This window comes from Chiloscyllium punctatum, chromosome 5, assembly GCF_047496795.1.
Source record: "Chiloscyllium punctatum isolate Juve2018m chromosome 5, sChiPun1.3, whole genome shotgun sequence".
Classification (NCBI taxonomy): domain Eukaryota; kingdom Metazoa; phylum Chordata; class Chondrichthyes; order Orectolobiformes; family Hemiscylliidae; genus Chiloscyllium; species Chiloscyllium punctatum.
In genome coordinates this window covers 75,336,891-75,481,069 of record NC_092743.1, presented here as the reverse complement: position 1 = coordinate 75,481,069, position 144,179 = coordinate 75,336,891, and positions in this window count along the sequence as shown.

Sequence of the window (144,179 nt, the reverse complement as noted above, 5' to 3'; positions counted from 1 at the left end):
ATGAATGAATACAGTTTGTTTGTTTGAATGAATGAATTCAGCTTGAGACATGAAATGAATGAGAGAAGCTCTACTGCACGTGCCGTTTTTTTAAATTCAATCAATGTGTAACGTTTGTTTCATTGAATGAATGAATACAGTTTGTTTGTTTGAATGAATAAATTCAGCTTGAGACATGAAATGAATGAGAGAAGCTCTACTGCACGTGCCGTTTTTTTAAATTGAATCAATGTGTAACGTTTGTTTCATTGAATGAATGAATACAGTTTGTTTGGTTGAATTAATGTATTAAACGTGCGACAATAAATGAATGACAGGAGGTCTACTGCACGTGCAGTTTGTTTCATTGATTCAATGTGTAACGTTTGTGTCTTTGAACGAATGAATACTATTTGCTTGGTTGAATGAATGTATTAAGCTTGAGACATGGAATGTAAGAGTGAAGCTCTTCTCACTGAATTGACACATGCAGCTTGTTTCATTGGATTAATGAATAACGTTTGGTTCATTGAATGAACGTTTGAATTTAGAATAAACGAACGAAATAAATACATTTCCTTTCTTTCAATGAATTAGTAAAGGTTGAGATATTGAATGAATGAGAAACTCTCTTCTAATTGAAATAATTCGTGCAGATTGTTTAATTGAATCAATGTATAACATTTGTTTCATTGAATGAATGAATACAGTTTGTTTGCATGAATCTATGTATTAAACTTGAGACATTAACTAAATGAGAGAAGCTCGACTTCACGTGCAGTTTTTTTAGTTGAATCAATGCGTAACGTTTGTTCCATTGAATGAATGAATACTGTTTGTTTGGTTGAATGAATGTATTAAACTTGAGAAATGAAATGATAGAAAGAAGCTGTACTGCACGTGCAGTTTTTTTTAATTGAATCAATGTGTAACGTTTGTTTCATTGAATGAATGAATACAGATCGTTTGGTTGAATGTATGCATTAAACCTGAGACATTAAATGAATGACAGATGCTCTTGTGCACGTGCAGTTTGTAATATTGAATCAATGTGTAACGTTTGTTTCATTGAATGAATGAATACTGTTTGTTTGGTTGAATGTATGTATTAAACTTGAGACATTAAATGAATGACAGATGCTCTTCTGCACGTGCAGTTTGTTAAATTGAATCAATGTGTAACGTTTGTTTCATTGAATGAATGAATACCGTTTGTTCGGTTGAATGTATGTATTAAGCTTGAGATATTAAATGAATTACAGGTGCTCTACTGCACGTGCAGTTTGTTTAATTGAATCAATGTGTAACGTTTGGTTCATTGAATGAATGTTTGAATTTAGAAGAAACGAACACATGAATACATTTCCTTTCCTTCAATGAATTAGTAAAGGTGGAGATATTGAATCAATGAGAAACTCTCTTCCCATTGAATTAATTCGTGCAGTTTGTTTAATTGAATCAATGTATAACATTTGTTTCATTGAATGAATGAATACAGTTTGTTTGGTTGAATGAATGAATTAAGCTTGAGACATTGAAAGAATGAGAGACGCTCTAATCATGAAATCATCGCGTGCAGTTTGTTTCATTGAATCAATGAAGAACGTTTGGTTGATTGAGTGAACGTTTGAATTCGGAATAAACGAACTGAATGAAAGAGTGAAGCTCTGCTCATTGAATTAACACAAGCAGCTTGTTTCATTGGATGAACGTTTGAATTTAGAATAAACGAATGAATGAATACATTTCCTTTCTTTCAACGAATTAGTAAAGGTTGAGATATTGAATGAATGAGAAACTCTCTTCTAATTGAATTAATTCGTGCAGATTGTTTAATTGAATCAATGTATAACATTTGTTTCATTGAATGAATGAATACAGTTTGCTGGTTGAATGTATGTATTAAACTTGAGAAATTAACTGAATGAGAGAAGCTCCACTGCACGTGCAGTTTGTTTAATTGAATCAATGTGTAACGTTTGTTTCATTGAATGAATGAATACTGATTGTTTGGTTGAATAAATGGATTAAGCTTGAGACATGGAATGAAAGATTGAAGCTCTGCTCACAGAATTAACACAAGCAGCTTGTTTCATTTGATGAACGCTTGAATTTAGAATAAACGAACGCAGGAATACATTTCCTTTGTTTCAATGAATTAGTCAAGGTTGAGATATGGAATGAATGAGAAACTCTATCTAATTGAATTAATTTGTGCAGTTTGTTGAATTGAATCAATGTGTAACGTTTGTTTCTTTGAATGAATACAGTTTGTTTGGTTGAATGTATGTATTTAACCTGAGACATTGACTGAATGAGAGAAGCTCTACTGCGCGTGCGGTTTGTTGAATGGAATCAATGTATAACGTTTGTTTCTTTGAATGAATACTGTTTGTTTGGTTGAATGACTGTATGAAGCTTGGAACATTAAATGAATGACAGAAGCTCTTCTGCACGTGCAGCTTGTTTATTTGAATCAATGTGTACCGTTTGGATCATTGAATGAATAAATGCAGTTTGTTTGGTGGAGTGAATGTATAAACTTTGAGACATCAAATGATAGACAGAAGTTCGACTGCACGTGCAGTTTGTTTAATTGAATCAATGTGTAACGTTTGTTTCATTTAATGAATGAATGCAGTTTGTTTGGTTGAATGAATGTATTAAGTTTGAGACAAAGAATAAAAGAGTGAAGCTCTGCTCACTGAATTAACACAAGCAGCTTGTTTCATTGGATTAATGAATGACGTTTGGTTCATTGAGTGAACTTTTGAATCTAGAATAGACGAATGGAATGAAAGAGTGAAGCTTTACTCATTGAATTAACACGAGCAGATCGTTTCATTGGATGAACGTTTGAATTTAGAATAAACGAACGAATGAATACCTTTCCTTTCTTTAAATGAATTAGTAAAGTTTGATATATTGAATGAATGAGAAACTCTCTTCTAATTGAATTATTTCGTGCAGATTGTTTAATTGTTTCATTGAATGAATGAATACAGTTTGTTTGAATGAATGAATTCAGCTTGAGACATGAAATGAATGAGAGAAGCTCTACTGCACGTGCCGTTTTTTTAAATTGAATCAATGTGTAACGTTTGTTTCATTGAATGAATGAATACAGTTTGTTTGTTTGAATGAATGAATTCAGCTTGAGACATGAAATGAATGAGAGAAGCTCTACTGCACGTTCCGTTTTTTTAAATTGAATCAATGTGTAACGTTTGTTTCATTGAATGAATGAATACAGTTTGTTTGGTTGAATTAATGTATTAAACGTGCGACAATAAATAAATGACAGGAGGTCTACTGCACGTGCAGTTTGTTTCATTGATTCAATGTGTAACGTTTGTGTCTTTGAACGAATGAATACTATTTGCTTGGTTGAATAAATGTATTAAGCTTGAGACATGAAATGTAAGAGTGAAGCTCTTCTCACTGAATTAACACATGCAGCTTGTTTCATTGGATTAATGAATAACGTTTGGTTCATTGAATGAACGTTTGAATTTAGAATAAACGAACGAAATAAATACATTTCCTTTCTTTCAATGAATTAGTAAAGGTTGAGATATTGAATGAATGAGAAACTCTCTTCTAATTGAAATAATTCGTGCAGATTGTTTAATTGAATCAATGTATAACATTTGTTTCATTGAATGAATGAATACTGTTTGTTTGCATGAATCTATGTATTAAACTTGAGACATTAACTAAATGAGAGAAGCTCGACTTCACGTGCAGTTTTTTTAGTTGAATCAATGCGTAACGTTTGTTCCATTGAATGAATGAATACTGTTTGTTTGGTTGAATGAATGTATTAAACTTGAGAAATGAAATGATAGAAAGAAGCTGTACTGCACGTGCAGTTTTTTTTAATTGAATCAATGTGTAACGTTTGTTTCATTGAATGAATGAATACAGATCGTTTGGTTGAATGTATGCATTAAACCTGAGACATTAAATGAATGACAGATGCTCTTGTGCACGTGCAGTTTGTAATATTGAATCAATGTGTAACGTTTGTTTCATTGAATGAATGATTACGGTTTGTTTGGTTGAATGAATGTATTAAGCTTGAGACATTGAAAGAATGAGAGAAGCTCTAATCATGGAATCATCTCGTGCAGATTGTTTCATTGAATCAAGGAAGAACGTTTGAATGAAGGATTGACGTTTCTTTCAACGACTGGACGAACACAGTTTGTTTCTTTCAATGAACCAGTTAAGCTTGAGACATTGAATGAATGAGGGAAGCTCAACTCATTGAATCAAGGAATAACGTATGTTTCACTGAATGAAGGAATACTGTTTGTTTGGTTGAATGTATGTATTAAACTTGAGAAATGAAATGATAGAAAGAAGCTGTACTGCACGTGCAGTTTTTTAAAATAGAATCAATGTGTAACGTTTGTTTGACTGAATGAAGGAATACTGTTTGTTTGGTTGAATGAGTGTATTAAGCTCGAGACATGGAATGAAAGAGTGAAGCTCTGCTCATTGAATTAACACTAGCAGCTTGTTTCATTGGATCAATGAATAACGTTTGGTTCATTGAACGAACGTTTGAATTTAGAAAAAATAAACGAAACGAATAGGTTTCCTTTCTTTCAATACATTAGTAAAGGTTGAGATATTGAATGAATGAGAAACTCTCTTCTAGTTGAATTAATTCGTTCAGTTTGTTTAATGAATGAATGAATGATAGATGCTCTACTGCACGTGCAGTTTGTTTAATTGAATCAATGTGTAACGTTTGTTTCATTGAATGAATGAATACAGATCGTTTGGTTGAATGTATGCATTAAACCCGAGACATTAAATGAATGACAGATGCTCTTGTGCACGTGCAGTTTGTAATATTGAATCAATGTGTAACGTTTGTTTCATTGAATGAATGAATACTGTTTGTTTGGTTGAATGTATGTATTAAACTTGAGACATTAAATGAATGACAGATGCTCTTCTGCACGTGCAGTTTGTTTAATTGAATCAATGTGTAACGTTTGTTTCATTGAATGAATGAATACCGTTTGTTCGGTTGAATATATGTATTAAGCTTGAGATATTAAATGAATTACAGGTGCTCTACTGCACGTGCAGTTTGTTTAATTGAATCAATGTGTAACGTTTGGTGCATTGAATGAATGTTTGAATTTAGAAGAAACGAACACATGAATACATTTCCTTTCCTTCAATGAATTAGTAAAGGTGGAGATATTGAATCAATGAGAAACTCTCTTCCCATTGAATTAATTCGTGCAGTTTGTTTAATTGAATCAATGTATAACATTTGTTTCATTGAATGAATGAATACAGTTTGCTGGTTGAATGTATGTATTAAACTTGAGAAATTAACTGAATGAGAGAAGCTCCACTGCACGTGCAGTTTGTTTAATTGAATCAATGTGTAACGTTTGTTTCATTGAATGAATGAATACTGATTGTTTGGTTGAATAAATGGATTAAGCTTGAGACATGGAATGAAAGATTGAAGCTCTGCTCACTGAATTAACACAAGCAGCTTCTTTCATTTGATGAACGTTTGAATTTAGAATAAACGAACGCAGGAATACATTTCCTTTCTTTCAATGAATTAGTCAAGGTTGAGATATTGAATGAATGAGAAACTCTATCTAATTGAATTAATTTGTGCAGTTTGTTGAATTGAATCAATGTGTAACGTTTGTTTCTTTGAATGAATACAGTTTGTTTGGTTGAATGTATGTATTTAACCTGAGACATTGACTGAATGAGAGAAGCTCTACTGCGCGTGCGGTTTGTTGAATGGAATCAATGTATAACGTTTGTTTCTTTGAATGAATACTGTTTGTTTGGTTGAATGACTGTATGAAGCTTGGAACATTAAATGAATGACAGAAGCTCTTCTGCACGTGCAGCTTGTTTATTTGAATCAATGTGTACCGTTTGGATCATTGAATGAATAAATGCAGTTTGTTTGGTGGAGTGAATGTATAAACTTTGAGACATCAAATGATAGACAGAAGTTCGACTGCACGTGCAGTTTGTTTAATTGAATCAATGTGTAACGTTTGTTTCATTTAATGAATGAATGCAGTTTGTTTGGTTGAATGAATGTATTAAGTTTGAGACAAAGAATAAAAGAGTGAAGCTCTGCTCACTGAATTAACACAAGCAGCTTGTTTCATTGGATTAATGAATGACGTTTGGTTCATTGAGTGAACTTTTGAATCTAGAATAGACGAATGGAATGAAAGAGTGAAGCTTTACTCATTGAATTAACACGAGCAGATCGTTTCATTGGATGAACGTTTGAATTTAGAATAAACGAACGAATGAATACCTTTCCTTTCTTTAAATGAATTAGTAAAGTTTGATATATTGAATGAATGAGAAACTCTCTTCTAATTGAATTATTTCGTGCAGATTGTTTAATTGTTTCATTGAATGAATGAATACAGTTTGTTTGAATGAATGAATTCAGCTTGAGACATGAAATGAATGAGAGAAGCTCTACTGCACGTGCCGTTTTTTTAAATTGAATCAATGTGTAACGTTTGTTTCATTGAATGAATGAATACAGTTTGTTTGTTTGAATGAATGAATTCAGCTTGAGACATGAAATGAATGAGAGAAGCTCTACTGCACGTTCCGTTTTTTTAAATTGAATCAATGTGTAACGTTTGTTTCATTGAATGAATGAATACAGTTTGTTTGGTTGAATTAATGTATTAAACGTGCGACAATAAATGAATGACAGGAGGTCTACTGCACGTGCAGTTTGTTTCATTGATTCAATGTGTAACGTTTGTGTCTTTGAACGAATGAATACTATTTGCTTGGTTGAATAAATGTATTAAGCTTGAGACATGAAATGTAAGAGTGAAGCTCTTCTCACTGAATTAACACATGCAGCTTGTTTCATTGGATTAATGAATAACGTTTGGTTCATTGAATGAACGTTTGAATTTAGAATAAACGAACGAAATAAATACATTTCCTTTCTTTCAATGAATTAGTAAAGGTTGAGATATTGAATGAATGAGAAACTCTCTTCTAATTGAAATAATTCGTGCAGATTGTTTAATTGAATCAATGTATAACATTTGTTTCATTGAATGAATGAATACTGTTTGTTTGCATGAATCTATGTATTAAACTTGAGACATTAACTAAATGAGAGAAGCTCGACTTCACGTGCAGTTTTTTTAGTTGAATCAATGCGTAACGTTTGTTCCATTGAATGAATGAATACTGTTTGTTTGGTTGAATGAATGTATTAAACTTGAGAAATGAAATGATAGAAAGAAGCTGTACTGCACGTGCAGTTTTTTTAAATTGAATCAATGTGTAACGTTTGTTTCATTGAATGAATGAATACAGATCGTTTGGTTGAATGTATGCATTAAACCTGAGACATTAAATGAATGACAGATGCTCTTGTGCACGTGCAGTTTGTAATATTGAATCAATGTGTAACGTTTGTTTCATTGAATGAATGATTACGGTTTGTTTGGTTGAATGAATGTATTAAGCTTGAGACATTGAAAGAATGAGAGAAGCTCTAATCATGGAATCATCTCGTGCAGATTGTTTCATTGAATCAAGGAAGAACGTTTGAATGAAGGATTGACGTTTCTTTCAACGACTGGACGAACACAGTTTGTTTCTTTCAATGAACCAGTTAAGCTTGAGACATTGAATGAATGAGGGAAGCTCAACTCATTGAATCAAGGAATAACGTATGTTTCACTGAATGAAGGAATACTGTTTGTTTGGTTGAATGTATGTATTAAACTTGAGAAATGAAATGATAGAAAGAAGCTGTACTGCACGTGCAGTTTTTTAAAATAGAATCAATGTGTAACGTTTGTTTGACTGAATGAAGGAATACTGTTTGTTTGGTTGAATGAGTGTATTAAGCTCGAGACATGGAATGAAAGAGTGAAGCTCTGCTCATTGAATTAACACTAGCAGCTTGTTTCATTGGATCAATGAATAACGTTTGGTTCATTGAACGAACGTTTGAATTTAGAAAAAATAAACGAAACGAATAGGTTTCCTTTCTTTCAATACATTAGTAAAGGTTGAGATATTGAATGAATGAGAAACTCTCTTCTAGTTGAATTAATTCGTTCAGTTTGTTTAATGAATGAATGAATGATAGATGCTCTACTGCACGTGCAGTTTGTTTAATTGAATCAATGTGTAACGTTTGTTTCATTGAATGAATGAATACAGATCGTTTGGTTGAATGTATGCATTAAACCTGAGACATTAAATGAATGACAGATGCTCTTGTGCACGTGCAGTTTGTAATATTGAATCAATGTGTAACGTTTGTTTCATTGAATGAATGAATACTGTTTGTTTGGTTGAATGTATGTATTAAACTTGAGACATTAAATGAATGACAGATGCTCTTCTGCACGTGCAGTTTGTTTAATTGAATCAATGTGTCACGTTTGTTTCATTGAATGAATGAATACCGTTTGTTCGGTTGAATATATGTATTAAGCTTGAGATATTAAATGAATTACAGGTGCTCTACTGCACGTGCAGTTTGTTTAATTGAATCAATGTGTAACGTTTGGTGCATTGAATGAATGTTTGAATTTAGAAGAAACGAACACATGAATACATTTCCTTTCCTTCAATGAATTAGTAAAGGTGGAGATATTGAATCAATGAGAAACTCTCTTCCCATTGAATTAATTCGTGCAGTTTGTTTAATTGAATCAATGTATAACATTTGTTTCATTGAATGAATGAATACAGTTTGTTTGGTTGAATGAATGAATTAAGCTTGAGACATTGAAAGAATGAGAGACGCTCTAATCATGAAATCATCGCGTGCAGTTTGTTTCATTGAATCAATGAAGAACGTTTGGTTGATTGAGTGAACGTTTGAATTCGGAATAAACGAACGGAATGAAAGAGTGAAGCTCTGCTCATTGAATTAACACAAGCAGCTTGTTTCATTGGATGAACGTTTGAATTTAGAATAAACGAATGAATGAATACATTTCCTTTCTTTCAATGAATTAGTAAAGGTTGAGATATTGAATGAATGAGAAACTCTCTTCTAATTGAATTAATTCGTGCAGATTGTTTAATTGAATCAATGTATAACATTTGTTTCATTGAATGAATGAATACAGTTTGCTGTTTGAATGTATGTATTAAACTTGAGAAAATAACTGAATGAGAGAAGCTCCACTGCACGTGCAGTTTGTTTAATTGAATCAATGTGTAACGTTTGTTTCATTGAATGAATGAATACTGATTGTTTGGTTGAATAAATGGATTAAGCTTGAGACATGGAATGAAAGATTGAAGCTCTGCTCACTGAATTAACACAAGCAGCTTCTTTCATTTGATGAACGTTTGAATTTAGAATAAACGAACGCAGGAATACATTTCCTTTGTTTCAATGAATTAGTCAAGGTTGAGATATTGAATGAATTAGAAACTCTATCTAATTGAATTAATTTGTGCAGTTTGTTGAATTGAATCAATGTGTAACGTTTGTTTCTTTGAATGAATACAGTTTGTTTGGTTGAATGTATGTATTTAACCTGAGACATTGACTGAATGAGAGAAGCTCTACTGCGCGTGCGGTTTGTTGAATTGAATCAATGTATAACGTTTGTTTCTTTGAATGAATACTGTTTGTTTGGTTGAATGACTGTATGAAGCTTGGAACATTAAATGAATGACAGATGCTCTTCTGCACGTGCAGCTTGTTTATTTGAATCAATGTGTACCGTTTGGATCATTGAATGAATAAATGCAGTTTGTTTGGTGGAGTGAATGTATAAACTTTGAGACATCAAATGATAGACAGAAGTTCGACTGCACGTGCAGTTTGTTTAATTGAATCAATGTGTAACGTTTGTTTCATTTAATGAATGAATACAGTTTGTTTGGTTGAATGAATGTATTAAGTTTGAGACAAAGAATAAAAGAGTGAAGCTCTGCTCACTGAATTAACACAAGCAGCTTGTTTCATTGGATTAATGAATGACGTTTGGTTCATTGAGTGAACTTTTGAATCTAGAATAGACGAATGGAATGAAAGAGTGAAGCTTTACTCATTGAATTAACACGAGCAGATCGTTTCATTGGATGAACGTTTGAATTTAGAATAAACGAACGAATGAATACTTTTCCTTTCTTTAAATGAATTAGTAAAGTTTGAGATATTGAATGAATGAGAAACTCTCTTCTAATTGAATTATTTCGTGCAGATTGTTTAATTGTTTCATTGAATGAATGAATACAGTTTGTTTGTTTGAATGAATGAATTCAGCTTGAGACATGAAATGAATGAGAGAAGCTCTCCTGCACGTGCCGTTTTTTTAAATTGAATCAATGTGTAACGTTTGTTTCATTGAATGAATGAATACAGTTTGGTTGAATTAATGTATTAAACGTGCGACAATAAATGAATGACAGGAGGTCTACTGCACGTGCAGTTTGTTTCATTGATTCAATGTGTAACGTTTGTGTCTTTGAACGAATGAATACTATTTACTTGGTTGAATGAATGTATTAAGCTTGAGACATGGAATGTAAGAGTGAAGCTCTTCTCACTGAATTAACACATGCAGCTTGTTTCATTGGATTAATGAATAACGTTTGGTTCATTGAATGAACGTTTGAATTTAGAATAAACGAACGAAATAAATACATTTCCTTTCTTTCAATGAATTAGTAAAGGTTGAGATATTGAATGAATGAGAAACTCTCTTCTAATTGAAATAATTCGTGCAGATTGTTTAATTGAATCAATGTATAACATTTGTTTCATTGAATGAATGAATACAGTTTGTTTGCATGAATCTATGTATTAAACTTGAGACATTAACTAAATGAGAGAAGCTCGACTTCACGTGCAGTTTTTTTAGTTGAATCAATGCGTAACGTTTGTTCCACTGAATGAATGAATACTGTTTGTTTGGTTGAATGAATGTATTAAACTTGAGAAATGAAATGATAGAAAGAAGCTGTACTGCACGTGCAGTTTTTTTTAATTGAATAAATGTGTAACGTTTGTTTCATTGAATGAATGATTACGGTTTGTTTGGTTGAATGAATGTATTAAGCTTGAGACATTGAAAGAATGAGAGAAGCTCTAATCATGGAATCATCTCGTGCAGATTGTTTCATTGAATCAAGGAAGAACGTTTGAATGAAGGATTGACGTTTCTTTCAACGACTGGACGAACACAGTTTGTTTCTTTCAATGAACCAGTTAAGCTTGAGACATTGAATGAATGAGAGAAGCTCAACTCATTGAATCAAGGAATAACGTATGTTTCACTGAATGAAGGAATACTGTTTGTTTGGTTGAATGTATGTATTAAACTTGAGAAATGAAATGATAGAAAGAAGCTGTACTGCACGTGCAGTTTTTTTGAATACAATCAATGTGTAACGTTTGTTTGACTGAATGAAGGAATACTGTTTGTTTGGTTGAATGAGTGTATTAAGCTCGAGACATGGAATGAAAGAGTGAAGCTCTGCTCATTGAATTAACACTAGCAGCTTGTTTCATTGGATCAATGAATAACGTTTGGTTCATTGAACGAACGTTTAAATTTAGAAAAAATAAACGAAACGAATAGGTTTCCTTTCTTTCAATACATTAGTAAAGGTTGAGATATTGAATGAATGAGAAACTCTCTTCTAGTTGAATTAATTCGTTCAGTTTGTTTAATGAATGAATGAATGATAGATGCTCTACTGCACGTGCAGTTTGTTTAATTGAATCAATGTGTAACGTTTGTTTCATTGAATGAATGAATACAGATCGTTTGGTTGAATGTATGCATTAAACCTGAGACATTAAATGAATGACAGATGCTCTTGTGCACGTGCAGTTTGTAATATTGAATCAATGTGTAACGTTTGTTTCATTGAATGAATGAATACTGTTTGTTTGGTTGAATGTATGTATTAAACTTGAGACATTAAATGAATGACAGATGCTCTTCTGCACGTGCAGTTTGTTTAATTGAATCAATGTGTAACGTTTGTTTCATTGAATGAACGAATACCGTTTGTTCGGTTGAATGTATGTATTAAGCTTGAGATATTAAATGAATTACAGGTGCTCTACTGCACGTGCAGTTTGTTTAATTGAATCAATGTGTAACGTTTGTTTCATTGAATGAATGAATACAGATCGTTTGGTTGAATGTATGCATTAAACCTGAGACATTAAATGAATGACAGATGCTCTTGTGCACGTGCAGTTTGTAATATTGAATCAATGTGTAACGTTTGTTTCATTGAATGAATGAATACTGTTTGTTTGGTTGAATGTATGTATTAAACTTGAGACATTAAATGAATGACAGATGCTCTTCTGCACGTGCAGTTTGTTTAATTGAATCAATGTGTAACGTTTGTTTCTTTGAATGAATACAGTTTGTTTGGTTGAATGTATGTATTTAACCTGAGACATTGACTGAATGAGAGAAGCTCTACTGCGCGTGCGGTTTGTTGAATTGAATCAATGTATAACGTTTGTTTCTTTGAATGAATACTGTTTGTTTGGTTGAATGACTGTATGAAGCTTGGAACATTATATGAATGACAGATGCTCTTCTGCACGTGCAGCTTGTTTATTTGAATCAATGTGTACCGTTTGGATCATTGAATGAATAAATGCAGTTTGTTTGGTGGAGTGATTGTATAAACTTTGAGACATCAAATGATAGACAGAAGTTCGACTGCACGTGCAGTTTGTTTAATTGAATCAATGTGTAACGTTTGTTTCATTTAATGAATGAATACAGTTTGTTTGGTTGAATGAATGTATTAAGTTTGAGACAAAGAATAAAAGAGTGAAGCTCTGCTCACTGAATTAACACAAGCAGCTTGTTTCATTGGATTAATGAATGACGTTTGGTTCATTGAGTGAACTTTTGAATCTAGAATAGACGAATGGAATGAAAGAGTGAAGCTTTACTCATTGAATTAACACGAGTAGATCGTTTCATTGGATGAACGTTTGAATTTAGAATAAACGAACGAATGAATACTTTTCCTTTCTTTAAATGAATTAGTAAAGTTTGAGATATTGAATGAATGAGAAACTCTCTTCTAATTGAATTATTTCGTGCAGATTGTTTAATTGTTTCATTGAATGAATGAATACAGTTTGTTTGTTTGAATGAATGAATTCAGCTTGAGACATGAAATGAATGAGAGAAGCTCTACTGCACGTGCCGTTTTTTTAAATTCAATCAATGTGTAACGTTTGTTTCATTGAATGAATGAATACAGTTTGTTTGTTTGAATGAATAAATTCAGCTTGAGACATGAAATGAATGAGAGAAGCTCTACTGCACGTGCCGTTTTTTTAAATTGAATCAATGTGTAACGTTTGTTTCATTGAATGAATGAATACAGTTTGTTTGGTTGAATTAATGTATTAAACGTGCGACAATAAATGAATGACAGGAGGTCTACTGCACGTGCAGTTTGTTTCATTGATTCAATGTGTAACGTTTGTGTCTTTGAACGAATGAATACTATTTGCTTGGTTGAATGAATGTATTAAGCTTGAGACATGGAATGTAAGAGTGAAGCTCTTCTCACTGAATTAACACATGCAGCTTGTTTCATTGGATTAATGAATAACGTTTGGTTCATTGAATGAACGTTTGAATTTAGAATAAACGAACGAAATAAATACATTTCCTTTCTTTCAATGAATTAGTAAAGGTTGAGATATTGAATGAATGAGAAACTCTCTTCTAATTGAAATAATTCGTGCAGATTGTTTAATTGAATCAATGTATAACATTTGTTTCATTGAATGAATGAATACAGTTTGTTTGCATGAATCTATGTATTAAACTTGAGACATTAACTAAATGAGAGAAGCTCGACTTCACGTGCAGTTTTTTTAGTTGAATCAATGCGTAACGTTTGTTCCATTGAATGAATGAATACTGTTTGTTTGGTTGAATGAATGTATTAAACTTGAGAAATGAAATGATAGAAAGAAGCTGTACTGCACGTGCAGTTTTTTTAAATTGAATCAATGTGTAACGTTTGTTTCATTGAATGAATGAATACAGATCGTTTGGTTGAATGTATGCATTAAACCTGAGACATTAAATGAATGACAGATGCTCTTGTGCACGTGCAGTTTGTAATATTGAATCAATGTGTAACGTTTGTTTCATTGAATGAATGAATACTGTTTGTTTGGTTGAATGTATGTATTAAACTTGAGACATTAAATGAATGACAGATGCTCTTCTGCACGTGCAGTTTGTTAAATTGAATCAATGTGTAACGTTTGTTTCATTGAATGAATGAATACCGTTTGTTCGGTTGAATGTATGTATTAAGCTTGAGATATTAAATGAATTACAGGTGCTCTACTGCACGTGCAGTTTGTTTAATTGAATCAATGTGTAACGTTTGGTTCTTTGAATGAATGTTTGAATTTAGAAGAAACGAACACATGAATACATTTCCTTTCCTTCAATGAATTAGTAAAGGTGGAGATATTGAATCAATGAGAAACTCTCTTCCCATTGAATTAATTCGTGCAGTTTGTTTAATTGAATCAATGTATAACATTTGTTTCATTGAATGAATGAATACAGTTTGTTTGGTTGAATGAATGAATTAAGCTTGAGACATTGAAAGAATGAGAGACGCTCTAATCATGAAATCATCGCGTGCAGTTTGTTTCATTGAATCAATGAAGAACGTTTGGTTGATTGAGTGAACGTTTGAATTCGGAATAAACGAACGGAATGAAAGAGTGAAGCTCTGCTCATTGAATTAACACAAGCAGCTTGTTTCATTGGATGAACGTTTGAATTTAGAATAAACGAATGAATGAATACATTTCCTTTCTTTCAACGAATTAGTAAAGGTTGAGATATTGAATGAATGAGAAACTCTCTTCTAATTGAATTAATTCGTGCAGATTGTTTAATTGAATCAATGTATAACATTTGTTTCATTGAATGAATGAATACAGTTTGCTGGTTGAATGTATGTATTAAACTTGAGAAATTAACTGAATGAGAGAAGCTCCACTGCACGTGCAGTTTGTTTAATTGAATCAATGTGTAACGTTTGTTTCATTGAATGAATGAATACTGATTGTTTGGTTGAATAAATGGATTAAGCTTGAGACATGGAATGAAAGATTGAAGCTCTGCTCACTGAATTAACACAAGCAGCTTCTTTCATTTGATGAACGTTTGAATTTAGAATAAACGAACGCAGGAATACATTTCCTTTGTTTCAATGAATTAGTCAAGGTTGAGATATTGAATGAATGAGAAACTCTATCTAATTGAATTAATTTGTGCAGTTTGTTGAATTGAATCAATGTGTAACGTTTGTTTCTTTGAATGAATACAGTTTGTTTGGTTGAATGTATGTATTTAACCTGAGACATTGACTGAATGAGAGAAGCTCTACTGCGCGTGCGGTTTGTTGAATTGAATCAATGTATAACGTTTGTTTCTTTGAATGAATACTGTTTGTTTGGTTGAATGACTGTATGAAGCTTGGAACATTAAATGAATGACAGATGCTCTTCTGCACGTGCAGCTTGTTTATTTGAATCAATGTGTACCGTTTGGATCATTGAATGAATAAATGCAGTTTGTTTGGTGGAGTGAATGTATAAACTTTGAGACATCAAATGATAGACAGAAGTTCGACTGCACGTGCAGTTTGTTTAATTGAATCAATGTGTAACGTTTGTTTCATTTAATGAATGAATACAGTTTGTTTGGTTGAATGAATGTATTAAGTTTGAGACAAAGAATAAAAGAGTGAAGCTCTGCTCACTGAATTAACACAAGCAGCTTGTTTCATTGGATAAATGAATGACGTTTGGTTCATTGAGTGAACTTTTGAATCTAGAATAGAAGAATGGAATGAAAGAGTGAAGCTTTACTCATTGAATTAACACGAGCAGATCGTTTCATTGGATGAACGTTTGAATTTAGAATAAACGAACGAATGAATACTTTTCCTTTCTTTAAATGAATTAGTAAAGTTTGAGATATTGAATGAATGAGAAACTCTCTTCTAATTGAATTATTTCGTGCAGATTGTTAAATTGTTTCATTGAATGAATGAATACAGTTTGTTTGTTTGAATGAATGAATTCAGCTTGAGACATGAAATGAATGAGAGAAGCTCTCCTGCACGTGCCGTTTTTTTAAATTGAATCAATGTGTAACGTTTGTTTCATTGAATGAATGAATACAGTTTGGTTGAATTAATGTATTAAACGTGCGACAATAAATGAATGACAGGAGGTCTACTGCACGTGCAGTTTGTTTCATTGATTCAATGTGTAACGTTTGTGTCTTTGAACGAATGAATACTATTTACTTGGTTGAATGAATGTATTAAGCTTGAGACATGGAATGTAAGAGTGAAGCTCTTCTCACTGAATTGACACATGCAGCTTGTTTCATTGGATTAATGAATAACGTTTGGTTCATTGAATGAACGTTTGAATTTAGAATAAACGAACGAAATAAATACATTTCCTTTCTTTCAATGAATTAGTAAAGGTTGAGATATTGAATGAATGAGAAACTCTCTTCTAATTGAAATAATTCGTGCAGATTGTTTAATTGAATCAATGTATAACATTTGTTTCATTGAATGAATGAATACAGTTTGTTTGCATGAATCTATGTATTAAACTTGAGACATTAACTAAATGAGAGAAGCTCGACTTCACGTGCAGTTTTTTTAGTTGAATCAATGCGTAACGTTTGTTCCACTGAATGAATGAATACTGTTTGTTTGGTTGAATGAATGTATTAAACTTGAGAAATGAAATGATAGAAAGAAGCTGTACTGCACGTGCAGTTTTTTTTAATTGAATAAATGTGTAACGTTTGTTTCATTGAATGAATGATTACGGTTTGTTTGGTTGAATGAATGTATTAAGCTTGAGACATTGAAAGAATGAGAGAAGCTCTAATCATGGAATCATCTCGTGCAGATTGTTTCATTGAATCAAGGAAGAACGTTTGAATGAAGGATTGACGTTTCTTTCAACGACTGGACGAACACAGTTTGTTTCTTTCAATGAACCAGTTAAGCTTGAGACATTGAATGAATGAGAGAAGCTCAACTCATTGAATCAAGGAATAACGTATGTTTCACTGAATGAAGGAATACTGTTTGTTTGGTTGAATGTATGTATTAAACTTGAGAAATGAAACGATAGAAAGAAGCTGTACTGCACGTGCAGTTTTTTTGAATACAATCAATGTGTAACGTTTGTTTGACTGAATGAAGGAATACTGTTTGTTTGGTTGAATGAGTGTATTAAGCTCGAGACATGGAATGAAAGAGTGAAGCTCTGCTCATTGAATTAACACTAGCAGCTTGTTTCATTGGATCAATGAATAACGTTTGGTTCATTGAACGAACGTTTAAATTTAGAAAAAATAAACGAAACGAATAGGTTTCCTTTCTTTCAATACATTAGTAAAGGTTGAGATATTGAATGAATGAGAAACTCTCTTCTAGTTGAATTAATTCGTTCAGTTTGTTTAATGAATGAATGAATGATAGATGCTCTACTGCACGTGCAGTTTGTTTAATTGAATCAATGTGTAACGTTTGTTTCATTGAATGAATGAATACAGATCGTTTGGTTGAATGTATGCATTAAACCTGAGACATTAAATGAATGACAGATGCTCTTGTGCACGTGCAGTTTGTAATATTGAATCAATGTGTAACGTTTGTTTCATTGAATGAATGAATACTGTTTGTTTGGTTGAATGTATGTATTAAACTTGAGACATTAAATGAATGACAGATGCTCTTCTGCACGTGCAGTTTGTTTAATTGAATCAATGTGTAACGTTTGTTTCATTGAATGAACGAATACCGTTTGTTCGGTTGAATGTATGTATTAAGCTTGAGATATTAAATGAATTACAGGTGCTCTACTGCACGTGCAGTTTGTTTAATTGAATCAATGTGTAACGTTTGTTTCATTGAATGAATGAATACAGATCGTTTGGTTGAATGTATGCATTAAACCTGAGACATTAAATGAATGACAGATGCTCTTGTGCACGTGCAGTTTGTAATATTGAATCAATGTGTAACGTTTGTTTCATTGAATGAATGAATACTGTTTGTTTGGTTGAATGTATGTATTAAACTTGAGACATTAAATGAATGACAGATGCTCTTCTGCACGTGCAGTTTGTTTAATTGAATCAATGTGTAACGTTTGTTTCTTTGAATGAATACAGTTTGTTTGGTTGAATGTATGTATTTAACCTGAGACATTGACTGAATGAGAGAAGCTCTACTGCGCGTGGGGTTTGTTGAATTGAATCAATGTATAACGTTTGTTTCTTTGAATGAATACTGTTTGTTTGGTTGAATGACTGTATGAAGCTTGGAACATTAAATGAATGACAGATGCTCTTCTGCACGTGCAGCTTGTTTATTTGAATCAATGTGTACCGTTTGGATCATTGAATGAATGAATACTGTTTGTTTGGTTGAATGTATGTATTAAACTTGAGACATTAAATGAATGACAGATGCTCTTCTGCACGTGCAGTTTGTTTAATTGAATCAATGTGTAACGTTTGTTTCTTTGAATGAATACAGTTTGTTTGGTTGAATGTATGTATTTAACCTGAGACATTGACTGAATGAGAGAAGCTCTACTGCGCGTGCGGTTTGTTGAATTGAATCAATGTATAACGTTTGTTTCTTTGAATGAATACTGTTTGTTTGGTTGAATGACTGTATGAAGCTTGGAACATTATATGAATGACAGATGCTCTTCTGCACGTGCAGCTTGTTTATTTGAATCAATGTGTACCGTTTGGATCATTGAATGAATAAATGCAGTTTGTTTGGTGGAGTGATTGTATAAACTTTGAGACATCAAATGATAGACAGAAGTTCGACTGCACGTGCAGTTTGTTTAATTGAATCAATGTGTAACGTTTGTTTCATTTAATGAATGAATACAGTTTGTTTGGTTGAATGAATGTATTAAGTTTGAGACAAAGAATAAAAGAGTGAAGCTCTGCTCACTGAATTAACACAAGCAGCTTGTTTCATTGGATTAATGAATGACGTTTGGTTCATTGAGTGAACTTTTGAATCTAGAATAGACGAATGGAATGAAAGAGTGAAGCTTTACTCATTGAATTAACACGAGTAGATCGTTTCATTGGATGAACGTTTGAATTTAGAATAAACGAACGAATGAATACTTTTCCTTTCTTTAAATGAATTAGTAAAGTTTGAGATATTGAATGAATGAGAAACTCTCTTCTAATTGAATTATTTCGTGCAGATTGTTTAATTGTTTCATTGAATGAATGAATACAGTTTGTTTGTTTGAATGAATGAATTCAGCTTGAGACATGAAATGAATGAGAGAAGCTCTACTGCACGTGCCGTTTTTTTAAATTCAATCAATGTGTAACGTTTGTTTCATTGAATGAATGAATACAGTTTGTTTGTTTGAATGAATAAATTCAGCTTGAGACATGAAATGAATGAGAGAAGCTCTACTGCACGTGCCGTTTTTTTAAATTGAATCAATGTGTAACGTTTGTTTCATTGAATGAATGAATACAGTTTGTTTGGTTGAATTAATGTATTAAACGTGCGACAATAAATGAATGACAGGAGGTCTACTGCACGTGCAGTTTGTTTCATTGATTCAATGTGTAACGTTTGTGTCTTTGAACGAATGAATACTATTTGCTTGGTTGAATGAATGTATTAAGCTTGAGACATGGAATGTAAGAGTGAAGCTCTTCTCACTGAATTGACACATGCAGCTTGTTTCATTGGATTAATGAATAACGTTTGGTTCATTGAATGAACGTTTGAATTTAGAATAAACGAACGAAATAAATACATTTCCTTTCTTTCAATGAATTAGTAAAGGTTGAGATATTGAATGAATGAGAAACTCTCTTCTAATTGAAATAATTCGTGCAGATTGTTTAATTGAATCAATGTATAACATTTGTTTCATTGAATGAATGAATACAGTTTGTTTGCATGAATCTATGTATTAAACTTGAGACATTAACTAAATGAGAGAAGCTCGACTTCACGTGCAGTTTTTTTAGTTGAATCAATGCGTAACGTTTGTTCCATTGAATGAATGAATACTGTTTGTTTGGTTGAATGAATGTATTAAACTTGAGAAATGAAATGATAGAAAGAAGCTGTACTGCACGTGCAGTTTTTTTTAATTGAATCAATGTGTAACGTTTGTTTCATTGAATGAATGAATACAGATCGTTTGGTTGAATGTATGTATTAAACTTGAGACATTAAATGAATGACAGATGCTCTTCTGCACGTGCAGTTTGTTAAATTGAATCAATGCGTAACGTTTGTTCCATTGAATGAATGAATACTGTTTGTTTGGTTGAATGAATGTATTAAACTTGAGAAATGAAATGATAGAAAGAAGCTGTACTGCACGTGCAGTTTTTTTAAATTGAATCAATGTGTAACGTTTGTTTCATTGAATGAATGAATACAGATCGTTTGGTTGAATGTATGCATTAAACCTGAGACATTAAATGAATGACAGATGCTCTTGTGCACGTGCAGTTTGTAATATTGAATCAATGTGTAACGTTTGTTTCATTGAATGAATGAATACCGTTTGTTCGGTTGAATGTATGTATTAAGCTTGAGATATTAAATGAATTACAGGTGCTCTACTGCACGTGCAGTTTGTTTAATTGAATCAATGTGTAACGTTTGGTTCATTGAATGAATGTTTGAATTTAGAAGAAACGAACACATGAATACATTTCCTTTCCTTCAATGAATTAGTAAAGGTGGAGATATTGAATCAATGAGAAACTCTCTTCCCATTGAATTAATTCGTGCAGTTTGTTTAATTGAATCAATGTATAACATTTGTTTCATTGAATGAATGAATACAGTTTGTTTGGTTGAATGAATGAATTAAGCTTGAGACATTGAAAGAATGAGAGACGCTCTAATCATGAAATCATCGCGTGCAGTTTGTTTCATTGAATCAATGAAGAACGTTTGGTTGATTGAGTGAACGTTTGAATTCGGAATAAACGAACTGAATGAAAGAGTGAAGCTCTGCTCATTGAATTAACACAAGCAGCTTGTTTCATTGGATGAACGTTTGAATTTAGAATAAACGAATGAATGAATACATTTCCTTTCTTTCAACGAATTAGTAAAGGTTGAGATATTGAATGAATGAGAAACTCTCTTCTAATTGAATTAATTCGTGCAGATTGTTTAATTGAATCAATGTATAACATTTGTTTCATTGAATGAATGAATACAGTTTGCTGGTTGAATGTATGTATTAAACTTGAGAAATTAACTGAATGAGAGAAGCTCCACTGCACGTGCAGTTTGTTTAATTGAATCAATGTGTAACGTTTGTTTCATTGAATGAATGAATACTGATTGATAGGTTGAATAAATGGATTAAGCTTGAGACATGGAATGAAAGATTGAAGCTCTGCTCACAGAATTAACACAAGCAGCTTGTTTCATTTGATGAACGCTTGAATTTAGAATAAACGAACGCAGGAATACATTTCCTTTGTTTCAATGAATTAGTCAAGGTTGAGATATGGAATGAATGAGAAACTCTATCTAATTGAATTAATTTGTGCAGTTTGTTGAATTGAATCAATGTGTAACGTTTGTTTCTTTGAATGAATACAGTTTGTTTGGTTGAATGTATGTATTTAACCTGAGACATTGACTGAATGAGAGAAGCTCTACTGCGCGTGCGGTTTGTTGAATGGAATCAATGTATAACGTTTGTTTCTTTGAATGAATACTGTTTGTTTGGTTGAATGACTGTATGAAGCTTGGAACATTAAATGAATGACAGAAGCTCTTCTGCACGTGCAGCTTGTTTATTTGAATCAATGTGTACCGTTTGGATCATTGAATGAATAAATGCAGTTTGTTTGGTGGAGTGAATGTATAAACTTTGAGACATCAAATGATAGACAGAAGTTCGACTGCACGTGCAGTTTGTTTAATTGAATCAATGTGTAACGTTTGTTTCATTTAATGAATGAATGCAGTTTGTTTGGTTGAATGAATGTATTAAGTTTGAGACAAAGAATAAAAGAGTGAAGCTCTGCTCACTGAATTAACACAAGCAGCTTGTTTCATTGGATTAATGAATGACGTTTGGTTCATTGAGTGAACTTTTGAATCTAGAATAGACGAATGGAATGAAAGAGTGAAGCTTTACTCATTGAATTAACACGAGCAGATCGTTTCATTGGATGAACGTTTGAATTTAGAATAAACGAACGAATGAATACCTTTCCTTTCTTTAAATGAATTAGTAAAGTTTGATATATTGAATGAATGAGAAACTCTCTTCTAATTGAATTATTTCGTGCAGATTGTTTAATTGTTTCATTGAATGAATGAATACAGTTTGTTTGAATGAATGAATTCAGCTTGAGACATGAAATGAATGAGAGAAGCTCTACTGCACGTGCCGTTTTTTTAAATTGAATCAATGTGTAACGTTTGTTTCATTGAATGAATGAATACAGTTTGTTTGTTTGAATGAATGAATTCAGCTTGAGACATGAAATGAATGAGAGAAGCTCTACTGCACGTGCCGTTTTTTTAAATTGAATCAATGTGTAACGTTTGTTTCATTGAATGAATGAATACAGTTTGTTTGGTTGAATTAATGTATTAAACGTGCGACAATAAATGAATGACAGGAGGTCTACTGCACGTGCAGTTTGTTTCATTGATTCAATGTGTAACGTTTGTGTCTTTGAACGAATGAATAGTATTTGCTTGGTTGAATAAATGTATTAAGCTTGAGACATGAAATGTAAGAGTGAAGCTCTTCTCACTGAATTAACACATGCAGCTTGTTTCATTGGATTAATGAATAACGTTTGGTTCATTGAATGAACGTTTGAATTTAGAATAAACGAACGAAATAAATACATTTCCTTTCTTTCAATGAATTAGTAAAGGTTGAGATATTGAATGAATGAGAAACTCTCTTCTAATTGAAATAATTCGTGCAGATTGTTTAATTGAATCAATGTATAACATTTGTTTCATTGAATGAATGAATACTGTTTGTTTGCATGAATCTATGTATTAAACTTGAGACATTAACTAAATGAGAGAAGCTCGACTTCACGTGCAGTTTTTTTAGTTGAATCAATGCGTAACGTTTGTTCCATTGAATGAATGAATACTGTTTGTTTGGTTGAATGAATGTATTAAACTTGAGAAATGAAATGATAGAAAGAAGCTGTACTGCACGTGCAGTTTTTTTTAATTGAATCAATGTGTAACGTTTGTTTCATTGAATGAATGAATACAGATCGTTTGGTTGAATGTATGCATTAAACCTGAGACATTAAATGAATGACAGATGCTCTTGTGCACGTGCAGTTTGTAATATTGAATCAATGTGTAACGTTTGTTTCATTGAATGAATGATTACGGTTTGTTTGGTTGAATGAATGTATTAAGCTTGAGACATTGAAAGAATGAGAGAAGCTCTAATCATGGAATCATCTCGTGCAGATTGTTTCATTGAATCAAGGAAGAACGTTTGAATGAAGGATTGACGTTTCTTTCAACGACTGGACGAACACAGTTTGTTTCTTTCAATGAACCAGTTAAGCTTGAGACATTGAATGAATGAGGGAAGCTCAACTCATTGAATCAAGGAATAACGTATGTTTCACTGAATGAAGGAATACTGTTTGTTTGGTTGAATGTATGTATTAAACTTGAGAAATGAAATGATAGAAAGAAGCTGTACTGCACGTGCAGTTTTTTTGAATAGAATCAATGTGTAACGTTTGTTTGACTGAATGAAGGAATACTGTTTGTTTGGTTGAATGAATGTATTAAGTTTGAGACAAAGAATAAAAGAGTGAAGCTCTGCTCACTGAATTAACACAAGCAGCTTGTTTCATTGGATTAATGAATGACGTTTGGTTCATTGAGTGAACTTTTGAATCTAGAATAGACGAATGGAATGAAAGAGTGAAGCTTTACTCATTGAATTAACACGAGCAGATCGTTTCATTGGATGAACGTTTGAATTTAGAATAAACGAACGAATGAATACCTTTCCTTTCTTTAAATGAATTAGTAAAGTTTGATATATTGAATGAATGAGAAACTCTCTTCTAATTGAATTATTTCGTGCAGATTGTTTAATTGTTTCATTGAATGAATGAATACAGTTTGTTTGAATGAATGAATTCAGCTTGAGACATGAAATGAATGAGAGAAGCTCTACTGCACGTGCCGTTTTTTTAAATTGAATCAATGTGTAACGTTTGTTTCATTGAATGAATGAATACAGTTTGTTTGTTTGAATGAATGAATTCAGCTTGAGACATGAAATGAATGAGAGAAGCTCTACTGCACGTGCCGTTTTTTTAAATTGAATCAATGTGTAACGTTTGTTTCATTGAATGAATGAATACAGTTTGTTTGGTTGAATTAATGTATTAAACGTGCGACAATAAATGAATGACAGGAGGTCTACTGCACGTGCAGTTTGTTTCATTGATTCAATGTGTAACGTTTGTGTCTTTGAACGAATGAATAGTATTTGCTTGGTTGAATAAATGTATTAAGCTTGAGACATGAAATGTAAGAGTGAAGCTCTTCTCACTGAATTAACACATGCAGCTTGTTTCATTGGATTAATGAATAACGTTTGGTTCATTGAATGAACGTTTGAATTTAGAATAAACGAACGAAATAAATACATTTCCTTTCTTTCAATGAATTAGTAAAGGTTGAGATATTGAATGAATGAGAAACTCTCTTCTAATTGAAATAATTCGTGCAGATTGTTTAATTGAATCAATGTATAACATTTGTTTCATTGAATGAATGAATACTGTTTGTTTGCATGAATCTATGTATTAAACTTGAGACATTAACTAAATGAGAGAAGCTCGACTTCACGTGCAGTTTTTTTAGTTGAATCAATGCGTAACGTTTGTTCCATTGAATGAATGAATACTGTTTGTTTGGTTGAATGAATGTATTAAACTTGAGAAATGAAATGATAGAAAGAAGCTGTACTGCACGTGCAGTTTTTTTTAATTGAATCAATGTGTAACGTTTGTTTCATTGAATGAATGAATACAGATCGTTTGGTTGAATGTATGCATTAAACCTGAGACATTAAATGAATGACAGATGCTCTTGTGCACGTGCAGTTTGTAATATTGAATCAATGTGTAACGTTTGTTTCATTGAATGAATGATTACGGTTTGTTTGGTTGAATGAATGTATTAAGCTTGAGACATTGAAAGAATGAGAGAAGCTCTAATCATGGAATCATCTCGTGCAGATTGTTTCATTGAATCAAGGAAGAACGTTTGAATGAAGGATTGACGTTTCTTTCAACGACTGGACGAACACAGTTTGTTTCTTTCAATGAACCAGTTAAGCTTGAGACATTGAATGAATGAGGGAAGCTCAACTCATTGAATCAAGGAATAACGTATGTTTCACTGAATGAAGGAATACTGTTTGTTTGGTTGAATGTATGTATTAAACTTGAGAAATGAAATGATAGAAAGAAGCTGTACTGCACGTGCAGTTTTTTTGAATAGAATCAATGTGTAACGTTTGTTTGACTGAATGAAGGAATACTGTTTGTTTGGTTGAATGAGTGTATTAAGCTCGAGACATGGAATGAAAGAGTGAAGCTCTGCTCATTGAATTAACACTAGCAGCTTGTTTCATTGGATCAATGAATAACGTTTGGTTCATTGAACGAACGTTTAAATTTAGAAAAAATAAACGAAACGAATAGGTTTCCTTTCTTTCAATACATTAGTAAAGGTTGAGATATTGAATGAATGAGAAACTCTCTTCTAGTTGAATTAATTCGTTCAGCTGTTTAATGAATGAATGAATGATAGATGCTCTACTGCACGTGCAGTTTGTTTAATTGAATCAATGTGTAACGTTTGTTTCATTGAATGAATGAATACAGATCGTTTGGTTGAATGTATGCATTAAACCTGAGACATTAAATGAATGACAGATGCTCTTGTGCACGTGCAGTTTGTAATATTGAATCAATGTGTAACGTTTGTTTCATTGAATGAATGAATACTGTTTGTTTGGTTGAATGTATGTATTAAACTTGAGACATTAAATGAATGACAGATGCTCTTCTGCACGTGCAGTTTGTTTAATTGAATCAATGTGTAACGTTTGTTTCATTGAATGAACGAATACCGTTTGTTCGGTTGAATGTATGTATTAAGCTTGAGATATTAAATGAATTACAGGTGCTCTACTGCACGTGCAGTTTGTTTAATTGAATCAATGTGTAACGTTTGGTTCATTGAATGAATGTTTGAATTTAGAAGAAACGAACACATGAATACATTTCCTTTCCTTCAATGAATTAGTCAAGGTTGAGATATTGAATGAATGAGAAACTCTATCTAATTGAATTAATTTGTGCAGTTTGTTGAATTGAATCAATGTGTAACGTTTGTTTCTTTGAATGAATACAGTTTGTTTGGTTGAATGTATGTATTTAACCTGAGACATTGACTGAATGAGAGAAGCTCTACTGCGCGTGCGGTTTGTTGAATTGAATCAATGTATAACGTTTGTTTCTTTGAATGAATACTGTTTGTTTGGTTGAATGACTGTATGAAGCTTGGAACATTAAATGAATGACAGATGCTCTTCTGCACGTGCAGCTTGTTTATTTGAATCAATGTGTACCGTTTGGATCATTGAATGAATAAATGCAGTTTGTTTGGTGGAGTGATTGTATAAACTTTGAGACATCAAATGATAGACAGAAGTTCGACTGCACGTGCAGTTTGTTTAATTGAATCAATGTGTAACGTTTGTTTCATTTAATGAATGAATACAGTTTGTTTGGTTGAATTAAGTTTGAGACAAACAATAAAAGAGTGAAGCTCTGCTCACTGAATTAACACAAGCAGCTTGTTTCATTGGATTAATGAATGACGTTTGGTTCATTGAGTGAACTTTTGAATCTAGAATAGACGAATGGAATGAAAGAGTGAAGCTTTACTCATTGAATTAACACGAGCAGATCGTTTCATTGGATGAACGTTTGAATTTAGAATAAACGAACGAATGAATACTTTTCCTTTCTTTAAATGAATTAGTAAAGTTTGAGATATTGAATGAATGAGAAACTCTCTTCTAATTGAATTATTTCGTGCAGATTGTTTAATTGTTTGATTGAATGAATGAATACAGTTTGTTTGTTTGAATGAATGAATTCAGCTTGAGACATGAAATGAATGAGAGAAGCTCTACTGCACGTGCCGTTTTTTTAAATTGAATCAATGTGTAACGTTTGTTTCTTTGAATGAATACAGTTTGTTTGGTTGAATGTATGTATTTAACCTGAGACATTGACTGAATGAGAGAAGCTCTACTGCGCGTGCGGTTTGTTGAATGGAATCAATGTATAACGTTTGTTTCTTTGAATGAATACTGTTTGTTTGGTTGAATGACTGTATGAAGCTTGGAACATTAAATGAATGACAGAAGCTCTTCTGCACGTGCAGCTTGTTTATTTGAATCAATGTGTACCGTTTGGATCATTGAATGAATAAATGCAGTTTGTTTGGTGGAGTGAATGTATAAACTTTGAGACATCAAATGATAGACAGAAGTTCGACTGCACGTGCAGTTTGTTTAATTGAATCAATGTGTAACGTTTGTTTCATTTAATGAATGAATGCAGTTTGTTTGGTTGAATGAATGTATTAAGTTTGAGACAAAGAATAAAAGAGTGAAGCTCTGCTCACTGAATTAACACAAGCAGCTTGTTTCATTGGATTAATGAATGACGTTTGGTTCATTGAGTGAACTTTTGAATCTAGAATAGACGAATGGAATGAAAGAGTGAAGCTTTACTCATTGAATTAACACGAGCAGATCGTTTCATTGGATGAACGTTTGAATTTAGAATAAACGAACGAATGAATACCTTTCCTTTCTTTAAATGAATTAGTAAAGTTTGATATATTGAATGAATGAGAAACTCTCTTCTAATTGAATTATTTCGTGCAGATTGTTTAATTGTTTCATTGAATGAATGAATACAGTTTGTTTGAATGAATGAATTCAGCTTGAGACATGAAATGAATGAGAGAAGCTCTACTGCACGTGCCGTTTTTTTAAATTGAATCAATGTGTAACGTTTGTTTCATTGAATGAATGAATACAGTTTGTTTGTTTGAATGAATGAATTCAGCTTGAGACATGAAATGAATGAGAGAAGCTCTACTGCACGTGCCGTTTTTTTAAATTGAATCAATGTGTAACGTTTGTTTCATTGAATGAATGAATACAGTTTGTTTGGTTGAATTAATGTATTAAACGTGCGACAATAAATGAATGACAGGAGGTCTACTGCACGTGCAGTTTGTTTCATTGATTCAATGTGTAACGTTTGTGTCTTTGAACGAATGAATAGTATTTGCTTGGTTGAATAAATGTATTAAGCTTGAGACATGAAATGTAAGAGTGAAGCTCTTCTCACTGAATTAACACATGCAGCTTGTTTCATTGGATTAATGAATAACGTTTGGTTCATTGAATGAACGTTTGAATTTAGAATAAACGAACGAAATAAATACATTTCCTTTCTTTCAATGAATTAGTAAAGGTTGAGATATTGAATGAATGAGAAACTCTCTTCTAATTGAAATAATTCGTGCAGATTGTTTAATTGAATCAATGTATAACATTTGTTTCATTGAATGAATGAATACTGTTTGTTTGCATGAATCTATGTATTAAACTTGAGACATTAACTAAATGAGAGAAGCTCGACTTCACGTGCAGTTTTTTTAGTTGAATCAATGCGTAACGTTTGTTCCATTGAATGAATGAATACTGTTTGTTTGGTTGAATGAATGTATTAAACTTGAGAAAGGAAATGATAGAAAGAAGCTGTACTGCACGTGCAGTTTTTTTTAATTGAATCAATGTGTAACGTTTGTTTCATTGAATGAATGCATACAGATCGTTTGGTTGAATGTATGCATTAAACCTGAGACATTAAATGAATGACAGATGCTCTTGTGCACGTGCAGTTTGTAATATTGAATCAATGTGTAACGTTTGTTTCATTGAATGAATGATTACGGTTTGTTTGGTTGAATGAATGTATTAAGCTTGAGACATTGAAAGAATGAGAGAAGCTCTAATCATGGAATCATCTCGTGCAGATTGTTTCATTGAATCAAGGAAGAACGTTTGAATGAAGGATTGACGTTTCTTTCAACGACTGGACGAACACAGTTTGTTTCTTTCAATGAACCAGTTAAGCTTGAGACATTGAATGAATGAGGGAAGCTCAACTCATTGAATCAAGGAATAACGTATGTTTCACTGAATGAAGGAATACTGTTTGTTTGGTTGAATGTATGTATTAAACTTGAGAAATGAAATGATAGAAAGAAGCTGTACTGCACGTGCAGTTTTTTTGAATAGAATCAATGTGTAACGTTTGTTTGACTGAATGAAGGAATACTGTTTGTTTGGTTGAATGAGTGTATTAAGCTCGAGACATGGAATGAAAGAGTGAAGCTCTGCTCATTGAATTAACACTAGCAGCTTGTTTCATTGGATCAATGAATAACGTTTGGTTCATTGAACGAACGTTTAAATTTAGAAAAAATAAACGAAACGAATAGGTTTCCTTTCTTTCAATACATTAGTAAAGGTTGAGATATTGAATGAATGAGAAACTCTCTTCTAGTTGAATTAATTCGTTCAGCTGTTTAATGAATGAATGAATGATAGATGCTCTACTGCACGTGCAGTTTGTTTAATTGAATCAATGTGTAACGTTTGTTTCATTGAATGAATGAATACAGATCGTTTGGTTGAATGTATGCATTAAACCTGAGACATTAAATGAATGACAGATGCTCTTGTGCACGTGCAGTTTGTAATATTGAATCAATGTGTAACGTTTGTTTCATTGAATGAATGAATACTGTTTGTTTGGTTGAATGTATGTATTAAACTTGAGACATTAAATGAATGACAGATGCTCTTCTGCACGTGCAGTTTGTTTAATTGAATCAATGTGTAACGTTTGTTTCATTTAATGAATGAATACAGTTTGTTTGGTTGAATGAATGTATTAAGTTTGAGACAAAGAATAAAAGAGTGAAGCTCTGCTCACTGAATTAACACAAGCAGCTTGTTTCATTGGATTAATGAATGACGTTTGGTTCATTGAGTGAACTTTTGAATCTAGAATAGACGAATGGAATGAAAGAGTGAAGCTTTACTCATTGAATTAACACGAGTAGATCGTTTCATTGGATGAACGTTTGAATTTAGAATAAACGAACGAATGAATACTTTTCCTTTCTTTAAATGAATTAGTAAAGTTTGAGATATTGAATGAATGAGAAACTCTCTTCTAATTGAATTAATTCGTGCAGATTGTTTAATTGTTTCATTGAATGAATGAATACAGTTTGTTTGTTTGAATGAATGAATTCAGCTTGAGACATGAAATGAATGAGAGAAGCTCTACTGCACGTGCCGTTTTTTTAAATTCAATCAATGTGTAACGTTTGTTTCATTGAATGAATGAATACAGTTTGTTTGTTTGAATGAATAAATTCAGCTTGAGACATGAAATGAATGAGAGAAGCTCTACTGCACGTGCCGTTTTTTTAAATTGAATCAATGTGTAACGTTTGTTTCATTGAATGAATGAATACAGTTTGTTTGGTTGAATTAATGTATTAAACGTGCGACAATAAATGAATGACAGGAGGTCTACTGCACGTGCAGTTTGTTTCATTGATTCAATGTGTAACGTTTGTGTCTTTGAACGAATGAATACTATTTGCTTGGTTGAATGAATGTATTAAGCTTGAGACATGGAATGTAAGAGTGAAGCTCTTCTCACTGAATTAACACATGCAGCTTGTTTCATTGGATTAATGAATAACGTTTGGTTCATTGAATGAACGTTTGAATTTAGAATAAACGAACGAAATAAATACATTTCCTTTCTTTCAATGAATTAGTAAAGGTTGAGATATTGAATGAATGAGAAACTCTCTTCTAATTGAAATAATTCGTGCAGATTGTTTAATTGAATCAATGTATAACATTTGTTTCATTGAATGAATGAATACAGTTTGTTTGCATGAATCTATGTATTAAACTTGAGACATTAACTAAATGAGAGAAGCTCGACTTCACGTGCAGTTTTTTTAGTTGAATCAATGCGTAACGTTTGTTCCATTGAATGAATGAATACTGTTTGTTTGGTTGAATGAATGTATTAAACTTGAGAAATGAAATGATAGAAAGAAGCTGTACTGCACGTGCAGTTTTTTTAAATTGAATCAATGTGTAACGTTTGTTTCATTGAATGAATGAATACAGATCGTTTGGTTGAATGTATGCATTAAACCTGAGACATTAAATGAATGACAGATGCTCTTGTGCACGTGCAGTTTGTAATATTGAATCAATGTGTAACGTTTGTTTCATTGAATGAATGAATACTGTTTGTTTGGTTGAATGTATGTATTAAACTTGAGACATTAAATGAATGACAGATGCTCTTCTGCACGTGCAGTTTGTTAAATTGAATCAATGTGTAACGTTTGTTTCATTGAATGAATGAATACCGTTTGTTCGGTTGAATGTATGTATTAAGCTTGAGATATTAAATGAATTACAGGTGCTCTACTGCACGTGCAGTTTGTTTAATTGAATCAATGTGTAACGTTTGGTTCATTGAATGAATGTTTGAATTTAGAAGAAACGAACACATGAATACATTTCCTTTCCTTCAATGAATTAGTAAAGGTGGAGATATTGAATCAATGAGAAACTCTCTTCCCATTGAATTAATTCGTGCAGTTTGTTTAATTGAATCAATGTATAACATTTGTTTCATTGAATGAATGAATACAGTTTGTTTGGTTGAATGAATGAATTAAGCTTGAGACATTGAAAGAATGAGAGACGCTCTAATCATGAAATCATCGCGTGCAGTTTGTTTCATTGAATCAATGAAGAACGTTTGGTTGATTGAGTGAACGTTTGAATTCGGAATAAACGAACTGAATGAAAGAGTGAAGCTCTGCTCATTGAATTAACACAAGCAGCTTGTTTCATTGGATGAACGTTTGAATTTAGAATAAACGAATGAATGAATACATTTCCTTTCTTTCAACGAATTAGTAAAGGTTGAGATATTGAATGAATGAGAAACTCTCTTCTAATTGAATTAATTCGTGCAGATTGTTTAATTGAATCAATGTATAACATTTGTTTCATTGAATGAATGAATACAGTTTGCTGGTTGAATGTATGTATTAAACTTGAGAAATTAACTGAATGAGAGAAGCTCCACTGCACGTGCAGTTTGTTTAATTGAATCAATGTGTAACGTTTGTTTCATTGAATGAATGAATACTGATTGTTTGGTTGAATAAATGGATTAAGCTTGAGACATGGAATGAAAGATTGAAGCTCTGCTCACTGAATTAACACAAGCAGCTTCTTTCATTTGATGAACGTTTGAATTTAGAATAAACGAACGCAGGAATACATTTCCTTTGTTTCAATGAATTAGTCAAGGTTGAGATATTGAATGAATGAGAAACTCTATCTAATTGAATTAATTTGTGCAGTTTGTTGAATTGAATCAATGTGTAACGTTTGTTTCTTTGAATGAATACAGTTTGTTTGGTTGAATGTATGTATTTAACCTGAGACATTGACTGAATGAGAGAAGCTCTACTGCGCGTGCGGTTTGTTGAATTGAATCAATGTATAACGTTTGTTTCTTTGAATGAATACTGTTTGTTTGGTTGAATGACTGTATGAAGCTTGGAACATTAAATGAATGACAGATGCTCTTCTGCACGTGCAGCTTGTTTATTTGAATCAATGTGTACCGTTTGGATCATTGAATGAATAAATGCAGTTTGTTTGGTGGAGTGAATGTATAAACTTTGAGACATCAAATGATAGACAGAAGTTCGACTGCACGTGCAGTTTGTTTAATTGAATCAATGTGTAACGTTTGTTTCATTTAATGAATGAATACAGTTTGTTTGGTTGAATGAATGTATTAAGTTTGAGACAAAGAATAAAAGAGTGAAGCTCTGCTCACTGAATTAACACAAGCAGCTTGTTTCATTGGATTAATGAATGACGTTTGGTTCATTGAGTGAACTTTTGAATCTAGAATAGAAGAATGGAATGAAAGAGTGAAGCTTTACTCATTGAATTAACACGAGCAGATCGTTTCATTGGATGAACGTTTGAATTTAGAATAAACGAACGAATGAATACTTTTCCTTTCTTTAAATGAATTAGTAAAGTTTGAGATATTGAATGAATGAGAAACTCTCTTCTAATTGAATTATTTCGTGCAGATTGTTAAATTGTTTCATTGAATGAATGAATACAGTTTGTTTGTTTGAATGAATGAATTCAGCTTGAGACATGAAATGAATGAGAGAAGCTCTCCTGCACGTGCCGTTTTTTTAAATTGAATCAATGTGTAACGTTTGTTTCATTGAATGAATGAATACAGTTTGGTTGAATTAATGTATTAAACGTGCGACAATAAATGAATGACAGGAGGTCTACTGCACGTGCAGTTTGTTTCATTGATTCAATGTGTAACGTTTGTGTCTTTGAACGAATGAATACTATTTACTTGGTTGAATGAATGTATTAAGCTTGAGACATGGAATGTAAGAGTGAAGCTCTTCTCACTGAATTGACACATGCAGCTTGTTTCATTGGATTAATGAATAACGTTTGGTTCATTGAATGAACGTTTGAATTTAGAATAAACGAACGAAATAAATACATTTCCTTTCTTTCAATGAATTAGTAAAGGTTGAGATATTGAATGAATGAGAAACTCTCTTCTAATTGAAATAATTCGTGCAGATTGTTTAATTGAATCAATGTATAACATTTGTTTCATTGAATGAATGAATACAGTTTGTTTGCATGAATCTATGTATTAAACTTGAGACATTAACTAAATGAGAGAAGCTCGACTTCACGTGCAGTTTTTTTAGTTGAATCAATGCGTAACGTTTGTTCCACTGAATGAATGAATACTGTTTGTTTGGTTGAATGAATGTATTAAACTTGAGAAATGAAATGATAGAAAGAAGCTGTACTGCACGTGCAGTTTTTTTTAATTGAATAAATGTGTAACGTTTGTTTCATTGAATGAATGATTACGGTTTGTTTGGTTGAATGAATGTATTAAGCTTGAGACATTGAAAGAATGAGAGAAGCTCTAATCATGGAATCATCTCGTGCAGATTGTTTCATTGAATCAAGGAAGAACGTTTGAATGAAGGATTGACGTTTCTTTCAACGACTGGACGAACACAGTTTGTTTCTTTCAATGAACCAGTTAAGCTTGAGACATTGAATGAATGAGAGAAGCTCAACTCATTGAATCAAGGAATAACGTATGTTTCACTGAATGAAGGAATACTGTTTGTTTGGTTGAATGTATGTATTAAACTTGAGAAATGAAACGATAGAAAGAAGCTGTACTGCACGTGCAGTTTTTTTGAATACAATCAATGTGTAACGTTTGTTTGACTGAATGAAGGAATACTGTTTGTTTGGTTGAATGAGTGTATTAAGCTCGAGACATGGAATGAAAGAGTGAAGCTCTGCTCATTGAATTAACACTAGCAGCTTGTTTCATTGGATCAATGAATAACGTTTGGTTCATTGAACGAACGTTTAAATTTAGAAAAAATAAACGAAACGAATAGGTTTCCTTTCTTTCAATACATTAGTAAAGGTTGAGATATTGAATGAATGAGAAACTCTCTTCTAGTTGAATTAATTCGTTCAGTTTGTTTAATGAATGAATGAATGATAGATGCTCTACTGCACGTGCAGTTTGTTTAATTGAATCAATGTGTAACGTTTGTTTCATTGAATGAATGAATACAGATCGTTTGGTTGAATGTATGCATTAAACCTGAGACATTAAATGAATGACAGATGCTCTTGTGCACGTGCAGTTTGTAATATTGAATCAATGTGTAACGTTTGTTTCATTGAATGAATGAATACTGTTTGTTTGGTTGAATGTATGTATTAAACTTGAGACATTAAATGAATGACAGATGCTCTTCTGCACGTGCAGTTTGTTTAATTGAATCAATGTGTAACGTTTGTTTCATTGAATGAACGAATACCGTTTGTTCGGTTGAATGTATGTATTAAGCTTGAGATATTAAATGAATTACAGGTGCTCTACTGCACGTGCAGTTTGTTTAATTGAATCAATGTGTAACGTTTGTTTCATTGAATGAATGAATACAGATCGTTTGGTTGAATGTATGCATTAAACCTGAGACATTAAATGAATGACAGATGCTCTTGTGCACGTGCAGTTTGTAATATTGAATCAATGTGTAACGTTTGTTTCATTGAATGAATGAATACTGTTTGTTTGGTTGAATGTATGTATTAAACTTGAGACATTAAATGAATGACAGATGCTCTTCTGCACGTGCAGTTTGTTTAATTGAATCAATGTGTAACGTTTGTTTCTTTGAATGAATACAGTTTGTTTGGTTGAATGTATGTATTTAACCTGAGACATTGACTGAATGAGAGAAGCTCTACTGCGCGTGGGGTTTGTTGAATTGAATCAATGTATAACGTTTGTTTCTTTGAATGAATACTGTTTGTTTGGTTGAATGACTGTATGAAGCTTGGAACATTAAATGAATGACAGATGCTCTTCTGCACGTGCAGCTTGTTTATTTGAATCAATGTGTACCGTTTGGATCATTGAATGAATAAATGCAGTTTGTTTGGTGGAGTGATTGTATAAACTTTGAGACATCAAATGATAGACAGAAGTTCGACTGCACGTGCAGTTTGTTTAATTGAATCAATGTGTAACGTTTGTTTCATTTAATGAATGAATACAGTTTGTTTGGTTGAATGAATGTATTAAGTTTGAGACAAAGAATAAAAGAGTGAAGCTCTGCTCACTGAATTAACACAAGCAGCTTGTTTCATTGGATTAATGAATGACGTTTGGTTCATTGAGTGAACTTTTGAATCTAGAATAGACGAATGGAATGAAAGAGTGAAGCTTTACTCATTGAATTAACACGAGTAGATCGTTTCATTGGATGAACGTTTGAATTTAGAATAAACGAACGAATGAATACTTTTCCTTTCTTTAAATGAATTAGTAAAGTTTGAGATATTGAATGAATGAGAAACTCTCTTCTAATTGAATTATTTCGTGCAGATTGTTTAATTGTTTCATTGAATGAATGAATACAGTTTGTTTGTTTGAATGAATGAATTCAGCTTGAGACATGAAATGAATGAGAGAAGCTCTACTGCACGTGCCGTTTTTTTAAATTCAATCAATGTGTAACGTTTGTTTCATTGAATGAATGAATACAGTTTGTTTGTTTGAATGAATAAATTCAGCTTGAGACATGAAATGAATGAGAGAAGCTCTACTGCACGTGCCGTTTTTTTAAATTGAATCAATGTGTAACGTTTGTTTCATTGAATGAATGAATACAGTTTGTTTGGTTGAATTAATGTATTAAACGTGCGACAATAAATGAATGACAGGAGGTCTACTGCACGTGCAGTTTGTTTCATTGATTCAATGTGTAACGTTTGTGTCTTTGAACGAATGAATACTATTTGCTTGGTTGAATGAATGTATTAAGCTTGAGACATGGAATGTAAGAGTGAAGCTCTTCTCACTGAATTGACACATGCAGCTTGTTTCATTGGATTAATGAATAACGTTTGGTTCATTGAATGAACGTTTGAATTTAGAATAAACGAACGAAATAAATACATTTCCTTTCTTTCAATGAATTAGTAAAGGTTGAGATATTGAATGAATGAGAAACTCTCTTCTAATTGAAATAATTCGTGCAGATTGTTTAATTGAATCAATGTATAACATTTGTTTCATTGAATGAATGAATACAGTTTGTTTGCATGAATCTATGTATTAAACTTGAGACATTAACTAAATGAGAGAAGCTCGACTTCACGTGCAGTTTTTTTAGTTGAATCAATGCGTAACGTTTGTTCCATTGAATGAATGAATACTGTTTGTTTGGTTGAATGAATGTATTAAACTTGAGAAATGAAATGATAGAAAGAAGCTGTACTGCACGTGCAGTTTTTTTTAATTGAATCAATGTGTAACGTTTGTTTCATTGAATGAATGAATACAGATCGTTTGGTTGAATGTATGTATTAAACTTGAGACATTAAATGAATGACAGATGCTCTTCTGCACGTGCAGTTTGTTAAATTGAATCAATGCGTAACGTTTGTTCCATTGAATGAATGAATACTGTTTGTTTGGTTGAATGAATGTATTAAACTTGAGAAATGAAATGATAGAAAGAAGCTGTACTGCACGTGCAGTTTTTTTAAATTGAATCAATGTGTAACGTTTGTTTCATTGAATGAATGAATACAGATCGTTTGGTTGAATGTATGCATTAAACCTGAGACATTAAATGAATGACAGATGCTCTTGTGCACGTGCAGTTTGTAATATTGAATCAATGTGTAACGTTTGTTTCATTGAATGAATGAATACCGTTTGTTCGGTTGAATGTATGTATTAAGCTTGAGATATTAAATGAATTACAGGTGCTCTACTGCACGTGCAGTTTGTTTAATTGAATCAATGTGTAACGTTTGGTTCATTGAATGAATGTTTGAATTTAGAAGAAACGAACACATGAATACATTTCCTTTCCTTCAATGAATTAGTAAAGGTGGAGATATTGAATCAATGAGAAACTCTCTTCCCATTGAATTAATTCGTGCAGTTTGTTTAATTGAATCAATGTATAACATTTGTTTCATTGAATGAATGAATACAGTTTGTTTGGTTGAATGAATGAATTAAGCTTGAGACATTGAAAGAATGAGAGACGCTCTAATCATGAAATCATCGCGTGCAGTTTGTTTCATTGAATCAATGAAGAACGTTTGGTTGATTGAGTGAACGTTTGAATTCGGAATAAACGAACTGAATGAAAGAGTGAAGCTCTGCTCATTGAATTAACACAAGCAGCTTGTTTCATTGGATGAACGTTTGAATTTAGAATAAACGAATGAATGAATACATTTCCTTTCTTTCAAAGAATTAGTAAAGGTTGAGATATTGAATGAATGAGAAACTCTCTTCTAATTGAATTAATTCGTGCAGATTGTTTAATTGAATCAATGTATAACATTTGTTTCATTGAATGAATGAATACAGTTTGCTGGTTGAATGTATGTATTAAACTTGAGAAATTAACTGAATGAGAGAAGCTCCACTGCACGTGCAGTTTGTTTAATTGAATCAATGTGTAACGTTTGTTTCATTGAATGAATGAATACTGATTGATAGGTTGAATAAATGGATTAAGCTTGAGACATGGAATGAAAGATTGAAGCTCTGCTCACAGAATTAACACAAGCAGCTTGTTTCATTTGATGAACGCTTGAATTTAGAATAAACGAACGCAGGAATACATTTCCTTTGTTTCAATGACTTAGTCAAGGTTGAGATATGGAATGAATGAGAAACTCTATCTAATTGAATTAATTTGTGCAGTTTGTTGAATTGAATCAATGTGTAACGTTTGTTTCTTTGAATGAATACAGTTTGTTTGGTTGAATGTATGTATTTAACCTGAGACATTGACTGAATGAGAGAAGCTCTACTGCGCGTGCGGTTTGTTGAATGGAATCAATGTATAACGTTTGTTTCTTTGAATGAATACTGTTTGTTTGGTTGAATGACTGTATGAAGCTTGGAACATTAAATGAATGACAGAAGCTCTTCTGCACGTGCAGCTTGTTTATTTGAATCAATGTGTACCGTTTGGATCATTGAATGAATAAATGCAGTTTGTTTGGTGGAGTGAATGTATAAACTTTGAGACATCAAATGATAGACAGAAGTTCGACTGCACGTGCAGTTTGTTTAATTGAATCAATGTGTAACGTTTGTTTCATTTAATGAATGAATGCAGTTTGTTTGGTTGAATGAATGTATTAAGTTTGAGACAAAGAATAAAAGAGTGAAGCTCTGCTCACTGAATTAACACAAGCAGCTTGTTTCATTGGATTAATGAATGACGTTTGGTTCATTGAGTGAACTTTTGAATCTAGAATAGACGAATGGAATGAAAGAGTGAAGCTTTACTCATTGAATTAACACGAGCAGATCGTTTCATTGGATGAACGTTTGAATTTAGAATAAACGAACGAATGAATACCTTTCCTTTCTTTAAATGAATTAGTAAAGTTTGATATATTGAATGAATGAGAAACTCTCTTCTAATTGAATTATTTCGTGCAGATTGTTTAATTGTTTCATTGAATGAATGAATACAGTTTGTTTGAATGAATGAATTCAGCTTGAGACATGAAATGAATGAGAGAAGCTCTACTGCACGTGCCGTTTTTTTAAATTGAATCAATGTGTAACGTTTGTTTCATTGAATGAATGAATACAGTTTGTTTGTTTGAATGAATGAATTCAGCTTGAGACATGAAATGAATGAGAGAAGCTCTACTGCACGTGCCGTTTTTTTAAATTGAATCAATGTGTAACGTTTGTTTCATTGAATGAATGAATACAGTTTGTTTGGTTGAATTAATGTATTAAACGTGCGACAATAAATGAATGACAGGAGGTCTACTGCACGTGCAGTTTGTTTCATTGATTCAATGTGTAACGTTTGTGTCTTTGAACGAATGAATAGTATTTGCTTGGTTGAATAAATGTATTAAGCTTGAGACATGAAATGTAAGAGTGAAGCTCTTCTCACTGAATTAACACATGCAGCTTGTTTCATTGGATTAATGAATAACGTTTGGTTCATTGAATGAACGTTTGAATTTAGAATAAACGAACGAAATAAATACATTTCCTTTCTTTCAATGAATTAGTAAAGGTTGAGATATTGAATGAATGAGAAACTCTCTTCTAATTGAAATAATTCGTGCAGATTGTTTAATTGAATCAATGTATAACATTTGTTTCATTGAATGAATGAATACTGTTTGTTTGCATGAATCTATGTATTAAACTTGAGACATTAACTAAATGAGAGAAGCTCGACTTCACGTGCAGTTTTTTTAGTTGAATCAATGCGTAACGTTTGTTCCATTGAATGAATGAATACTGTTTGTTTGGTTGAATGAATGTATTAAACTTGAGAAATGAAATGATAGAAAGAAGCTGTACTGCACGTGCAGTTTTTTTTAATTGAATCAATGTGTAACGTTTGTTTCATTGAATGAATGAATACAGATCGTTTGGTTGAATGTATGCATTAAACCTGAGACATTAAATGAATGACAGATGCTCTTGTGCACGTGCAGTTTGTAATATTGAATCAATGTGTAACGTTTGTTTCATTGAATGAATGATTACGGTTTGTTTGGTTGAATGAATGTATTAAGCTTGAGACATTGAAAGAATGAGAGAAGCTCTAATCATGGAATCATCTCGTGCAGATTGTTTCATTGAATCAAGGAAGAACGTTTGAATGAAGGATTGACGTTTCTTTCAACGACTGGACGAACACAGTTTGTTTCTTTCAATGAACCAGTTAAGCTTGAGACATTGAATGAATGAGGGAAGCTCAACTCATTGAATCAAGGAATAACGTATGTTTCACTGAATGAAGGAATACTGTTTGTTTGGTTGAATGTATGTATTAAACTTGAGAAATGAAATGATAGAAAGAAGCTGTACTGCACGTGCAGTTTTTTTGAATAGAATCAATGTGTAACGTTTGTTTGACTGAATGAAGGAATACTGTTTGTTTGGTTGAATGAATGTATTAAGTTTGAGACAAAGAATAAAAGAGTGAAGCTCTGCTCACTGAATTAACACAAGCAGCTTGTTTCATTGGATTAATGAATGACGTTTGGTTCATTGAGTGAACTTTTGAATCTAGAATAGACGAATGGAATGAAAGAGTGAAGCTTTACTCATTGAATTAACACGAGCAGATCGTTTCATTGGATGAACGTTTGAATTTAGAATAAACGAACGAATGAATACCTTTCCTTTCTTTAAATGAATTAGTAAAGTTTGATATATTGAATGAATGAGAAACTCTCTTCTAATTGAATTATTTCGTGCAGATTGTTTAATTGTTTCATTGAATGAATGAATACAGTTTGTTTGAATGAATGAATTCAGCTTGAGACATGAAATGAATGAGAGAAGCTCTACTGCACGTGCCGTTTTTTTAAATTGAATCAATGTGTAACGTTTGTTTCATTGAATGAATGAATACAGTTTGTTTGTTTGAATGAATGAATTCAGCTTGAGACATGAAATGAATGAGAGAAGCTCTACTGCACGTGCCGTTTTTTTAAATTGAATCAATGTGTAACGTTTGTTTCATTGAATGAATGAATACAGTTTGTTTGGTTGAATTAATGTATTAAACGTGCGACAATAAATGAATGACAGGAGGTCTACTGCACGTGCAGTTTGTTTCATTGATTCAATGTGTAACGTTTGTGTCTTTGAACGAATGAATAGTATTTGCTTGGTTGAATAAATGTATTAAGCTTGAGACATGAAATGTAAGAGTGAAGCTCTTCTCACTGAATTAACACATGCAGCTTGTTTCATTGGATTAATGAATAACGTTTGGTTCATTGAATGAACGTTTGAATTTAGAATAAACGAACGAAATAAATACATTTCCTTTCTTTCAATGAATTAGTAAAGGTTGAGATATTGAATGAATGAGAAACTCTCTTCTAATTGAAATAATTCGTGCAGATTGTTTAATTGAATCAATGTATAACATTTGTTTCATTGAATGAATGAATACTGTTTGTTTGCATGAATCTATGTATTAAACTTGAGACATTAACTAAATGAGAGAAGCTCGACTTCACGTGCAGTTTTTTTAGTTGAATCAATGCGTAACGTTTGTTCCATTGAATGAATGAATACTGTTTGTTTGGTTGAATGAATGTATTAAACTTGAGAAATGAAATGATAGAAAGAAGCTGTACTGCACGTGCAGTTTTTTTTAATTGAATCAATGTGTAACGTTTGTTTCATTGAATGAATGAATACAGATCGTTTGGTTGAATGTATGCATTAAACCTGAGACATTAAATGAATGACAGATGCTCTTGTGCACGTGCAGTTTGTAATATTGAATCAATGTGTAACGTTTGTTTCATTGAATGAATGATTACGGTTTGTTTGGTTGAATGAATGTATTAAGCTTGAGACATTGAAAGAATGAGAGAAGCTCTAATCATGGAATCATCTCGTGCAGATTGTTTCATTGAATCAAGGAAGAACGTTTGAATGAAGGATTGACGTTTCTTTCAACGACTGGACGAACACAGTTTGTTTCTTTCAATGAACCAGTTAAGCTTGAGACATTGAATGAATGAGGGAAGCTCAACTCATTGAATCAAGGAATAACGTATGTTTCACTGAATGAAGGAATACTGTTTGTTTGGTTGAATGTATGTATTAAACTTGAGAAATGAAATGATAGAAAGAAGCTGTACTGCACGTGCAGTTTTTTTGAATAGAATCAATGTGTAACGTTTGTTTGACTGAATGAAGGAATACTGTTTGTTTGGTTGAATGAGTGTATTAAGCTCGAGACATGGAATGAAAGAGTGAAGCTCTGCTCATTGAATTAACACTAGCAGCTTGTTTCATTGGATCAATGAATAACGTTTGGTTCATTGAACGAACGTTTAAATTTAGAAAAAATAAACGAAACGAATAGGTTTCCTTTCTTTCAATACATTAGTAAAGGTTGAGATATTGAATGAATGAGAAACTCTCTTCTAGTTGAATTAATTCGTTCAGCTGTTTAATGAATGAATGAATGATAGATGCTCTACTGCACGTGCAGTTTGTTTAATTGAATCAATGTGTAACGTTTGTTTCATTGAATGAATGAATACAGATCGTTTGGTTGAATGTATGCATTAAACCTGAGACATTAAATGAATGACAGATGCTCTTGTGCACGTGCAGTTTGTAATATTGAATCAATGTGTAACGTTTGTTTCATTGAATGAATGAATACTGTTTGTTTGGTTGAATGTATGTATTAAACTTGAGACATTAAATGAATGACAGATGCTCTTCTGCACGTGCAGTTTGTTTAATTGAATCAATGTGTAACGTTTGTTTCATTGAATGAACGAATACCGTTTGTTCGGTTGAATGTATGTATTAAGCTTGAGATATTAAATGAATTACAGGTGCTCTACTGCACGTGCAGTTTGTTTAATTGAATCAATGTGTAACGTTTGGTTCATTGAATGAATGTTTGAATTTAGAAGAAACGAACACATGAATACATTTCCTTTCCTTCAATGAATTAGTCAAGGTTGAGATATTGAATGAATGAGAAACTCTATCTAATTGAATTAATTTGTGCAGTTTGTTGAATTGAATCAATGTGTAACGTTTGTTTCTTTGAATGAATACAGTTTGTTTGGTTGAATGTATGTATTTAACCTGAGACATTGACTGAATGAGAGAAGCTCTACTGCGCGTGCGGTTTGTTGAATTGAATCAATGTATAACGTTTGTTTCTTTGAATGAATACTGTTTGTTTGGTTGAATGACTGTATGAAGCTTGGAACATTAAATGAATGACAGATGCTCTTCTGCACGTGCAGCTTGTTTATTTGAATCAATGTGTACCGTTTGGATCATTGAATGAATAAATGCAGTTTGTTTGGTGGAGTGATTGTATAAACTTTGAGACATCAAATGATAGACAGAAGTTCGACTGCACGTGCAGTTTGTTTAATTGAATCAATGTGTAACGTTTGTTTCATTTAATGAATGAATACAGTTTGTTTGGTTGAATGAATGTATTAAGTTTGAGACAAACAATAAAAGAGTGAAGCTCTGCTCACTGAATTAACACAAGCAGCTTGTTTCATTGGATTAATGAATGACGTTTGGTTCATTGAGTGAACTTTTGAATCTAGAATAGACGAATGGAATGAAAGAGTGAAGCTTTACTCATTGAATTAACACGAGCAGATCGTTTCATTGGATTAACGTTTGAATTTAGAATAAACGAACGAATGAATACTTTTCCTTTCTTTAAATGAATTAGTAAAGTTTGAGATATTGAATGAATGAGAAACTCTCTTCTAATTGAATTATTTCGTGCAGATTGTTTAATTGTTTGATTGAATGAATGAATACAGTTTGTTTGTTTGAATGAATGAATTCAGCTTGAGACATGAAATGAATGAGAGAAGCTCTACTGCACGTGCCGTTTTTTTAAATTGAATCAATGTGTAACGTTTGTTTCTTTGAATGAATACAGTTTGTTTGGTTGAATGTATGTATTTAACCTGAGACATTGACTGAATGAGAGAAGCTCTACTGCGCGTGCGGTTTGTTGAATGGAATCAATGTATAACGTTTGTTTCTTTGAATGAATACTGTTTGTTTGGTTGAATGACTGTATGAAGCTTGGAACATTAAATGAATGACAGAAGCTCTTCTGCACGTGCAGCTTGTTTATTTGAATCAATGTGTACCGTTTGGATCATTGAATGAATAAATGCAGTTTGTTTGGTGGAGTGAATGTATAAACTTTGAGACATCAAATGATAGACAGAAGTTCGACTGCACGTGCAGTTTGTTTAATTGAATCAATGTGTAACGTTTGTTTCATTTAATGAATGAATGCAGTTTGTTTGGTTGAATGAATGTATTAAGTTTGAGACAAAGAATAAAAGAGTGAAGCTCTGCTCACTGAATTAACACAAGCAGCTTGTTTCATTGGATTAATGAATGACGTTTGGTTCATTGAGTGAACTTTTGAATCTAGAATAGACGAATGGAATGAAAGAGTGAAGCTTTACTCATTGAATTAACACGAGCAGATCGTTTCATTGGATGAACGTTTGAATTTAGAATAAACGAACGAATGAATACCTTTCCTTTCTTTAAATGAATTAGTAAAGTTTGATATATTGAATGAATGAGAAACTCTCTTCTAATTGAATTATTTCGTGCAGATTGTTTAATTGTTTCATTGAATGAATGAATACAGTTTGTTTGAATGAATGAATTCAGCTTGAGACATGAAATGAATGAGAGAAGCTCTACTGCACGTGCCGTTTTTTTAAATTGAATCAATGTGTAACGTTTGTTTCATTGAATGAATGAATACAGTTTGTTTGTTTGAATGAATGAATTCAGCTTGAGACATGAAATGAATGAGAGAAGCTCTACTGCACGTGCCGTTTTTTTAAATTGAATCAATGTGTAACGTTTGTTTCATTGAATGAATGAATACAGTTTGTTTGGTTGAATTAATGTATTAAACGTGCGACAATAAATGAATGACAGGAGGTCTACTGCACGTGCAGTTTGTTTCATTGATTCAATGTGTAACGTTTGTGTCTTTGAACGAATGAATACTATTTGCTTGGTTGAATAAATGTATTAAGCTTGAGACATGAAATGTAAGAGTGAAGCTCTTCTCACTGAATTAACACATGCAGCTTGTTTCATTGGATTAATGAATAACGTTTGGTTCATTGAATGAACGTTTGAATTTAGAATAAACGAACGAAATAAATACATTTCCTTTCTTTCAATGAATTAGTAAAGGTTGAGATATTGAATGAATGAGAAACTCTCTTCTAATTGAAATAATTCGTGCAGATTGTTTAATTGAATCAATGTATAACATTTGTTTCATTGAATGAATGAATACTGTTTGTTTGCATGAATCTATGTATTAAACTTGAGACATTAACTAAATGAGAGAAGCTCGACTTCACGTGCAGTTTTTTTAGTTGAATCAATGCGTAACGTTTGTTCCATTGAATGAATGAATACTGTTTGTTTGGTTGAATGAATGTATTAAACTTGAGAAAGGAAATGATAGAAAGAAGCTGTACTGCACGTGCAGTTTTTTTTAATTGAATCAATGTGTAACGTTTGTTTCATTGAATGAATGCATACAGATCGTTTGGTTGAATGTATGCATTAAACCTGAGACATTAAATGAATGACAGATGCTCTTGTGCACGTGCAGTTTGTAATATTGAATCAATGTGTAACGTTTGTTTCATTGAATGAATGATTACGGTTTGTTTGGTTGAATGAATGTATTAAGCTTGAGACATTGAAAGAATGAGAGAAGCTCTAATCATGGAATCATCTCGTGCAGATTGTTTCATTGAATCAAGGAAGAACGTTTGAATGAAGGATTGACGTTTCTTTCAACGACTGGACGAACACAGTTTGTTTCTTTCAATGAACCAGTTAAGCTTGAGACATTGAATGAATGAGGGAAGCTCAACTCATTGAATCAAGGAATAACGTATGTTTCACTGAATGAAGGAATACTGTTTGTTTGGTTGAATGTATGTATTAAACTTGAGAAATGAAATGATAGAAAGAAGCTGTACTGCACGTGCAGTTTTTTTGAATAGAATCAATGTGTAACGTTTGTTTGACTGAATGAAGGAATACTGTTTGTTTGGTTGAATGAGTGTATTAAGCTCGAGACATGGAATGAAAGAGTGAAGCTCTGCTCATTGAATTAACACTAGCAGCTTGTTTCATTGGATCAATGAATAACGTTTGGTTCATTGAACGAACGTTTAAATTTAGAAAAAATAAACGAAACGAATAGGTTTCCTTTCTTTCAATACATTAGTAAAGGTTGAGATATTGAATGAATGAGAAACTCTCTTCTAGTTGAATTAATTCGTTCAGCTGTTTAATGAATGAATGAATGATAGATGCTCTACTGCACGTGCAGTTTGTTTAATTGAATCAATGTGTAACGTTTGTTTCATTGAATGAATGAATACAGATCGTTTGGTTGAATGTATGCATTAAACCTGAGACATTAAATGAATGACAGATGCTCTTGTGCACGTGCAGTTTGTAATATTGAATCAATGTGTAACGTTTGTTTCATTGAATGAATGAATACTGTTTGTTTGGTTGAATGTATGTATTAAACTTGAGACATTAAATGAATGACAGATGCTCTTCTGCACGTGCAGTTTGTTTAATTGAATCAATGTGTAACGTTTGTTTCATTGAATGAACGAATACCGTTTGTTCGGTTGAATGTATGTATTAAGCTTGAGATATTAAATGAATTACAGGTGCTCTACTGCACGTGCAGTTTGTTTAATTGAATCAATGTGTAACGTTTGGTTCATTGAATGAATGTTTGAATTTAGAAGAAACGAACACATGAATACATTTCCTTTCCTTCAATGAATTAGTCAAGGTTGAGATATTGAATGAATGAGAAACTCTATCTAATTGAATTAATTTGTGCAGTTTGTTGAATTGAATCAATGTGTAACGTTTGTTTCTTTGAATGAATACAGTTTGTTTGGTTGAATGTATGTATTTAACCTGAGACATTGACTGAATGAGAGAAGCTCTACTGCGCGTGCGGTTTGTTGAATTGAATCAATGTATAACGTTTGTTTCTTTGAATGAATACTGTTTGTTTGGTTGAATGACTGTATGAAGCTTGGAACATTAAATGAATGACAGATGCTCTTCTGCACGTGCAGCTTGTTTATTTGAATCAATGTGTACCGTTTGGATCATTGAATGAATAAATGCAGTTTGTTTGGTGGAGTGATTGTATAAACTTTGAGACATCAAATGATAGACAGAAGTTCGACTGCACGTGCAGTTTGTTTAATTGAATCAATGTGTAACGTTTGTTTCATTTAATGAATGAATACAGTTTGTTTGGTTGAATGAATGTATTAAGTTTGAGACAAACAATAAAAGAGTGAAGCTCTGCTCACTGAATTAACACAAGCAGCTTGTTTCATTGGATTAATGAATGACGTTTGGTTCATTGAGTGAACTTTTGAATCTAGAATAGACGAATGGAATGAAAGAGTGAAGCTTTACTCATTGAATTAACACGAGCAGATCGTTTCATTGGATGAACGTTTGAATTTAGAATAAACGAACGAATGAATACTTTTCCTTTCTTTAAATGAATTAGTAAAGTTTGAGATATTGAATGAATGAGAAACTCTCTTCTAATTGAATTATTTCTTGCAGATTGTTTAATTGTTTGATTGAATGAATGAATACAGTTTGTTTGTTTGAATGAATGAATTCAGCTTGAGACATGAAATGAATGAGAGAAGCTCTACTGCACGTGCCGTTTTTTTAAATTGAATCAATGTGTAACGTTTGTTTCATTGAATGAATGAATACAGTTTGTTTGTTTGAATGAATGAATTCAGCTTGAGACATGAAATGAATGAGAGAAGCTCTACTGCACGTGCCGTTTTTTTAAATTGAATCAATGTGTAACGTTTGTTTCTTTGAATGAATACAGTTTGTTTGGTTGAATGTATGTATTTAACCTGAGACATTGACTGAATGAGAGAAGCTCTACTGCGCGTGCGGTTTGTTGAATGGAATCAATGTATAACGTTTGTTTCTTTGAATGAATACTGTTTGTTTGGTTGAATGACTGTATGAAGCTTGGAACATTAAATGAATGACAGAAGCTCTTCTGCACGTGCAGCTTGTTTATTTGAATCAATGTGTACCGTTTGGATCATTGAATGAATAAATGCAGTTTGTTTGGTGGAGTGAATGTATAAACTTTGAGACATCAAATGATAGACAGAAGTTCGACTGCACGTGCAGTTTGTTTAATTGAATCAATGTGTAACGTTTGTTTCATTTAATGAATGAATGCAGTTTGTTTGGTTGAATGAATGTATTAAGTTTGAGACAAAGAATAAAAGAGTGAAGCTCTGCTCACTGAATTAACACAAGCAGCTTGTTTCATTGGATTAATGAATGACGTTTGGTTCATTGAGTGAACTTTTGAATCTAGAATAGACGAATGGAATGAAAGAGTGAAGCTTTACTCATTGAATTAACACGAGCAGATCGTTTCATTGGATGAACGTTTGAATTTAGAATAAACGAACGAATGAATACCTTTCCTTTCTTTAAATGAATTAGTAAAGTTTGATATATTGAATGAATGAGAAACTCTCTTCTAATTGAATTATTTCGTGCAGATTGTTTAATTGTTTCATTGAATGAATGAATACAGTTTGTTTGAATGAATGAATTCAGCTTGAGACATGAAATGAATGAGAGAAGCTCTACTGCACGTGCCGTTTTTTTAAATTGAATCAATGTGTAACGTTTGTTTCATTGAATGAATGAATACAGTTTGTTTGTTTGAATGAATGAATTCAGCTTGAGACATGAAATGAATGAGAGAAGCTCTACTGCACGTGCCGTTTTTTTAAATTGAATCAATGTGTAACGTTTGTTTCATTGAATGAATGAATACAGTTTGTTTGGTTGAATTAATGTATTAAACGTGCGACAATAAATGAATGACAGGAGGTCTACTGCACGTGCAGTTTGTTTCATTGATTCAATGTGTAACGTTTGTGTCTTTGAACGAATGAATACTATTTGCTTGGTTGAATAAATGTATTAAGCTTGAGACATGAAATGTAAGAGTGAAGCTCTTCTCACTGAATTAACACATGCAGCTTGTTTCATTGGATTAATGAATAACGTTTGGTTCATTGAATGAACGTTTGAATTTAGAATAAACGAACGAAATAAATACATTTCCTTTCTTTCAATGAATTAGTAAAGGTTGAGATATTGAATGAATGAGAAACTCTCTTCTAATTGAAATAATTCGTGCAGATTGTTTAATTGAATCAATGTATAACATTTGTTTCATTGAATGAATGAATACTGTTTGTTTGCATGAATCTATGTATTAAACTTGAGACATTAACTAAATGAGAGAAGCTCGACTTCACGTGCAGTTTTTTTAGTTGAATCAATGCGTAACGTTTGTTCCATTGAATGAATGAATACTGTTTGTTTGGTTGAATGAATGTATTAAACTTGAGAAATGAAATGATAGAAAGAAGCTGTACTGCACGTGCAGTTTTTTTTAATTGAATCAATGTGTAACGTTTGTTTCATTGAATGAATGAATACAGATCGTTTGGTTGAATGTATGCATTAAACCTGAGACATTAAATGAATGACAGATGCTCTTGTGCACGTGCAGTTTGTAATATTGAATCAATGTGTAACGTTTGTTTCATTGAATGAATGATTACGGTTTGTTTGGTTGAATGAATGTATTAAGCTTGAGACATTGAAAGAATGAGAGAAGCTCTAATCATGGAATCATCTCGTGCAGATTGTTTCATTGAATCAAGGAAGAACGTTTGAATGAAGGATTGACGTTTCTTTCAACGACTGGACGAACACAGTTTGTTTCTTTCAATGAACCAGTTAAGCTTGAGACATTGAATGAATGAGGGAAGCTCAACTCATTGAATCAAGGAATAACGTATGTTTCACTGAATGAAGGAATACTGTTTGTTTGGTTGAACGTATGTATTAAACTTGAGAAATGAAATGATAGAAAGAAGCTGTACTGCACGTGCAGTTTTTTTGAATAGAATCAATGTGTAACGTTTGTTTGACTGAATGAAGGAATACTGTTTGTTTGGTTGAATGAGTGTATTAAGCTCGAGACATGGAATGAAAGAGTGAAGCTCTGCTCATTGAATTAACACTAGCAGCTTGTTTCATTGGATCAATGAATAACGTTTGGTTCATTGAACGAACGTTTAAATTTAGAAAAAATAAACGAAACGAATAGGTTTCCTTTCTTTCAATACATTAGTAAAGGTTGAGATATTGAATGAATGAGAAACTCTCTTCTAGTTGAATTAATTCGTTCAGCTGTTTAATGAATGAATGAATGATAGATGCTCTACTGCACGTGCAGTTTGTTTAATTGAATCAATGTGTAACGTTTGTTTCATTGAATGAATGAATACAGATCGTTTGGTTGAATGTATGCATTAAACCTGAGACATTAAATGAATGACAGATGCTCTTGTGCACGTGCAGTTTGTAATATTGAATCAATGTGTAACGTTTGTTTCATTGAATGAATGAATACTGTTTGTTTGGTTGAATGTATGTATTAAACTTGAGACATTAAATGAATGACAGATGCTCTTCTGCACGTGCAGTTTGTTTAATTGAATCAATGTGTAACGTTTGTTTCATTGAATGAACGAATACCGTTTGTTCGGTTGAATGTATGTATTAAGCTTGAGATATTAAATGAATTACAGGTGCTCTACTGCACGTGCAGTTTGTTTAATTGAATCAATGTGTAACGTTTGGTTCATTGAATGAATGTTTGAATTTAGAAGAAACGAACACATGAATACATTTCCTTTCCTTCAATGAATTAGTCAAGGTTGAGATATTGAATGAATGAGAAACTCTATCTAATTGAATTAATTTGTGCAGTTTGTTGAATTGAATCAATGTGTAACGTTTGTTTCTTTGAATGAATACAGTTTGTTTGGTTGAATGTATGTATTTAACCTGAGACATTGACTGAATGAGAGAAGCTCTACTGCGCGTGCGGTTTGTTGAATTGAATCAATGTATAACGTTTGTTTCTTTGAATGAATACTGTTTGTTTGGTTGAATGACTGTATGAAGCTTGGAACATTAAATGAATGACAGATGCTCTTCTGCACGTGCAGCTTGTTTATTTGAATCAATGTGTACCGTTTGGATCATTGAATGAATAAATGCAGTTTGTTTGGTGGAGTGAATGTATAAACTTTGAGACATCAAATGATAGACAGAAGTTCGACTGCACGTGCAGTTTGTTTAATTGAATCAATGTGTAACGTTTGTTTCATTTAATGAATGAATACAGTTTGTTTGGTTGAATGAATGTATTAAGTTTGAGACAAACAATAAAAGAGTGAAGCTCTGCTCACTGAATTAACACAAGCAGCTTGTTTCATTGGATTAATGAATGACGTTTGGTTCATTGAGTGAACTTTTGAATCTAGAATAGACGAATGGAATGAAAGAGTGAAGCTTTACTCATTGAATTAACACGAGCAGATCGTTTCATTGGATGAACGTTTGAATTTAGAATAAACGAACGAATGAATACTTTTCCTTTCTTTAAATGAATTAGTAAAGTTTGAGATATTGAATGAATGAGAAACTCTCTTCTAATTGAATTATTTCGTGCAGATTGTTTAATTGTTTGATTGAATGAATGAATACAGTTTGTTTGTTTGAATGAATGAATTCAGCTTGAGACATGAAATGAATGAGAGAAGCTCTACTGCACGTGCCGTTTTTTTAAATTGAATCAATGTGTAACGTTTGTTTCATTGAATGAATGAATACAGTTTGTTTGTTTGAATGAATGAATTCAGCTTGAGACATGAAATGAATGAGAGAAGCTCTACTGCACGTGCCGTTTTTTTAAATTGAATCAATGTGTAACGTTTGTTTCATTGAATGAATGAATACAGTTTGTTTGGTTGAATTAATGTATTAAACGTGCGACAATAAATGAATGACAGGAGGTCTACTGCACGTGCAGTTTGTTTCATTGATTCAATGTGTAACGTTTGTGTCTTTGAACGAATGAATACTATTTGCTTGGTTGAATGAATGTATTAAGCTTGAGACATGGAATGTAAGAGTGAAGCTCTTCTCACTGAATTAACACATGCAGCTTGTTTCATTGGATTAATGAATAACGTTTGGTTCATTGAATGAACGTTTGAATTTAGAATAAACGAACGAAATAAATACATTTCCTTTCTTTCAATGAATTAGTAAAGGTTGAGATATTGAATGAATGAGAAACTCTCTTCTAATTGAAATAATTCGTGCAGATTGTTTAATTGAATCAATGTATAACATTTGTTTCATTGAATGAATGAATACAGTTTGTTTGCATGAATCTATGTATTAAACTTGAGACATTAACTAAATGAGAGAAGCTCGACTTCACGTGCAGTTTTTTTAGTTGAATCAATGCGTAACGTTTGTTCCATTGAATGAATGAATACTGTTTGTTTGGTTGAATGAATGTATTAAACTTGAGAAATGAAATGATAGAAAGAAGCTGTACTGCACGTGCAGTTTTTTTTTAATTGAATCAATGTGTAACGTTTGTTTCATTGAATGAATGAATACAGATCGTTTGGTTGAATGTATGCATTAAACCTGAGACATTAAATGAATGACAGATGCTCTTGTGCACGTGCAGTTTGTAATATTGAATCAATGTGTAACGTTTGTTTCATTGAATGAATGAATACTGTTTGTTTGGTTGAATGTATGTCTTAAACTTGAGACATTAAATGAATGACAGATGCTCTTCTGCACGTGCAGTTTGTTTAATTGAATCAATGTGTAACGTTTGTTTCATTGAATGAATGAATACCGTTTGTTCGGTTGAATGTATGTATTAAGCTTGAGATATTAAATGAAATACAGGTGCTCTACTGCACGTGCAGTTTGTTTAATTGAATCAATGTGTAACGTTTGGTTCATTGAATGAATGTTTGAATTTAGAAGAAACGAACACATGAATACATTTCCTTTCCTTCAATGAATTAGTAAAGTTGGAGATATTGAATCAATGAGAAACTCTCTTCCAATTGAATTAATTCGTGCAGTTTGTTTAATTGAATCAATGTATAACATTTGTTTCATTGAATGAATGAATACAGTTTGTTTGGTTGAATGAATGAATTAAGCTTGAGACATTGAAAGAATGAGAGACGCTCTAATCATGAAATCATCGCGTGCAGTTTGTTTCATTGAATCAATGAAGAACGTTTGGTTGATTGAGTGAACGTTTGAATTCGGAATAAACGAACGGAATGAAAGAGTGAAGCTCTGCTCATTGAATTAACACAAGCAGCTTGTTTCATTGGATGAACGTTTGAATTTAGAATAAACGAATGAATGAATACATTTCCTTTCTTTCAATGAATTAGTAAAGGTTGAGATATTGAATGAATGAGAAACTCTCTTCTAATTGAATTAATTCGTGCAGATTGTTTAATTGAATCAATGTATAACATTTGTTTCATTGAATGAATGAATACAGTTTGCTGGTTGAATGTATGTATTAAACTTGAGAAATTAACTGAATGAGAGAAGCTCCACTGCACGTGCAGTTTGTTTAATTGAATCAATGTGTAACGTTTGTTTCATTGAATGAATGAATACTGATTGTTTGGTTGAATAAATGGATTAAGCTTGAGACATGGAATGAAAGATTGAAGCTCTGCTCACTGAATTAACACAAGCAGCTTCTTTCATTTGATGAACGTTTGAATTTAGAATAAACGAACGCAGGAATACATTTCCTTTGTTTCAATGAATTAGTCAAGGTTGAGATATTGAATGAATGAGAAACTCTATCTAATTGAATTAATTTGTGCAGTTTGTTGAATTGAATCAATGTGTAACGTTTGTTTCTTTGAATGAATACAGTTTGTTTGGTTGAATGTATGTATTTAACCTGAGACATTGACTGAATGAGAGAAGCTCTACTGCGCGTGCGGTTTGTTGAATTGAATCAATGTATAACGTTTGTTTCTTTGAATGAATACTGTTTGTTTGGTTGAATGACTGTATGAAGCTTGGAACATTAAATGAATGACAGATGCTCTTCTGCACGTGCAGCTTGTTTATTTGAATCAATGTGTACCGTTTGGATCATTGAATGAATAAATGCAGTTTGTTTGGTGGAGTGAATGTATAAACTTTGAGACATCAAATGATAGACAGAAGTTCGACTGCACGTGCAGTTTGTTTAATTGAATCAATGTGTAACGTTTGTTTCATTTAATGAATGAATGCAGTTTGTTTGGTTGAATGAATGTATTAAGTTTGAGACAAAGAATAAAAGAGTGAAGCTCTGCTCACTGAATTAACACAAGCAGCTTGTTTCATTGGATTAATGAATGACGTTTGGTTCATTGAGTGAACTTTTGAATCTAGAATAGACGAATGGAATGAAAGAGTGAAGCTTTACTCATTGAATTAACACGAGCAGATCGTTTCATTGGATGAACGTTTGAATTTAGAATAAACGAACGAATGAATACCTTTCCTTTCTTTAAATGAATTAGTAAAGTTTGATATATTGAATGAATGAGAAACTCTCTTCTAATTGAATTATTTCGTGCAGATTGTTTAATTGTTTCATTGAATGAATGAATACAGTTTGTTTGAATGAATGAATTCAGCTTGAGACATGAAATGAATGAGAGAAGCTCTACTGCACGTGCCGTTTTTTTAAATTGAATCAATGTGTAACGTTTGTTTCATTGAATGAATGAATACAGTTTGTTTGTTTGAATGAATGAATTCAGCTTGAGACATGAAATGAATGAGAGAAGCTCTACTGCACGTGCCGTTTTTTTAAATTGAATCAATGTGTAACGTTTGTTTCATTGAATGAATGAATACAGTTTGTTTGGTTGAATTAATGTATTAAACGTGCGACAATAAATGAATGACAGGAGGTCTACTGCACGTGCAGTTTGTTTCATTGATTCAATGTGTAACGTTTGTGTCTTTGAACGAATGAATACTATTTGCTTGGTTGAATAAATGTATTAAGCTTGAGACATGAAATGTAAGAGTGAAGCTCTTCTCACTGAATTAACACATGCAGCTTGTTTCATTGGATTAATGAATAACGTTTGGTTCATTGAATGAACGTTTGAATTTAGAATAAACGAACGAAATAAATACATTTCCTTTCTTTCAATGAATTAGTAAAGGTTGAGATATTGAATGAATGAGAAACTCTCTTCTAATTGAAATAATTCGTGCAGATTGTTTAATTGAATCAATGTATAACATTTGTTTCATTGAATGAATGAATACTGTTTGTTTGCATGAATCTATGTATTAAACTTGAGACATTAACTAAATGAGAGAAGCTCGACTTCACGTGCAGTTTTTTTAGTTGAATCAATGCGTAACGTTTGTTCCATTGAATGAATGAATACTGTTTGTTTGGTTGAATGAATGTATTAAACTTGAGAAATGAAATGATAGAAAGAAGCTGTACTGCACGTGCAGTTTTTTTTAATTGAATCAATGTGTAACGTTTGTTTCATTGAATGAATGAATACAGATCGTTTGGTTGAATGTATGCATTAAACCTGAGACATTAAATGAATGACAGATGCTCTTGTGCACGTGCAGTTTGTAATATTGAATCAATGTGTAACGTTTGTTTCATTGAATGAATGATTACGGTTTGTTTGGTTGAATGAATGTATTAAGCTTGAGACATTGAAAGAATGAGAGAAGCTCTAATCATGGAATCATCTCGTGCAGATTGTTTCATTGAATCAAGGAAGAACGTTTGAATGAAGGATTGACGTTTCTTTCAACGACTGGACGAACACAGTTTGTTTCTTTCAATGAACCAGTTAAGCTTGAGACATTGAATGAATGAGGGAAGCTCAACTCATTGAATCAAGGAATAACGTATGTTTCACTGAATGAAGGAATACTGTTTGTTTGGTTGAATGTATGTATTAAACTTGAGAAATGAAATGATAGAAAGAAGCTGTACTGCACGTGCAGTTTTTTTGAATAGAATCAATGTGTAACGTTTGTTTGACTGAATGAAGGAATACTGTTTGTTTGGTTGAATGAGTGTATTAAGCTCGAGACATGGAATGAAAGAGTGAAGCTCTGCTCATTGAATTAACACTAGCAGCTTGTTTCATTGGATCAATGAATAACGTTTGGTTCATTGAACGAACGTTTAAATTTAGAAAAAAATAAACGAAACGAATAGGTTTCCTTTCTTTCAATACATTAGTAAAGGTTGAGATATTGAATGAATGAGAAACTCTCTTCTAGTTGAATTAATTCGTTCAGCTGTTTAATGAATGAATGAATGATAGATGCTCTACTGCACGTGCAGTTTGTTTAATTGAATCAATGTGTAACGTTTGTTTCATTGAATGAATGAATACAGATCGTTTGGTTGAATGTATGCATTAAACCTGAGACATTAAATGAATGACAGATGCTCTTGTGCACGTGCAGTTTGTAATATTGAATCAATGTGTAACGTTTGTTTCATTGAATGAATGAATACTGTTTGTTTGGTTGAATGTATGTATTAAACTTGAGACATTAAATGAATGACAGATGCTCTTCTGCACGTGCAGTTTGTTTAATTGAATCAATGTGTAACGTTTGTTTCATTGAATGAATGAATACCGTTTGTTAGGTTGAATGTATGTATTAAGCTTGAGATATTAAATGAATTACAGGTGCTCTACTGCACGTGCAGTTTGTTTAATTGAATCAATGTGTAACGTTTGGTTCATTGAATGAATGTTTGAATTTAGAAGAAACGAACACATGAATACATTTCCTTTCCTTCAATGAATTAGTCAAGGTTGAGATATTGAATGAATGAGAAACTCTATCTAATTGAATTAATTTGTGCAGTTTGTTGAATTGAATCAATGTGTAACGTTTGTTTCTTTGAATGAATACAGTTTGTTTGGTTGAATGTATGTATTTAACCTGAGACATTGACTGAATGAGAGAAGCTCTACTGCGCGTGCGGTTTGTTGAATTGAATCAATGTATAACGTTTGTTTCTTTGAATGAATACTGTTTGTTTGGTTGAATGACTGTATGAAGCTTGGAACATTAAATGAATGACAGATGCTGCAGATGCTGACAAGCTGCACGTGCAGCTTGTTTATTTGAATCAATGTGTACCGTTTGGATCATTGAATGAATAAATGCAGTTTGTTTGGTGGAGTGATTGTATAAACTTTGAGACATCAAATGATAGACAGAAGTTCGACTGCACGTGCAGTTTGTTTAATTGAATCAATGTGTAACGTTTGTTTCATTTAATGAATGAATACAGTTTGTTTGGTTGAATGAATGTATTAAGTTTGAGACAAACAATAAAAGAGTGAAGCTCTGCTCACTGAATTAACACAAGCAGCTTGTTTCATTGGATTAATGAATGACGTTTGGTTCATTGAGTGAACTTTTGAATCTAGAATAGACGAATGGAATGAAAGAGTGAAGCTTTACTCATTGAATTAACACGAGCAGATCGTTTCATTGGATGAACGTTTGAATTTAGAATAAACGAACGAATGAATACTTTTCCTTTCTTTAAATGAATTAGTAAAGTTTGAGATATTGAATGAATGAGAAACTCTCTTCTAATTGAATTATTTCGTGCAGATTGTTTAATTGTTTGATTGAATGAATGAATACAGTTTGTTTGTTTGAATGAATGAATTCAGCTTGAGACATGAAATGAATGAGAGAAGCTCTACTGCACGTGCCGTTTTTTTAAATTGAATCAATGTGTAACGTTTGTTTCTTTGAATGAATACAGTTTGTTTGGTTGAATGTATGTATTTAACCTGAGACATTGACTGAATGAGAGAAGCTCTACTGCGCGTGCGGTTTGTTGAATGGAATCAATGTATAACGTTTGTTTCTTTGAATGAATACTGTTTGTTTGGTTGAATGACTGTATGAAGCTTGGAACATTAAATGAATGACAGAAGCTCTTCTGCACGTGCAGCTTGTTTATTTGAATCAATGTGTACCGTTTGGATCATTGAATGAATAAATGCAGTTTGTTTGGTGGAGTGAATGTATAAACTTTGAGACATCAAATGATAGACAGAAGTTCGACTGCACGTGCAGTTTGTTTAATTGAATCAATGTGTAACGTTTGTTTCATTTAATGAATGAATGCAGTTTGTTTGGTTGAATGAATGTATTAAGTTTGAGACAAAGAATAAAAGAGTGAAGCTCTGCTCACTGAATTAACACAAGCAGCTTGTTTCATTGGATTAATGAATGACGTTTGGTTCATTGAGTGAACTTTTGAATCTAGAATAGACGAATGGAATGAAAGAGTGAAGCTTTACTCATTGAATTAACACGAGCAGATCGTTTCATTGGATGAACGTTTGAATTTAGAATAAACGAACGAATGAATACCTTTCCTTTCTTTAAATGAATTAGTAAAGTTTGATATATTGAATGAATGAGAAACTCTCTTCTAATTGAATTATTTCGTGCAGATTGTTTAATTGTTTGATTGAATGAATGAATACAGTTTGTTTGAATGAATGAATTCAGCTTGAGACATGAAATGAATGAGAGAAGCTCTACTGCACGTGCCGTTTTTTTAAATTGAATCAATGTGTAACGTTTGTTTCATTGAATGAATGAATACAGTTTGTTTGTTTGAATGAATGAATTCAGCTTGAGACATGAAATGAATGAGAGAAGCTCTACTGCACGTGCCGTTTTTTTAAATTGAATCAATGTGTAACGTTTGTTTCATTGAATGAATGAATACAGTTTGTTTGGTTGAATTAATGTATTAAACGTGCGACAATAAATGAATGACAGGAGGTCTACTGCACGTGCAGTTTGTTTCATTGATTCAATGTGTAACGTTTGTGTCTTTGAACGAATGAATACTATTTGCTTGGTTGAATAAATGTATTAAGCTTGAGACATGAAATGTAAGAGTGAAGCTCTTCTCACTGAATTAACACATGCAGCTTGTTTCATTGGATTAATGAATAACGTTTGGTTCATTGAATGAACGTTTGAATTTAGAATAAACGAACGAAATAAATACATTTCCTTTCTTTCAATGAATTAGTAAAGGTTGAGATATTGAATGAATGAGAAACTCTCTTCTAATTGAAATAATTCGTGCAGATTGTTTAATTGAATCAATGTATAACATTTGTTTCATTGAATGAATGAATACTGTTTGTTTGCATGAATCTATGTATTAAACTTGAGACATTAACTAAATGAGAGAAGCTCGACTTCACGTGCAGTTTTTTTAGTTGAATCAATGCGTAACGTTTGTTCCATTGAATGAATGAATACTGTTTGTTTGGTTGAATGAATGTATTAAACTTGAGAAATGAAATGATAGAAAGAAGCTGTACTGCACGTGCAGTTTTTTTTAATTGAATCAATGTGTAACGTTTGTTTCATTGAATGAATGAATACAGATCGTTTGGTTGAATGTATGCATTAAACCTGAGACATTAAATGAATGACAGATGCTCTTGTGCACGTGCAGTTTGTAATATTGAATCAATGTGTAACGTTTGTTTCATTGAATGAATGATTACGGTTTGTTTGGTTGAATGAATGTATTAAGCTTGAGACATTGAAAGAATGCGAGAAGCTCTAATCATGGAATCATCTCGTGCAGATTGTTTCATTGAATCAAGGAAGAACGTTTGAATGAAGGATTGACGTTTCTTTCAACGACTGGACGAACACAGTTTGTTTCTTTCAATGAACCAGTTAAGCTTGAGACATTGAATGAATGAGGGAAGCTCAACTCATTGAATCAAGGAATAACGTATGTTTCACTGAATGAAGGAATACTGTTTGTTTGGTTGAATGTATGTATTAAACTTGAGAAATGAAATGATAGAAAGAAGCTGTACTGCACGTGCAGTTTTTTTGAATAGAATCAATGTGTAACGTTTGTTTGACTGAATGAAGGAATACTGTTTGTTTGGTTGAATGAGTGTATTAAGCTCGAGACATGGAATGAAAGAGTGAAGCTCTGCTCATTGAATTAACACTAGCAGCTTGTTTCATTGGATCAATGAATAACGTTTGGTTCATTGAACGAACGTTTAAATTTAGAAAAAATAAACGAAACGAATAGGTTTCCTTTCTTTCAATACATTAGTAAAGGTTGAGATATTGAATGAATGAGAAACTCTCTTCTAGTTGAATTAATTCGTTCAGCTGTTTAATGAATGAATGAATGATAGATGCTCTACTGCACGTGCAGTTTGTTTAATTGAATCAATGTGTAACGTTTGTTTCATTGAATGAATGAATACAGATCGTTTGGTTGAATGTATGCATTAAACCTGAGACATTAAATGAATGACAGATGCTCTTGTGCACGTGCAGTTTGTAATATTGAATCAATGTGTAACGTTTGTTTCATTGAATGAATGAATACTGTTTGTTTGGTTGAATGTATGTATTAAACTTGAGACATTAAATGAATGACAGATGCTCTTCTGCACGTGCAGTTTGTTTAATTGAATCAATGTGTAACGTTTGTTTCATTGAATGAACGAATACCGTTTGTTCGGTTGAATGTATGTATTAAGCTTGAGATATTAAATGAATTACAGGTGCTCTACTGCACGTGCAGTTTGTTTAATTGAATCAATGTGTAACGTTTGGTTCATTGAATGAATGTTTGAATTTAGAAGAAACGAACACATGAATACATTTCCTTTCCTTCAATGAATTAGTCAAGGTTGAGATATTGAATGAATGAGAAACTCTATCTAATTGAATTAATTTGTGCAGTTTGTTGAATTGAATCAATGTGTAACGTTTGTTTCTTTGAATGAATACAGTTTGTTTGGTTGAATGTATGTATTTAACCTGAGACATTGACTGAATGAGAGAAGCTCTACTGCGCGTGCGGTTTGTTGAATTGAATCAATGTATAACGTTTGTTTCTTTGAATGAATACTGTTTGTTTGGTTGAATGACTGTATGAAGCTTGGAACATTAAATGAATGACAGATGCTCTTCTGCACGTGCAGCTTGTTTATTTGAATCAATGTGTACCGTTTGGATCATTGAATGAATAAATGCAGTTTGTTTGGTGGAGTGATTGTATAAACTTTGAGACATCAAATGATAGACAGAAGTTCGACTGCACGTGCAGTTTGTTTAATTGAATCAATGTGTAACGTTTGTTTCATTTAATGAATGAATACAGTTTGTTTGGTTGAATGAATGTATTAAGTTTGAGACAAACAATAAAAGAGTGAAGCTCTGCTCACTGAATTAACACAAGCAGCTTGTTTCATTGGATTAATGAATGACGTTTGGTTCATTGAGTGAACTTTTGAATCTAGAATAGACGAATGGAATGAAAGAGTGAAGCTTTACTCATTGAATTAACACGAGCAGATCGTTTCATTGGATGAACGTTTGAATTTAGAATAAACGAACGAATGAATGCTTTTCCTTTCTTTAAATGAATTAGTAAAGTTTGAGATATTGAATGAATGAGAAACTCTCTTCTAATTGAATTATTTCGTGCAGATTGTTTAATTGTTTGATTGAATGAATGAATACAGTTTGTTTGTTTGAATGAATGAATTCAGCTTGAGACATGAAATGAATGAGAGAAGCTCTACTGCACGTGCCGTTTTTTTAAATTGAATCAATGTGTAACGTTTGTTTCATTGAATGAATGAATACAGTTTGTTTGTTTGAATGAATGAATTCAGCTTGAGACATGAAATGAATGAGAGAAGCTCTACTGCACGTGCCGTTTTTTTAAATTGAATCAATGTGTAACGTTTGTTTCATTGAATGAATGAATACAGTTTGTTTGGTTGAATTAATGTATTAAACGTGCGACAATAAATGAATGACAGGAGGTCTACTGCACGTGCAGTTTGTTTCATTGATTCAATGTGTAACGTTTGTGTCTTTGAACGAATGAATACTATTTGCTTGGTTGAATGAATGTATTAAGCTTGAGACATGGAATGTAAGAGTGAAGCTCTTCTCACTGAATTAACACATGCAGCTTGTTTCATTGGATTAATGAATAACGTTTGGTTCATTGAATGAACGTTTGAATTTAGAATAAACGAACGAAATAAATACATTTCCTTTCTTTCAATGAATTAGTAAAGGTTGAGATATTGAATGAATGAGAAACTCTCTTCTAATTGAAATAATTCGTGCAGATTGTTTAATTGAATCAATGTATAACATTTGTTTCATTGAATGAATGAATACAGTTTGTTTGCATGAATCTATGTATTAAACTTGAGACATTAACTAAATGAGAGAAGCTCGACTTCACGTGCAGTTTTTTTAGTTGAATCAATGCGTAACGTTTGTTCCATTGAATGAATGAATACTGTTTGTTTGGTTGAATGAATGTATTAAACTTGAGAAATGAAATGATAGAAAGAAGCTGTACTGCACGTGCAGTTTTTTTTTAATTGAATCAATGTGTAACGTTTGTTTCATTGAATGAATGAATACAGATCGTTTGGTTGAATGTATGCATTAAACCTGAGACATTAAATGAATGACAGATGCTCTTGTGCACGTGCAGTTTGTAATATTGAATCAATGTGTAACGTTTGTTTCATTGAATGAATGAATACTGTTTGTTTGGTTGAATGTATGTATTAAACTTGAGACATTAAATGAATGACAGATGCTCTTCTGCACGTGCAGTTTGTTTAATTGAATCAATGTGTAACGTTTGTTTCATTGAATGAATGAATACCGTTTGTTCGGTTGAATGTATGTATTAAGCTTGAGATATTAAATGAAATACAGGTGCTCTACTGCACGTGCAGTTTGTTTAATTGAATCAATGTGTAACGTTTGGTTCATTGAATGAATGTTTGAATTTAGAAGAAACGAACACATGAATACATTTCCTTTCCTTCAATGAATTAGTAAAGTTGGAGATATTGAATCAATGAGAAACTCTCTTCCAATTGAATTAATTCGTGCAGTTTGTTTAATTGAATCAATGTATAACATTTGTTTCATTGAATGAATGAATACAGTTTGTTTGGTTGAATGAATGAATTAAGCTTGAGACATTGAAAGAATGAGAGACGCTCTAATCATGAAATCATCGCGTGCAGTTTGTTTCATTGAATCAATGAAGAACGTTTGGTTGATTGAGTGAACGTTTGAATTCGGAATAAACGAACGGAATGAAAGAGTGAAGCTCTGCTCATTGAATTAACACAAGCAGCTTGTTTCATTGGATGAACGTTTGAATTTAGAATAAACGAATGAATGAATACATTTCCTTTCTTTCAATGAATTAGTAAAGGTTGAGATATTGAATGAATGAGAAACTCTCTTCTAATTGAATTAATTCGTGCAGATTGTTTAATTGAATCAATGTATAACATTTGTTTCATTGAATGAATGAATACAGTTTGCTGGTTGAATGTATGTATTAAACTTGAGAAATTAACTGAATGAGAGAAGCTCCACTGCACGTGCAGTTTGTTTAATTGAATCAATGTGTAACGTTTGTTTCATTGAATGAATGAATACTGATTGTTTGGTTGAATAAATGGATTAAGCTTGAGACATGGAATGAAAGATTGAAGCTCTGCTCACTGAATTAACACAAGCAGCTTCTTTCATTTGATGAACGTTTGAATTTAGAATAAACGAACGCAGGAATACATTTCCTTTGTTTCAATGAATTAGTCAAGGTTGAGATATTGAATGAATGAGAAACTCTATCTAATTGAATTAATTTGTGCAGTTTGTTGAATTGAATCAATGTGTAACGTTTGTTTCTTTGAATGAATACAGTTTGTTTGGTTGAATGTATGTATTTAACCTGAGACATTGACTGAATGAGAGAAGCTCTACTGCGCGTGCGGTTTGTTGAATTGAATCAATGTATAACGTTTGTTTCTTTGAATGAATACTGTTTGTTTGGTTGAATGACTGTATGAAGCTTGGAACATTAAATGAATGACAGATGCTCTTCTGCACGTGCAGCTTGTTTATTTGAATCAATGTGTACCGTTTGGATCATTGAATGAATAAATGCAGTTTGTTTGGTGGAGTGAATGTATAAACTTTGAGACATCAAATGATAGACAGAAGTTCGACTGCACGTGCAGTTTGTTTAATTGAATCAATGTGTAACGTTTGTTTCATTTAATGAATGAATACAGTTTGTTTGGTTGAATGAATGTATTAAGTTTGAGACAAACAATAAAAGAGTGAAGCTCTGCTCACTGAATTAACACAAGCAGCTTGTTTCATTGGATTAATGAATGACGTTTGGTTCATTGAGTGAACTTTTGAATCTAGAATAGACGAATGGAATGAAAGAGTGAAGCTTTACTCATTGAATTAACACGAGCAGATCGTTTCATTGGATGAACGTTTGAATTTAGAATAAACGAACGAATGAATACTTTTCCTTTCTTTAAATGAATTAGTAAAGTTTGAGATATTGAATGAATGAGAAACTCTCTTCTAATTGAATTATTTCGTGCAGATTGTTTAATTGTTTGATTGAATGAATGAATACAGTTTGTTTGTTTGAATGAATGAATTCAGCTTGAGACATGAAATGAATGAGAGAAGCTCTACTGCACGTGCCGTTTTTTTAAATTGAATCAATGTGTAACGTTTGTTTCATTGAATGAATGAATACAGTTTGTTTGGTTGAATTAATGTATTAAACGTGCGACAATAAATGAATGACAGGAGGTCTACTGCACGTGCAGTTTGTTTCATTGATTCAATGTGTAACGTTTGTGTCTTTGAACGAATGAATACTATTTGCTTGGTTGAATGAATGTATTAAGCTTGAGACATGGAATGTAAGAGTGAAGCTCTTCTCACTGAATTAACACATGCAGCTTGTTTCATTGGATTAATGAATAACGTTTGGTTCATTGAATGAACGTTTGAATTTAGAATAAACGAACGAAATAAATACATTTCCTTTCTTTCAATGAATTAGTAAAGGTTGAGATATTGAATGAATGAGAAACTCTCTTCTAATTGAAATAATTCGTGCAGATTGTTTAATTGAATCAATGTATAACATTTGTTTCATTGAATGAATGAATACAGTTTGTTTGCATGAATCTATGTATTAAACTTGAGACATTAACTAAATGAGAGAAGCTCGACTTCACGTGCAGTTTTTTTAGTTGAATCAATGCGTAACGTTTGTTCCATTGAATGAATGAATACTGTTTGTTTGGTTGAATGAATGTATTAAACTTGAGAAATGAAATGATAGAAAGAAGCTGTACTGCACGTGCAGTTTTTTTTTAATTGAATCAATGTGTAACGTTTGTTTCATTGAATGAATGAATACAGATCGTTTGGTTGAATGTATGCATTAAACCTGAGACATTAAATGAATGACAGATGCTCTTGTGCACGTGCAGTTTGTAATATTGAATCAATGTGTAACGTTTGTTTCATTGAATGAATGAATACTGTTTGTTTGGTTGAATGTATGTATTAAACTTGAGACATTAAATGAATGACAGATGCTCTTCTGCACGTGCAGTTTGTTTAATTGAATCAATGTGTAACGTTTGTTTCATTGAATGAATGAATACCGTTTGTTCGGTTGAATGTATGTATTAAGCTTGAGATATTAAATGAAATACAGGTGCTCTACTGCACGTGCAGTTTGTTTAATTGAATCAATGTGTAACGTTTGGTTCATTGAATGAATGTTTGAATTTAGAAGAAACGAACACATGAATACATTTCCTTTCCTTCAATGAATTAGTAAAGTTGGAGATATTGAATCAATGAGAAACTCTCTTCCAATTGAATTAATTCGTGCAGTTTGTTTAATTGAATCAATGTATAACATTTGTTTCATTGAATGAATGAATACAGTTTGTTTGGTTGAATGAATGAATTAAGCTTGAGACATTGAAAGAATGAGAGACGCTCTAATCATGAAATCATCGCGTGCAGTTTGTTTCATTGAATCAATGAAGAACGTTTGGTTGATTGAGTGAACGTTTGAATTCGGAATAAACGAACGGAATGAAAGAGTGAAGCTCTGCTCATTGAATTAACACAAGCAGCTTGTTTCATTGGATGAACGTTTGAATTTAGAATAAACGAATGAATGAATACATTTCCTTTCTTTCAATGAATTAGTAAAGGTTGAGATATTGAATGAATGAGAAACTCTCTTCTAATTGAATTAATTCGTGCAGATTGTTTAATTGAATCAATGTATAACATTTGTTTCATTGAATGAATGAATACAGTTTGCTGGTTGAATGTATGTATTAAACTTGAGAAATTAACTGAATGAGAGAAGCTCCACTGCACGTGCAGTTTGTTTAATTGAATCAATGTGTAACGTTTGTTTCATTGAATGAATACTGTTTGTTTGGTTGAATGACTGTATGAAGCTTGGAACATTAAATGAATGACAGATGCTCTTCTGCACGTGCAGCTTGTTTATTTGAATCAATGTGTACCGTTTGGATCATTGAATGAATAAATGCAGTTTGTTTGGTGGAGTGAATGTATAAACTTTGAGACATCAAATGATAGACAGAAGTTCGACTGCACGTGCAGTTTGTTTAATTGAATCAATGTGTAACGTTTGTTTCATTTAATGAATGTATACAGTTTGTTTGGTTGAATGAATGTATTAAGTTTGAGACAAAGAATGAAAGAGTGAAGCTCTGCTCACTGAATTAACACAAGCAGCTTGTTTCATTGGATTAATGAATGACGTTTGGTTCATTGAGTGAACTTTTGAATCTAGAATAGACGAATGGAATGAAAGAGTGAAGCTTTACTCATTGAATTAACACGAGCAGATCGTTTCATTGGATGAACGTTTGAATTTAGAATAAACGAACGAATGAATACTTTTCCTATCTTTAAATGAATTAGTAAAGTTTGAGATATTGAATGAATGAGAAACTCTCTTCTAATTGAATTATTTCGTGCAGATTGTTTAATTGTTTGATTGAATGAATGAATACAGTTTGTTTGTTTGAATGAATGAATTCAGCTTGAGACATGAAATGAATGAGAGAAGCTCTACTGCACGTGCCGTTTTTTTAAATTGAATCAATGTGTAACGTTTGTTTCATTGAATGAATGAATACAGTTTGTTTGTTTGAATGAATGAATTCAGCTTGAGACATGAAATGAATGAGAGAAGCTCTACTGCACGTGCCGTTTTTTTAAATTGAATCAATGTGTAACGTTTGTTTCATTGAATGAATGAATACAGTTTGTTTGGTTGAATTAATGTATTAAACGTGCGACAATAAATGAATGACAGGAGGTCTACTGCACGTGCAGTTTGTTTCATTGATTCAATGTGTAACGTTTGTGTCTTTGAACGAATGAATACTATTTGCTTGGTTGAATGAATGTATTAAGCTTGAGACATGGAATGTAAGAGTGAAGCTCTTCTCACTGAATTAACACATGCAGCTTGTTTCATTGGATTAATGAATAACGTTTGGTTCATTGAATGAACGTTTGAATTTAGAATAAACGAACGAAATAAATACATTTCCTTTCTTTCAATGAATTAGTAAAGGTTGAGATATTGAATGAATGAGAAACTCTCTTCTAATTGAAATAATTCGTGCAGATTGTTTAATTGAATCAATGTATAACATTTGTTTCATTGAATGAATGAATACAGTTTGTTTGCATGAATCTATGTATTAAACTTGAGACATTAACTAAATGAGAGAAGCTCGACTTCACGTGCAGTTTTTTTAGTTGAATCAATGCGTAACGTTTGTTCCATTGAATGAATGAATACTGTTTGTTTGGTTGAATGAATGTATTAAACTTGAGAAATGAAATGATAGAAAGAAGCTGTACTGCACGTGCAGTTTTTTTTTAATTGAATCAATGTGTAACGTTTGTTTCATTGAATGAATGAATACAGATCGTTTGGTTGAATGTATGCATTAAACCTGAGACATTAAATGAATGACAGATGCTCTTGTGCACGTGCAGTTTGTAATATTGAATCAATGTGTAACGTTTGTTTCATTGAATGAATGAATACTGTTTGTTTGGTTGAATGTATGTATTAAACTTGAGACATTAAATGAATGACAGATGCTCTTCTGCACGTGCAGTTTGTTTAATTGAATCAATGTGTAACGTTTGTTTCATTGAATGAATGAATACCGTTTGTTCGGTTGAATGTATGTATTAAGCTTGAGATATTAAATGAATTACAGGTGCTCTACTGCACGTGCAGTTTGTTTAATTGAATCAATGTGTAACGTTTGGTGCATTGAATGAATGTTTGAATTTAGAAGAAACGAACACATGAATACATTTCCTTTCCTTCAATGAATTAGTAAAGGTGGAGATATTGAATCAATGAGAAACTCTCTTCCCATTGAATTAATTCGTGCAGTTTGTTTAATTGAATCAATGTATAACATTTGTTTCATTGAATGAATGAATACAGTTTGTTTGGTTGAATGAATGAATTAAGCTTGAGACATTGAAAGAATGATAGACGCTCTAATCATGAAATCATCGCGTGCATTTTGTTTCATTGAATCAATGAAGAACGTTTGGTTGATTGAGTGAACGTTTGAATTTGGAATAAACGAACGGAATGAAAGAGTGAAGCTCTGCTCATTGAATTAACACAAGCAGCTTGTTTCATTGGATGAACGTTTGAATTTAGAATAAACGAATGAATGAATACATTTCCTTTCTTTCAATGAATTAGTAAAGGTTGAGATATTGAATGAATGAGAAACTCTCTTCTAATTGAATTAATTCGTGCAGATTGTTTAATTGAATCAATGTATAACATTTGTTTCATTGAATGAATGAATACAGTTTGCTGGTTGAATGTATGTATTAAACTTGAGAAATTAACTGAATGAGAGAAGCTCCACTGCACGTGCAGTTTGTTTAATTGAATCAATGTGTAACGTTTGTTTCATTGAATGAATGAATACTGATTGTTTGGTTGAATAAATGGATTAAGCTTGAGACATGGAATGAAAGATTGAAGCTCTGCTCACTGAATTAACACAAGCAGCTTGTTTCATTTGATGAACGTTTGAATTTAGAATAAACGAACGCAGGAATACATTTCCTTTGTTTCAATGAATTAGTCAAGGTTGAGATATTGAATGAATGAGAAACTCTATCTAATTGAATTAATTTGTGCAGTTTGTTGAATTGAATCAATGTGTAACGTTTGTTTCTTTGAATGAATACAGTTTGTTTGGTTGAATGTATGTATTTAACCTGAGACATTGACTGAATGAGAGAAGCTCTACTGCGCGTGCGGTTTGTTGAATTGAATCAATGTATAACGTTTGTTTCTTTGAATGAATACTGTTTGTTTGGTTGAATGACTGTATGAAGCTTGGAACATTAAATGAATGACAGATGCTCTTCTGCACGTGCAGCTTGTTTATTTGAATCAATGTGTACCGTTTGGATCATTGAATGAATAAATGCAGTTTGTTTGGTGGAGTGAATGTATAAACTTTGAGACATCAAATGATAGACAGAAGTTCGACTGCACGTGCAGTTTGTTTAATTGAATCAATGTGTAACGTTTGTTTCATTTAATGAATGAATACAGTTTGTTTGTTTGAATGAATGAATTCAGCTTGAGACATGAAAAGAATGAGAGAAGCTCTACTGCACGTGCCGTTTTTTTAAATTGAATCAATGTGTAACGTTTGTTTCATTGAATGAATGAATACAGTTTGTTTGTTTGAATGAATGAATTCAGCTTGAGACATGAAATGAATGAGAGAAGCTCTACTGCACGTGCCGTTTTTTTAAATTGAATCAATGTGTAACGTTTGTTTCATTGAATGAATGAATACAGTTTGTTTGGTTGAATTAATGTATTAAAGATGCGACAATAAATGAATGACAGGAGGTCTACTGCACGTGCAGTTTGTTTCATTGATTCAATGTGTAACGTTTGTGTCTTTGAACGAATGAATACTATTTGCTTGGTTGAATGAATGTATTAAGCTTGAGACATGGAATGTAAGAGTGAAGCTCTTCTCACTGAATTAACACATGCAGCTTGTTTCATTGGATTAATGAATAACGTTTGGTTCATTGAATGAACGTTTGAATTTAGAATAAACGAACGAAATAAATACATTTCCTTTCTTTCAATGAATTAGTAAAGGTTGAGATATTGAATGAATGAGAAACTCTCTTCTAATTGAAATAATTCGTGCAGATTGTTTAATTGAATCAATGTATAACATTTGTTTCATTGAATGAATGAATACAGTTTGTTTGCATGAATCTATGTATTAAACTTGAGACATTAACTAAATGAGAGAAGCTCGACTTCACGTGCAGTTTTTTTAGTTGAATCAATGCGTAACGTTTGTTCCATTGAATGAATGAATACTGTTTGTTTGGTTGAATGAATGTATTAAACTTGAGAAATGAAATGATAGAAAGAAGCTGTACTGCACGTGCAGTTTTTTTTAATTGAATAAATGTGTAACGTTTGTTTCATTGAATGAATGATTACGGTTTGTTTGGTTGAATGAATGTATTAAGCTTGAGACATTGAAAGAATGAGAGAAGCTCTAATCATGGAATCATCTCGTGCAGATTGTTTCATTGAATCAAGGAAGAACGTTTGAATGAAGGATTGACGTTTCTTTCAACGACTGGACGAACACAGTTTGTTTCTTTCAATGAACCAGTTAAGCTTGAGACATTGAATGAATGAGGGAAGCTCAACTCATTGAATCAAGGAATAACGTATGTTTCACTGAATGAAGGAATACTGTTTGTTTGGTTGAATGAATGTATTAAACTTGAGAAATGAAATGATAGAAAGAAGCTGTACTGCACGTGCAGTTTTTTAAAATAGAATCAATGTGTAACGTTTGTTTGACTGAATGAAGGAATACTGTTTGTTTGGTTGAATGAGTGTATTAAGCTCGAGACATGGAATGAAAGAGTGAAGCTCTGCTCATTGAATTAACACTAGCAGCTTGTTTCATTGGATCAATGAATAACGTTTGAACGAACGTTTAAATTTAGAAAAAATAAACGAAACGAATAGGTTTCCTTTCTTTCAATACATTAGTAAAGGTTGAGATATTGAATGAATGAGAAACTCTCTTCTAGTTGAATTAATTCGTTCAGTTTGTTTAATGAATGAATGAATGATAGATGCTCTACTGCACGTGCAGTTTGTTTAATTGAATCAATGTGTAACGTTTGTTTCATTGAATGAATGAATACAGATCGTTTGGTTGAATGTATGCATTAAACCTGAGACATTAAATGAATGACAGATGCTCTTGTGCACGTGCAGTTTGTAATATTGAATCAATGTGTAACGTTTGTTTCATTGAATGAATGAATACTGTTTGTTTGGTTGAATGTATGTATTAAACTTGAGACATTAAATGAATGACAGATGCTCTTCTGCACGTGCAGTTTGTTTAATTGAATCAATGTGTAACGTTTGTTTCATTGAATGAATGAATACCGTTTGTTCGGTTGAATGTATGTATTAAGCTTGAGATATTAAATGAATTACAGGTGCTCTACTGCACGTGCAGTTTGTTTAATTGAATCAATGTGTAACGTTTGGTTCATTGAATGAATGTTTGAATTTAGAAGAAACGAACACATGAATACATTTCCTTTCTTTCAATGAATTTGTACAGTTGGAGATATTGAATGAATGAGAAACTCTCTTCTAATTGAATTAATTCGTGCAGATTGTTTAATTGAATCAATGTATAACATTTGTTTCATTGAATGAATACAGTTTGTTTGGTTGAATGTATGTATTAAACTTGAGAAATTAACTGAATGAGAGAAGCTCCACTGCACGTGCAGTTTTTTGAGTTGAATCAACGCGTAACGTTTGTTCCATTGAATGAATGAATACAGATCGTTTGGTTGAATGTATGCATTAAACCTGAGACATTAAATGAATGACATATGATCTTGTGCACGTGCAGTTTGTAATATTGAATCAATGTGTAACGTTTGTTTCATTGAATGAATGAATACTGTTTGTTTGGTTGAATGTATGTATTAAACTTGAGACATTAAATGAATGACAGATGCTCTTCTGCACGTGCAGTTTGTTTAATTGAATCAATGTGTAACGTTTGTTTCATTGAATGAATGAATACCGTTTGTTCGGTTGAATGTATGTATTAAGCTTGAGATATTAAATGAATTACAGGTGCTCTACTGCACGTGCAGTTTGTTTAATTGAATCAATGTGTAACGTTTGGTTCATTGAATGAATGTTTGAATTTAGAAGAAACGAACACATGAATACATTTCCTTTCCTTCAATGAATTAGTAAAGGTGGAGATATTGAATCAATGAGAAACTCTCTTCCCATTGAATTAATTCGTGCAGTTTGTTTAATTGAATCAATGTATAACATTTGTTTCATTGAATGAATGAATACAGTTTGTTTGGTTGAATGAATGAATTAAGCTTGAGACATTGAAAGAATGAGAGACGCTCTAATCATGAAATCATCGCGTGCAGTTTGTTTCATTGAATCAATGAAGAACGTTTGGTTGATTGAGTGAACGTTTGAATTCGGAATAAACGAACGGAATGAAAGAGTGAAGCTCTGCTCATTGAATTAACACAAGCAGCTTGTTTCATTGGATGAACGTTTGAATTTAGAATAAACGAATGAATGAATACATTTCCTTTCTTTCAATGAATTAGTAAAGGTTGAGATATTGAATGAATGAGAAACTCTCTTCTAATTGAATTAATTCGTGCAGATTGTTTAATTGAATCAATGTATAACATTTGTTTCATTGAATGAATGAATACAGTTTGCTGGTTGAATGTATGTATTAAACTTGAGAAATTAACTGAATGAGAGAAGCTCTACTGCGCGTGCAGTTTGTTTAATTGAATCAATGTATAACGTTTGTTTCTTTGAATGAATACTGTTTGTTTGGTTGAATGACTGTATGAAGCTTGGAACATTAAATGAATGACAGATGCTCTTCTGCACGTGCAGCTTGTTTATTTGAATCAATGTGTACCGTTTGGATCATTGAATGAATAAATGCAGTTTGTTTGGTGGAGTGAATGTATAAACTTTGAGACATCAAATGATAGACAGAAGTTCGACTGCACGTGCAGTTTGTTTAATTGAATCAATGTGTAACGTTTGTTTCATTTAATGAATGAATACAGTTTGTTTGGTTGAATGAATGTATTAAGTTTGAGACAAAGAATAAAAGAGTGAAGCTCTGCTCACTGAATTAACACAAGCAGCTTGTTTCATTGGATTAATGAATGACGTTTGGTTCATTGAGTGAACTTTTGAATCTAGAATAGACGAATGGAATGAAAGAGTGAAGCTTTACTCATTGAATTAACACGAGCAGATCGTTTCATTGGATGAACGTTTGAATTTAGAATAAACGAACGAATGGATACTTTTCCTTTCTTGAAATGAATTAGTAAAGTTTGAGATATTGAATGAATGAGAAACTCTCTTCTAATTGAATTATTTCGTGCAGATTGTTTAATTGTTTCATTGAATGAATGAATACAGTTTGTTTGTTTGAATGAATGAATTCAGCTTGAGACATGAAATGAATGAGAGAAGCTCTACTGCACGTGCCGTTTTTTTAAATTGAATCAATGTGTAACGTTTGTTTCATTGAATGAATGAATACAGTTTGTTTGGTTGAATTAATGTATTAAACGTGCGACAATAAATGAATGACAGGAGGTCAACTGCACGTGCAGTTTGTTTCATTGATTCAATGTGTAACGTTTGTGTCTTTGAACGAATGAATACTATTTGCTTGGTTGAATGAATGTATTAAGCTTGAGACATGGAATGTAAGAGTGAAGCTCTTCTCACTGATTTAACACATGCAGCTTGTTTCATTGGATTAATGAATAACGTTTGGTTCATTGAATGAACGTTTGAATTTAGAATAAACGAACGAAATAAATACATTTCCTTTCTTTCAATGAATTAGTAAAGGTTGAGATATTGAATGAATGAGAAACTCTCTTCTAATTGAAATAATTCGTGCAGATTGTTTAATTGAATCAATGTATAACATTTGTTTCATTGAATGAATGAATACAGTTTGTTTGCATGAATCTATGTATTAAACTTGAGACATTAACTAAATGAGAGAAGCTCGACTTCACGTGCAGTTTTTTTAGTTGAATCAATGCGTAACGTTTGTTCCATTGAATGAATGAATACTGTTTGTTTGGTTGAATGAATGTATTAAACTTGAGAAATGAAATGATAGAAAGAAGCTGTACTGCACGTGCAGTTTTTTTTAATTGAATAAATGTGTAACGTTTGTTTCATTGAATGAATGATTACGGTTTGTTTGGTTGAATGAATGTATTAAGCTTGAGACATTGAAAGAATGAGAGAAGCTCTAATCATGGAATCATCTCGTGCAGATTGTTTCATTGAATCAAGGAAGAACGTTTGAATGAAGGATTGACGTTTCTTTCAACGACTGGACGAACACAGTTTGTTTCTTTCAATGAACCAGTTAAGCTTGAGACATTGAATGAATGAGGGAAGCTCAACTCATTGAATCAAGGAATAACGTATGTTTCACTGAATGAAGGAATACTGTTTGTTTGGTTGAATGAATGTATTAAACTTGAGAAATGAAATGATAGAAAGAAGCTGTACTGCACGTGCAGTTTTTTAAAATAGAATCAATGTGTAACGTTTGTTTGACTGAATGAAGGAATACTGTTTGTTTGGTTGAATGAGTGTATTAAGCTCGAGACATGGAATGAAAGAGTGAAGCTCTGCTCATTGAATTAACACTAGCAGCTTGTTTCATTGGATCAATGAATAACGTTTGAACGAACGTTTAAATTTAGAAAAAATAAACGAAACGAATAGGTTTCCTTTCTTTCAATACATTAGTAAAGGTTGAGATATTGAATGAATGAGAAACTCTCTTCTAGTTGAATTAATTCGTTCAGTTTGTTTAATGAATGAATGAATGATAGATGCTCTACTGCACGTGCAGTTTGTTTAATTGAATCAATGTGTAACGTTTGTTTCATTGAATGAATGAATACAGATCGTTTGGTTGAATGTATGCATTAAACCTGAGACATTAAATGAATGACAGATGCTCTTGTGCACGTGCAGATTGTAATATTGAATCAATGTGTAACGTTTGTTTCATTGAATGAATGAATACTGTTTGTTTGGTTGAATGTATGTATTAAACTTGAGACATTAAATGAATGACAGATGCTCTTCTGCACGTGCAGTTTGTTTAATTGAATCAATGTGTAACGTTTGTTTCATTGAATGAATGAATACCGTTTGTTCGGTTGAATGTATGTATTAAGCTTGAGATATTAAATGAATTACAGGTGCTCTACTGCACGTGCAGTTTGTTTAATTGAATCAATGTGTAACGTTTGGTGCATTGAATGAATGTTTGAATTTAGAAGAAACGAACACATGAATACATTTCCTTTCCTTCAATGAATTAGTAAAGGTGGAGATATTGAATCAATGAGAAACTCTCTTCCCATTGAATTAATTCGTGCAGTTTGTTTAATTGAATCAATGTATAACATTTGTTTCATTGAATGAATGAATACAGTTTGTTTGGTTGAATGAATGAATTAAGCTTGAGACATTGAAAGAATGAGAGACGCTCTAATCATGAAATCATCGCGTGCAGTTTGTTTCATTGAATCAATGAAGAACGTTTGGTTGATTGAGTGAACGTTTGAATTCGGAATAAACGAACGGAATGAAAGAGTGAAGCTCTGCTCATTGAATTAACACAAGCAGCTTGTTTCATTGGATGAACGTTTGAATTTAGAATAAACGAATGAATGAATACATTTCCTTTCTTTCAATGAATTAGTAAAGGTTGAGATATTGAATGAATGAGAAACTCTCTTCTAATTGAATTAATTCGTGCAGATTGTTTAATTGAATCAATGTATAACATTTGTTTCATTGAATGAATGAATACAGTTTGCTGGTTGAATGTATGTATTAAACTTGAGAAATTAACTGAATGAGAGAAGCTCCACTGCACGTGCAGTTTGTTTAATTGAATCAATGTGTAACGTTTGTTTCATTGAATGAATGAATACTGATTGTTTGGTTGAATAAATGGATTAAGCTTGAGACATGGAATGAAAGATTGAAGCTCTGCTCACTGAATTAACACAAGCAGCTTCTTTCATTTGATGAACGTTTGAATTTAGAATAAACGAACGCAGGAATACATTTCCTTTGTTTCAATGAATTAGTCAAGGTTGAGATATTGAATGAATGAGAAACTCTATCTAATTGAATTAATTTGTGCAGTTTGTTGAATTGAATCAATGTGTAACGTTTGTTTCTTTGAATGAATACAGTTTGTTTGGTTGAATGTATGTATTTAACCTGAGACATTGACTGAATGAGAGAAGCTCTACTGCGCGTGCGGTTTGTTGAATTGAATCAATGTATAACGTTTGTTTCTTTGAATGAATACTGTTTGTTTGGTTGAATGACTGTATGAAGCTTGGAACATTAAATGAATGACAGATGCTCTTCTGCACGTGCAGCTTGTTTATTTGAATCAATGTGTACCGTTTGGATCATTGAATGAATGAATACTGTTTGTTTGTTTGAATGAATGTGTTAAGCTTGAGACAAAGAATAAAAGAGTGAAGCTCTGCTCACTGTATTAACACAAGCAGCTTGTTTCATTGGATTAATGAATAACGTTTGGTTCATTGAGTGAACGTTTGAATCTAGAATAAACGAATGGAATGAAAGAGTGAAGCTTTGCTCATTGAATGAACGTTTGAATTTCGAATGAACGAACGAAATAAATACATTTCCTTTCTTTCAATGAATTAGTAAAGGTTGAGATATTGAATGAATGAGAAACTCCCTTCTAATTGAATTAATTCGTGCAGATTGTTTAATTGAATCAATGTCTAACATTTGTTTCATTGAATGAATGAATACAGTTTGTTTGCATGAATGTATGTATTAACCTTGAAACATTAACTAAATGAGAGAAGCTCGATTGCACGTGCAGTTTTTTTAGTTGAATCAATGAGTAACGTTTGTTCCATTGAATGAATGAATACTGTTTGTTTGGTTCAATAAAAGTCTTAAGCTTGAGACATGGAATGAATGACAGGAGGTCTACTGCACATGCAGTTTGTTTAATTGAATCAATGTGTAACGTTTATTTCTTTGAATGAATGAATGAATACAGTTTGTTTGGTTGAATGAATGTATTAAACTTGAGAAATGAAACGATAGAAAGAAGCTGTCCTGCACGTGCAGTTGTTTTTAATTGAATCAATGTGTAACGTTTGTTTCATTGATTGAATGATTACGGTTTGTTTGGTTGAATGAATGTATGAAGCTTGAGACATTGAAAGAATGAGAGAAGCTCTAATCATGGAATCATCTCGTGCAGGTTGTTTCATTGAATCAAGGAAGAAGGTTTGGTTCATTGAGTGAACGTTTGAATTTGGAATAAAGGAACGGAATGAAAGAGTGAAGCTCTGCTCATTGAATTAACACAAGCAGCTTGAATACAGTTTGTTTGGTTGAATGAATGTACTAAGCTTGAGACATTAAATGAATGATAGAAGCTCTACTGTACGTCAGTTTGTTTAATTGAATCAATGTGTAACGTTTGTTTCATTGAATGAATGAATACAGTTTTCTTTTTCAATGATTGTATTAAGCTCGAGAGATGGAATGAAAGAGTGAAGCTCTGCTTATTGAATTAACACAAGCAGTTTGTTTCATTGGATCAATGAATAACGTTTGGTTCATTGAATGAATGTTGGAATTTAAAATGAACGACCACACGAATACATTTCCTTTCCTTTTGAATGAATGAGAACCTCTCTTCTAATTGAATTAATTCGTGCAGTTTGTTTAATTGAATCAGTGTATAACATTTGTTTCTTTGAATGAATGAAGACAGTTTGTTTGGTTGAATGAATGTGTTAAACTTGAGACATGATATGATTGAAAGAATCTCTACTCCACGTGCAGTTTGTTGAATTGAATCAATGTGTAACGTTTTTTCATTGAATGAATGAATGAATACTGTTTGTTTGGTTGAATGAATGTATTAAGCTTGAGACATTGAAAGAATGAGAGAAGCTCTAATCATGGAATCATCTCTTGCAGATTGTTTCATTGAATCAAGGAAGAACGTTTGAATGAAGGATTGACGTTTCTTTCAACGACTGGAGGAACACAGTTTGTTTCTTTCAATTTACCAGTTAAGCTTGAGACATTGAATGAATGAGAGAAGCTCAACTCATTGAATCAAGGAATAACGTATGTTTCACTGAATGAAGGAATACTGTTTGTTTGGTTGAATGAGTGTATTAAGCTCGAGACATGGAATGAAAGAGTGAAGCTCTGCTCATTGAATTAACACTAGCAGCTTCTTTCATTGGATCAATGAATAACGTTTGGTTCATTGAACGAACGTTTGAATTTAGAAAAAATAAACGAAACGAATAGGTTTCCTTTCTTTCAATACATTAGTAAAGGTTGAGATATTGAATGAATGAGAAACTCTCTTCTAGTTGAATTAATTCGTTCAGTTTGTTTAATGAATGAATGAAAGATAGATGCTCTACTGCACGTGCAGTTTGTTTAATTGAATCAATGTGTAACGTTTGTTTCATTGAATGAATGAATACAGATCGTTTGGTTGAATGTATGCATTAAACCTGAGACATTAAATGAATGACAGATGCTCTTGTGCACGTGCAGTTTGTAATATTGAATCAATGTGTAACGTTTGTTTCATTGAATGAATGAATACTGTTTGTTTGGTTGAATGTATGTATTAAACTTGAGACATTAAATGAATGACAGATGCTCTTCTGCACGTGCAGTTTGTTTAATTGAATCAATGTGTAACGTTTGTTTCATTGAATGAATGAATACCGTTTGTTAGGTTGAATGTATGTATTAAGCTCGAGACATTAAATGAATTACAGGTGCTCTACTGCACGTGCAGTTTGTTTAATTGAATCAATGTGTAACGTTTGTTTCATTGAATCAATGAAGAACGTTTGGTTGATTGAGTGAACGTTTGAATTCGGAATAAACGAACGGAATGAAAGAGTGAAGCTCTGCTCATTGAATTAACACAAGCAGCTTGTTTCATTGGATGAACGTTTGAATTTAGAATAAGCGAATGAATGAATACATTTCCTTTCTTTCAATGAATTAGTAAAGGTTGAGATATTGAATGAATGAGAAACTCTCTTCTAATTGAATTAATTCGTGCAGATTGTTTAATTGAATCAATGTATAACATTTGTTTCATTGAATGAATGAATACAGTTTGCTGGTTGAATGTATGTATTAAACTTGAGAAATTAACTGAATGAGAGAAGCTCCACTGCACGTGCAGTTTGTTTAATTGAATCAATGTGGAACGTTTGTTTCATTGAATGAATGAATACTGATTGTTTGGTTGAATAAATGGATTAAGCTTGAGACATGGAATGAAAGATTGAAGCTCTGCTCACTGAATTAACACAAGCAGCTTCTTTCATTTGATGAACGTTTGAATTTAGAATAAACGAACGCAGGAATACATTTCCTTTGTTTCAATGAATTAGTCAAGGTTGAGATATTGAATGAATGAGAAACTCTATCTAATTGAATTAATTTGTGCAGTTTGTTGAATTGAATCAATGTGTAACGTTTGTTTCTTTGAATGAATACAGTTTGTTTGGTTGAATGTATGTATTTAACCTGAGACATTGACTGAATGAGAGAAGCTCTACTGCGCGTGCGGTTTGTTGAATTGAATCAATGTATAACGTTTGTTTCTTTGAATGAATACTGTTTGTTTGGTTGAATGACTGTATGAAGCTTGGAACATTAAATGAATGACAGATGCTCTTCTGCACGTGCAGCTTGTTTATTTGAATCAATGTGTACCGTTTGGATCATTGAATGAATAAATGCAGTTTGTTTGGTGGAGTGAATGTATAAACTTTGAGACATCAAGTGATAGACAGAAGTTCGACTGCACGTGCAGTTTGTTTAATTGAATCAATGTGTAACGTTTGGTTCATTGAATGAACGTTTGAATTTAGAATAAACGAACGAAATAAATACATTTCCTTTCTTTCAATGAATTAGTAAAGGTTGAGATATTGAATGAATGAGAAACTCTCTTCTAATTGAAATAATTCGTGCAGATTGTTTAATTGAATCAATGTATAACATTTGTTTCATTGAATGAATGAATACAGTTTGTTTGCATGAATCTATGTATTAAACTTGAGACATTAACTAAATGAGAGAAGCTCGACTTCACGTGCAGTTTTTTTAGTTGAATCAATGCGTAACGTTTGTTCCATTGAATGAATGAATACTGTTTGTTTGGTTGAATGAATGTATTAAACTTGAGAAATGAAATGATAGAAAGAAGCTGTACTGCACGTGCAGTTTTTTTTAATTGAATAAATGTGTAACGTTTGTTTCATTGAATGAATGATTACGGTTTGTTTGGTTGAATGAATGTATTAAGCTTGAGACATTGAAAGAATGAGAGAAGCTCTAATCATGGAATCATCTCGTGCAGATTGTTTCATTGAATCAAGGAAGAACGTTTGAATGAAGGATTGACGTTTCTTTCAACGACTGGACGAACACAGTTTGTTTCTTTCAATGAACCAGTTAAGCTTGAGACATTGAATGAATGAGGGAAGCTCAACTCATTGAATCAAGGAATAACGTATGTTTCACTGAATGAAGGAATACTGTTTGTTTGGTTGAATGAATGTATTAAACTTGAGAAATGAAATGATAGAAAGAAGCTGTACTGCACGTGCAGTTTTTTAAAATAGAATCAATGTGTAACGTTTGTTTGACTGAATGAAGGAATACTGTTTGTTTGGTTGAATGAGTGTATTAAGCTCGAGACATGGAATGAAAGAGTGAAGCTCTGCTCATTGAATTAACACTAGCAGCTTGTTTCATTGGATCAATGAATAACGTTTGAACGAACGTTTAAATTTAGAAAAAATAAACGAAACGAATAGGTTTCCTTTCTTTCAATACATTAGTAAAGGTTGAGATATTGAATGAATGAGAAACTCTCTTCTAGTTGAATTAATTCGTTCAGTTTGTTTAATGAATGAATGAATGATAGATGCTCTACTGCACGTGCAGTTTGTTTAATTGAATCAATGTGTAACGTTTGTTTCATTGAATGAATGAATACAGATCGTTTGGTTGAATGTATGCATTAAACCTGAGACATTAAATGAATGACAGATGCTCTTGTGCACGTGCAGTTTGTAATATTGAATCAATGTGTAACGTTTGTTTCATTGAATGAATGAATACTGTTTGTTTGGTTGAATGTATGTATTAAACTTGAGACATTAAATGAATGACAGATGCTCTTCTGCACGTGCAGTTTGTTTAATTGAATCAATGTGTAACGTTTGTTTCATTGAATGAATGAATACCGTTTGTTCGGTTGAATGTATGTATTAAGCTTGAGATATTAAATGAATTACAGGTGCTCTACTGCACGTGCAGTTTGTTTAATTGAATCAATGTGTAACGTTTGGTTCATTGAATGAATGTTTGAATTTAGAAGAAACGAACACATGAATACATTTCCTTTCCTTCAATGAATTAGTAAAGGTGGAGATATTGAATCAATGAGAAACTCTCTTCCCATTGAATTAATTCGTGCAGTTTGTTTAATTGAATCAATGTATAACATTTGTTTCATTGAATGAATGAATACAGTTTGTTTGGTTGAATGAATGAATTAAGCTTGAGACATTGAAAGAATGAGAGACGCTCTAATCATGAAATCATCGCGTGCAGTTTGTTTCATTGAATCAATGAAGAACGTTTGGTTGATTGAGTGAACGTTTGAATTCGGAATAAACGAACGGAATGAAAGAGTGAAGCTCTGCTCATTGAATTAACACAAGCAGCTTGTTTCATTGGATGAACGTTTGAATTTAGAATAAACGAATGAATGAATACATTTCCTTTCTTTCAATGAATTAGTAAAGGTTGAGATATTGAATGAATGAGAAACTCTCTTCTAATTGAATTAATTCGTGCAGATTGTTTAATTGAATCAATGTATAACATTTGTTTCATTGAATGAATGAATACAGTTTGCTGGTTGAATGTATGTATTAAACTTGAGAAATTAACTGAATGAGAGAAGCTCCACTGCACGTGCAGTTTGTTTAATTGAATCAATGTATAACGTTTGTTTCATTGAATGAATGAATACTGATTGTTTGGTTGAATAAATGGATTAAGCTTGAGACATGGAATGAAAGATTGAAGCTCTGCTCACTAAATTAACACAAGCAGCTTGTTTCATTTGATGAACGTTTGAATTTAGAATAAACGAACGCAGGAATACATTTCCTTTGTTTCAATGAATTAGTCAAGGTTGAGATATTGAATGAATGAGAAACTCTATCTAATTGAATTAATTTGTGCAGTTTGTTGAATTGAATCAATGTGTAACGTTTGTTTCTTTGAATGAATACAGTTTGTTTGGTTGAATGTATGTATTTAACCTGAGACATTGACTGAATGAGAGAAGCTCTACTGCGCGTGCGGTTTGTTGAATTGAATCAATGTATAACGTTTGTTTCTTTGAATGAATACTGTTTGTTTGGTTGAATGACTGTATGAAGCTTGGAACATTAAATGAATGACAGATGCTCTTCTGCACGTGCAGCTTGTTTATTTGAATCAATGTGTACCGTTTGGATCATTGAATGAATAAATGCAGTTTGTTTGGTGGAGTGAATGTATAAACTTTGAGACATCAAATGATAGACAGAAGTTCGACTGCACGTGCAGTTTGTTTAATTGAATCAATGTGTAACGTTTGTTTCATTTAATGAATGAATACAGTTTGTTTGGTTGAATGAATGTATTAAGTTTGAGACAAAGAATAAAAGAGTGAAGCTCTGCTCACTGAATTAACACAAGCAGCTTGTTTCATTGGATTAATGAATGACGTTTGGTTCATTGAGTGAACTTTTGAATCTAGAATAGACGAATGGAATGAAAGAGTGAAGCTTTACTCATTGAATTAACACGAGCAGATCGTTTCATTGGATGAACGTTTGAATTTAGAATAAACGAACGAATGGATACTTTTCCTTTCTTGAAATGAATTAGTAAAGTTTGAGATATTGAATGAATGAGAAACTCTCTTCTAATTGAATTATTTCGTGCAGATTGTTTAATTGTTTCATTGAATGAATGAATACAGTTTGTTTGTTTGAATGAATGAATTCAGCTTGAGACATGAAATGAATGAGAGAAGCTCTACTGCACGTGCCGTTTTTTTAAATTGAATCAATGTGTAACGTTTGTTTCATTGAATGAATGAATACAGTTTGTTTGGTTGAATTAATGTATTAAACGTGCGACAATAAATGAATGACAGGAGGTCAACTGCACGTGCAGTTTGTTTCATTGATTCAATGTGTAACGTTTGTGTCTTTAAACGAATGAATACTATTTGCTTGGTTGAATGAATGTATTAAGCTTGAGACATGGAATGTAAGAGTGAAGCTCTTCTCACTGATTTAACACATGCAGCTTGTTTCATTGGATTAATGAATAACGTTTGGTTCATTGAATGAACGTTTGAATTTAGAATAAACGAACGAAATAAATACATTTCCTTTCTTTCATTGAATTAGTAAAGGTTGAGATATTGAATGAATGAGAAACTCTCTTCTAATTGAAATAATTCGTGCAGATTGTTTAATTGAATCAATGTATAACATTTGTTTCATTGAATGAATACAGTTTGTTTGCATGAATCTATGTATTAAACTTGAGACATTAACTAAATGAGAGAAGCTCGACTTCACGTGCAGTTTTTTTAGTTGAATCAATGCGTAACGTTTGTTCCATTGAATGAATGAATACTGTTTGTTTGGTTGAATGAATGTATTAAACTTGAGAAATGAAATGATAGAAAGAAGCTGTACTGCACGTGCAGTTTTTTTTAATTGAATAAATGTGTAACGTTTGTTTCATTGAATGAATGATTACGGTTTGTTTGGTTGAATGAATGTATTAAGCTTGAGACATTGAAAGAATTAGAGAAGCTCTAATCATGGAATCATCTCGTGCAGATTGTTTCATTGAATCAAGGAAGAACGTTTGAATGAAGGATTGACGTTTCTTTCAACGACTGGACGAACACAGTTTGTTTCTTTCAATGAACCAGTTAAGCTTGAGACATTGAATGAATGAGGGAAGCTCAACTCATTGAATCAAGGAATAACGTATGTTTCACTGAATGAAGGAATACTGTTTGTTTGGTTGAATGAATGTATTAAACTTGAGAAATGAAATGATAGAAAGAAGCTGTACTGCACGTGCAGTTTTTTAAAATAGAATCAATGTGTAACGTTTGTTTGACTGAATGAAGGAATACTGTTTGTTTGGTTGAATGAGTGTATTAAGCTCGAGACATGGAATGAAAGAGTGAAGCTCTGCTCATTGAATTAACACTAGCAGCTTGTTTCATTGGATCAATGAATAACGTTTGAACGAACGTTTAAATTTAGAAAAAATAAACGAAACGAATAGGTTTCCTTTCTTTCAATACATTAGTAAAGGTTGAGATATTGAATGAATGAGAAACTCTCTTCTAGTTGAATTAATTCGTTCAGTTTGTTTAATGAATGAATGAATGATAGATGCTCTACTGCACGTGCAGTTTGTTTAATTGAATCAATGTGTAACGTTTGTTTCATTGAATGAATGAATACAGATCGTTTGGTTGAATGTATGCATTAAACCTGAGACATTAAATGAATGACAGATGCTCTTGTGCACGTGCAGTTTGTAATATTGAATCAATGTGTAACGTTTGGTTCATTGAATGAATGTTTGAATTTAGAAGAAACGAACACATGAATACATTTCCTTTCCTTCAATGAATTAGTAAAGGTGGAGATATTGAATCAATGAGAAACTCTCTTCCCATTGAATTAATTCGTGCAGTTTGTTTAATTGAATCAATGTATAACATTTGTTTCATTGAATGAATGAATACAGTTTGTTTGGTTGAATGGACGTATTATGCTTGAGAAATGAAATGACAGAGAGCAGCTGTACTGCACGTGCAGTTTTTTTAACTTGAATCAATGTGTAACGCTTGTTTCAATTGAATGAATGAATGCAGTTTGTTTGGTTGAATGAATGTATTAAGCTTGAGACATTGAAAGAATGAGAGACGCTCTAATCATGGAATCATCGCGTGCAGTTTGTTTCATTGAATCAATGAAGAACGTTTGGTTCATTGAGTGAATGTTTGAATTTGGAATAAAGGTACGCAAGGAAAGAGTGAAGCTCTGCTCATTGAATTAACACAAGCGGCTTGTTTAATTGAATTTACAGTAAACGAACGAAAGGATACATTTCCTTTCTTTCAATGAATTAGTAAAGGTATTGAATGAATGAGAAACTCTCTTCTAATTGAATTAATTCGTGCAGTTTACTTAATTGAATCAATGTGTAATGTTTGTTTCTTTGAATGAATGAATACTGTTTGTTTGGTAGAATCAATGTATTAAGCTTGAGACATGAAATGAATGACAGGAGGTCTACTGCACGTGCAGTTTGTTTAATTGAAACAATGGGTAACGTTTGTTTCGTTGAGACATTAAATACTGTCTCAAGTTTAGTACATACATTCAAGCAAAAAAACTGTATTCATTCATTCAAAGAAACAAACGTTACAGATTGATTCAATTCAACAAACTGCACGTGCAGTAGACCTCCTGTCATTCATTTCATGTCTCCAGTTTAATACATTCCCTCAACCAAATAAACAGTATTCATTCAATGAAGCAAACGTTACACATTGATTTAATTAAAGAAAAAGCACGTACAGTAGAGCTTCTCTCATCCTTTCAGTGTCTCAAGCTTAATACATTCATTCAACCAAGCACACTGTATTCATTCAAAGAAACAAACGTTACACATTGATTCAATTAAGCAAACTGCACGTACAGTAGAGCTTCTGTCTATCATTTCATGTCGCAATCATAATACATTCAACCAAACAAACTGTTTTCATTCATTCAATGAACCAAATGTTATACATTGATTCAATTAAATAAACTGCACCAATTAATTCAATTAGAAGAGAGTTTCTCATTCATTAAAGATCTCAACCATTACTCATTCATTGAAAGAAATGAAATGTATTCATTCGTTAGTGTATTCTATATTCAAACGTTCATTCAATGAATCAAACGTTAGACATTGATCCAACGAAACAAGCTGCTTGTGTTCATTCAATGAGCAAAGCTTCACTCTTTCATTCCATGTCTCGAGCTTAATACAATCATTGAAAGAAGAAAACTGTATTAATTCATTCAATGAAACAAACGGTATTCGTTGATTCAATGAGTTGAGCTTCTCTCATTCATTCAATACCTCAAGCTTAATTCGTTCATTGAAAGAAACAAACTGTGTTCGTTCTGTCGTTGAAAACAACTTCAATCATTCATTCAAACGTTCTTCATTGATTCAATGAAACAAACTGCACGAGATGATTCCATGATTTGAACTTCTCTCATTCTTTCAATGTCTCAAGCTGATTACATTCATTCAACTAAACAAACTGTATTCATTCATTCAATGTAACAAACGTTACACATTGATTCAATTAAACAAACTGCGCGTACAGTAGAGCTTCTGTCTATCATTTCATGTCTCACGGTGAATACATTCATTCAACTTAAGGAAGAGTATTCATTCATTCAATGAAACAAACGGCACTTGCAGTGAAGCTTCTCTCATTCATTTCATGTCTCAAGTTTAGTACATACATACAAGCAAACAGACAGGACTGATTCGTTCAATGAAACAAACGTTACACATTGATACAATAAAACAAAATGCAAGTGCAGTAGAGCATCTATCATTCCTTTAATGTCTAAAGTTTAATACATTCATTCAACCAAACAAACTGTATTCATTCATTCAAAGAAACAAACGTTACACATTGATTCAATTTTAAAAAGTGCACGTGCAGTAGACCTCCTGTCATTCATTTCATGACTCAAACTTAATACATTCATTCAACCAAACAAACTGTGTTCATTCAATGAAACAAACGTTACACATTGATTCAATATAATAAACTGCACGTGCAGTGGAGCTTCTACCATTCATTTAATGTCTCAAGTTTAGTACATACATTCAAACAAACAAACTGTATTCTTTCATTCAAAGGAACAAACATTACACATTGATTCAATTAAACACACTGCACGTGCAGTCGAGCTTCTCTCCTTCATTTCATGTCTCAAGCTTAATTCGTTCATTCAACCAAACAAACTGTATTCATTCATTCAATGAAACAATTAAACAAACCGGTAAGTACTTTTAAAACAAACAGTCTTACCTTAGCTGCTGCTCGCACTCAAAATGACCATTAGCGTCGAAAGGGTGAGTATTTATACTCACTGCTTTCCTTCCCGGCTGCCTCTCTGGTCGTCGTCACTTCCCCCTGCTGCTCCCGCTCTTTCTGTGAAGAGAGAGTGGGAAAAAAACACCGCTGCCCGCTACCGGTAAGTACTTTTAAACCAAACAGTCTCACCTTAGCTGCTGCTCGCACTCAAAATGACCGTTAGCGTAAAAGGGTGAGTATAAATACTCACTGCTTTCCTTCCCGGCTACCTCTCTGGTCGTCGCCACTTCCCCCTGCTGCTCCCGCTCTTTCTGTGACGAGAGAGTGAAAAAAAACACCGCTGCCCGCTAAAGGTGAGTCCTTTTAAAACAAACAGTCTCACCTTAGCTGCTGCTCGCACTCACAATGACCGTTGGCGTCGAAGGGTGAGCATTTATACTCACTGCTTTCCTTCCCGGCTACCTCTCTGGTCGTCGTCACTTCCCCCTGCTGCTCCCGCTCTTTCTGTGAAGAGAGAGTGAAAAAAAAACACCGCTGCCCGCTAAAGGTGAGTCCTTTTAAAACGAACAGTCTCACCTTAGCTGCTGCTCGCACTCACAATGACCGTTAGCGTCGAAGGGTGAGCATTTACACTCACTGCTTTCCTTCCCGGCTACCTCTCTGGTCGTCGTCACTTCCCCCTGCTGCTCCCGCTCTTTCTGTGAAGAGAGAGTGAAAAAAAACACCGCTGCCCGCTACCGGTAAGTACTTTTAAAACATACAGTCTTACCTTAGCTGCTGCTCGCACTCAAAAGCTCATTGAAAGAAATAAAATTCGTTCTTTTATTTTAAATTCAAACATTAAGGTCTACTGCACGTGCAGTGTGTTGAATTGAATCAATGTGTAACGTTTGTTTCATTTAATGAAAGAATACTGTTTGCTTGCTTGAAAGTATGTTCTAAACTTGAGACATTAATTGAATGGTACAAGCTCCACTGCACGTTCAGGTTGTTTAATTGAATCAACGCGTAACGTTTGTTTCATTGAATGAATGAATACTGTTTGTTTGTTTGAATGAATGTGTTAAGCTTGAGACAAAGAATAAAAGAGTGAAGCTCTGCTCACTGTATTAACACAAGCAGCTTGTTTCATTGGATTAATGAATAACGTTTGGTTCATTGAGTGAACGTTTGAATCTAGAATAAACGAATGGAATGAAAGAGTGAAGCTTTGCTCATTGAATGAACGTTTGAATTTCGAATGAACGAACGAAATAAATACATTTCCTTTCTTTCAATGAATTAGTAAAGGTTGAGATATTGAATGAATGAGAAACTCCCTTCTAATTGAATTAATTCGTGCAGATTGTTTAATTGAATCAATGTCTAACATTTGTTTCATTGAATGAATGAATACAGTTTGTTTGCATGAATGTATGTATTAACCTTGAAACATTAACTAAATGAGAGAAGCTCGATTGCACGTGCAGTTTTTTTAGTTGAATCAATGAGTAACGTTTGTTCCATTGAATGAATGAATACTGTTTGTTTGGTTCAATAAAAGTCTTAAGCTTGAGACATGGAATGAATGACAGGAGGTCTACTGCACATGCAGTTTGTTTAATTGAATCAATGTGTAACGTTTATTTCTTTGAATGAATGAATGAATACAGTTTGTTTGGTTGAATGAATGTATTAAACTTGAGAAATGAAATGATAGAAAGAAGCTGTCCTGCACGTGCAGTTGTTTTTAATTGAATCAATGTGTAACGTTTGTTTCATTGATTGAATGATTACGGTTTGTTTGGTTGAATGAATGTATGAAGCTTGAGACATTGAAAGAATGAGAGAAGCTCTAATCATGGAATCATCTCGTGCAGATTGTTTCATTGAATCAAGGAAGAACGTTTGGTTCATTGAGTGAACGTTTGAATTTGGAATAAAGGAACGGAATGAAAGAGTGAAGCTCTGCTCATTGAATTAACACAAGCAGCTTGAATACAGTTTGTTTGGTTGAATGAATGTACTAAGCTTGAGACATTAAATGAATGATAGAAGCTCTACTGTACGTGCAGTTGGTTTAATTGAATCAATGTGTAACGTTTGTTTCATTGAATGAATGAATACAGTTTTCTTTTTCAATGATTGTATTAAGCTCGAGAGATGGAATGAAAGAGTGAAGCTCTGCTCATTGAATTAACACAAGCAGTTTGTTTCATTGGATCAATGAATAACGTTTGGTTCATTGAATGAATGTTGGAATTTAAAATGAACGACCACACGAATACATTTCCTTTCCTTTTGAATGAATGAGAACCTCTCTTCTAATTGAATTAATTCGTGCAGTTTGTTTAATTGAATCAGTGTATAACATTTGTTTCTTTGAATGAATGAAGACAGTTTGTTTGGTTGAATGAATGTGTAAAACTTGAGACATGAAATGATTGAAAGAATCTCTACTCCACGTGCAGTTTGTTGAATTGAATCAATGTGTAACGTTTTTTCATTGAATGAATGAATACTGTTTGTTTGGTTGAATGAATGTATTAAGCTTGAGACATTGAAAGAATGAGAGAAGCTCTAATCATGGAATCATCTCTTGCAGATTGTTTCATTGAATCAAGGAAGAACGTTTGAATGAAGGATTGACGTTTCTTTCAACGACTGGAGGAACACAGTTTGTTTCTTTCAATTTACCAGTTAAGCTTGAGACATTGAATGAATGAGAGAAGCTCATTGAATCAAGGAATAACGTATGTTTCACTGAATGAAGGAATACTGTTTGTTTGGTTGAATGAGTGTATTAAGCTCGAGACATGGAATGAAAGAGTGAAGCTCTGCTCATTGAATTAACACTAGCAGCTTGTTTCATTGGATCAATGAATAACGTTTGGTTCATTGAACGAACGTTTGAATTTAGAAAAAATAAACGAAACAAATAGGTTTCCTTTCTTTCAATACATTAGTAAAGGTTGAGATATTGAATGAATGAGAAACTCTCTTCTAGTTGAATTAATTCGTTCAGTTTGTTTAATGAATGAATGAATGATAGATGCTCTACCGCACGTGCAGTTTGTTTAATTGAATCAATGTGTAACGTTTGTTTCATTGAATGAATGAATACAGATCGTTTGGTTGAATGTATGCATTAAACCTGAGACATTAAATGAATGACAGATGCTCTTGTGCACGTGCAGTTTGTTTAATTGAATCAATGTGTAACGTTTGTTTCATTGAATGAATGAATACCGTTTGTTTGGTTGAATGTATGTATTAAGCTCGAGACATTAAATGAATTACAGGTGCTCTACTGCACGTGCAGTTTGTTTAATTGAATCAATGTGTAACGTTTGTTTCATTGAATCAATGAAGAACGTTTGGTTGATTGAGTGAACGTTTGAATTCGGAATAAACGAACGGAATGAAAGAGTGAAGCTCTGCTCATTGAATTAACACAAGCAGCTTGTTTCATTTGATGAACGTTTGAATTTAGAATAAACGAACGCAGGAATACATTTCCTTTGTTTCAATGAATTAGTCAAGGTTGAGATATTGAATGAATGAGAAACTCTATCTAATTGAATTAATTTGTGCAGTTTGTTGAATTGAATCAATGTGTAACGTTTGTTTCTTTGAATGAATACAGTTTGTTTGGTTGAATGTATGTATTTAACCTGAGACATTGACTGAATGAGAGAAGCTCTACTGCGCGTGCGGTTTGTTGAATTGAATCAATGTATAACGTTTGTTTCTTTGAATGAATACTGTTTGTTTGGTTGAATGACTGTATGAAGCTTGGAACATTAAATGAATGACAGATGCTCTTCTGCACGTGCAGCTTGTTTATTTGAATCAATGTGTACCGTTTGGATCATTGAATGAATAAATGCAGTTTGTTTGGTGGAGTGAATGTATAAACTTTGAGACATCAAATGATAGACAGAAGTTCGACTGCACGTGCAGTTTGTTTAATTGAATCAATGTGTAACGTTTGTTTCATTTAATGAATGAATACAGTTTGTTTGGTTGAATGAATGTATTAAGTTTGAGACAAAGAATGAAAGAGTGAAGCTCTGCTCACTGAATTAACACAAGCAGCTTGTTTCATTGGATTAATGAATGACGTTTGGTTCATTGAGTGAACTTTTGAATCTAGAATAGACGAATGGAATGAAAGAGTGAAGCTTTACTCATTGAATTAACACGAGCAGATCGTTTCATTGGATGAACGTTTGAATTTAGAATAAACGAACGAATGAATACCTTTCCTTTCTTTAAATGAATTAGTAAAGTTTGATATATTGAATGAATGAGAAACTCTCTTCTAATTGAATTATTTCGTGCAGATTGTTTAATTGTTTCATTGAGTGAATGAATACAGTTTGTTTGTTTGAATGAATGAATTCAGCTTGAGACATGAAATGAATGAGAGAAGCTCTACTGCACGTGCCGTTTTTTTAAATTGAATCAATGTGTAACGTTTGTTTCATTGAATGAATGAATACAGTTTGTTTGTTTGAATGAATGAATTCAGCTTGAGACATGAAATGAATGAGAGAAGCTCTACTGCACGTGCCGTTTTTTTAAATTGAATCAATGTGTAACGTTTGTTTCATTGAATGAATGAATACAGTTTGTTTGGTTGAATTAATGTATTAAACGTGCGACAATAAATGAATGACAGGAGGTCAACTGCACGTGCAGTTTGTTTCATTGATTCAATGTGTAACGTTTGTGTCTTTGAACGAATGAATACTATTTGCTTGGTTGAATGAATGTATTAAGCTTGAGACATGGAATGTAAGAGTGAAGCTCTTCTCACTGAATTAACACATGCAGCTTGTTTCATTGGATTAATGAATAACGTTTGGTTCATTGAATGAACGTTTGAATTTAGAATAAACGAACGAAATAAATACATTTCCTTTCTTTCAATGAATTAGTAAAGGTTGAGATATTGAATGAATGAGAAACTCTCTTCTAATTGAAATAATTCGTGCAGATTGTTTAATTGAATCAATGTATAACATTTGTTTCATTGAATGAATGAATACAGTTTGTTTGCATGAATCTATGTATAAAACTTGAGACATTAACTAAATACTGTTTGTTTGGTTGAATGAATGTATTAAACTTGAGAAATGAAATGATAGAAAGAAGCTGTACTGCACGTGCAGTTTTTTTTAATTGAATCAATGTGTAACGTTTGTTTCATTGAATGAATGATTACGGTTTGTTTGGTTGAATGAATGTATTAAGCTTGAGACATTGAAAGAATGAGAGAAGCTCTAATCATGGAATCATCTCGTGCAGATTGTTTCATTGAATAAAGAAAGAACGTTTGAATGAAGGATTGACGTTTCTTTCAACGACTGGACGAACACAGTTTGTTTCTTTCAATGAACCAGTTAAGCTTGAGACATTGAATGAATGAGGGAAGCTCAACTCATTGAATCAAGGAATAACGTATGTTTCACTGAATGAAGGAATACTGTTTGTTTGGTTGAATGAATGTATTAAACTTGAGAAAAGAAATGATAGAAAGAAGCTGTACTGCACGTGCAGTTTTTAAAAATAGAATCAATGTGTAACGTTTGTTTGACTGAATGAAGGAATACTGTTTGTTTGGTTGAATGAGTGTATTAAGCTCGAGACATGGAATGAAAGAGTGAAGCTCTGCTCATTGAATTAACACTAGCAGCTTTTTTCATTGGATCAATGAATAACGTTTGGTTCATTGAACGAACGTTTGAATTTAGAAAAAATAAACGAAACGAATAGGTTTCCTTTCTTTCAATACATTAGTGAAGGTTGAGATATTGAATGAATGAGAAACTCTCTTCTAGTTGAATTAATTCGTTCAGTTTGTTTAATGAATGAATGAATGATAGATGCTCTACTGCACATGCAGTTTGTTTAATTGAATCAATGTGTAACGTTTGTTTCATTGAATGAATGAATACAGATCGTTTGGTTGAATGTATGCATTAAACCTGAGACATTAAATGAATGACAGATGCTCTTGTGCACGTGCAGTTTGTAATATTGAATCAATGTGTAACGTTTGTTTCATTGAATGAATGAATACTGTTTGTTTGGTTGAATGTATGTATTAAACTTGAGACATTAAATGAATGACAGATGCTCTTCTGCACGTGCAGTTTGTTTAATTGAATCAATGTGTAACGTTTGTTTCATTGAATGAATGAATACCGTTTGTTCGGTTGAATGTATGTATTAAGCTTGAGATATTAAATGAATTACAGGTGCTCTACTGCACGTGCAGTTTGTTTAATTGAATCAATGTGTAACGTTTGGTTCATTGAATGAATGTTTGAATTTAGAAGAAACGAACACATGAATACATTTCCTTTCCTTCAATGAATTAGTAAAGGTGGAGATATTGAATCAATGAGAAACTCTCTTCCCATTGAATTAATTCGTGCAGTTTGTTTAATTGAATCAATGTATAACATTTGTTTCATTGAATGAATGAATACAGTTTGTTTGGTTGAATGGACGTATTATGCTTGAGAAATGAAATGACAGAGAGCAGCTGTACTGCACGTGCAGTTTTTTTAACTTGAATCAATGTGTAACGCTTGTTTCAATTGAATGAATGAATGTAGTTTGTTTGGTTGAATGAATGTATTAAGCTTGAGACATTGAAAGAATGAGAGACGCTCTAATCATGGAATCATCGCGTGCAGTTTGTTTCATTGAATCAATGAAGAACGTTTGGTTCATTGAGTGAATGTTTGAATTTGGAATAAAGGTACGCAAGGAAAGAGTGAAGCTCTGCTCATTGAATTAACACAAGCGGCTTGTTTAATTGAATTTACAGTAAACGAACGAAAGGATACATTTCCTTTCTTTCAATGAATTAGTAAAGGTATTGAATGAATGAGAAACTCTCTTCTAATTGAATTAATTCGTGCAGTTTACTTAATTGAATCAATGTGTAATGTTTGTTGCTTTGAATGAATGAATACTGCTTGTTTGGTAGAATCAATGTATTAAGCTTGAGACATGAAATGAATGACAGGAGGTCTACTGCACGTGCAGTTTGTTTAATTGAAACAATGGGTAACGTTTGTTTCTTTGAGACATTAAATACTGTCTCAAGTTTAGTACATACATTCAAGCAAAAAACTGTATTCATTCATTCAAAGAAACAAACGTTACAGATTGATTCAATTCAACAAACTGCACGTGCAGTAGACCTCCTGTCATTCATTTCATGTCTCCAGTTTAATACATTCCCTCAACCAAATAAACAGTATTCATTCAATGAAGCAAACGTTACACATTGATTTAATTGAAGAAAAAGCACGTACAGTAGAGCTTCTCTCATCCTTTCAGTGTCTCAAGCCTAATACATTCATTCAACCAAGCACACTGTATTCATTCAAAGACACAAACGTTACACATTGATTCAATTAAGCAAACTGCACGTACAGTCGAGCTTCTGTCTATCATTTCATGTCGCAATCATAATACATTCAACCAAACAAACTGTTTTCATTCATTCAATGAACCAAATGTTATACATTGATTCAATTAAATAAACTGCACCAATTAATTCAATTAGAAGAGAGTTTCTCATTCATTAAAGATCTCAACCATTACTCATTCATTGAAAGAAATGAAATGTATTCATTCGTTAGTGTATTCTATATTCAAACGTTCATTCAATGAATCAAACGTTAGACATTGATCCAACGAAACAAGCTGCTTGTGTTCATTCAATGAGCAAAGCTTCACTCTTTCATTCCATGTCTCGAGCTTAATACAATCATTGAAAGAAGAAAACTGTATTAATTCATTCAATGAAACAAACGGTATTCGTTGATTCAATGAGTTGAGCTTCTCTCATTCATTCAATACCTCAAGCTTAATTCGTTCATTGAAAGAAACAAACTGTGTTCGTTCTGTCGTTGAAAACAACTTCAATCATTCATTCAAACGTTCTTCATTGATTCAATGAAACAAACTGCACGAGATGATTCCATGATTTGAACTTCTCTCATTCTTTCAATGTCTCAAGCTGATTACATTCATTCAACTAAACAAACTGTATTCATTCATTCAATGTAACAAACGTTACACATTGATTCAATTAAACAAACTGCGCGTACAGTAGAGCTTCTGTCTATCATTTCATGTCTCACGGTGAATACATTCATTCAACTTAAGGAAGAGTATTCATTCATTCAATGAAACAAACGGCACTTGCAGTGAAGCTTCTCTCATTCATTTCATGTCTCAAGTTTAGTACATACATACAAGCAAACAGACAGGACTGATTCGTTCAATGAAACAAACGTTACACATTGATACAATAAAACAAAATGCAAGTGCAGTAGAGCATCTATCATTCCTTTAATGTCTAAAGTTTAATACATTCATTCAACCAAACAAACTGTATTCATTCATTCAAAGAAACAAACGTTACACATTGATTCAATTTTAAAAAGTGCACGTGCAGTAGACCTCCTGTCATTCATTTCATGACTCAAACTTAATACATTCATTCAACCAAACAAACTGTGTTCATTCAATGAAACAAACGTTACACATTGATTCAATATAATAAACTGCACGTGCAGTGGAGCTTCTACCATTCATTTAATGTCTCAAGTTTAGTACATACATTCAAACAAACAAACTGTATTCTTTCATTCAAAGGAACAAACATTACACATTGATTCAATTAAACACACTGCACGTGCAGTCGAGCTTCTCTCCTTCATTTCATGTCTCAAGCATAATTCGTTCATTCAACCAAACAAACTGTATTCATTCATTCAATGAAACAATTAAACAAACCGGTAAGTACTTTTAAAACAAACAGTCTTACCTTAGCTGCTGCTCGCACTCAAAATGACCATTAGCGTCGAAAGGGTGAGTATTTATACTCACTGCTTTCCTTCCCGGCTGCCTCTCTGGTCGTCGTCACTTCCCCCTGCTGCTCCCGCTCTTTCTGTGACGAGAGAGTGAAAAAAAAACACCGCTGCCCGCTAAAGGTGAGTCCTTTTAAAACAAACAGTCTCACCTTAGCTGCTGCTCGCACTCACAATGACCGTTGGCGTCGAAGGGTGAGCATTTATACTCACTGCTTTCCTTCCCGGCTACCTCTCTGGTCGTCGTCACTTCCCCCTGCTGCTCCCGCTCTTTCTGTGAAGAGAGAGTGAAAAAAAAACACCGCTGCCCGCTAAAGGTGAGTCCTTTTAAAACGAACAGTCTCACCTTAGCTGCTGCTCGCACTCACAATGACCGTTAGCGTCGAAGGGTGAGCATTTACACTCACTGCTTTCCTTCCCGGCTACCTCTCTGGTCGTCGTCACTTCCCCCTGCTGCTCCCGCTCTTTCTGTGAAGAGAGAGTGAAAAAAAACACCGCTGCCCGCTACCGGTAAGTACTTTTAAAACATACAGTCTTACCTTAGCTGCTGCTCGCACTCAAAAGCTCATTGAAAGAAATAAAATTCGTTCTTTTATTCTAAATTCAAACGTTAAGGTCTACTGCACGTGCAGTGTGTTGAATTGAATCAATGTGTAACGTTTGTTTCATTTAATGAAAGAATACTGTTTGCTTGCTTGAAAGTATGTTCTAAACTTGAGACATTAATTGAATGGTACAAGCTCCACTGCACGTTCAGGTTGTTTAATTGAATCAACGCGTAACGTTTGTTTCATTGAATGAATGAATACTGTTTGTTTGTTTGAATGAATGTGTTAAGCTTGAGACAAAGAATAAAAGAGTGAAGCTCTGCTCACTGTATTAACACAAGCAGCTTGTTTCATTGGATTAATGAATAACGTTTGGTTCATTGAGTGAACGTTTGAATCTAGAATAAACGAATGGAATGAAAGAGTGAAGCTTTGCTCATTGAATGAACGTTTGAATTTCGAATGAACGAACGAAATAAATACATTTCCTTTCTTTCAATGAATTAGTAAAGGTTGAGATATTGAATGAATGAGAAACTCCCTTCTAATTGAATTAATTCGTGCAGATTGTTTAATTGAATCAATGTCTAACATTTGTTTCATTGAATGAATGAATACAGTTTGTTTGCATGAATGTATGTATTAACCTTGAAACATTAACTAAATGAGAGAAGCTCGATTGCACGTGCAGTTTTTTTAGTTGAATCAATGAGTAACGTTTGTTCCATTGAATGAATGAATACTGTTTGTTTGGTTCAATAAAAGTCTTAAGCTTGAGACATGGAATGAATGACAGGAGGTCTACTGCACATGCAGTTTGTTTAATTGAATCAATGTGTAACGTTTATTTCTTTGAATGAATGAATGAATACAGTTTGTTTGGTTGAATGAATGTATTAAACTTGAGAAATGAAATGATAGAAAGAAGCTGTCCTGCACGTGCAGTTGTTTTTAATTGAATCAATGTGTAACGTTTGTTTCATTGATTGAATGATTACGGTTTGTTTGGTTGAATGAATGTATGAAGCTTGAGACATTGAAAGAATGAGAGAAGCTCTAATCATGGAATCATCTCGTGCAGATTGTTTCATTGAATCAAGGAAGAAGGTTTGGTTCATTGAGTGAACGTTTGAATTTGGAATAAAGGAACGGAATGAAAGAGTGAAGCTCTGCTCATTGAATTAACACAAGCAGCTTGAATACAGTTTGTTTGGTTGAATGAATGTACTAAGCTTGAGACATTAAATGAATGATAGAAGCTCTACTGTACGTGCAGTTTGTTTAATTGAATCAATGTGTAACGTTTGTTTCATTGAATGAATGAATACAGTTTTCTTTTTCAATGATTGTATTAAGCTCGAGAGATGGAATGAAAGAGTGAAGCTCTGCTCATTGAATTAACACAAGCAGTTTGTTTCATTGGATCAATGAATAACGTTTGGTTCATTGAATGAATGTTGGAATTTAAAATGAACGACCACACGAATACATTTCCTTTCCTTTTGAATGAATGAGAACCTCTCTTCTAATTGAATTAATTCGTGCAGTTTGTTTAATTGAATCAGTGTATAACATTTGTTTCTTTGAATGAATGAAGACAGTTTGTTTGGTTGAATGAATGTGTAAAACTTGAGACATGAAATGATTGAAAGAATCTCTACTCCACGTGCAGTTTGTTGAATTGAATCAATGTGTAACGTTTTTTCATTGAATGAATGAATGAATACTGTTTGTTTGGTTGAATGAATGTATTAAGCTTGAGACATTGAAAGAATGAGAGAAGCTCTAATCATGGAATCATCTCTTGCAGATTGTTTCATTGAATCAAGGAAGAACGTTTGAATGAAGGATTGACGTTTCTTTCAACGACTGGAGGAACACAGTTTGTTTCTTTCAATTTACCAGTTAAGCTTGAGACATTGAATGAATGAGAGAAGCTCAACTCATTGAATCAAGGAATAACGTATGTTTCACTGAATGAAGGAATACTGTTTGTTTGGTTGAATGAGTGTATTAAGCTCGAGACATGGAATGAAAGAGTGAAGCTCTGCTCATTGAATTAACACTAGCAGCTTGTTTCATTGGATCAATGAATAACGTTTGGTTCATTGAACGAACGTTTGAATTTAGAAAAAATAAACGAAACGAATAGGTTTCCTTTCTTTCAATACATTAGTAAAGGTTGAGATATTGAATGAATGAGAAACTCTCTTCTAGTTGAATTAATTCGTTCAGTTTGTTTAATGAATGAATGAATGATAGATGCTCTACCGCACGTGCAGTTTGTTTAATTGAATCAATGTGTAACGTTTGTTTCATTGAATGAATGAATACAGATCGTTTGGTTGAATGTATGCATTAAACCTGAGACATTAAATGAATGACAGATGCTCTTGTGCACGTGCAGTTTGTTTAATTGAATCAATGTGTAACGTTTGTTTCATTGAATGAATGAATACCGTTTGTTTGGTTGAATGTATGTATTAAGCACGAGACATTAAATGAATTACAGGTGCTCTACTGCACGTGCAGTTTGTTTAATTGAATCAATGTGTAACGTTTGTTTCATTGAATCAATGAAGAACGTTTGGTTGATTGAGTGAACGTTTGAATTTGGAATAAACGAACGGAATGAAAGAGTGAAGCTCTGCTCATTGAATTAACACAAGCAGCTTGTTTCATTGGATGAACGTTTGAATTTAGAATAAACGAATGAATGAATACATTTCCTTTCTTTCAATGAATTAGTCAAGGTTGAGATATTGAATGAATGAGAAACTCTCTTCTAATTGAATTAATTCGTGCAGATTGTTTAATTGAATCAATGTATAACATTTGTTTCATTGAATGAATGAATACAGTTTGCTGGTTGAATGTATGTATTAAACTTGAGAAATTAACTGAATGAGAGAAGCTCCACTGCACGTGCAGTTTGTTTAATTGAATCAATGTGGAACGTTTGTTTCATTGAATGAATGAATACTGATTGTTTGGTTGAATAAATGGATTAAGCTTGAGACATGGAATGAAAGATTGAAGCTCTGCTCACTGAATTAACACAAGCAGCTTGTTTCATTTGATGAACGTTTGAATTTAGAATAAACGAACGCAGGAATACATTTCCTTTGTTTCAATGAATTAGTCAAGGTTGAGATATTGAATGAATGAGAAACTCTATCTAATTGAATTAATTTGTGCAGTTTGTTGAATTGAATCAATGTGTAACGTTTGTTTCTTTGAATGAATACAGTTTGTTTGGTTGAATGTATGTATTTAACCTGAGACATTGACTGAATGAGAGAAGCTCTACTGCGCGTGCGGTTTGTTGAATTGAATCAATGTATAACGTTTGTTTCTTTGAATGAATACTGTTTGTTTGGTTGAATGACTGTATGAAGCTTGGAACATTAAATGAATGACAGATGCTCTTCTGCACGTGCAGCTTGTTTATTTGAATCAATGTGTACCGTTTGGATCATTGAATGAATAAATGCAGTTTGTTTGGTGGAGCGAATGTATAAACTTTGAGACATCAAATGATAGACAGAAGTTCGACTGCACGTGCAGTTTGTTTAATTGAATCAATGTGTAACGTTTGTTTCATTTAATGAATGAATACAGTTTGTTTGGTTGAATGAATGTATTAAGTTTGAGACAAAGAATAAAAGAGTGAAGCTCTGCTCACTGAATTAACACAAGCAGCTTGTTTCATTGGATTAATGAATGACGTTTGGTTCATTGAGTGAACTTTTGAATCTAGAATAGACGAATGGAATGAAAGAGTGAAGCTTTACTCATTGAATTAACACGAGCAGATCGTTTCATTGGATGAACGTTTGAATTTAGAATAAACGAACGAATGAATACCTTTCCTTTCTTTAAATGAATTAGTAAAGTTTGAGATATTGAATGAATGAGAAACTCTCTTCTAATTGAATTATTTCGTGCAGGTTGTTTAATTGTTTCATTGAATGAATGAATACAGTTTGTTTGTTTGAATGAATGAATTCAGCTTGAGACATGAAATGAATGAGAGAAGCTCTACTGCACGTGCCGTTTTTTTAAATTGAAACAATGTGTAACGTTTGTTTCATTGAATGAATGAATACAGTTTGTTTGGTTGAATTAATGTATTAAACATGCGACAATAAATGAATGACAGGAGGTCTACTGCACGTGCAGTTTGTTTCATTGATTCAATGTGTAACGTTTGTGTCTTTGAATGAATGAATACTATTTGCTTGGTTGAATGAATGTATTAAGCTTGAGACATGGAATGTAAGAGTGAAGCTCTTCTCACTGAATTAACACATGCAGCTTGTTTCATTGGATTAATGAATAACGTTTGGTTCATTGAGTGAACGTTTGAATTTAGAATAAACGAACGAAATAAATACATTTCCTTTCTTTCAATGAATTAGTAAAGGTTGAGATATTGAATGAATGAGAAACTCTCTTCTAATTGAAATAATTCGTGCAGATTGTTTAATTGAATCAATGTATAACATTTGTTTCATTGAATGAATGAATACAGTTTGTTTGCATGAATCTATGTATTAAACTTGAGACATTAACTAAATGAGAGAAGCTCGACTTTACGTGCAGTTTTTTTAGTTCAATCAATGCGTAACGTTTGTTCCATTGAATGAATGAATACTGTTTGTTTGGTTCAATAAAAGTCTTAAGCTTGAGACATGGAATGAATGACAGGAGGTCTACTGCACATGCAGTTTGTTTAATTGAATCAATGTGTAACGTTTATTTCTTTGAATGAATGAATGAATACAGTTTGTTTGGTTGAATGAATGTATTAAACTTGAGAAATGAAATGATAGAAAGAAGCTGTCCTGCACGTGCAGTTGTTTTTAATTGAATCAATGTGTAACGTTTGTTTCATTGATTGAATGATTACGGTTTGTTTGGTTGAATGAATGTAGGAAGCTTGAGACATTGAAAGAATGAGAGAAGCTCTAATCATGGAATCATCTCGTGCAGATTGTTTCATTGAATCAAGGAAGAAGGTTTGGTTCATTGAGTGAACGTTTGAATTTGGAATAAAGGAACGGAATGAAAGAGTGAAGCTCTGCTCATTGAATTAACACAAGCAGCTTGAATACAGTTTGTTTGGTTGAATGAATGTACTAAGCTTGAGACATTAAATGAATGATAGAAGCTCTACTGTACGTGCAGTTTGTTTAATTGAATCAATGTGTAACGTTTGTTTCATTGAATGAATGAATACAGTTTTCTTTTTCAATGATTGTATTAAGCTCGAGAGATGGAATGAAAGAGTGAAGCTCTGCTCATTGAATTAACACAAGCAGTTTGTTTCATTGGATCAATGAATAACGTTTGGTTCATTGAATGAATGTTGGAATTTAAAATGAACGACCACACGAATACATTTCCTTTCCTTTTGAATGAATGAGAACCTCTCTTCTAATTGAATTAATTCGTGCAGTTTGTTTAATTGAATCAGTGTATAACATTTGTTTCTTTGAATGAATGAAGACAGTTTGTTTGGTTGAATGAATGTGTAAAACTTGAGACATGAAATGATTGAAAGAATCTCTACTCCACGTGCAGTTTGTTGAATTGAATCAATGTGTAACGTTTTTTCATTGAATGAATGAATGAATACTGTTTGTTTGGTTGAATGAATGTATTAAGCTTGAGACATTGAAAGAATGAGAGAAGCTCTAATCATGGAATCATCTCTTGCAGATTGTTTCATTGAATCAAGGAAGAACGTTTGAATGAAGGATTGACGTTTCTTTCAACGACTGGAGGAACACAGTTTGTTTCTTTCAATTTACCAGTTAAGCTTGAGACATTGAATGAATGAGAGAAGCTCAACTCATTGAATCAAGGAATAACGTATGTTTCACTGAATGAAGGAATACTGTTTGTTTGGTTGAATGAGTGTATTAAGCTCGAGACATGGAATGAAAGAGTGAAGCTCTGCTCATTGAATTAACACTAGCAGCTTGTTTCATTGGATCAATGAATAACGTTTGGTTCATTGAACGAACGTTTGAATTTAGAAAAAATAAACGAAACGAATAGGTTTCCTTTCTTTCAATACATTAGTAAAGGTTGAGATATTGAATGAATGAGAAACTCTCTTCTAGTTGAATTAATTCGTTCAGTTTGTTTAATGAATGAATGAATGATAGATGCTCTACCGCACGTGCAGTTTGTTTAATTGAATCAATGTGTAACGTTTGTTTCATTGAATGAATGAATACAGATCGTTTGGTTGAATGTATGCATTAAACCTGAGACATTAAATGAATGACAGATGCTCTTGTGCACGTGCAGTTTGTTTAATTGAATCAATGTGTAACGTTTGTTTCATTGAATGAATGAATACCGTTTGTTTGGTTGAATGTATGTATTAAGCACGAGACATTAAATGAATTACAGGTGCTCTACTGCACGTGCAGTTTGTTTAATTGAATCAATGTGTAACGTTTGTTTCATTGAATCAAGGAAGAACGTTTGGTTGATTGAGTGAACGTTTGAATTCGGAATAAACGAACGGAATGAAAGAGTGAAGCTCTGCTCATTGAATTAACACAAGCAGCTTGTTTCATTGGATGAACGTTTGAATTTAGAATAAACGAATGAATGAATACATTTCCTTTCTTTCAATGAATTAGTAAAGGTTGAGATATTGAATGAATGAGAAACTCTCTTCTAATTGAATTAATTCGTGCAGATTGTTTAATTGAATCAATGTATAACATTTGTTTCATTGAATGAATGAATACAGTTTGCTGGTTGAATGTATGTATTAAACTTGAGAAATTAACTGAATGAGAGAAGCTCCACTGCACGTGCAGTTTGTTTAATTGAATCAATGTGGAACGTTTGTTTCATTGAATGAATGAATACTGATTGTTTGGTTGAATGTATGTATTAAACTTGAGACATTAAATGAATGACAGATGCTCTTCTGCACGTGCAGTTTGTTTAATTGAATCAATGTGTAACGTTTGTTTCATTGAATGAATGAATACCGTTTGTTCGGTTGAATGTATGTATTAAGCTTGAGATATTAAATGAATTACAGGTGCTCTACTGCACGTGCAGTTTGTTTAATTGAATCAATGTGTAACGTTTGGTTCATTGAATGAATGTTTGAATTTAGAAGAAACGAACACATGAATACATTTCCTTTCCTTCAATGAATTAGTAAAGGTGGAGATATTGAATCAATGAGAAACTCTCTTCCCATTGAATTAATTCGTGCAGTTTGTTTAATTGAATCAATGTATAACATTTGTTTCATTGAATGAATGAATACAGTTTGTTTGGTTGAATGGACGTATTATGCTTGAGAAATGAAATGACAGAGAGCAGCTGTACTGCACGTGCAGTTTTTTTAACTTGAATCAATGTGTAACGCTTGTTTCAATTGAATGAATGAATGTAGTTTGTTTGGTTGAATGAATGTATTAAGCTTGAGACATTGAAAGAATGAGAGACGCTCTAATCATGGAATCATCGCGTGCAGTTTGTTTCATTGAATCAATGAAGAACGTTTGGTTCATTGAGTGAATGTTTGAATTTGGAATAAAGGTACGCAAGGAAAGAGTGAAGCTCTGCTCATTGAATTAACACAAGCGGCTTGTTTAATTGAATTTACAGTAAACGAACGAAAGGATACATTTCCTTTCTTTCAATGAATTAGTAAAGGTATTGAATGAATGAGAAACTCTCTTCTAATTGAATTAATTCGTGCAGTTTACTTAATTGAATCAATGTGTAATGTTTGTTGCTTTGAATGAATGAATACTGCTTGTTTGGTAGAATCAATGTATTAAGCTTGAGACATGAAATGAATGACAGGAGGTCTACTGCACGTGCAGTTTGTTTAATTGAAACAATGGGTAACGTTTGTTTCTTTGAGACATTAAATACTGTCTCAAGTTTAGTACATACATTCAAGCAAAAAACTGTATTCATTCATTCAAAGAAACAAACGTTACAGATTGATTCAATTCAACAAACTGCACGTGCAGTAGACCTCCTGTCATTCATTTCATGTCTCCAGTTTAATACATTCCCTCAACCAAATAAACAGTATTCATTCAATGAAGCAAACGTTACACATTGATTTAATTGAAGAAAAAGCACGTACAGTAGAGCTTCTCTCATCCTTTCAGTGTCTCAAGCCTAATACATTCATTCAACCAAGCACACTGTATTCATTCAAAGACACAAACGTTACACATTGATTCAATTAAGCAAACTGCACGTACAGTCGAGCTTCTGTCTATCATTTCATGTCGCAATCATAATACATTCAACCAAACAAACTGTTTTCATTCATTCAATGAACCAAATGTTATACATTGATTCAATTAAATAAACTGCACCAATTAATTCAATTAGAAGAGAGTTTCTCATTCATTAAAGATCTCAACCATTACTCATTCATTGAAAGAAATGAAATGTATTCATTCGTTAGTGTATTCTATATTCAAACGTTCATTCAATGAATCAAACGTTAGACATTGATCCAACGAAACAAGCTGCTTGTGTTCATTCAATGAGCAAAGCTTCACTCTTTCATTCCATGTCTCGAGCTTAATACAATCATTGAAAGAAGAAAACTGTATTAATTCATTCAATGAAACAAACGGTATTCGTTGATTCAATGAGTTGAGCTTCTCTCATTCATTCAATACCTCAAGCTTAATTCGTTCATTGAAAGAAACAAACTGTGTTCGTTCTGTCGTTGAAAACAACTTCAATCATTCATTCAAACGTTCTTCATTGATTCAATGAAACAAACTGCACGAGATGATTCCATGATTTGAACTTCTCTCATTCTTTCAATGTCTCAAGCTGATTACATTCATTCAACTAAACAAACTGTATTCATTCATTCAATGTAACAAACGTTACACATTGATTCAATTAAACAAACTGCGCGTACAGTAGAGCTTCTGTCTATCATTTCATGTCTCACGGTGAATACATTCATTCAACTTAAGGAAGAGTATTCATTCATTCAATGAAACAAACGGCACTTGCAGTGAAGCTTCTCTCATTCATTTCATGTCTCAAGTTTAGTACATACATACAAGCAAACAGACAGGACTGATTCGTTCAATGAAACAAACGTTACACATTGATACAATAAAACAAAATGCAAGTGCAGTAGAGCATCTATCATTCCTTTAATGTCTAAAGTTTAATACATTCATTCAACCAAACAAACTGTATTCATTCATTCAAAGAAACAAACGTTACACATTGATTCAATTTTAAAAAGTGCACGTGCAGTAGACCTCCTGTCATTCATTTCATGACTCAAACTTAATACATTCATTCAACCAAACAAACTGTGTTCATTCAATGAAACAAACGTTACACATTGATTCAATATAATAAACTGCACGTGCAGTGGAGCTTCTACCATTCATTTAATGTCTCAAGTTTAGTACATACATTCAAACAAACAAACTGTATTCTTTCATTCAAAGGAACAAACATTACACATTGATTCAATTAAACACACTGCACGTGCAGTCGAGCTTCTCTCCTTCATTTCATGTCTCAAGCATAATTCGTTCATTCAACCAAACAAACTGTATTCATTCATTCAATGAAACAATTAAACAAACCGGTAAGTACTTTTAAAACAAACAGTCTTACCTTAGCTGCTGCTCGCACTCAAAATGACCATTAGCGTCGAAAGGGTGAGTATTTATACTCACTGCTTTCCTTCCCGGCTGCCTCTCTGGTCGTCGTCACTTCCCCCTGCTGCTCCCGCTCTTTCTGTGACGAGAGAGTGAAAAAAAACACCGCTGCCCGCTAAAGGTGAGTCCTTTTAAAACAAACAGTCTCACCTTAGCTGCTGCTCGCACTCACAATGACCGTTGGCGTCGAAGGGTGAGCATTTATACTCACTGCTTTCCTTCCCGGCTACCTCTCTGGTCGTCGTCACTTCCCCCTGCTGCTCCCGCTCTTTCTGTGAAGAGAGAGTGAAAAAAAAACACCGCTGCCCGCTAAAGGTGAGTCCTTTTAAAACGAACAGTCTCACCTTAGCTGCTGCTCGCACTCACAATGACCGTTAGCGTCGAAGGGTGAGCATTTACACTCACTGCTTTCCTTCCCGGCTACCTCTCTGGTCGTCGTCACTTCCCCCTGCTGCTCCCGCTCTTTCTGTGAAGAGAGAGTGAAAAAAAACACCGCTGCCCGCTACCGGTAAGTACTTTTAAAACATACAGTCTTACCTTAGCTGCTGCTCGCACTCAAAAGCTCATTGAAAGAAATAAAATTCGTTCTTTTATTCTAAATTCAAACGTTAAGGTCTACTGCACGTGCAGTGTGTTGAATTGAATCAATGTGTAACGTTTGTTTCATTTAATGAAAGAATACTGTTTGCTTGCTTGAAAGTATGTTCTAAACTTGAGACATTAATTGAATGGTACAAGCTCCACTGCACGTTCAGGTTGTTTAATTGAATCAACGCGTAACGTTTGTTTCATTGAATGAATGAATACTGTTTGTTTGTTTGAATGAATGTGTTAAGCTTGAGACAAAGAATAAAAGAGTGAAGCTCTGCTCACTGTATTAACACAAGCAGCTTGTTTCATTGGATTAATGAATAACGTTTGGTTCATTGAGTGAACGTTTGAATCTAGAATAAACGAATGGAATGAAAGAGTGAAGCTTTGCTCATTGAATGAACGTTTGAATTTCGAATGAACGAACGAAATAAATACATTTCCTTTCTTTCAATGAATTAGTAAAGGTTGAGATATTGAATGAATGAGAAACTCCCTTCTAATTGAATTAATTCGTGCAGATTGTTTAATTGAATCAATGTCTAACATTTGTTTCATTGAATGAATGAATACAGTTTGTTTGCATGAATGTATGTATTAACCTTGAAACATTAACTAAATGAGAGAAGCTCGATTGCACGTGCAGTTTTTTTAGTTGAATCAATGAGTAACGTTTGTTCCATTGAATGAATGAATACTGTTTGTTTGGTTCAATAAAAGTCTTAAGCTTGAGACATGGAATGAATGACAGGAGGTCTACTGCACATGCAGTTTGTTTAATTGAATCAATGTGTAACGTTTATTTCTTTGAATGAATGAATGAATACAGTTTGTTTGGTTGAATGAATGTATTAAACTTGAGAAATGAAATGATAGAAAGAAGCTGTCCTGCACGTGCAGTTGTTTTTAATTGAATCAATGTGTAACGTTTGTTTCATTGATTGAATGATTACGGTTTGTTTGGTTGAATGAATGTATGAAGCTTGAGACATTGAAAGAATGAGAGAAGCTCTAATCATGGAATCATCTCGTGCAGATTGTTTCATTGAATCAAGGAAGAAGGTTTGGTTCATTGAGTGAACGTTTGAATTTGGAATAAAGGAACGGAATGAAAGAGTGAAGCTCTGCTCATTGAATTAACACAAGCAGCTTGAATACAGTTTGTTTGGTTGAATGAATGTACTAAGCTTGAGACATTAAATGAATGATAGAAGCTCTACTGTACGTGCAGTTTGTTTAATTGAATCAATGTGTAACGTTTGTTTCATTGAATGAATGAATACAGTTTTCTTTTTCAATGATTGTATTAAGCTCGAGAGATGGAATGAAAGAGTGAAGCTCTGCTCATTGAATTAACACAAGCAGTTTGTTTCATTGGATCAATGAATAACGTTTGGTTCATTGAATGAATGTTGGAATTTAAAATGAACGACCACACGAATACATTTCCTTTCCTTTTGAATGAATGAGAACCTCTCTTCTAATTGAATTAATTCGTGCAGTTTGTTTAATTGAATCAGTGTATAACATTTGTTTCTTTGAATGAATGAAGACAGTTTGTTTGGTTGAATGAATGTGTAAAACTTGAGACATGAAATGATTGAAAGAATCTCTACTCCACGTGCAGTTTGTTGAATTGAATCAATGTGTAACGTTTTTTCATTGAATGAATGAATGAATACTGTTTGTTTGGTTGAATGAATGTATTAAGCTTGAGACATTGAAAGAATGAGAGAAGCTCTAATCATGGAATCATCTCTTGCAGATTGTTTCATTGAATCAAGGAAGAACGTTTGAATGAAGGATTGACGTTTCTTTCAACGACTGGAGGAACACAGTTTGTTTCTTTCAATTTACCAGTTAAGCTTGAGACATTGAATGAATGAGAGAAGCTCAACTCATTGAATCAAGGAATAACGTATGTTTCACTGAATGAAGGAATACTGTTTGTTTGGTTGAATGAGTGTATTAAGCTCGAGACATGGAATGAAAGAGTGAAGCTCTGCTCATTGAATTAACACTAGCAGCTTGTTTCATTGGATCAATGAATAACGTTTGGTTCATTGAACGAACGTTTGAATTTAGAAAAAATAAACGAAACGAATAGGTTTCCTTTCTTTCAATACATTAGTAAAGGTTGAGATATTGAATGAATGAGAAACTCTCTTCTAGTTGAATTAATTCGTTCAGTTTGTTTAATGAATGAATGAATGATAGATGCTCTACCGCACGTGCAGTTTGTTTAATTGAATCAATGTGTAACGTTTGTTTCATTGAATGAATGAATACAGATCGTTTGGTTGAATGTATGCATTAAACCTGAGACATTAAATGAATGACAGATGCTCTTGTGCACGTGCAGTTTGTTTAATTGAATCAATGTGTAACGTTTGTTTCATTGAATGAATGAATACCGTTTGTTTGGTTGAATGTATGTATTAAGCACGAGACATTAAATGAATTACAGGTGCTCTACTGCACGTGCAGTTTGTTTAATTGAATCAATGTGTAACGTTTGTTTCATTGAATCAATGAAGAACGTTTGGTTGATTGAGTGAACGTTTGAATTTGGAATAAACGAACGGAATGAAAGAGTGAAGCTCTGCTCATTGAATTAACACAAGCAGCTTGTTTCATTGGATGAACGTTTGAATTTAGAATAAACGAATGAATGAATACATTTCCTTTCTTTCAATGAATTAGTCAAGGTTGAGATATTGAATGAATGAGAAACTCTCTTCTAATTGAATTAATTCGTGCAGATTGTTTAATTGAATCAATGTATAACATTTGTTTCATTGAATGAATGAATACAGTTTGCTGGTTGAATGTATGTATTAAACTTGAGAAATTAACTGAATGAGAGAAGCTCCACTGCACGTGCAGTTTGTTTAATTGAATCAATGTGGAACGTTTGTTTCATTGAATGAATGAATACTGATTGTTTGGTTGAATAAATGGATTAAGCTTGAGACATGGAATGAAAGATTGAAGCTCTGCTCACTGAATTAACACAAGCAGCTTGTTTCATTTGATGAACGTTTGAATTTAGAATAAACGAACGCAGGAATACATTTCCTTTGTTTCAATGAATTAGTCAAGGTTGAGATATTGAATGAATGAGAAACTCTATCTAATTGAATTAATTTGTGCAGTTTGTTGAATTGAATCAATGTGTAACGTTTGTTTCTTTGAATGAATACAGTTTGTTTGGTTGAATGTATGTATTTAACCTGAGACATTGACTGAATGAGAGAAGCTCTACTGCGCGTGCGGTTTGTTGAATTGAATCAATGTATAACGTTTGTTTCTTTGAATGAATACTGTTTGTTTGGTTGAATGACTGTATGAAGCTTGGAACATTAAATGAATGACAGATGCTCTTCTGCACGTGCAGCTTGTTTATTTGAATCAATGTGTACCGTTTGGATCATTGAATGAATAAATGCAGTTTGTTTGGTGGAGCGAATGTATAAACTTTGAGACATCAAATGATAGACAGAAGTTCGACTGCACGTGCAGTTTGTTTAATTGAATCAATGTGTAACGTTTGTTTCATTTAATGAATGAATACAGTTTGTTTGGTTGAATGAATGTATTAAGTTTGAGACAAAGAATAAAAGAGTGAAGCTCTGCTCACTGAATTAACACAAGCAGCTTGTTTCATTGGATTAATGAATGACGTTTGGTTCATTGAGTGAACTTTTGAATCTAGAATAGACGAATGGAATGAAAGAGTGAAGCTTTACTCATTGAATTAACACGAGCAGATCGTTTCATTGGATGAACGTTTGAATTTAGAATAAACGAACGAATGAATACCTTTCCTTTCTTTAAATGAATTAGTAAAGTTTGAGATATTGAATGAATGAGAAACTCTCTTCTAATTGAATTATTTCGTGCAGGTTGTTTAATTGTTTCATTGAATGAATGAATACAGTTTGTTTGTTTGAATGAATGAATTCAGCTTGAGACATGAAATGAATGAGAGAAGCTCTACTGCACGTGCCGTTTTTTTAAATTGAAACAATGTGTAACGTTTGTTTCATTGAATGAATGAATACAGTTTGTTTGGTTGAATTAATGTATTAAACATGCGACAATAAATGAATGACAGGAGGTCTACTGCACGTGCAGTTTGTTTCATTGATTCAATGTGTAACGTTTGTGTCTTTGAATGAATGAATACTATTTGCTTGGTTGAATGAATGTATTAAGCTTGAGACATGGAATGTAAGAGTGAAGCTCTTCTCACTGAATTAACACATGCAGCTTGTTTCATTGGATTAATGAATAACGTTTGGTTCATTGAGTGAACGTTTGAATTTAGAATAAACGAACGAAATAAATACATTTCCTTTCTTTCAATGAATTAGTAAAGGTTGAGATATTGAATGAATGAGAAACTCTCTTCTAATTGAAATAATTCGTGCAGATTGTTTAATTGAATCAATGTATAACATTTGTTTCATTGAATGAATGAATACAGTTTGTTTGCATGAATCTATGTATTAAACTTGAGACATTAACTAAATGAGAGAAGCTCGACTTTACGTGCAGTTTTTTTAGTTCAATCAATGCGTAACGTTTGTTCCATTGAATGAATGAATACTGTTTGTTTGGTTCAATAAAAGTCTTAAGCTTGAGACATGGAATGAATGACAGGAGGTCTACTGCACATGCAGTTTGTTTAATTGAATCAATGTGTAACGTTTATTTCTTTGAATGAATGAATGAATACAGTTTGTTTGGTTGAATGAATGTATTAAACTTGAGAAATGAAATGATAGAAAGAAGCTGTCCTGCACGTGCAGTTGTTTTTAATTGAATCAATGTGTAACGTTTGTTTCATTGATTGAATGATTACGGTTTGTTTGGTTGAATGAATGTAGGAAGCTTGAGACATTGAAAGAATGAGAGAAGCTCTAATCATGGAATCATCTCGTGCAGATTGTTTCATTGAATCAAGGAAGAAGGTTTGGTTCATTGAGTGAACGTTTGAATTTGGAATAAAGGAACGGAATGAAAGAGTGAAGCTCTGCTCATTGAATTAACACAAGCAGCTTGAATACAGTTTGTTTGGTTGAATGAATGTACTAAGCTTGAGACATTAAATGAATGATAGAAGCTCTACTGTACGTGCAGTTTGTTTAATTGAATCAATGTGTAACGTTTGTTTCATTGAATGAATGAATACAGTTTTCTTTTTCAATGATTGTATTAAGCTCGAGAGATGGAATGAAAGAGTGAAGCTCTGCTCATTGAATTAACACAAGCAGTTTGTTTCATTGGATCAATGAATAACGTTTGGTTCATTGAATGAATGTTGGAATTTAAAATGAACGACCACACGAATACATTTCCTTTCCTTTTGAATGAATGAGAACCTCTCTTCTAATTGAATTAATTCGTGCAGTTTGTTTAATTGAATCAGTGTATAACATTTGTTTCTTTGAATGAATGAAGACAGTTTGTTTGGTTGAATGAATGTGTAAAACTTGAGACATGAAATGATTGAAAGAATCTCTACTCCACGTGCAGTTTGTTGAATTGAATCAATGTGTAACGTTTTTTCATTGAATGAATGAATGAATACTGTTTGTTTGGTTGAATGAATGTATTAAGCTTGAGACATTGAAAGAATGAGAGAAGCTCTAATCATGGAATCATCTCTTGCAGATTGTTTCATTGAATCAAGGAAGAACGTTTGAATGAAGGATTGACGTTTCTTTCAACGACTGGAGGAACACAGTTTGTTTCTTTCAATTTACCAGTTAAGCTTGAGACATTGAATGAATGAGAGAAGCTCAACTCATTGAATCAAGGAATAACGTATGTTTCACTGAATGAAGGAATACTGTTTGTTTGGTTGAATGAGTGTATTAAGCTCGAGACATGGAATGAAAGAGTGAAGCTCTGCTCATTGAATTAACACTAGCAGCTTGTTTCATTGGATCAATGAATAACGTTTGGTTCATTGAACGAACGTTTGAATTTAGAAAAAATAAACGAAACGAATAGGTTTCCTTTCTTTCAATACATTAGTAAAGGTTGAGATATTGAATGAATGAGAAACTCTCTTCTAGTTGAATTAATTCGTTCAGTTTGTTTAATGAATGAATGAATGATAGATGCTCTACCGCACGTGCAGTTTGTTTAATTGAATCAATGTGTAACGTTTGTTTCATTGAATGAATGAATACAGATCGTTTGGTTGAATGTATGCATTAAACCTGAGACATTAAATGAATGACAGATGCTCTTGTGCACGTGCAGTTTGTTTAATTGAATCAATGTGTAACGTTTGTTTCATTGAATGAATGAATACCGTTTGTTTGGTTGAATGTATGTATTAAGCACGAGACATTAAATGAATTACAGGTGCTCTACTGCACGTGCAGTTTGTTTAATTGAATCAATGTGTAACGTTTGTTTCATTGAATCAAGGAAGAACGTTTGGTTGATTGAGTGAACGTTTGAATTCGGAATAAACGAACGGAATGAAAGAGTGAAGCTCTGCTCATTGAATTAACACAAGCAGCTTGTTTCATTGGATGAACGTTTGAATTTAGAATAAACGAATGAATGAATACATTTCCTTTCTTTCAATGAATTAGTAAAGGTTGAGATATTGAATGAATGAGAAACTCTCTTCTAATTGAATTAATTCGTGCAGATTGTTTAATTGAATCAATGTATAACATTTGTTTCATTGAATGAATGAATACAGTTTGCTGGTTGAATGTATGTATTAAACTTGAGAAATTAACTGAATGAGAGAAGCTCCACTGCACGTGCAGTTTGTTTAATTGAATCAATGTGGAACGTTTGTTTCATTGAATGAATGAATACTGATTGTTTGGTTGAATAAATGGATTAAGCTTGAGACATGGAATGAAAGATTGAAGCTCTGCTCACTGAATTAACACAAGCAGCTTGTTTCATTTGATGAACGTTTGAATTTAGAATAAACGAACGCAGGAATACATTTCCTTTGTTTCAATGAATTAGTCAAGGTTGAGATATTGAATGAATGAGAAACTCTATCTAATTGAATTAATTTGTGCAGTTTGTTGAATTGAATCAATGTGTAACGTTTGTTTCTTTGAATGAATACAGTTTGTTTGGTTGAATGTATGTATTTAACCTGAGACATTGACTGAATGAGAGAAGCTCTACTGCGCGTGCGGTTTGTTGAATTGAATCAATGTATAACGTTTGTTTCTTTGAATGAATACTGTTTGTTTGGTTGAATGACTGTATGAAGCTTGGAACATTAAATGAATGACAGATGCTCTTCTGCACGTGCAGCTTGTTTATTTGAATCAATGTGTACCGTTTGGATCATTGAATGAATAAATGCAGTTTGTTTGGTGGAGTGAATGTATAAACTTTGAGACATCAAATGATAGACAGAAGTTCGACTGCACGTGCAGTTTGTTTAATTGAATCAATGTGTAACGTTTGTTTCATTTAATGAATGAATACAGTTTGTTTGTTTGAATGAATGAATTCAGCTTGAGACATGAAAAGAATGAGAGAAGCTCTACTGCACGTGCCGTTTTTTTAAATTGAATCAATGTGTAACGTTTGTTTCATTGAATGAATGAATACAGTTTGTTTGTTTGAATGAATGAATTCAGCTTGAGACATGAAATGAATGAGAGAAGCTCTACTGCACGTGCCGTTTTTTTAAATTGAATCAATGTGTAACGTTTGTTTCATTGAATGAATGAATACAGTTTGTTTGGTTGAATTAATGTATTAAAGATGCGACAATAAATGAATGACAGGAGGTCTACTGCACGTGCAGTTTGTTTCATTGATTCAATGTGTAACGTTTGTGTCTTTGAACGAATGAATACTATTTGCTTGGTTGAATGAATGTATTAAGCTTGAGACATGGAATGTAAGAGTGAAGCTCTTCTCACTGAATTAACACATGCAGCTTGTTTCATTGGATTAATGAATAACGTTTGGTTCATTGAATGAACGTTTGAATTTAGAATAAACGAACGAAATAAATACATTTCCTTTCTTTCAATGAATTAGTAAAGGTTGAGATATTGAATGAATGAGAAACTCTCTTCTAATTGAAATAATTCGTGCAGATTGTTTAATTGAATCAATGTATAACATTTGTTTCATTGAATGAATGAATACAGTTTGTTTGCATGAATCTATGTATTAAACTTGAGACATTAACTAAATGAGAGAAGCTCGACTTCACGTGCAGTTTTTTTAGTTGAATCAATGCGTAACGTTTGTTCCATTGAATGAATGAATACTGTTTGTTTGGTTGAATGAATGTATTAAACTTGAGAAATGAAATGATAGAAAGAAGCTGTACTGCACGTGCAGTTTTTTTTAATTGAATAAATGTGTAACGTTTGTTTCATTGAATGAATGATTACGGTTTGTTTGGTTGAATGAATGTATTAAGCTTGAGACATTGAAAGAATGAGAGAAGCTCTAATCATGGAATCATCTCGTGCAGATTGTTTCATTGAATCAAGGAAGAACGTTTGAATGAAGGATTGACGTTTCTTTCAACGACTGGACGAACACAGTTTGTTTCTTTCAATGAACCAGTTAAGCTTGAGACATTGAATGAATGAGGGAAGCTCAACTCATTGAATCAAGGAATAACGTATGTTTCACTGAATGAAGGAATACTGTTTGTTTGGTTGAATGAATGTATTAAACTTGAGAAATGAAATGATAGAAAGAAGCTGTACTGCACGTGCAGTTTTTTAAAATAGAATCAATGTGTAACGTTTGTTTGACTGAATGAAGGAATACTGTTTGTTTGGTTGAATGAGTGTATTAAGCTCGAGACATGGAATGAAAGAGTGAAGCTCTGCTCATTGAATTAACACTAGCAGCTTGTTTCATTGGATCAATGAATAACGTTTGAACGAACGTTTAAATTTAGAAAAAATAAACGAAACGAATAGGTTTCCTTTCTTTCAATACATTAGTAAAGGTTGAGATATTGAATGAATGAGAAACTCTCTTCTAGTTGAATTAATTCGTTCAGTTTGTTTAATGAATGAATGAATGATAGATGCTCTACTGCACGTGCAGTTTGTTTAATTGAATCAATGTGTAACGTTTGTTTCATTGAATGAATGAATACAGATCGTTTGGTTGAATGTATGCATTAAACCTGAGACATTAAATGAATGACAGATGCTCTTGTGCACGTGCAGTTTGTAATATTGAATCAATGTGTAACGTTTGTTTCATTGAATGAATGAATACTGTTTGTTTGGTTGAATGTATGTATTAAACTTGAGACATTAAATGAATGACAGATGCTCTTCTGCACGTGGAGTTTGTTTAATTGAATCAATGTGTAACGTTTGTTTCATTGAATGAATGAACACCGTTTGTTCGGTTGAATGTATGTATTAAGCTTGAGATATTAAATGAATTACAGGTGCTCTACTGCACGTGCAGTTTGTTTAATTGAATCAATGTGTAACGTTTGGTTCATTGAATGAATGTTTGAATTTAGAAGAAACGAACACATGAATACATTTCCTTTCTTTCAATGAATTTGTACAGTTGGAGATATTGAATGAATGAGAAACTCTCTTCTAATTGAATTAATTCGTGCAGATTGTTTAATTGAATCAATGTATAACATTTGTTTCATTGAATGAATACAGTTTGTTTGGTTGAATGTATGTATTAAACTTGAGAAATTAACTGAATGAGAGAAGCTCCACTGCACGTGCAGTTTTTTTAGTTGAATCAACGCGTAACGTTTGTTCCATTGAATGAATGAATACAGATCGTTTGGTTGAATGTATGCATTAAACCTGAGACATTAAATGAATGACATATGATCTTGTGCACGTGCAGTTTGTAATATTGAATCAATGTGTAACGTTTGTTTCATTGAATGAATGAATACTGTTTGTTTGGTTGAATGTATGTATTAAACTTGAGACATTAAATGAATGACAGATGCTCTTCTGCACGTGCAGTTTGTTTAATTGAATCAATGTGTAACGTTTGTTTCATTGAATGAATGAATACCGTTTGTTCGGTTGAATGTATGTATTAAGCTTGAGATATTAAATGAATTACAGGTGCTCTACTGCACGTGCAGTTTGTTTAATTGAATCAATGTGTAACGTTTGGTTCATTGAATGAATGTTTGAATTTAGAAGAAACGAACACATGAATACATTTCCTTTCCTTCAATGAATTAGTAAAGGTGGAGATATTGAATCAATGAGAAACTCTCTTCCCATTGAATTAATTCGTGCAGTTTGTTTAATTGAATCAATGTATAACATTTGTTTCATTGAATGAATGAATACAGTTTGTTTGGTTGAATGAATGAATTAAGCTTGAGACATTGAAAGAATGAGAGACGCTCTAATCATGAAATCATCGCGTGCAGTTTGTTTCATTGAATCAATGAAGAACGTTTGGTTGATTGAGTGAACGTTTGAATTCGGAATAAACGAACGGAATGAAAGAGTGAAGCTCTGCTCATTGAATTAACACAAGCAGCTTGTTTCATTGGATGAACGTTTGAATTTAGAATAAACGAATGAATGAATACATTTCCTTTCTTTCAATGAATTAGTAAAGGTTGAGATATTGAATGAATGAGAAACTCTCTTCTAATTGAATTAATTCGTGCAGATTGTTTAATTGAATCAATGTATAACATTTGTTTCATTGAATGAATGAATACAGTTTGCTGGTTGAATGTATGTATTAAACTTGAGAAATTAACTGAATGAGAGAAGCTCCACTGCACGTGCAGTTTGTTTAATTGAATCAATGTATAACGTTTGTTTCATTGAATGAATGAATACTGATTGTTTGGTTGAATAAATGGATTAAGCTTGAGACATGGAATGAAAGATTGAAGCTCTGCTCACTGAATTAACACAAGCAGCTTGTTTCATTTGATGAACGTTTGAATTTAGAATAAACGAACGCAGGAATACATTTCCTTTGTTTCAATGAATTAGTCAAGGTTGAGATATTGAATTAATGAGAAACTCTATCTAATTGAATTAATTTGTGCAGTTTGTTGAATTGAATCAATGTGTAACGTTTGTTTCTTTGAATGAATACAGTTTGTTTGGTTGAATGTATGTATTTAACCTGAGACATTGACTGAATGAGAGAAGCTCTACTGCGCGTGCGGTTTGTTGAATTGAATCAATGTATAACGTTTGTTTCTTTGAATGAATACTGTTTGTTTGGTTGAATGACTGTATGAAGCTTGGAACATTAAATGAATGACAGATGCTCTTCTGCACGTGCAGCTTGTTTATTTGAATCAATGTGTACCGTTTGGATCATTGAATGAATAAATGCAGTTTGTTTGGTGGAGTGAATGTATAAACTTTGAGACATCAAATGATAGACAGAAGTTCGACTGCACGTGCAGTTTGTTTAATTGAATCAATGTGTAACGTTTGTTTCATTTAATGAATGAATACAGTTTGTTTGGTTGAATGAATGTATTAAGTTTGAGACAAAGAATGAAAGAGTGAAGCTCTGCTCACTGAATTAACACAAGCAGCTTGTTTCATTGGATTAATGAATGACGTTTGGTTCATTGAGTGAACTTTTGAATCTAGAATAGACGAATGGAATGAAAGAGTGAAGCTTTACTCATTGAATTAACACGAGCAGATCGTTTCATTGGATGAACGTTTGAATTTAGAATAAACGAACGAATGGATACTTTTCCTTTCTTGAAATGAATTAGTAAAGTTTGAGATATTGAATGAATGAGAAACTCTCTTCTAATTGAATTATTTCGTGCAGATTGTTTAATTGTTTCATTGAATGAATGAATACAGTTTGTTTGTTTGAATGAATGAATTCAGCTTGAGACATGAAATGAATGAGAGAAGCTCTACTGCACGTGCCGTTTTTTTAAATTGAATCAATGTGTAACGTTTGTTTCATTGAATGAATGAATACAGTTTGTTTGGTTGAATTAATGTATTAAACATGCGACAATAAATGAATGACAGGAGGTCAACTGCACGTGCAGTTTGTTTCATTGATTCAATGTGTAACGTTTGTGTCTTTGAAAGAATGAATACTATTTGCTTGGTTGAATGAATGTATTAAGCTTGAGACATGGAATGTAAGAGTGAAGCTCTTCTCACTGATTTAACACATGCAGCTTGTTTCATTGGATTAATGAATAACGTTTGGTTCATTGAATGAACGTTTGAATTTAGAATAAACGAACGAAATAAATACATTTCCTTTCTTTCAATGAATTAGTAAAGGTTGAGATATTGAATGAATGAGAAACTCTCTTCTAATTGAAATAATTCGTGCAGATTGTTTAATTGAATCAATGTATAACATTTGTTTCATTGAATGAATGAATACAGTTTGTTTGCATGAATCTATGTATTAAACTTGAGACATTAACTAAATGAGAGAAGCTCGACTTCACGTGCAGTTTTTTTAGTTGAATCAATGCGTAACGTTTGTTCCATTGAATGAATGAATACTGTTTGTTTGGTTGAATGAATGTATTAAACTTGAGAAATGAAATGATAGAAAGAAGCTGTACTGCACGTGCAGTTTTTTTTAATTGAATAAATGTGTAACGTTTGTTTCATTGAATGAATGATTACGGTTTGTTTGGTTGAATGAATGTATTAAGCTTGAGACATTGAAAGAATGAGAGAAGCTCTAATCATGGAATCATCTCGTGCAGATTGTTTCATTGAATCAAGGAAGAACGTTTGAATGAAGGATTGACGTTTCTTTCAACGACTGGACGAACACAGTTTGTTTCTTTCAATGAACCAGTTAAGCTTGAGACATTGAATGAATGAGGGAAGCTCAACTCATTGAATCAAGGAATAACGTATGTTTCACTGAATGAAGGAATACTGTTTGTTTGGTTGAATGAATGTATTAAACTTGAGAAATGAAATGATAGAAAGAAGCTGTACAGCACGTGCAGTTTTTTAAAATAGAATCAATGTGTAACGTTTGTTTGACTGAATGAAGGAATACTGTTTGTTTGGTTGAATGAGTGTATTAAGCTCGAGACATGGAATGAAAGAGTGAAGCTCTGCTCATTGAATTAACACTAGCAGCTTGTTTCATTGGATCAATGAATAACGTTTGAACGAACGTTTAAATTTAGAAAAAATAAACGAAACGAATAGGTTTCCTTTCTTTCAATACATTAGTAAAGGTTGAGATATTGAATGAATGAGAAACTCTCTTCTAGTTGAATTAATTCGTTCAGTTTGTTTAATGAATGAATGAATGATAGATGCTCTACTGCACGTGCAGTTTGTTTAATTGAATCAATGTGTAACGTTTGTTTCATTGAATGAATGAATACAGATCGTTTGGTTGAATGTATGCATTAAACCTGAGACATTAAATGAATGACAGATGCTCTTGTGCACGTGCAGATTGTAATATTGAATCAATGTATAACGTTTGTTTCATTGAATGAATGAATACTGTTTGTTTGGTTGAATGTATGTATTAAACTTGAGACATTAAATGAATGACAGATGCTCTTCTGCACGTGGAGTTTGTTTAATTGAATCAATGTGTAACGTTTGTTTCATTGAATGAATGAATACCGTTTGTTCGGTTGAATGTATGTATTAAGCTTGAGATATTAAATGAATTACAGGTGCTCTACTGCACGTGCAGTTTGTTTAATTGAATCAATGTGTAACGTTTGGTTCATTGAATGAATGTTTGAATTTAGAAGAAACGAACACATGAATACATTTCCTTTCCTTCAATGAATTAGTAAAGGTGGAGATATTGAATCAATGAGAAACTCTCTTCCCATTGAATTAATTCGTGCAGTTTGTTTAATTGAATCAATGTATAACATTTGTTTCATTGAATGAATGAATACAGTTTGTTTGGTTGAATGAATGAATTAAGCTTGAGACATTGAAAGAATGAGAGACGCTCTAATCATGAAATCATCGCGTGCAGTTTGTTTCATTGAATCAATGAAGAACGTTTGGTTGATTGAGTGAACGTTTGAATTCGGAATAAACGAACGGAATGAAAGAGTGAAGCTCTGCTCATTGAATTAACACAAGCAGCTTGTTTCATTGGATGAACGTTTGAATTTAGAATAAACGAATGAATGAATACATTTCCTTTCTTTCAATGAATTAGTAAAGGTTGAGATATTGAATGAATGAGAAACTCTCTTCTAATTGAATTAATTCGTGCAGATTGTTTAATTGAATCAATGTATAACATTTGTTTCATTGAATGAATGAATACAGTTTGCTGGTTGAATGTATGTATTAAACTTGAGAAATTAACTGAATGAGAGAAGCTCCACTGCACGTGCAGTTTGTTTAATTGAATCAATGTGTAACGTTTGTTTCATTGAATGAATGAATACTGATTGTTTGGTTGAATAAATGGATTAAGCTTGAGACATGGAATGAAAGATTGAAGCTCTGCTCACTGAATTAACACAAGCAGCTTCTTTCATTTGATGAACGTTTGAATTTAGAATAAACGAACGCAGGAATACATTTCCTTTGTTTCAATGAATTAGTCAAGGTTGAGATATTGAATGAATGAGAAACTCTATCTAATTGAATTAATTTGTGCAGTTTGTTGAATTGAATCAATGTGTAACGTTTGTTTCTTTGAATGAATACAGTTTGTTTGGTTGAATGTATGTATTTAACCTGAGACATTGACTGAATGAGAGAAGCTCTACTGCGCGTGCGGTTTGTTGAATTGAATCAATGTATAACGTTTGTTTCTTTGAATGAATACTGTTTGTTTGGTTGAATGACTGTATGAAGCTTGGAACATTAAATGAATGACAGATGCTCTTCTGCACGTGCAGCTTGTTTATTTGAATCAATGTGTACCGTTTGGATCATTGAATGAATGAATACTGTTTGTTTGTTTGAATGAATGTGTTAAGCTTGAGACAAAGAATAAAAGAGTGAAGCTCTGCTCACTGTATTAACACAAGCAGCTTGTTTCATTGGATTAATGAATAACGTTTGGTTCATTGAGTGAACGTTTGAATCTAGAATAAACGAATGGAATGAAAGAGTGAAGCTTTGCTCATTGAATGAACGTTTGAATTTCGAATGAACGAACGAAATAAATACATTTCCTTTCTTTCAATGAATTAGTAAAGGTTGAGATATTGAATGAATGAGAAACTCCCTTCTAATTGAATTAATTCGTGCAGATTGTTTAATTGAATCAATGTCTAACATTTGTTTCATTGAATGAATGAATACAGTTTGTTTGCATGAATGTATGTATTAACCTTGAAACATTAACTAAATGAGAGAAGCTCGAGTGCACGTGCAGTTTTTTTAGTTGAATCAATGAGTAACGTTTGTTCCATTGAATGAATGAATACTGTTTGTTTGGTTCAATAAAAGTCTTAAGCTTGAGACATGGAATGAATGACAGGAGGTCTACTGCATATGCAGTTTGTTTAATTGAATCAATGTGTAACGTTTATTTCTTTGAATGAATGAATGAATACAGTTTGTTTGGTTGAATGAATGTATTAAACTTGAGAAATGAAACGATAGAAAGAAGCTGTCCTGCACGTGCAGTTGTTTTTAATTGAATCAATGTGTAACGTTTGTTTCATTGATTGAATGATTACGGTTTGTTTGGTTGAATGAATGTATGAAGCTTGAGACATTGAATGAATGAGGGAAGCTCAACTCATTGAATCAAGGAATAACGTATGTTTCACTGAATGAAGGAATACTGTTTGTTTGGTTGAATGAATGTATTAAACTTGAGAAATGAAATGATAGAAAGAAGCTGTACTGCACGTGCAGTTTTTTAAAATAGAATCAATGTGTAACGTTTGTTTGACTGAATGAAGGAATACTGTTTGTTTGGTTGAATGAGTGTATTAAGCTCGAGACATGGAATGAAAGAGTGAAGCTCTGCTCATTGAATTAACACTAGCAGCTTGTTTCATTGGATCAATGAATAACGTTTGAACGAACGTTTAAATTTAGAAAAAATAAACGAAACGAATAGGTTTCCTTTCTTTCAATACATTAGTAAAGGTTGAGATATTGAATGAATGAGAAACTCTCTTCTAGTTGAATTAATTCGTTCAGTTTGTTTAATGAATGAATGAATGATAGATGCTCTACTGCACGTGCAGTTTGTTTAATTGAATCAATGTGTAACGTTTGTTTCATTGAATGAATGAATACAGATCGTTTGGTTGAATGTATGCATTAAACCTGAGACATTAAATGAATGACAGATGCTCTTGTGCACGTGCAGATTGTAATATTGAATCAATGTATAACGTTTGTTTCATTGAATGAATGAATACTGTTTGTTTGGTTGAATGTATGTATTAAACTTGAGACATTAAATGAATGACAGATGCTCTTCTGCACGTGGAGTTTGTTTAATTGAATCAATGTGTAACGTTTGTTTCATTGAATGAATGAATACCGTTTGTTCGGTTGAATGTATGTATTAAGCTTGAGATATTAAATGAATTACAGGTGCTCTACTGCACGTGCAGTTTGTTTAATTGAATCAATGTGTAACGTTTGGTTCATTGAATGAATGTTTGAATTTAGAAGAAACGAACACATGAATACATTTCCTTTCCTTCAATGAATTAGTAAAGGTGGAGATATTGAATCAATGAGAAACTCTCTTCCCATTGAATTAATTCGTGCAGTTTGTTTAATTGAATCAATGTATAACATTTGTTTCATTGAATGAATGAATACAGTTTGTTTGGTTGAATGAATGAATTAAGCTTGAGACATTGAAAGAATGAGAGACGCTCTAATCATGAAATCATCGCGTGCAGTTTGTTTCATTGAATCAATGAAGAACGTTTGGTTGATTGAGTGAACGTTTGAATTCGGAATAAACGAACGGAATGAAAGAGTGAAGCTCTGCTCATTGAATTAACACAAGCAGCTTGTTTCATTGGATGAACGTTTGAATTTAGAATAAACGAATGAATGAATACATTTCCTTTCTTTCAATGAATTAGTAAAGGTTGAGATATTGAATGAATGAGAAACTCTCTTCTAATTGAATTAATTCGTGCAGATTGTTTAATTGAATCAATGTATAACATTTGTTTCATTGAATGAATGAATACAGTTTGCTGGTTGAATGTATGTATTAAACTTGAGAAATTAACTGAATGAGAGAAGCTCCACTGCACGTGCAGTTTGTTTAATTGAATCAATGTGTAACGTTTGTTTCATTGAATGAATGAATACTGATTGTTTGGTTGAATAAATGGATTAAGCTTGAGACATGGAATGAAAGATTGAAGCTCTGCTCACTGAATTAACACAAGCAGCTTCTTTCATTTGATGAACGTTTGAATTTAGAATAAACGAACGCAGGAATACATTTCCTTTGTTTCAATGAATTAGTCAAGGTTGAGATATTGAATGAATGAGAAACTCTATCTAATTGAATTAATTTGTGCAGTTTGTTGAATTGAATCAATGTGTAACGTTTGTTTCTTTGAATGAATACAGTTTGTTTGGTTGAATGTATGTATTTAACCTGAGACATTGACTGAATGAGAGAAGCTCTACTGCGCGTGCGGTTTGTTGAATTGAATCAATGTATAACGTTTGTTTCTTTGAATGAATACTGTTTGTTTGGTTGAATGACTGTATGAAGCTTGGAACATTAAATGAATGACAGATGCTCTTCTGCACGTGCAGCTTGTTTATTTGAATCAATGTGTACCGTTTGGATCATTGAATGAATGAATACTGTTTGTTTGTTTGAATGAATGTGTTAAGCTTGAGACAAAGAATAAAAGAGTGAAGCTCTGCTCACTGTATTAACACAAGCAGCTTGTTTCATTGGATTAATGAATAACGTTTGGTTCATTGAGTGAACGTTTGAATCTAGAATAAACGAATGGAATGAAAGAGTGAAGCTTTGCTCATTGAATGAACGTTTGAATTTCGAATGAACGAACGAAATAAATACATTTCCTTTCTTTCAATGAATTAGTAAAGGTTGAGATATTGAATGAATGAGAAACTCCCTTCTAATTGAATTAATTCGTGCAGATTGTTTAATTGAATCAATGTCTAACATTTGTTTCATTGAATGAATGAATACAGTTTGTTTGCATGAATGTATGTATTAACCTTGAAACATTAACTAAATGAGAGAAGCTCGAGTGCACGTGCAGTTTTTTTAGTTGAATCAATGAGTAACGTTTGTTCCATTGAATGAATGAATACTGTTTGTTTGGTTCAATAAAAGTCTTAAGCTTGAGACATGGAATGAATGACAGGAGGTCTACTGCATATGCAGTTTGTTTAATTGAATCAATGTGTAACGTTTATTTCTTTGAATGAATGAATGAATACAGTTTGTTTGGTTGAATGAATGTATTAAACTTGAGAAATGAAACGATAGAAAGAAGCTGTCCTGCACGTGCAGTTGTTTTTAATTGAATCAATGTGTAACGTTTGTTTCATTGATTGAATGATTACGGTTTGTTTGGTTGAATGAATGTATGAAGCTTGAGACATTGAAAGAATGAGAGAAGCTCTAATCATGGAATCATCTCGTGCAGATTGTTTCATTGAATCAAGGAAGAAGGTTTGGTTCATTGAGTGAACGTTTGAATTTGGAATAAAGGAACGGAATGAAAGAGTGAAGCTCTGCTCATTGAATTAACACAAGCAGCTTGAATACAGTTTGTTTGGTTGAATGAATGTACTAAGCTTGAGACATTAAATGAATGATAGAAGCTCTACTGTACGTCAGTTTGTTTAATTGAATCAATGTGTAACGTTTGTTTCATTGAATGAATGAATACAGTTTTCTTTTTCAATGATTGTATTAAGCTCGAGAGATGGAATGAAAGAGTGAAGCTCTGCTCATTGAATTAACACAAGCAGTTTGTTTCATTGGATCAATGAATAACGTTTGGTTCATTGAATGAATGTTGGAATTTAAAATGAACGACCACACGAATACATTTCCTTTCCTTTTGAATGAATGAGAACCTCTCTTCTAATTGAATTAATTCGTGCAGTTTGTTTAATTGAATCAGTGTATAACATTTGTTTCTTTGAATGAATGAAGACAGTTTGTTTGGTTGAATGAATGTGTTAAACTTGAGACATGATATGATTGAAAGAATCTCTACTCCACGTGCAGTTTGTTGAATTGAATCAATGTGTAACGTTTTTTCATTGAATGAATGAATGAATACTGTTTGTTTGGTTGAATGAATGTATTAAGCTTGAGACATTGAAAGAATGAGAGAAGCTCTAATCATGGAATCATCTCTTGCAGATTGTTTCATTGAATCAAGGAAGAACGTTTGAATGAAGGATTGACGTTTCTTTCAACGACTGGAGGAACACAGTTTGTTTCTTTCAATTTACCAGTTAAGCTTGAGACATTGAATGAATGAGAGAAGCTCAACTCATTGAATGAAGGAATAACGTATGTTTCACTGGATGAAGGAATACTGTTTGTTTGGTTGAATGAGTGTATTAAGCTCGAGACATGGAATGAAAGAGTGAAGCTCTGCTCATTGAATTAACACTAGCAGCTTCTTTCATTGGATCAATGAATAACGTTTGGTTCATTGAACGAACGTTTGAATTTAGAAAAAATAAACGAAACGAATAGGTTTCCTTTCTTTCAATACATTAGTAAAGGTTGAGATATTGAATGAATGAGAAACTCTCTTCTAGTTGAATTAATTCGTTCAGTTTGTTTAATGAATGAATGAATGATAGATGCTCTACTGCACGTGCAGTTTGTTTAATTGAATCAATGTGTAACGTTTGTTTCATTGAAAGAATGAATACAGATCGTTTGGTTGAATGTATGCATTAAACCTGAGACATTAAATGAATGACAGATGCTCTTGTGCACGTGCAGTTTGTAATATTGAATCAATGTGTAACGTTTGTTTCATTGAATGAATGAATACTGTTTGTTTGGTTGAATGTATGTATTAAACTTGAGACATTAAATGAATGACAGATGCTCTTCTGCACGTGCAGTTTGTTTAATTGAATCAATGTGTAACGTTTGTTTCATTGAATGAATGAATACCGTTTGTTAGGTTGAATGTATGTATTAAGCTCGAGACATTAAATGAATTACAGGTGCTCTACTGCACGTGCAGTTTGTTTAATTGAATCAATGTGTAACGTTTGTTTCATTGAAACAATGAAGAACGTTTGGTTGATTGAGTGAACGTTTGAATTCGGAATAAACGAACGGAATGAAAGAGTGAAGCTCTGCTCATTGAATTAACACAAGCAGCTTGTTTCATTGGATGAACGTTTGAATTTAGAATAAGCGAATGAATGAATACATTTCCTTTCTTTCAATGAATTAGTAAAGGTTGAGATATTGAATGAATGAGAAACTCTCTTCTAATTGAATTAATTCGTGCAGATTGTTTAATTGAATCAATGTATAACATTTGTTTCATTGAATGAATGAATACAGTTTGCTGGTTGAATGTATGTATTAAACTTGAGAAATTAACTGAATGAGAGAAGCTCCACTGCACGTGCAGTTTGTTTAATTGAATCAATGTGGAACGTTTGTTTCATTGAATGAATGAATACTGATTGTTTGGTTGAATAAATGGATTAAGCTTGAGACATGGAATGAAAGATTGAAGCTCTGCTCACTGAATTAACACAAGCAGCTTCTTTCATTTGATGAACGTTTGAATTTAGAATAAACGAACGCAGGAATACATTTCCTTTGTTTCAATGAATTAGTCAAGGTTGAGATATTGAATGAATGGAAAACTCTATCTAATTGAATTAATTTGTGCAGTTTGTTGAATTGAATCAATGTGTAACGTTTGTTTCTTTGAATGAATACAGTTTGTTTGGTTGAATGTATGTATTTAACCTGAGACATTGACTGAATGAGAGAAGCTCTACTGCGCGTGCGGTTTGTTGAATTGAATCAATGTATAACGTTTGTTTCTTTGAATGAATACTGTTTGTTTGGTTGAATGACTGTATGAAGCTTGGAACATTAAATGAATGACAGATGCTCTTCTGCACGTGCAGCTTGTTTATTTGAATCAATGTGTACCGTTTGGATCATTGAATGAATAAATGCAGTTTGTTTGGTGGAGTGAATGTATAAACTTTGAGACATCAAGTGATAGACAGAAGTTCGACTGCACGTGCAGTTTGTTTAATTGAATCAATGTGTAACGTTTGTTTCATTTAATGAATGAATACAGTTTGTTTGGTTGAATGAATGTATTAAGTTTGAGACAAAGAATAAAAGAGTGAAGCTCTGCTCACTGAATTAACACAAGCAGCTTGTTTCATTGGATTAATGAATGACGTTTGGTTCATTGAGTGAACTTTTGAATCTAGAATAGACGAATGGAATGAAAGAGTGAAGCTTTACTCATTGAATTAACACGAGCAGATCGTTTCATTGGATGAACGTTTGAATTTAGAATAAACGAACGAATGAATACCTTTCCTTTCTTGAAATGAATTAGTAAAGTTTGAGATATTGAATGAATGAGAAACTCTCTTCTAATTGAATTATTTCGTGCAGATTGTTTAATTGTTTCATTGAATGAATGAATACAGTTTGTTTGTTTGAATGAATGAATTCAGCTTGAGACATGAAATGAATGAGAGAAGCTCTACTGCACGTGCCGTTTTTTTAAATTGAATCAATGTGTAACGTTTGTTTCATTGAATGAATGAATACAGTTTGTTTGGTTGAATTAATGTATTAAACGTGCGACAATAAATGAATGACAGGAGGTCAACTGCACGTGCAGTTTGTTTCATTGATTCAATGTGTAACGTTTGTGTCTTTGAACGAATGAATACTATTTGCTTGGTTGAATGAATGTATTAAGCTTGAGACATGGAATGTAAGAGTGAAGCTCTTCTCACTGAATTAACACATGCAGCTTGTTTCATTGGATTAATGAATAACGTTTGGTTCATTGAATGAACGTTTGAATTTAGAATAAACGAACGAAATAAATACATTTCCTTTCTTTCAATGAATTAGTAAAGGTTGAGATATTGAATGAATGAGAAACTCTCTTCTAATTGAAATAATTCGTGCAGATTGTTTAATTGAATCAATGTATAACATTTGTTTCATTGAATGAATGAATACAGTTTGTTTGCATGAATCTATGTATTAAACTTGAGACATTAACTAAATGAGAGAAGCTCGACTTCACGTGCAGTTTTTTTAGTTGAATCAATGCGTAACGTTTGTTCCATTGAATGAATGAATACTGTTTGTTTGGTTGAATGAATGTATTAAACTTGAGAAATGAAATGATAGAAAGAAGCTGTACTGCACGTGCAGTTTTTTTTAATTGAATAAATGTGTAACGTTTGTTTCATTGAATGAATGATTACGGTTTGTTTGGTTGAATGAATGTATTAAGCTTGAGACATTGAAAGAATGAGAGAAGCTCTAATCATGGAATCATCTCGTGCAGATTGTTTCATTGAATCAAGGAAGAACGTTTGAATGAAGGATTGACGTTTCTTTCAACGACTGGACGAACACAGTTTGTTTCTTTCAATGAACCAGTTAAGCTTGAGACATTGAATGAATGAGGGAAGCTCAACTCATTGAATCAAGGAATAACGTATGTTTCACTGAATGAAGGAATACTGTTTGTTTGGTTGAATGAATGTATTAAACTTGAGAAATGAAATGATAGAAAGAAGCTGTACTGCACGTGCAGTTTTTTAAAATAGAATCAATGTGTAACGTTTGTTTGACTGAATGAAGGAATACTGTTTGTTTGGTTGAATGAGTGTATTAAGCTCGAGACATGGAATGAAAGAGTGAAGCTCTGCTCATTGAATTAACACTAGCAGCTTCTTTCATTGGATCAATGAATAACGTTTGAACGAACGTTTAAATTTAGAAAAAATAAACGAAACGAATAGGTTTCCTTTCTTTCAATACATTAGTAAAGGTTGAGATATTGAATGAATGAGAAACTCTCTTCTAGTTGAATTAATTCGTTCAGTTTGTTTAATGAATGAATGAATGATAGATGCTCTACTGCACGTGCAGTTTGTTTAATTGAATCAATGTGTAACGTTTGTTTCATTGAATGAATGAATACAGATCGTTTGGTTGAATGTATGCATTAAACCTGAGACATTAAATGAATGACAGATGCTCTTGTGCACGTGCAGTTTGTAATATTGAATCAATGTGTAACGTTTGTTTCATTGAATGAATGAATACTGTTTGTTTGGTTGAATGTATGTATTAAACTTGAGACATTAAATGAATGACAGATGCTCTTCTGCACGTGCAGTTTGTTTAATTGAATCAATGTGTAACGTTTGTTTCATTGAATGAATGAATACCGTTTGTTCGGTTGAATGTATGTATTAAGCTTGAGATATTAAATGAATTACAGGTGCTCTACTGCACGTGCAGTTTGTTTAATTGAATCAATGTGTAACGTTTGGTTCATTGAATGAATGTTTGAATTTAGAAGAAACGAACACATGAATACATTTCCTTTCCTTCAATGAATTAGTAAAGGTGGAGATATTGAATCAATGAGAAACTCTCTTCCCATTGAATTAATTCGTGCAGTTTGTTTAATTGAATCAATGTATAACATTTGTTTCATTGAATGAATGAATACAGTTTGTTTGGTTGAATGAATGAATTAAGCTTGAGACATTGAAAGAATGAGAGACGCTCTAATCATGAAATCATCGCGTGCAGTTTGTTTCATTGAATCAATGAAGAACGTTTGGTTGATTGAGTGAACGTTTGAATTCGGAATAAACGAACGGAATGAAAGAGTGAAGCTCTGCTCATTGAATTAACACAAGCAGCTTGTTTCATTGGATGAACGTTTGAATTTAGAATAAACGAATGAATGAATACATTTCCTTTCTTTCAATGAATTAGTAAAGGTTGAGATATTGAATGAATGAGAAACTCTCTTCTAATTGAATTAATTCGTGCAGATTGTTTAATTGAATCAATGTATAACATTTGTTTCATTGAATGAATGAATACAGTTTCCTGGTTGAATGTATGTATTAAACTTGAGAAATTAACTGAATGAGAGAAGCTCCACTGCACGTGCAGTTTGTTTAATTGAATCAATGTATAACGTTTGTTTCATTGAATGAATGAATACTGATTGTTTGGTTGAATAAATGGATTAAGCTTGAGACATGGAATGAAAGATTGAAGCTCTGCTCACTAAATTAACACAAGCAGCTTGTTTCATTTGATGAACGTTTGAATTTAGAATAAACGAACGCAGGAATACATTTCCTTTGTTTCAATGAATTAGTCAAGGTTGAGATATTGAATGAATGAGAAACTCTATCTAATTGAATTAATTTGTGCAGTTTGTTGAATTGAATCAATGTGTAACGTTTGTTTCTTTGAATGAATACAGTTTGTTTGGTTGAATGTATGTATTTAACCTGAGACATTGACTGAATGAGAGAAGCTCTACTGCGCGTACGGTTTGTTGAATTGAATCAATGTATAACGTTTGTTTCTTTGAATGAATACTGTTTGTTTGGTTGAATGACTGTATGAAGCTTGGAACATTAAATGAATGACAGATGCTCTTCTGCACGTGCAGCTTGTTTATTTGAATCAATGTGTACCGTTTGGATCATTGAATGAATAAATGCAGTTTGTTTGGTGGAGTGAATGTATAAACTTTGAGACATCAAGTGATAGACAGAAGTTCGACTGCACGTGCAGTTTGTTTAATTGAATCAATGTGTAACGTTTGTTTCATTTAATGAATGAATACAGTTTGTTTGGTTGAATGAATGAATTCAGCTTGAGACATGAAATGAATGAGAGAAGCTCTACTGCACGTGCCGTTTTTTTAAATTGAATCAATGTGTAACGTTTGTTTCATTGAATGAATGAATACAGTTTGTTTGGTTGAATTAATGTATTAAACGTGCGACAATAAATGAATGACAGGAGGTCAACTGCACGTGCAGTTTGTTTCATTGATTCAATGTGTAACGTTTGTGTCTTTGAACGAATGAATACTATTTGCTTGGTTGAATGAATGTATTAAGCTTGAGACATGGAATGTAAGAGTGAAGCTCTTCTCACTGAATTAACACATGCAGCTTGTTTCATTGGATTAATGAATAACGTTTGGTTCATTGAATGAACGTTTGAATTTAGAATAAACGAACGAAATAAATACATTTCCTTTCTTTCAATGAATTAGTAAAGGTTGAGATATTGAATGAATGAGAAACTCTCTTCTAATTGAAATAATTCGTGCAGATTGTTTAATTGAATCAATGTATAACATTTGTTTCATTGAATGAATGAATACAGTTTGTTTGCATGAATCTATGTATTAAACTTGAGACATTAACTAAATGAGAGAAGCTCGACTTCACGTGCAGTTTTTTTAGTTGAATCAATGCGTAACGTTTGTTCCATTGAATGAATGAATACTGTTTGTTTGGTTGAATGAATGTATTAAACTTGAGAAATGAAATGATAGAAAGAAGCTGTACTGCACGTGCAGTTTTTTTTAATTGAATAAATGTGTAACGTTTGTTTCATTGAATGAATGATTACGGTTTGTTTGGTTGAATGAATGTATTAAGCTTGAGACATTGAAAGAATGAGAGAAGCTCTAATCATGGAATCATCTCGTGCAGATTGTTTCATTGAATCAAGGAAGAACGTTTGAATGAAGGATTGACGTTTCTTTCAACGACTGGACGAACACAGTTTGTTTCTTTCAATGAACCAGTTAAGCTTGAGACATTGAATGAATGAGGGAAGCTCAACTCATTGAATCAAGGAATAACGTATGTTTCACTGAATGAAGGAATACTGTTTGTTTGGTTGAATGAATGTATTAAACTTGAGAAATGAAATGATAGAAAGAAGCTGTACTGCACGTGCAGTTTTTTAAAATAAAATCAATGTGTAACGTTTGTTTGACTGAATGAAGGAATACTGTTTGTTTGGTTGAATGAGTGTATTAAGCTCTAGACATGGAATGAAAGAGTGAAGCTCTGCTCATTGAATTAACACTAGCAGCTTGTTTCATTGGATCAATGAATAACGTTTGAACGAACGTTTAAATTTAGAAAAAATAAACGAAACGAATAGGTTTCCTTTCTTTCAATACATTAGTAAAGGTTGAGATATTGAATGAATGAGAAACTCTCTTCTAGTTGAATTAATTCGTTCAGTTTGTTTAATGAATGAATGAATGATAGATGCTCTACTGCACGTGCAGTTTGTTTAATTGAATCAATGTGTAACGTTTGTTTCATTGAATGAATGAATACAGATCGTTTGGTTGAATGTATGCATTAAACCTGAGACATTAAATGAATGACAGATGCTCTTGTGCACGTGCAGTTTGTAATATTGAATCAATGTGTAACGTTTGGTTCATTGAATGAATGTTTGAATTTAGAAGAAACGAACACATGAATACATTTCCTTTCCTTCAATGAATTAGTAAAGGTGGAGATATTGAATCAATGAGAAACTCTCTTCCCATTGAATTAATTCGTGCAGTTTGTTTAATTGAATCAATGTATAACATTTGTTTCATTGAATGAATGAATACAGTTTGTTTGGTTGAATGGACGTATTATGCTTGAGAAATGAAATGACAGAGAGCAGCTGTACTGCACGTGCAGTTTTTTTAACTTGAATCAATGTGTAACGCTTGTTTCAATTGAATGAATGAATGCAGTTTGTTTGGTTGAATGAATGTATTAAGCTTGAGACATTGAAAGAATGAGAGACGCTCTAATCATGGAATCATCGCGTGCAGTTTGTTTCATTGAATCAATGAAGAACGTTTGGTTCATTGAGTGAATGTTTGAATTTGGAATAAAGGTACGCAAGGAAAGAGTGAAGCTCTGCTCATTGAATTAACACAAGCGGCTTGTTTAATTGAATTTACAGTAAACGAACGAAAGGATACATTTCCTTTCTTTCAATGAATTAGTAAAGGTATTGAATGAATGAGAAACTCTCTTCTAATTGAATTAATTCGTGCAGTTTACTTAATTGAATCAATGTGTAATGTTTGTTTCTTTGAATGAATGAATACTGTTTGTTTGGTAGAATCAATGTATTAAGCTTGAGACATGAAATGAATGACAGGAGGTCTACTGCACGTGCAGTTTGTTTAATTGAAACAATGGGTAACGTTTGTTTCGTTGAGACATTAAATACTGTCTCAAGTTTAGTACATACATTCAAGCAAAAAAACTGTATTCATTCATTCAAAGAAACAAACGTTACAGATTGATTCAATTCAACAAACTGCACGTGCAGTAGACCTCCTGTCATTCATTTCATGTCTCCAGTTTAATACATTCCCTCAACCAAATAAACAGTATTCATTCAATGAAGCAAACGTTACACATTGATTTAATTAAAGAAAAAGCACGTACAGTAGAGCTTCTCTCATCCTTTCAGTGTCTCAAGCTTAATACATTCATTCAACCAAGCACACTGTATTCATTCAAAGAAACAAACGTTACACATTGATTCAATTAAGCAAACTGCACGTACAGTAGAGCTTCTGTCTATCATTTCATGTCGCAATCATAATACATTCAACCAAACAAACTGTTTTCATTCATTCAATGAACCAAATGTTATACATTGATTCAATTAAATAAACTGCACCAATTAATTCAATTAGAAGAGAGTTTCTCATTCATTAAAGATCTCAACCATTACTCATTCATTGAAAGAAATGAAATGTATTCATTCGTTAGTGTATTCTATATTCAAACGTTCATTCAATGAATCAAACGTTAGACATTGATCCAACGAAACAAGCTGCTTGTGTTCATTCAATGAGCAAAGCTTCACTCTTTCATTCCATGTCTCGAGCTTAATACAATCATTGAAAGAAGAAAACTGTATTAATTCATTCAATGAAACAAACGGTATTCGTTGATTCAATGAGTTGAGCTTCTCTCATTCATTCAATACCTCAAGCTTAATTCGTTCATTGAAAGAAACAAACTGTGTTCGTTCTGTCGTTGAAAACAACTTCAATCATTCATTCAAACGTTCTTCATTGATTCAATGAAACAAACTGCACGAGATGATTCCATGATTTGAACTTCTCTCATTCTTTCAATGTCTCAAGCTGATTACATTCATTCAACTAAACAAACTGTATTCATTCATTCAATGTAACAAACGTTACACATTGATTCAATTAAACAAACTGCGCGTACAGTAGAGCTTCTGTCTATCATTTCATGTCTCACGGTGAATACATTCATTCAACTTAAGGAAGAGTATTCATTCATTCAATGAAACAAACGGCACTTGCAGTGAAGCTTCTCTCATTCATTTCATGTCTCAAGTTTAGTACATACATACAAGCAAACAGACAGGACTGATTCGTTCAATGAAACAAACGTTACACATTGATACAATAAAACAAAATGCAAGTGCAGTAGAGCATCTATCATTCCTTTAATGTCTAAAGTTTAATACATTCATTCAACCAAACAAACTGTATTCATTCATTCAAAGAAACAAACGTTACACATTGATTCAATTTTAAAAAGTGCACGTGCAGTAGACCTCCTGTCATTCATTTCATGACTCAAACTTAATACATTCATTCAACCAAACAAACTGTGTTCATTCAATGAAACAAACGTTACACATTGATTCAATATAATAAACTGCACGTGCAGTGGAGCTTCTACCATTCATTTAATGTCTCAAGTTTAGTACATACATTCAAACAAACAAACTGTATTCTTTCATTCAAAGGAACAAACATTACACATTGATTCAATTAAACACACTGCACGTGCAGTCGAGCTTCTCTCCTTCATTTCATGTCTCAAGCTTAATTCGTTCATTCAACCAAACAAACTGTATTCATTCATTCAATGAAACAATTAAACAAACCGGTAAGTACTTTTAAAACAAACAGTCTTACCTTAGCTGCTGCTCGCACTCAAAATGACCATTAGCGTCGAAAGGGTGAGTATTTATACTCACTGCTTTCCTTCCCGGCTGCCTCTCTGGTCGTCGTCACTTCCCCCTGCTGCTCCCGCTCTTTCTGTGAAGAGAGAGTGGGAAAAAAACACCGCTGCCCGCTACCGGTAAGTACTTTTAAACCAAACAGTCTCACCTTAGCTGCTGCTCGCACTCAAAATGACCGTTAGCGTAAAAGGGTGAGTATAAATACTCACTGCTTTCCTTCCCGGCTACCTCTCTGGTCGTCGCCACTTCCCCCTGCTGCTCCCGCTCTTTCTGTGACGAGAGAGTGAAAAAAAACACCGCTGCCCGCTAAAGGTGAGTCCTTTTAAAACAAACAGTCTCACCTTAGCTGCTGCTCGCACTCACAATGACCGTTGGCGTCGAAGGGTGAGCATTTATACTCACTGCTTTCCTTCCCGGCTACCTCTCTGGTCGTCGTCACTTCCCCCTGCTGCTCCCGCTCTTTCTGTGAAGAGAGAGTGAAAAAAAAACACCGCTGCCCGCTAAAGGTGAGTCCTTTTAAAACGAACAGTCTCACCTTAGCTGCTGCTCGCACTCACAATGACCGTTAGCGTCGAAGGGTGAGCATTTACACTCACTGCTTTCCTTCCCGGCTACCTCTCTGGTCGTCGTCACTTCCCCCTGCTGCTCCCGCTCTTTCTGTGAAGAGAGAGTGAAAAAAAACACCGCTGCCCGCTACCGGTAAGTACTTTTAAAACATACAGTCTTACCTTAGCTGCTGCTCGCACTCAAAAGCTCATTGAAAGAAATAAAATTCGTTCTTTTATTCTAAATTCAAACATTAAGGTCTACTGCACGTGCAGTGTGTTGAATTGAATCAATGTGTAACGTTTGTTTCATTTAATGAAAGAATACTGTTTGCTTGCTTGAAAGTATGTTCTAAACTTGAGACATTAATTGAATGGTACAAGCTCCACTGCACGTTCAGGTTGTTTAATTGAATCAACGCGTAACGTTTGTTTCATTGAATGAATGAATACTGTTTGTTTGTTTGAATGAATGTGTTAAGCTTGAGACAAAGAATAAAAGAGTGAAGCTCTGCTCACTGTATTAACACAAGCAGCTTGTTTCATTGGATTAATGAATAACGTTTGGTTCATTGAGTGAACGTTTGAATCTAGAATAAACGAATGGAATGAAAGAGTGAAGCTTTGCTCATTGAATGAACGTTTGAATTTCGAATGAACGAACGAAATAAATACATTTCCTTTCTTTCAATGAATTAGTAAAGGTTGAGATATTGAATGAATGAGAAACTCCCTTCTAATTGAATTAATTCGTGCAGATTGTTTAATTGAATCAATGTCTAACATTTGTTTCATTGAATGAATGAATACAGTTTGTTTGCATGAATGTATGTATTAACCTTGAAACATTAACTAAATGAGAGAAGCTCGATTGCACGTGCAGTTTTTTTAGTTGAATCAATGAGTAACGTTTGTTCCATTGAATGAATGAATACTGTTTGTTTGGTTCAATAAAAGTCTTAAGCTTGAGACATGGAATGAATGACAGGAGGTCTACTGCACATGCAGTTTGTTTAATTGAATCAATGTGTAACGTTTATTTCTTTGAATGAATGAATGAATACAGTTTGTTTGGTTGAATGAATGTATTAAACTTGAGAAATGAAATGATAGAAAGAAGCTGTCCTGCACGTGCAGTTGTTTTTAATTGAATCAATGTGTAACGTTTGTTTCATTGATTGAATGATTACGGTTTGTTTGGTTGAATGAATGTATGAAGCTTGAGACATTGAAAGAATGAGAGAAGCTCTAATCATGGAATCATCTCGTGCAGATTGTTTCATTGAATCAAGGAAGAACGTTTGGTTCATTGAGTGAACGTTTGAATTTGGAATAAAGGAACGGAATGAAAGAGTGAAGCTCTGCTCATTGAATTAACACAAGCAGCTTGAATACAGTTTGTTTGGTTGAATGAATGTACTAAGCTTGAGACATTAAATGAATGATAGAAGCTCTACTGTACGTGCAGTTGGTTTAATTGAATCAATGTGTAACGTTTGTTTCATTGAATGAATGAATACAGTTTTCTTTTTCAATGATTGTATTAAGCTCGAGAGATGGAATGAAAGAGTGAAGCTCTGCTCATTGAATTAACACAAGCAGTTTGTTTCATTGGATCAATGAATAACGTTTGGTTCATTGAATGAATGTTGGAATTTAAAATGAACGACCACACGAATACATTTCCTTTCCTTTTGAATGAATGAGAACCTCTCTTCTAATTGAATTAATTCGTGCAGTTTGTTTAATTGAATCAGTGTATAACATTTGTTTCTTTGAATGAATGAAGACAGTTTGTTTGGTTGAATGAATGTGTAAAACTTGAGACATGAAATGATTGAAAGAATCTCAACTCCACGTGCAGTTTGTTGAATTGAATCAATGTGTAACGTTTTTTCATTGAATGAATGAATGAATACTGTTTGTTTGGTTGAATGAATGTATTAAGCTTGAGACATTGAAAGAATGAGAGAAGCTCTAATCATGGAATCATCTCTTGCAGATTGTTTCATTGAATCAAGGAAGAACGTTTGAATGAAGGATTGACGTTTCTTTCAACGACTGGAGGAACACAGTTTGTTTCTTTCAATTTACCAGTTAAGCTTGAGACATTGAATGAATGAGAGAAGCTCATTGAATCAAGGAATAACGTATGTTTCACTGAATGAAGGAATACTGTTTGTTTGGTTGAATGAGTGTATTAAGCTCGAGACATGGAATGAAAGAGTGAAGCTCTGCTCATTGAATTAACACTAGCAGCTTGTTTCATTGGATCAATGAATAACGTTTGGTTCATTGAACGAACGTTTGAATTTAGAAAAAATAAACGAAACGAATAGGTTTCCTTTCTTTCAATACATTAGTAAAGGTTGAGATATTGAATGAATGAGAAACTCTCTTCTAGTTGAATTAATTCGTTCAGTTTGTTTAATGAATGAATGAATGATAGATGCTCTACCGCACGTGCAGTTTGTTTAATTGAATCAATGTGTAACGTTTGTTTCATTGAATGAATGAATACAGATCGTTTGGTTGAATGTATGCATTAAACCTGAGACATTAAATGAATGACAGATGCTCTTGTGCACGTGCAGTTTGTTTAATTGAATCAATGTGTAACGTTTGTTTCATTGAATGAATGAATACCGTTTGTTTGGTTGAATGTATGTATTAAGCTCGAGACATTAAATGAATTACAGGTGCTCTACTGCACGTGCAGTTTGTTTAATTGAATCAATGTGTAACGTTTGTTTCATTGAATCAATGAAGAACGTTTGGTTGATTGAGTGAACGTTTGAATTCGGAATAAACGAACGGAATGAAAGAGTGAAGCTCTGCTCATTGAATTAACACAAGCAGCTTGTTTCATTTGATGAACGTTTGAATTTAGAATAAACGAATGAATGAATACATTTCCTTTCTTTCAATGAATTAGTCAAGGTTGAGATATTGAATGAATGAGAAACTCTATCTAATTGAATTAATTTGTGCAGTTTGTTGAATTGAATCAATGTGTAACGTTTGTTTCTTTGAATGAATACAGTTTGTTTGGTTGAATGTATGTATTTAACCTGAGACATTGACTGAATGAGAGAAGCTCTACTGCGCGTGCGGTTTGTTGAATTGAATCAATGTATAACGTTTGTTTCTTTGAATGAATACTGTTTGTTTGGTTGAATGACTGTATGAAGCTTGGAACATTAAATGAATGACAGATGCTCTTCTGCACGTGCAGCTTGTTTATTTGAATCAATGTGTACCGTTTGGATCATTGAATGAATAAATGCAGTTTGTTTGGTGGAGTGAATGTATAAACTTTGAGACATCAAATGATAGACAGAAGTTCGACTGCACGTGCAGTTTGTTTAATTGAATCAATGTGTAACGTTTGTTTCATTTAATGAATGAATACAGTTTGTTTGGTTGAATGAATGTATTAAGTTTGAGACAAAGAATGAAAGAGTGAAGCTCTGCTCACTGAATTAACACAAGCAGCTTGTTTCATTGGATTAATGAATGACGTTTGGTTCATTGAGTGAACTTTTGAATCTAGAATAGACGAATGGAATGAAAGAGTGAAGCTTTACTCATTGAATTAACACGAGCAGATCGTTTCATTGGATGAACGTTTGAATTTAGAATAAACGAACGAATGAATACCTTTCCTTTCTTTAAATGAATTAGTAAAGTTTGATATATTGAATGAATGAGAAACTCTCTTCTAATTGAATTATTTCGTGCAGATTGTTTAATTGTTTCATTGAGTGAATGAATACAGTTTGTTTGTTTGAATGAATGAATTCAGCTTGAGACATGAAATGAATGAGAGAAGCTCTACTGCACGTGCCGTTTTTTTAAATTGAATCAATGTGTAACGTTTGTTTCATTGAATGAATGAATACAGTTTGTTTGTTTGAATGAATGAATTCAGCTTGAGACATGAAATGAATGAGAGAAGCTCTACTGCACGTGCCGTTTTTTTAAATTGAATCAATGTGTAACGTTTGTTTCATTGAATGAATGAATACAGTTTGTTTGGTTGAATTAATGTATTAAACGTGCGACAATAAATGAATGACAGGAGGTCAACTGCACGTGCAGTTTGTTTCATTGATTCAATGTGTAACGTTTGTGTCTTTGAACGAATGAATACTATTTGCTTGGTTGAATGAATGTATTAAGCTTGAGACATGGAATGTAAGAGTGAAGCTCTTCTCACTGAATTAACACATGCAGCTTGTTTCATTGGATTAATGAATAACGTTTGGTTCATTGAATGAACGTTTGAATTTAGAATAAACGAACGAAATAAATACATTTCCTTTCTTTCAATGAATTAGTAAAGGTTGAGATATTGAATGAATGAGAAACTCTCTTCTAATTGAAATAATTCGTGCAGATTGTTTAATTGAATCAATGTATAACATTTGTTTCATTGAATGAATGAATACAGTTTGTTTGCATGAATCTATGTATAAAACTTGAGACATTAACTAAATACTGTTTGTTTGGTTGAATGAATGTATTAAACTTGAGAAATGAAATGATAGAAAGAAGCTGTACTGCACGTGCAGTTTTTTTTAATTGAATCAATGTGTAACGTTTGTTTCATTGAATGAATGATTACGGTTTGTTTGGTTGAATGAATGTATTAAGCTTGAGACATTGAAAGAATGAGAGAAGCTCTAATCATGGAATCATCTCGTGCAGATTGTTTCATTGAATAAAGGAAGAACGTTTGAATGAAGGATTGACGTTTCTTTCAACGACTGGACGAACACAGTTTGTTTCTTTCAATGAACCAGTTAAGCTTGAGACATTGAATGAATGAGGGAAGCTCAACTCATTGAATCAAGGAATAACGTATGTTTCACTGAATGAAGGAATACTGTTTGTTTGGTTGAATGAATGTATTAAACTTGAGAAATGAAATGATAGAAAGAAGCTGTACTGCACGTGCAGTTTTTAAAAATAGAATCAATGTGTAACGTTTGTTTGACTGAATGAAGGAATACTGTTTGTTTGGTTGAATGAGTGTATTAAGCTCGAGACATGGAATGAAAGAGTGAAGCTCTGCTCATTGAATTAACACTAGCAGCTTGTTTCATTGGATCAATGAATAACGTTTGGTTCATTGAACGAACGTTTGAATTTAGAAAAAATAAACGAAACGAATAGGTTTCCTTTCTTTCAATACATTAGTAAAGGTTGAGATATTGAATGAATGAGAAACTCTCTTCTAGTTGAATTAATTCGTTCAGTTTGTTTAATGAATGAATGAATGATAGATGCTCTACTGCACATGCAGTTTGTTTAATTGAATCAATGTGTAACGTTTGTTTCATTGAATGAATGAATACAGATCGTTTGGTTGAATGTATGCATTAAACCTGAGACATTAAATGAATGACAGATGCTCTTGTGCACGTGCAGTTTGTAATATTGAATCAATGTGTAACGTTTGTTTCATTGAATGAATGAATACTGTTTGTTTGGTTGAATGTATGTATTAAACTTGAGACATTAAATGAATGACAGATGCTCTTCTGCACGTGCAGTTTGTTTAATTGAATCAATGTGTAACGTTTGTTTCATTGAATGAATGAATACCGTTTGTTCGGTTGAATGTATGTATTAAGCTTGAGATATTAAATGAATTACAGGTGCTGTACTGCACGTGCAGTTTGTTTAATTGAATCAATGTGTAACGTTTGGTTCATTGAATGAATGTTTGAATTTAGAAGAAACGAACACATGAATACATTTCCTTTCCTTCAATGAATTAGTAAAGGTGGAGATATTGAATCAATGAGAAACTCTCTTCCCATTGAATTAATTCGTGCAGTTTGTTTAATTGAATCAATGTATAACATTTGTTTCATTGAATGAATGAATACAGTTTGTTTGGTTGAATGGACGTATTATGCTTGAGAAATGAAATGACAGAGAGCAGCTGTACTGCACGTGCAGTTTTTTTAACTTGAATCAATGTGTAACGCTTGTTTCAATTGAATGAATGAATGCAGTTTGTTTGGTTGAATGAATGTATTAAGCTTGAGACATTGAAAGAATGAGAGAAGCTCTAATCATGGAATCATCGCGTGCAGTTTGTTTCATTGAATCAATGAAGAACGTTTGGTTCATTGAGTGAATGTTTGAATTTGGAATAAAGGTACGCAAGGAAAGAGTGAAGCTCTGCTCATTGAATTAACACAAGCGGCTTGTTTAATTGAATTTACAGTAAACGAACGAAAGGATACATTTCCTTTCTTTCAATGAATTAGTAAAGGTATTGAATGAATGAGAAACTCTCTTCTAATTGAATTAATTCGTGCAGTTTACTTAATTGAATCAATGTGTAATGTTTGTTGCTTTGAATGAATGAATACTGCTTGTTTGGTAGAATCAATGTATTAAGCTTGAGACATGAAATGAATGACAGGAGGTCTACTGCACGTGCAGTTTGTTTAATTGAAACAATGGGTAACGTTTGTTTCTTTGAGACATTAAATACTGTCTCAAGTTTAGTACATACATTCAAGCAAAAAAACTGTATTCATTCATTCAAAGAAACAAACGTTACAGATTGATTCAATTCAACAAACTGCACGTGCAGTAGACCTCCTGTCATTCATTTCATGTCTCCAGTTTAATACATTCCCTCAACCAAATAAACAGTATTCATTCAATGAAGCAAACGTTACACATTGATTTAATTGAAGAAAAAGCAC